Source organism: Abrus precatorius, unplaced genomic scaffold (assembly GCF_003935025.1).
Source record: "Abrus precatorius isolate BTA unplaced genomic scaffold, Abrus_2018 Scaffold7, whole genome shotgun sequence".
Taxonomy (NCBI): domain Eukaryota; kingdom Viridiplantae; phylum Streptophyta; class Magnoliopsida; order Fabales; family Fabaceae; genus Abrus; species Abrus precatorius.
Genome location: NW_020874417.1, coordinates 10,539,705 through 10,683,883, shown reverse-complemented (window position 1 = coordinate 10,683,883; position 144,179 = coordinate 10,539,705). Strand labels below are relative to the sequence as shown.

Sequence of the window (144,179 nt, the reverse complement as noted above, 5' to 3'; positions counted from 1 at the left end):
CATCTTCATCTTCATCATCATTTCTCTCAATTTCTATATGAGCACACTTTCGCAATGGATCACCACAAAGAAATGGGTTGCCAACATAAATATAATATGGATCATCAAGGGTTAAAAATTGATTTTCTTGTGGAATTGGTCCTAAAAGGTTGTTGTAGGACAAGTTTAAGTGGCTTAAGAAAGTCAAGCTAGACATCCCCTTTGGAATTGTGCCTGAAAGTTGATCATGAGAGACATCCAAAGATTCCAATGACTTCATGTTCCCAATCCCTCTAGGAATTTCCCCTAAAAGAGGATTGTGTGACAAATTTAAGCCTAGTAATGCAGTAAGAAAAGTTATTCCTTCAGGAATAGGTCCCCTTAAACTGTTATTTGACAAGTCCATATTTACAACAAATTTTAAAATTCTACTATAGTGAAGTTCTTTTCCTTTCATAATTTGGCTGGCTTCTTCATCATACCATTCAATATACTTTCGCTCTTCAAGAGTTTGGGAAGTTGATGATTTATTTCCTAAAATCATTCCCGTGAAGTTTCCAATGCAATCAGGGATTGATCCCACCAACATGTTACTGGAAAGGTCCAATATTTGTAGTTTAGAAAGTTGGCAGAGTTGTGAAGGAATGTTTCCATGAAACTTATTTTGCCTCAGAATAAGAATTTGCATTGTGTAAAAGGTGTCCCCAATCCAAGAGGGTATAATCCCTGACATTTGATTCTCTCCAAGATCTAAAATTAACAATTGTTTAAAATTTCTCAAAAATGATGGAAACTCCCCTTGAAGACTATTACTGTTCAAATGCAACCATACTAAAGTGGAAAGATAGCCAAATGAACTTGGAATAACACCAGATAATTTGTTAGAGGACAAATTTATCTCATTCAATCCATGAGTAGAACTCCAACAATTAGGAATTTTTCCAAATAACTTGTTGGCTGAAAGGTCAAGATGGTATAAGGAGTGTACTTTGCACAGTGAATCAGGAATGGATTCATTAATGTGGTTCCTTCCAAGAAGGATGTGAGTAACATTGGGCAATCTTTCACCAATATTTTGTGGAAGTGAGCCTGAGATATTATTATTGGTAAGGTTCAAGTATACAAGTTGCTTGGGAAATATGACCTCTGAAATCATGCCCTCCAAATGGTTGCTAGACAAGTCTAAGTTGCGCAAGTTCAAAAGTTGACCAAGACTATGAGGAATTTTCCCATGAAAATAATTGCTAGAAAGATAGAGGGTGTGCAATTTGGAAAGCTGACCAAGGTTTTCAGGAATTGTACCATTCAAAAAGTTTTCTGAGATATCTAGGTTTTCTAGGCTTGCTAGAAGCTCAATATTCCTAGGAATAACACCATAAAAATGATTAAAAGAGAGACGCAGGGTAATTATATTGACAAGTTGCCCTATACAACTGGGAAGAGGTCCGTTGAAATTGTTACTGTAAAGAAGCAAATACTGTAGAGTGACAAGTTCTGTTATATTACAAGGAAAATCCCCACCCAACTGATTTCTAGAAATATCCAATGTACTTAGATTTTTCAGTTGTCCAAGAAAGTTTGGAAGTGATCCATTTAAACGATTGTCAGCAAGATTTAGATACATCAAGTTTGAAAATTTTCCAAAATAAGGTGGAATAGGACCATAAAATAAATTGGACTGAAGTGCGAGTACTTCCAAATTTTCAAGCTTACTTAACCATGTTGGCAAAACACCATTGAATTTGTTGTCACTCAAATCAAGTTCCTCTAAATCATATCTCATGCATCTAGATTGTAAATGGCCAACAAGTACATCCCCTTGAATGTTGTTGCTTGACAAATCTAGTGATAGAAGATGGCACATATTCCCCAAAATTGATGTTAGAGAACCCTCAACATGATTTATATGATTCAATGAAAGATTGAGGTACAGAACACCTTTTAGACTACCTAACCACGATGGAACAAAATCAATATTGTTTTGGGAGATGTCCAAGAGTGTCAAGGATGTCAAATTTCGAAGAGCATCTGGGAATGAGCCGTGAAGTGTGTTACTTCCTAGATACAAATATGCAAGTTTGGTACAATTACCCAACCAAAATGGAACTGAACTTAGATTGTTGTAAGAAAGGTCAAGATATTGAATGGAACTCATGTTTCTAAAAGTATCCAGATCTGGGGCTTTAAGTACATTGTCATTGAGATTAAGGACTTGAAGTCTAGAAAGGTTTGTGGAACTCACAAGTTGATTATGACTAGACACTTTCTTTATACTGCAATTCATCAAGTCCAATTTTAGCAAAGAAGGAAGCATGTTAAGTACCTGGAATAAATTTTGTGCCTTCTCAAGATACACATCACTCATGTAAAGTTCTTGGAGAAATGAAAGTTTTGAAACCCAATAAATGTCATCAGAGTATAAAAAAGAATTGAAGCTGAGATCAAGAAAGGATAACTTAGTGAGATTTCCAAGATTGTTGGGGATCCTCCCACTAAAATGGGCATCAGAGAGAGAGAGGAATTTCAAATGCTCCATGGAATGGATGAACATTGGTATAGGGCTATCACTGAAATTGTTCCCACTCAAGTCCAAATAAGTGAGATATTTGAACTGTTGTAGAGAAGGGTGAACATGTTGAGCTTCAAGCTTACTTTTGGAAAAGGAACAATTTTCTGGAGCATCTCCTTGACCCTTTGGTGGGAAGCATGGATTCCTAAGGTCAAGAATAACAACATGTCCTGTAATGTTGTTGCAACCTATACCTTTCCAATGGCAACAATCATTTCCTTGCCATGAGGAAAGCCTTTCCAATGGATCTTCAAAGCTTCCTTTGAGCTTGAGAAGAGCTTGCCTCTCTTCTTCAATGCATTCAAATGATGAACAGACATAGGAACATGACACTAAAACTGAAGTCAAAAGCAGAATAACAGCAAAAGCAAAGCTTGGGTATTTTCCCATGCTTAAAATCGCAAAACAAGCGTGGAATGGTAAGAATAAACTCAAGTGGTGGCACAAAAATGACTCCATGAACAATGATATAAATAGGCATAAGTGCACCATCTCTCGTGCTTTTACTAATGTACGCAATTTTCAAAGTTTGTAGTAATCGGTTTTCTCATTAACGTTTTCCCTGTGGAAAATGTTTTTCACTTTCAATCAGAATTAGAATGTAGTGAAAATGCTTGCTGACTTGTTATCTGATACCACCACATGACAACAGTCAAAACTTAAAAAATAAAAAAATAGTGACCAATATATTAATATTCAATAATAATTAGTTTTATTCTGTTGATATAATTTGTTTTATTATAGAAAGTAACTTTACTCGTTAATTGTAAAAAGCTGAAGTTCATGTTGTATATAAAATTAGAAGCGCTTGAGTACACCTAAAATATACATTTATAGACTTTTTTTCAAATATTAATAAAAACTAATTTATTGAATAAAGTGTAAAAATAATATACCCTATTTTTGATATACCCAAAACAAACATGAGTGTCGAAAGTAAAATTTCTCTTGTTTAATAAATGAAAAGAACTAATCAGTTTCTTGTTGAATTTTGGCAGGTATGAATATTTTTATCATTCATAATGAAGTGACAGTTTGGTGAGAAAAGAAAATTAAAATTTTAGACATTTGAAATTAGTCAATTACATGCATAGACTTTTAACTGATACAAAATAAATAATATTAACTTGTTTCTTGTTTAAAATTTGTACCCCCTTATTTGTGGATATAAGTAAAAGTGAAAGGCAATTACAATTTCATTAGTCAATATTACGGTGCTTTTTCACATACAATGAGAGTCGATATCTGTATGTTCATAAAAGACGAATTTTGCTACAATGTAATTAATTTTATTTTGATTGATTGATTTGGTTAAATCATTTTAATAAAAAATATCAGCGATCTATTTATTTTTTTTTACTATATTCTCAAGTGTTACTGTTACTTATTAGTTTACGATTCTTAGTTTTAAGTTATTGATTTTTTCTTGTATTTTTAAAATATTTAATAAATTTTAATAAATAATTTAAAATAATATATTATTATATTTTATGATTAAAAAAAAGTATGTTAATAAAACATATTCTAAACATTTTTCGTTTTAATAAATTGCGTACCTAGTCCTAGGTGGTATATACCTTTGCCTCATTTGATAATGTGAAACTGAAAGTAAAACTTATCCCGGATAGAAGGACAACTTGCCTTCAAATTTGTCTAAGGTTGAAATTTCGTAACTGTGAAAACTAAAACATTGAAGTCGGTCAAGTACATGCATAGACTTTAAACTAAAATAAAATAAATTAGTTTAACGTGTCTTTGTTTTAAAAATTAAACTCTAATATTTTGTGACACCATTTAATTAAAATTAAACAGACAAAATATTTCAAGTCATTTTTTGAAAAATTTATTTCATATGAATATTTTAGTGAATTTTATGAGGATAATTGGTTTTAAATGTAAAATATTTTATATTTTTTTATTAAACAAATATCTTAGAATGTCCAACAAACACTACTAAAAATATAGAAAGATTTTTAAAAGTCTACAGACAAATTTATAAATGGGTTGGAGTAGTCTATAATTTTTTTTTATCAATAAATGAATATAAACAAATTTTTGAATCTATCTAAAAAAATAAATTTATAGATGGATTAGAGTCGTTTATAATTTTTTTATCGGTAAATGAATACAAATGAATTTTTAATCCATTTGGTTGTCTATAACATTTATTTTTAATTTTTTTTACTTTTTATTTTCTTGTATAATTATTTCTACTATTTCTAATTATCATAATTTATAAATATAATAAAAATTACAAAATTATAAATTAAATTTAGAAATTATTTATAAAATAAAATAAAATATCTATTGTAAATATTCAATGCATCATCATGGTAAAGAGATTAGTAAAAGAAGATAAGAAGGAGGAATGTGGCATGAAGCATCCATTTCTACTAACTAACTCAAGGCAGCACCTTCATGTAGAAGGAGGCGATCGTGATCCGTTCTTCGTTAGGTGCCATGATAATCAAAGAATTGAGACAGCTACTTTAAACAAAGACGATACCAAATGCCAATTCACCTTCCGTATCGTTTTACCCATGAACATAGCGAGTGAGGTTTTTCAATCCATTGAATCTCGAAAGTAACATAAGACAAAAGAAAACAGTAGAAGTAGAAGATAATATCAAAACTAAAATAAAGGAGAATATAGTGGGTGATAAGATATTATATGGACAACACAACACAATAGCTCCAAGCAAACAGAAAACCTTAGGACAAAAAGTGCAACTCCCTCTCCACTGCTTCGCCTTCTTTTGATAGATTTTCGGGTAAAGTTGTTTGTCATCTTGGCACCGAATTATCTTTGCTCTATTTCTACTTTCAATTTTCAATTTTTACCTTTGATTTTCAACAGAGAACGAAAAGTAATAGTAGTTTCTGAAAAGAATAAAATATTATAAATTAAATTAAATTAAATGCTCGATGATAGATATTATTTTGCATAGTAATAATGAGAATAATTAATAAAAATACTCTCTTTAAATAATGAAGAGTTAAATTTATCATACATAAATGAATTAAAAGTAATTAAATAATTTTTTAGATTAAAATTCAATAAAACTAATTAATGAAATCAATAATTCACATCAATTAAAATAAGGAGATTGAAAGTGCTTTTAGAGTTTTTAGTTAGATGTAATAATGGTTAAAGATACTTTGATCAAAATTGATATATTACGAGAAGTATTGAGTAAGTAAATCATAGAAGTTATTTTAGCTTAATTCATAATCTACAATTTGAGTCTTAATGGATGGTTAAAGACACTTTAATTGATATTTTGCGAAAACTATTGAGCCGTAAATTAATTGATAGAAGTTATTTCAGCTTAGTATATAGTACTGAATTTGAGTCTTAAAGATTGCAGCTGTAATGAACACTTAGATAGTTTTGTTTCCTATAGTGATCATATTCAGCTCAAAACAAAACAAAAAATAATATATTAATAGAATTACATTTTTCTTATTAAAACTACAAGGTAAAACTAATATTTATTTATATACAAATAGAAAAAGAAATTTAAACAAAACCTATAATATATATGACAGATTTACATCTAAACACGCAAATTATTTAAATTTTAAAAAGTAAAACTAGACTTATTGTCATAATTGCAGGTTGCAACGAGAGGGTGAAACATGTTAAGAAAAATATATTTTATAAATACAATATATTTTTATAAATTAAAAAATATTTCATCAAAATTTATTTTAAGAAAATATTGAATTTTTTTTAAAATAACATGATCTTTGAAGTTGTCAGGCTTGTGATTTATTATTGAGTAATTTATAATATTTTATACTTGTTAAATGTTAAATTAAAGGATTATTTGGTATTGGAATATAATTAGATGGAGTTTGAAATTTATTATAAAAAAAAAAAAAAAAGTGAACAGTACCGTATGAACAGTGCCGAATGAACAGTAAAATCGCCTATGAACAGTGCAAACCGCGTATGAACAGTAAAAATCGCATATGTACAGTGATTGCTGACGTCACATACGTGTACAATGCGCGTGCACAGTATTTTTGGCATAAATAGTATCATGAACAGTGTTTCCGGCAAGAACAGTGTTTCTGGCGGTGAACAGTAAATTTTGAAAATTTTCTATAAAAAAGGGGTTTCACATGAAATTTTCATTTCTTCACTCCTCTCCAAGGTTCTCAAAGGTTCTAAGGCCGTATACTACCATTTTCTCTCATACTAAACTCTCCTAAACTTAGATTTCTCGCCAGATCTGATATTCTAAGTCTATTCTGAGGGATTTGAAGTAAGTTTCTTTAAGTTTGAAGCTAGATTTACCGTTCATTTTTCTTCTCCTTCTCTTTCTCATAGAAGTTCATGGTATTCTTAGGAGAAACTCCATTCTAAAGCTGAATCTTCGGTGAATCTTGTTATAAAACAAGTAATATTCGGTAGATCTAGTGTGAATCATTGTTCTGAGGTAAGGGGAGCTTACTTTAGCCTATAATCTATGTTCTGGACGGTTGATATATTATTACAAGAAGTTTTGATATGAATTTTGTTAGATCTTTTGAATAAAAGCTATTTTCTAAGCTGTAAATGCTGTTAATTGATTTAAAATGCTGAGATTTTAGCTGATCTATTATAAATTTACCTTAATTGAGCTGTTGAAATAATTTTAGTGGTGTGTATCATGCTGAGATATATGATTTGCATCATTATAGAGCCGAGTTACATGTTTAGGTGGGTAGACGTGTAACAGTAAGTTCATGCTGAGCTGCTGTGCTGTGCTATCTGGATCCAAATACCGAAATGGGTCGCTCCCGGACCGGCTCGGTTCCTTCTGGATTACTTAGGCTGTGAAACTAGTTGGAAACCGTTTTCATGCTGTGCATTAGATGGGCTAGAAATACATGGGGCTATTGTTGTGAGAAATATTTTGCTCTATATATGATTTTATTTTATTTTTGTAAGCTCACCCTTGCATTTCTTTCTATGTCGTTGTGTGCGTGTGTACTGCAATGATCGTACGGTGGTACGTGAGCAGATGTAACAGGTGTTGCATCTACTTCACAAGCTGAGGGGCCAGTGAAGAAATGTTAGAAGCTGGAGTCGAGTAATATTGCACCAAAGTCCTTTTTCCTTATATTTTGAGACCTTATGTAGAGGGAGCTACGTAGTATAATTTTGGGTATTTTGAATATAATGAACTAAATGTCATATTATGTTGTTCTATTAGATATTTGTGGTAAGAAACTTTGTTTTATTTTGAATGAGAAGTGAATTTTATACTTATATTCTCTATTATTTATTTATCTTAAATAAGTATGTAATGTAGAAACAATGTTCTCGGTTCTTTATAAAAGGGGTCGTGACATTTTAGTAGTATCAGAGCATGGTTTAGGTAAACCTACGGGGTGAGGTTGTTAGGCGTCAATTGTGCATATTAGACATGTGAATTTTAGTTGTGAATCATATATCATAATTTCTAATCATCAGGTTGTGAGGGAACAAGCTTGATCACCTCGGTTCTCAGACACGACAGATGTAGGAAATTTTGGTATATGATACTGGGGTGAGCTATAGGCGATTCATGCTGCGTGAATAATAGGTTGTTAAGCTAAGCTGTAAATGATTGCTGAGATAAGTGTGTTTGCTATGCTGTGTGAATGTTGATATGATGTTATCCTCAGTGCTAAATTGATTAAATTGTTATGATATACCAAATATGAACATATCACTGTAAGCTGAATCTGTGAATATAGTTATGTGATGGTATTGCTGAATGTGTTAAACGTTAGTAAACTAAACTAGTCTATATATTAGGATGGCTAGATCGAGAAGATCTGCTACAAACCCTCCTCCTCCTGCTGACGTGAACCAAATGGCTCACGCCATGGAGGCCATGGCAGCCACTGTGAGGCAGAGTCTAGATATGATTCAGTAGCAGCAAGCTGCAAACCAAGCCCCTACTGCAGCACAGGCAGCAGCAGCTACTGCCTCAGCTGCACCTCCTCCTGAATGCCATGGGTTGTCAGAGTTCAGGAAGAATGATCCTCCTCAATTCACGGGGGTGGATGGACCAGATGCTGCTGAACTCTAGATCAAGGAGATTGAGAAGATCTTCCTAACTATGGGTTGCGCCAAGGAGAGGAAGGTATTATATGCTACTTATATGCTGACAGGGGATGCAGAGATGTGGTGGCACGGAGCTCGTGCTATGCTGGAGACTCGAGGTGAAGTCATCACTTGGGCTGTATTTAGAAGTAGTTTTCTGGGAAAGTTTTTCCCTTCTCATGTTCGTGCTGCCAAAGAGCGGGAGTTTCTAAACTTGGTGCAGGGAAACTCATCAGTCTATGAGTATGCAATACGGTTTGAGCGGCTCTACAGATTTTATTCTCATCTGACCTCGAAGGAGTGGAGATGTCAGAGGTTTTCAGACGGGCTGAGAACTGACATAAAGAGAATTTTGATCCCACTCAGGATCACTGAATTTGCTGACTTGGTGGATCAAGCCACCATTATAGAGAGTCTTAATGCAGAGGATGTTGGTGGAGTTGGGAAGGCTCCATCTAGTAGAGCTGCTAGTAGCTATGGTAATGGAAGTAAGGGTGCTAAGAAGGGCTCCTACAGTCGGTTGCTACGCCAACAGCAGTCTCGACCATCTCAGTCGAGAGGATCGGCAGTATTAGCCCCGGTGCCAGTAAGGACTGCTACTTCTGCATTTCAGCCTAGGGGAGCAACTTCTTCCACTCCTAGAGCCTCAGTGCCACAGGTTGTCAGATGTTTTAGGTGTGGTGGGCCACACTACCTGAGCCAGTGCCCACAGACTGATGTCAGAGTTTGCTTCTCGTGCCAGCAGCCAGGACACCTTGTTAGGGACTGTCCTACGCCTAGTGGGGTAGTTTCGTCTTCTGCTAGCGCCTTGCACGCTGTTAGGCCTAAAGCGACTAGGGCTCCAACGATAACCAGATCGAGAGCAAAGGGACGTGTATTCACTACTTCTGCATCAGAGGTAGCTCAGGCAACAAATCTCGTTCAGGGGATAGCGGTAGTGGCAGGTACTTCTCTTTCTGTATTGTTTGATTCTGGAACCACACACTCTTTTATTGCGGACATTTGTGTGAGAAAATTAGGATTACCGGTGAGCGATCTAGGATGTGACTTGATAGTATCGACACCTACTTTAAGTTCAATTAAGACTTCGACGGTTTGTGTTAGGTGTCCTATAGTAATTGAGGGACGAAGATACAAAGTAAATCTTATTTGTATCCCGATGTCAGGGTTAGATGTAATCTTAGGTATGGATTGGCTAACTGCCAATCTGTGCTAATTGATTGTGGCTGGAGGTGTTTAATCTTTCCTAAGCAGCAAGGTTGTGTGGAATTAATTTCTACTCGCCAAGTAGAAACATCCTTAGGTGAGGGAGTATCTTGTTTTGTTTTGTTAGGAGTTATGAATGCAGAAGTGGAGCAAAGCCTTCAGTCAATACCAGTAGTACGAGAATTCCCTGAGATTTTCCCAGAGGATATTCCTAGAATACCTCCACGTAGAGAGGTGGAGTTTTCTATAGATTTGATTCCTGGAGCTGAGCCAGTGTCTGTAGCACCTTACAGAATGGCGCCGAAAGAGTTGATGGAGCTTAAGGAGCAGATTGAGGATCTAATGCGGAAACAGATGATTAGGCCGAGTGTATTGCCTTGGGGAGCACCAATTCTCTTGGTGAAAAAGAAGGACGGAAGCTCTAGATTATGTGTTGATTATCACAAGTTGAATAAGTTGACAATTAAGAATAAGTACCCGTTGCCGCGGATCGATGATTTGATGGACCAGCTGAGAGGTGCTAAGGTATTCTCTAAGATTGATTTAAAGTCTGGGTACCATCAGATCCGAGTGAAGGATGAAGATATTCCTAAGACTGCTTTCCGCACTAGATATGACCACTATGAGTATATAGTGATGCCCTTTGGAGTCACAAATGCTCCAGCTGTGTTTATGGACTACATGAATCGGATCTTTAGACCTTTCCTGGATCGATTTGTGGTAGTCTTTATTGACGATATTTTGATTTATTCTAGTTCGTCAGAGGAACATGCAAAGCATTTGAGGACTATACTTAGTGTTTTAAGGGAGAAACAGTTGTATGCTAAATTGTCTAAGTGTAAGTTTTGGATAGAGGAAGTGAAGTTCCTTGGTCATGTTATTTCAGCTAAGGAAATTGCAGTTGATCCTTCCAAAGTTAAAGCGGTGTTACAATGGGAAAGGCTGAAGACAGCCACAGAGATTCGTAGTTTTTTGGGCCTAGCAGGTTACTACCGGAGATTTATAGAGGAATTTACAAAGATAGCTGCACCATTAACACGGTTAAGTCGCCGTGATCAACCCTTTGTATGAACTGAGGAATGTGAGCAAAGCTTTAATGAGTTGAAGCAGAGACTAACTTCCTCGCCGGTGTTGATTCTCCCTGATACTAGTCGACTGTTCAAGGTGTACTGTGATGCTTCCCATCAGGGATTGGGATGTGTTTTGATGCAAGATAAGAGAGTGGTAGCTTATGCATCTCACCAATTGCGAACTCATGAGCGAAATTACCCGATTCATAACCTTGAGTTAGCTACTGTGGTCTTCGTTCTGAAGGTGTGGCGACACTATCTTTATGGAGCTCAGTTTGATGTGTATAGTGATCACAAGAGTCTGAAGTATTTATTTGATCAGCGAGAGTTAAATATGAGGCAGAGACGTTGGGTGGAATTCCTTAAGGATTATGATTTTTAGCTCCAATATCATCCAGGAAAAGCTAATGTGGTGGCCGATGCATTAAGTAGGAATGTGGTTCAGACATTCTCCTTAAGAGTTAGTGAAACCCTTTTGGTAGAAAAATTCCGAGACCTGAACATACATGTGGACTTATCACCTGAAAAGATTAGTTGCAGCCGAATTGTGGTGACTAATAATTTCTTGCAGGAAATTAAAGACAAACAACTGTGGGATCCGATGTTATGTCGGATTGTATTTCTCTTAGGGACAGATAAGACAAAGGGTTTTAGTAAAGGTGCTGATGGTATTCTCAGATGCCAAGGTCGAGTTTGTGTCCCTAGAGATACTAAATTAAAAAGAGCAATTCTAGAAGAAGGACATAAGGGTAATCTCAATATTCATCCTGGTGTTACCAAGATGTACCAAGATTTAAAGCAGATGTTTTGGTGGCCAGGCATGAAGCGAGAGATAGCTAAGTTTGTTAAAGCCTGTTTGACTTACCAGAAGGCAAAAGCAGAGCACTAGAGCCCTCCAGGAGAGTTACAGACGATGGAAATTCCAGAGTAGAAGTGGGACCATGTGACTGGATTTTGTGTCCCATCTACCTAGAACAGTTAAAAATCATGATGCTGTGTGAGTCATAGTGGATAGGTTAACCAAGAATGCACATTTCTTGCCAATTAACATGACCTTTAGCTTGGAGAAATTAGCGGAATTATACATTAGAGAGATTGTAAGGTTACACAGAGTACCTTCTAGTATTATCTCTGATAGGGATCCTCGATTCACTTCCCAATTTTGGCAGAGTTTCTAAGAAGCTATGGGCACACAGTTGAGGTTGAGTTCTGCATATCATCCGCAGACAGATGGTCAATCTGAGCGTACTATTCAGACCTTAGAGGACTTATTGCAGACTTGTATTGTAGAGCAGAGGAGTAATTGGGAGGATATGCTTCCTTTGGTACAATTCACTTATAATAATAGCTACCATTCGAGTATAGATATGGCACCATTTGAGGCTATGTATAGTAGAAGGTGTAGAACCCCTATCTGTTAGTTCCAAGATGGAGTACATTTGATGGTTGGGCCTGAAATGCTGCAAGAAACTAAGGAGAAAGTTGAACTTATTAGAGAAAAGCAGAGAGCCGCCTAGAGTTGACAGAAATCTTATGCTGACCGATGCAGAAGATCTCTAGAATTTGGGGTTGGTGATCACGTATTCTTGAGAGTATCACGCACTACAGGTGTGGGGCGAGCCTTAAGAGCCAAGAAGTTAACACCTAAGTTCATAGGACCGTATCAGATACTACATCGAAGAGGACTAGTAGCCTATGAATTAGCGTTACCACCTCAGTTGTCAAGACTACATAATGTTTTCCATGTGTCGCAACTAAGGAAGTATGTTCCAGATTCGTCTCATGTAATCAAGCCTGATGTTGTGGAGTTACGAGATGATTTGTCTATAGAGGTTCCAGCTGCTCGTATCGAGGATACTAGAGTTAAGGAACTTAGAGGCAAGTCTATTCGGTTAGTAAAGGTTGTTTGGGACCCAATAACTGGTGATGCCACATGAGAGTTAGAGGAAAGAATGAGAGAGTTGTACCCTCATCTTTTCTCTGAGTGATGAAATTTTTGAGGACAAAAATTTATTTTCGGGGGAGAATTGTCAGGCTTGTGATTTATTATTGAGTAATCTATAATATTTTATACTTGTTAAATGTTAAATTGAAGGATTATTTGGTATTGGAATATAATTAGATGGAGTTTGAAATTTATTAAAAAAAAAAAGTGAACAGTACTGAATGAACAGTAAAATCGCCCATGAACAGTGCAAACCGCGTACAAACTGTGTATGAACAGTAAAAACCGCGTATGTACAGTGACTGCTGATGTCATCAGTGACATCATCCTGACGTCATGGCTGACATCACATACATGTACAGTGCGCGTGCACAGTATTTTCTGGCATGAATAGTGTCCTGAACAGTGTTTCCGACGTGAACATTGTTTCTAGTGATGAACAGTAAATTTCGGCGGTGAACAGTAAATTTCAAAAAATTTCTATAAAAAGGGGGCTTCACACGAAATTTTCATTTCTTCACTCCTCTCCAAGGTTCTCAAAGGTTCTAAGGCCGTATACTACCATTTTCTCTCATACTAAACCCTCCTAAACTTAGATTTCTCGCCAGATCTGAGATTCTACGTCTATTCTGAGGAATTTGAAGTAAGTTTCTTTAAGTTTGAAGCTAGATTTACGGTTCGTTTCTCTTCTCCTTCTCTTTCTCATAGCAGTTCATGGCATTCTTAGGAGAAACTCCGTTCTAAAGCTGAATCTTCGGTGAATCTTGTTATAAAACAAGTAATATTCGGTAGATCTAGTGTGAATCATCATTCTGAGGTAAGGGGAGCTTACTTTAGCCTATAATCTATGTTCTAGACAGTTGTTTTAAGATACCGAAATGGGTCGCTCCCGGACCGGCTCGGTTCCTTCTGGATTACTTAGGCTGTGAAACCAGTTGAAAATCGTTTTCATGTTGTGCATTAGATGGGTTGGAAATGCATGGAGCTATTGCTGTGAGAAATGTTTTGCTATATATATATGATTTTATATTATTATTGTAAGCTCACCCTTGCATTTCTTTCTATGTCGTTGTGTGCGTGTGTACTGCGATGATCGTACGGTGGTACGTGAGCAGATGTAGCAGGTGTTGCATCTACTTCACAGGCTGAGGGGCCAGTGAAGAAATGTTAGAAGCTAGAGTCGAGTAATATTGCATCAAAGTCCTTTTTTCTTATATTTTGAGACCTCATGTAGAGGAAGCTACGTAGTATAGTTTTGGGTATTTTGAATATAATGAACTAAATGTAATATTATGTTGTTCTATTGGATATTTGTGGTAAGAAACTTTGTTTTATTTTGAATGAGAAGTGAATTTTATACTTATATTCTCTATTATTTATTTATCTTAAATAAGTATGTAATGTAGAAACAATGTTCTCGGTTCCTTATAAAAGGGGTAGTGACAGAAGTTATTTATATATATGGAAGATATTAACACTCTATAATGTCTGTTTAAATCACATTTATCTTAAATTAATTATAAAAATTTATTATAACATTGAAAAATATTTATTTAACTCCTAAATAATAATTATTGTTATTTTTATTTTTAAATAGAGAAAGTTTATTTATTGAAATATTAATTAGTATATTGGAAAAGAGTAAAATTATTTTAAAAATTATTTTGACTTGATGGGTCCGACTTTTACTTCTTAATAAAAGAAATTTTATTTTAAGATTAAAATATTTTTATAAAATTATAAAATTTACAATACAAGATAACACAGTTATACATGTATTCTACCATAAATATTATAAAAGGCGAAGAAAGATCACATTGTTATATTGCCCTTAAAAATAATTGAATAATTTTTTAAAAATTTATTTATAAATAAAAATTTTAAATTTATACTTGAATTTGAATATTCATATTAAAAGAGATTTAAGATAGCATAAGCTATACATGAATACCTTATAATTTATTAAAAAATTAAAAGTAATATAAATTATATATCGATATTGCAAACTTAAAATATTCACTGAAAGAATTAATATTTAAAGAGAATAATAAAAATATATTTAAATTAATTAATAAAGATAAATATTTAATTAAGAAAAATTAAAAATATCATTGGATAAGCTTGTATTGGATGAAACTTAAGGTAACGTTAGTACACAAAGATTTTGACGATTTAAAACGGTAAAGGTATAAACTCTACATAATAACGTTACAAATTGCCGTATTAAATAATAAAAAATATTTTCATTTTAATTAATTAATAAGTAGATAAATGAATTTTTTATATTAATTAATCATAGAAATAAAAATGATAAGAAGTATACTTACATTAGTGATATATATATATATATATATATATATATATATATATATATATATATGATTAGTCAATAATTTAAATAAAACATATTTTAGATGATAAATTTTAATTAAATAAAAACAATCATGTAATTGATTAATTTTATAAGTTATATTTAATCTTTTAATATATTGATGGTGTATAAAATCTAAGGTAATGTTAGTACACATAAATTTTGATAATTTATAATCCATTAAGGTAATGTCATTATACATTAGTATTATAAATTATTATTTTAATAAAAACAACATTGATTTAAATTAGTTAATTGATGAATAAGTTAGTAACTAAAGAGGAAACACATTTTGAATAATTATTAAGATGATTATCTAATTAATTAAAGATAAAATATACTAAATTATTATTGCATAAAACCTATATAACGGAAGTGGACATAAATTTTACCAATTTATAATACATGACAACAAAGAAATTATAAGTTAGTATTATAAATCAATCCATAAATTTTATTTATTTATTTATAGTTTTTTTAAATATAATTTACTAATCAAATCATATCAACTTTATATAGAGATAAAACAATGATAAAGATAACAACATCAATGAACAAATTAATAATAATAATAATAATAATAACAACATGAAAGTTATAAAATAAAATTTTTATTATTATCAATATCTAATATCTACCTCATCAATAGTTCTTTTTATTACTAATATTAGATTCTTAAAAAAAAATAAAAAATAAACATACTTGTTAGATATAAATTAAATAAAAGGCTCAAATCAAATGCACAAATTTTTATACTTATACTAGTATTAGAAATTTATTTCCTTTATATATATATATATGATGAACCAGAGGTTTTATTTTTATGATGCCTAAACTTCTTCGCTCCGGTTCTAGCTCTTCCCTTCCTCTCCAACTAAAAACCTTCTCTTCAATGATCAGGAGAAACAGTCTCCTAAGATTACTCCTAAACATAATATCTTCAACGAAGAAGTTCGTTTTGAAGAAATTAATCAAAGCATGGATGACTGGACCATTCTAGAAATCCCTCAAGATACATTATATGTTCCTGAAGAACAAATCAAGAGAAACAGTTTTGATTACATTATCAAGACTGTTGAAAACAACATTCTCCTAGGATAAGACATAGGAGAAGAATTCCATCTTCTGTCGAAACATTCGATCAATGACCACAAAAGAAAATACAAATACTTCCATATAGGATGTGTTCAAGTTGCAATCAAACCTTTGATAGACATAGGTATAGAAGTCACTGTCTTAATGTGTCTTAGAGATGTTCATCACAATAAGTTTGAAGATTCTCTTATAGGAACAGTAGAAACCAGTTTAGGTCAAGGACTGATCTATTTCAACTGTTTTCCAAACAAGACAATGAGTCTTATGGATGTTAACATCCTAGACTCTCTGCTTCTCAATATTTACTTTCATGGTTTAGACATGAAAGATGGATATATTCCCGCAGCTCTAATCTATAGGATCCAATACAAGGTCATGAATTATTGTGCATCTAGAGTCTTTCTCAAACCTCAGAAAGGTGAGACTACTTTGTTTATCACTGATATGACAAAGGCTAATGTCTCTCTTCCTAGAATTATCAAATGGGATGAAGTTACTCTCCTTGAGAAATGGGTTATAGATAAGGCTACGCCCTGTATTCTAGGCCTGCTCCTCAAATTCAAGAAATTTCTCAAGATAATTCTGGGAAAGTCAAAATAACCTTTAATAGGAGAAACTCTTTCTCTTCAGGATTGATGCTTTTAACAGACAATCTGATTTCGTATTTGCAAAGAGATCATTCTCTTCCAGATCTCAAACCTTTAGATCTGAGATATCCAGATCTGTCGCTCATGAACCATCTCACATAAACTTATAAGGTTTAGATACTTCTTCTAATATCCCTAGAACTGTTTATCAAACCTCCGATAAGGAGGAAGAAAATCAGAGTATCTAATCTCCAACCTATGCCTCCCTTAATGAGTCTTATGATATTGTCTCATAAGTTTATTATAGATAAAGAAACCCTTAGGAGAGATTTCTATTCTGAAGATTGGAAACCTCAGAGAGAGTGATTTTTCCAGAATTACCAGGATAGTAATAGATCCAACATCCAAGAGAAATTTTATAAATTTCACAAAAAAGTTGAGCATAACATTCCTTTCTTTGATTGGTTTCATGCTTATACCATTCAAAATAATTTAGATTATCCTTGGCAGGAAGATATTATTAGTACCTCATCTGCTAATGTTATTTCCTGGCAAATCAAAGATGGACAAATAGTTCAAAGTGATCTTCTGCCTTCAACCCAATTCCAGTTGCGTAAATTGAAAGATAATAGTGACAATCATGTAATGGCAACACTATTCAAGACCAAAAACACTGATGAATCTATCACTTCCAATGATATTCAAGGCCTCATGGAATAGGCCAACTATACCAATAAGTATCTTTAAGTTTTAGGAGACAAAATCAGTAGAGATAAAACCCCTGTTAGCAATCCAAAAGAAGAAGAAGCATCTTCTTTGGCTCCTCTAGAGAAACCTCTTTTCAAATCATTCAAAATTAGTGCCAAAGCCAAACAAAAAATCTTAGAGCTTAGGCAAAAAGAAAAATCTAAAGCTTTAGAAGAAAATCAGAACGAGTTGCTTAGTAAAATTACTGGCATGCTTACAACCGTTCCTGATACTCCCCAAGCTTCTGAAGAGTCTAGTGCCAGACCAAAGACTAGGTCTCTTTCTAAAACTGTCAATGCCATTTCCAAAGCTGATTCAGAACAATTTTCTGAAACAGTTTGTCTTAAATATCAATCCAGTAAATACAAATAGTAAGAACTAGAAATTTTCTTCTAAACTTTATTACAATAAAGCCACTTCTCCTTATCTAGTTTTAGAAGAAGGCCATGACCATAATATCCAAAGCTTTAATTCCAATGACATTTATGTTTGAAACATAGATGGTAAGTCAGAGTATAACATCGTTTCTACTCTGCAACACATGTCTGTAGTAGCCATGGGCTATTATACCAATCATGATTATGCTGAAGATACCATCGTCTATATTTTAGTTACAGGATTTTCCGGTCAACTCAAAGGATGATGGGATAATTATCTCACTGAAATTGATAGAGAAAAGATCCTCTATGCAATCAAAATCGATAATAAGGGAAAAGTCATTGTTAACAATGATGAGCAACTCTCTGATGCCGTGTATACCCTCCTATACATAATATCCCAACATTTCTTAGGAGATCCATCTTTATGGAGAGATAGATCTGCTGAGTTATTATCCAACCTTAAGTGTAGAACTTTAGATGATTATAGATGGTATAAAGACACCTTGTCCAGAGTCTATACTAGAGAAGATAGCCAATAACCATTTTGGAAAGAAAAATTCTTAGCTGGTCTTTCCAAATCTTTCAGAGATCTGGTTAAAAGCAAACTCAGAAATCAATCTGTCAATGGAGAAATTCCTTATGACAGTTGTAGTTATATGGTCAACTCCATACTATTTTCACAAAAATAGCTCTGAAGGTCTGTCAAGAGAATAAGATTCACTAGCCAAGGATAGAGCCATGAATAAAAAAGATTTAGGATCCTTCTGTGAACAATTTGGTCTACCTCCTTGTTCAACCTAAAAGAAAAAACAAACTCCTAAGAAGGAAGCTATAGAAGCCAATAAGAAACTTTACAAAAGGAAGTATAATAGAAAACCTTCTAAGAAAATCGGGGAAGATGTCATCCCCAAAAATGTTCCTAAAAAACCTAGAACAACTGTGGTAAAACTTGTCATATCAGTAAATACTATAGGCTCAAAAGAAAAATTAGTAATCTCAACCTTGATCCGTCCATAGAGGATCAAATCAATAATCTTCTTATTGAATCCTTTGATGATGATTCAGTAAAAGAATCAAGTGAAGATATAAATCAAATTTAGCAAGATGACCAAATATCTTCTTCTGATAGTGATGAAATTCCAGAAATCAATGTTTTAACAAAAGAACAAGATCTTCTTTTTGAAGCTATCAATTCTATTTCTGATCCTCAAGAAAGAAAAAATTTTCTTAATAAGTTTAAAGATGTCTTGAAAACAAAACAGAAACCAAAAGAACGTTTTACAGCCAATAAATTTGACAACCAATATTTTTAAAAGATTAGAAAATAACTCTAATGTAAAACTGTTAAAAATATGCCTACAACAACTGCACAAGTGACTATTTTATCCAATTTTTTGAATTTTAATTTTTTGTTATTTAAGACCCATTCATTAGGAGTTTTTGTTTCTGTTTATCAGATTAGAATATTGTTAGTCGTGTCTAAAAATAAGGGATATTTTATTTTATATGTTTGACTCTAGCTCTATTTAAAAAGAGCAAATGAATAATAGCAATGCATCCTCCGTAAAACATTTTTATCCTTCTACTCTTATTTTATGTTAACAACAACAAAAACTAACCACTATACAAATCTTCAGATTGAGATTAACAATCTCAATAAGGAGATTCGTGAGATAAAAGAACAACAACAAATTCATCAAGTTATCTTTTCACAACTTGAAGATGATGATGAATCTGAAGTTGTAGAAGAATAACTTTATGAGAAAAAAGATTCTAAGAAAATTGATTTTGATAATCCAGAAGATATTTTTATGAATTTAATCAACAAGGCCAAAATTCAAAAATTTTATATTAATATCAGAATCATTATTGATGATTTTGTTCTTGATACTTTGGCTCTCTTTAATACATGTGCTGATTCAAATTGTATTTTAGAAGGATTAATTCCTACTAAATACTTTAAAAAAACTTCTGAAAAACTCAGTACTACGAGTGGTTCAAAGCTTAAGATTAATTATAAATTATCTAAAGCTATTATCAAAAATTAAGGTTTTAAGGTAGAAACAAACTTTCTCCTTGTTAAAAATTTGAAAAATGAAGTTATTTTGGAAACACCTTTTATTAAAACCCTTTTCCCGCTTCAGATCTCAAAAGATGGAATTTCAACTCATCATTTAGGAAGGCAAATAATATTTAAATTTTCTAGCAAACCTTTTACTAGAAATATTAATTTTATTTAAAATAAAGCTAATCAAATTAACTTTCTTAAAGAAGAAGTTTCTTTTGCTAATATTGATAATCAACTTAAGAACTCATCACTTCAGAAAAAAGATTCAATCTCTTTTAGAATCTATTCAATCTTCCATTTGTTCTGACCTTCCCAATGCTTTCTGGAATAGAAAGAAGCATATCGTCAGTCTTCCTTATGAGACATATTTTAAAGAAAGTCAGATTCCTACTAAGGCAAGACCTATTCAAATGAACGAGGAACTCCTTCAATATTGTCAAAAAGCGATCAAAGATCTCTTAGACAAAAAACTCATAAGAAAAAGTAAGAGTCCATGGTCTTGTTCTGCGTTCTATGTTAACAAACAGGCAGAATTAGAAAGGGGTACTCCCACGTTAGTGATCAATTACAAGCCACTTAACCAAGCTCTTCAGTGGATTAGGTATCTTATTCCTAACAAAAAAGATCTTCTTAAGAGACTCAATTTTGCTAAGATTTTCTCCAAATTTGATATGAAATCTGGATTTTGGCAAATCCAAATCTGTGAAGAAGATAACTACAAGACTGCCTTCACCGTCCCCTTTGGGCAATACAAATGAAATGTAATGCCTTTTGGTCTTAAAAATGCTCCTTCTGGATTCCAGAAGATCATGAATGATATCTTCAATCCTTATTCCAAATTTGTCATTGTTTACATTGATTATGTATTAATTTGTTCTCATTCTATTGACCAACATTTCAAACATATAAATGTTTTCATTAATGTTGTCAAACAAATGGGCTTGCGGTCTCAAAGTCAAAAATCAACTTATTTCAAACCAATATCAGGTTCCTTGGTCATAATATTCACCAGGGGACTATTGTCCCTATTAGCAGATCCATTGAATTTGCTAATGAATTTTCTGATAGAATCCTTGAAAAAACCCTATGTAGGTGATTTTATTCCTTACCTTAACAATATCATTAAGCTTTTACATGATAGGCTTAAAAAGAATCTTCCTTCCTGGACTGATGTTCATACTGATGTCATTAGAGAAATCAAAACCAAAGTGAAAGAAATAAAGTGTTTTTATCTCACAATTCCTCAAGCTTTCAAAATTGTCTAAACTGATGCCTCTAACATAGATTTTGGTGGCATTTTCAAACAAAGAGTAGACTCTCATAAGCATATCATTGCATATACTTCAAACCATTGGAGGCACAACAGAATTATTCAACTGTTAAAAAAGAAATTTTGCCAAATTTTTTTATGCGTATCAAAATTTCAATCAAATTTGCTAAATCAAAAGTTTTTTATAAGAATAGATTGTAAGTCTGCCAAAATTTTTTTATAAAAAGATGTTAAAAATCATGCCTCCAAACAAATTTTTGCAAGATGGCAAACAATTTTAAGCATTTTTTATTTTAAAATTGAATATCTGAAAGGCACTTCAAATTGCCTCCCTGATTACCTTACCTGTGAATTTTTACAGGATAAGTAAGATGCCGAAAAAGGCCACAGCCCTTCTAGGGGAGTAGGAACATCCAAAGGAAGAATCAGATTAGCCCTGACTCTTAATAAAGCAAAACCAAAGTCTGTCTCTGCAGACTCTCAATCAAATTCTTCAGAGTCATCTACTCCGGCTGGGTCATTAACCTATAAAGCTATCCAAATTGTTGAGTCATCTACTCAACAATCTGGAGTTCCTAAAAAAGAATTAACCAACAAGGTTGATTCTTCTCAATCTCAATCTAAAATATCCAAGCAAACAAAAGCAGATTATGCTTTACCCATTAGTACTCTCTTAGCTATCCAACAAGGAAGCTTGAGTAGTTTACCTAACAAATCCTGGACAGATATTGCCTCTGAAGAAGAAATGGAATTAGACTTATCAAGCCTGAACACCATTGTCCCTTCTTTAACCTAAATAGTTAGCCTCCCTTGAGAAACCAATAAATTTGTTACTCTAAAAAAAGAGACAAATACAAGCTTCTAAAAAATCCCAAAATCCATCACATTACCTAGCTAAGGGAAATTTTTTCTCAGTATTACAGATGGAACATGAATTTTGGGATAAAAACCTTACAAAGTCATATCTAAAGTCTTCCCTCTTGGATTTCATTTTAGGCCATTAGCCTTAAATAGGACTACACAATTTATGAATCTATCCTAATATATTCAAATTCTGTTTCTATCAAACATTATAAAGATCAGAAAGATCCATCAATTATTACAAATTCCACAATTCAAATCCTCAAAGTTCTAACCCCTAAAGAATTCAGAAAAAATCTAAATTCTTACAAGAAATTTTCTCAACCTTTTGATCTTGCAGGATATAATTATTGGAATTATATAGATGCTTTGACAAGAGTATTTTGGTTTCAAAATAAACTTAACCAACATTCCTAGTTAGTTTATTTCAAGAAGACTCAAAACTACAATTTCCCAAATTGGTTTCTTTAGTGGTGGGATTTCTTTGGACCCATTGAAGCAATTCTTCCTTCTCTAGTTAAAGAAGGATTTGAACATTTCAAGATAGATATTCTCCTGAATCAAGAATAGGTGCAGATCTCAAATTATTTTCTGCTTTCACTCTAGGTTAGGTATTCTCATGGCAATAAAGATATAGCAAAACAAACAAGGAAGATATTTTGCCCATTCTTCACAGGTATTCCTTTGTAAAATGGTGGAACCAGTTCAATGCAGATCATGCAGGACCTTCAAGAGTTAATGAATTCTTTGGAGCTAATACTTATTTGTTGAAGCTTGCTGATCCAACAACTTTCCAATTTCTAAATCAGAAATCCAAAATTGCAACCTTCTTGTCAGGATGTTGAAAAACAATCTAAAAGATGTTCTCCTTCTTCTACAAAATCAAGATGAAGCTGAAACCTCTACAAAGAAGGATTCTCAATGCAAAAATGTCGAAACTTCTATCAAAATGAAGATGACTGTTTCGGCATAGATATTCAAGATTTGTAACTTGTATTGTAACTAATAGTTCCTGTTATTAATCGGAATTGTTGAAACAGTATTTTAATTCTCTATAAAAGGAGTCCTCGTCTATGTTATGAGGCACCCTTTCATTTAGAAATTCAAGAGAGTTTTAGAGAGAAAAGCTCTGAGTGATACAATCCTTTGTAAACTTTTCTTTCAATTTTAATAAATCTTGTTTCTATACAATTTTCTCTCTTCTCCCTCTTAGCTGGTTCTGTTCGGATTACCGTCGTCCAGTTTTCTTCTCTTCTCCATCCACTAGATCAGTGCTGGTTCTACCGCCGTTTTAGTTTCTAATATTTTAAATTTCTGCATTTATACTCTACATTTTACATTTCTGCATTCTATTTAGTAGTCCTGCTACTACCTACTTTCCTTTCCATAGTTATTTTCCTTTTTTGATCTACTAAGGATTCTCTGGTATCATATATATATATATAAACATATCCAAACTATTATGTAAAAACAAAAAAACAAAAAAACAAAAAATAAGACAGAAACTAATATATATAAATAAAAAAATGTGAATCTTAGCAAACACGGCGAGAGTCGTAGAATTCATGTCACTTGTGAATCTTCAGTGCAAATAGTAGATATTAACTGTTTGTAATGCAAAATTTCAAAATAATCGATTTAAAGAGTGTCCTTCACCGAAACTCTCCTTGTAAACAGTTATGACTAAGATTTAATACTCCAAACCAAGATTTGCAGTTTTTATCTCCTTCGCTTTTCTACTGCTTGACTATCCCTTTTTTTTTTTTTTAGCTTAATGGTCATTAGTTGAAAGAAAGAAAAAAGAATGATTCTTAGAACTTCCAATTAAGCAATGTTTAATTTCTTCATTAAAAGATAAATTTATTTTATTCTAAATTTGCAAAGATTAATTTTTATTTAATTTTTTGTATAGTTAAATTTAGACTTTTCTTTTAAAAAATAAAATTATAAATATAAAAAATTTTAGATAAAAAAGAATAAAATAAAAAATGAAAATAAAATAAAAATAAATTGCAAATTAATTTTATTTTTATTATTATTGCAGCCACGCACACCATGCTTATCGCTTCTGTCATACGAGTAAAAACATGTTAGAGTAGCTTACAGATTTAGTAAATAAATAGATTCAGACTATTTAAAAACTTATTTAATTAAATCTAATTGGGTAACCTCTTTTGTAAAAGTAATATAATTTTTTTTAATATTAAGCACACTAATCTATTTATAAGTTTACTTTCAGTAGCTTATTTGAAGTTAATTATTTATTATTACACTACAAAGAATTATATTTTATTAATAATTTAACATTAATAATTTTTTTTTACAAATACTCTAATGATAAAAACTATATATAGAAAGAATTATTTATTTTTGTTTGTTTATAAATGATATTTGTTTTATAGTGTCATTTTAAAATGCTTTAACATAAAATAAAATTTTAAATAACTTATAGAATAATCATTGAAAATTGGTTCAGGTGGTATATGATTACATTTTCTTAAATAAAATTTTAAGTTCAAATTTATGAATAAAGATATTTAACGTTGAAAAATTCCACCATCAAATTGAGTTAAACTTTTTTAAAAACCAAACGCACATATTAAACAAATTAAATTAGGGAGTCTATTTCAAATAAATTATACATGAGTCATAAATTTAAAAAGCTGGTCGAGTTTAAGGTTATTATAAATCCTAATATGATCTATCCCATTTTTATATACTTTCAAATATTACGGCCAAAATTGATTCTTGAGGTATAAGTCATTATCTATCTTTTACCTCTAAAATTTTGCGTTATCTAATATGTTGCACTTAAGAGAGCAGCTAAACAACCGCTCTCAAATGTTGATATTAGAGAGCTGTTCTACGTGAAACTGCTCTCACAAAGTGAATGTCATTTAAAATATACCGCGAATCTGGAATTTGAAATTTTTTTCTTTGTGAGTTTTCTATTTCAAACCAAAATTACTTTATTGTTATGCTTAAGCTTTCTTCATTTTCATCACAAATCAAAAGTGAAACTTGTTAAGTTTGTACGTTGTATTAACCAAACAGTCCACATCTGCAACACTATTAAGCAGAAAAAAGAGAACAAATTAGCGGGATAGTTTACAATTAATAGAGGAAAAAAGAAAGAAAGAGTGAACATAGAGAACAATTAGAAAGGTAGCAACAGACTTAAAAAAAACTAACTTTTTTAATGCAAAGAAGACAAAGAGAACCTACAGTGAAAGAGACAGAGAACAACTTTGTTAGTGTATAAAAAATGAAGAAGATGAAGAGAACTTACAAATGTAAAAGTAAGCAACTTTGTTAGCAAGACGAAGAGATTTGAGAGCTCGCTTCATTTATAAGATAGAAAAAAAGACTTTAGAGAGCGATTCTCTATTAACCACTCTCAGAAGTATACATTAGAGAGTGATTCTTTATTAATCGCTCTCAGAAGTGTGTGACTTTAGAGAGCGGTTAACAAAGAACCACTCTCAGAAGTATAGATTAGAGAGCAGTTCCTAGTGAACCGCTCTTAGAAGTATACATTAGAGAGCGGTTCTCTATCAACTGCTCTTAGAAGTGTATATTAGAGAGCGGTTCAATATTAACCGTTCTTAGAAGTATACCTTAGAGAGCGGTTCAACGCTAACCGCTTTGTAAATATATTATTATAAAGCGATTCATACTAACCGCTGTCTAAGTTAGCGCTTTAAAAGCTCGTTTCTGTTGTAGTGATGGAAAGCTATTGTAATGGAAAATAAGGTTTTGTAGAATTCAGCAACACATATGTACTTCACTATATTTCATTTTATGATGATTTGCTGACTTAGAGAATGGTTAATATTGAACTCATCTTTAGGATATATTTGGAGAGATAACTAATGGGAAAAGAACGACACAACAATAGAAGTACCAAAGTACACAGTGAAAATAATTTTTCTAACTTGCAAGAACCAACGAGGAGCAACAACAATAGTAAAAGATATAGTAATAGCAGAGAGACATAATTTTTTTTAATGTGGGAAAACTCTTTCAATGTGAGAAGTAAAAATTCTAGGGCACAAGCTAGTAAACCAAGCTCCACTATAATCAAATAGGGGTAAAAGAGAGCCGAATCAAATACACAAACAAATACTTACATCCAGCTAATATATCAAAGCAATAAAATTTCTAATTTGAAGAACAAAGAAAAGGAATCCTAAAACTAGAGCAACTGTGCAAAATTTATTTCTCAAATGACAGACTTTCAATCCACGATCCCAATGGTCAAAACAAAGAACTCTGTTATGAACCTGTTGTCAAATATTCAATCCGATCCAACGATAAATGAATCAAAAATATCAATTTTACTAAGGCTAGTATATGAATATGTAAATCAGTTTTTCTATTTTTTTTTCTCTTCTAAAAAGCTGCACAATTAACACCCTCTCTTGACCTAGAATGGAAAGTTGAATTCTTATCAAGAAGGATAACACTTTGATTGTCCACAAGTAATAGATAGTTTTCCTACACAAAACCAAGCTCATGCAAAAGTTTCTTTAACCATAGCAACTCTTTGTGTGCTTCAGTAATGGCAATGAATTTTGCCTTTGTAGAGACAATGCTACACACTTCTGCATCCTTGATTGCCAAACCATAGCTACCCTTGCAAACTTAATAAAATAACCTGAAGTGGACTTTCTGGAATCAATATCTTCAGCCATATCTGAGTTTGAGTAACCCACCAAAGTAGGGTTATCACCTCAAAACAAAGTCTCAAATCACTAGTACCCAAAGATACCTGAAAATCCATATCACAGCATTCCAATGCTCTCTATTTGGATTCGACAAAAATTGACTGACTCTACCAATAACATATGCAATATTTGGTCTTGTACATACCATTGCATACATCAAATTACGTATTGCAGATGCATAAGGAACTCTGCTCAAATCTGTCTTCTCAGCGTCATTTGAAGGACTCTGTTTAACACTCAGTTTTAAATGGGTCATAAGAGGAATGCTCATTGCTTTAACATTTTCCATTTGGAATTTCTGCAACACCTTTTTAATGTAGTGGTGTTGTGATAGCCAAAGCTTCTTCTCTTTTCTATCATGTATGATACTTATACCAAGAATCTTTTTAGCAGCTCCCATGTCTTTCATGGAAAATGAGTTGCCCAATTGCTTCTTTAACCTCGCAATCCTAGAAACATTTTTCCCAACAATAAGCATGTTATCAACATACAATAATAAGATAATAAAGTCATCATCAAGAAACTTTCTAATGAAGATACAATGGTCAGAAGTAGTCTTTTTATAGCCTTGGTCACACATAAATGAGTCAAACTTCTTGTACCATTGTCTTGGACTCTACTCTAAACCATAAAGACACTTTCTCAGCCTACACACACAGTCTTCCTTGCCTTCAACAAGAAAACTATCGGGTTTCTTGATGGAAATCTCTTCCTCTAAATTATCATGAAGAAAAGATGTCTTCACATCCATCTGTTCAACCTCCAAATTAAGAGTAGCAGCTAAACTTGAAACAGTTTTAATGGATGACATCTTCACTACAGGTAAAAAAATCTCATTGAAATCAACACCATTTTTCTGTCTTAAGCCTTTCAGCACATTTTTCTTTGTACCTCAGAGATGTAGAATTACTCTCTTGCTTCATCTTGCATTGCAGCCAGCTACTATAGCTTTTCTTCACTTTCCAAAGCCTTTTCAAAACATTCAGCTTCTCCACCATCAGTCAAGATCACATACACATCAAAAGAATACCTGGAAAATGGTTGTTTTAGTATGTTGGACCTCCTGGGAGGGACTTGTGGTAATTTAGGTGCATAATCAAGATCATTGTTATGTACCATATCATGTTCCTCTTAAACATCATCAATTGAAACCTCTAATCTGTCTCCAACCGATTGATCATCAACATCACCATATTGCTCATCATTATGAGCATTAACTCAACATTGTCTAGATTGTGAACAGGCAACCACATTGGATTACCATTAGTCAGATTACTTTCTTTCTCAGTTGTAGTCTTCTCCACCTTATTAATATCTTCAATGGTTTGGTCTTCCTTGAACTGTACATCACGACATGCTTCTTCTCAATAGGATCATACCATCTGTAGCCAAATTCATCCTGACCATAACCAATAAAGATACATTGCCCTGTCTTCGTATCTAACTTGGATCTTTCTTCCTTTGGTACATGAATAAATCCCTTACAACCGAAGACACGTAAATGATCATAGCTGACATTCTTGTCAAACTAAATTTTGTTTGGTACATCAGAATTTAAAGTAACTATAGGACTAAGATTAATAACATGCACTACTATAAGCAATGTCTCTCCCTAAAAATGCATAGACAATTTTTGCTTCTGAAAGTCCTATTCATCCTCTCTACTAGACCATTCAAATGAGGAGTTTTAAGAGGAGTCTTAATGTCTGATACCTTATTGCTTGCAATAAACATCAAAGGGTCCACAGTACTCACTACCATTATCAATACAAATGCATTTCAACTTCTTACCTGACTGCCTCTCAACCAAAGTATGAAATTCTTTGAACTTTTCAAGCTGTTGGTCCTTTCTCTATAATCTATAAACCCATAGCTTCCTAGAATAATAATCAATAAAAGTAATAAAATAAAGTACACCACTAAACGACTTTACCTTCAATAGGCCATGAATATCAGAATGCACCAATTCAAGCAACTTTGACTTTCTTAAGGGATGATGCTTCTTAAAGGATACTCTAGTTTGTTTACCAACCATGCAATGAGAACATTTCTCCAACTATGCACTTTTCAATCCCAAAAGCACATCCTTTTTAGCTAAACAATTAATCCCCTTTTCACTGATATGGCCAACACTTCGGTGCCATAAAGATGCCTTCATGTACACAACATTCACACTATCCTTAGCAACCAAAGCTTTGGTCCAATACAATTTAGAATTTTTCTCCCCTCTAGCCATAACCAAGTTACCTTTGTTAAGCTTCCATTTACCAGAACCAAAGTGATTGTCATAACTAGTATCATCAAGCAAATGCACAGAGATCAGATTGAAACAAACATCTGGAACATGTTTGACTTCTCTAAATAACAACTACACTCCCATGTTGCTTTGTACGCAAACATCACCAACCTAAACAACTTTTGATACACCATCATTATCCATCTTTAACACTCCAAAATCACCAGGAGTATAAGATGTGAAGAACTCCTTCCTTAGTGTAATATATAGTGTAGCACTACTATAAATTATCCATATGCTCTCATCTGATACAAGATTAACAGACTTATAGTCATGAAGAATAAGATCATCACCTGTAGTAGTAGTGACACGATCATCATCATGATCCTTCTCTTTCTGTTTGTCCTTAATACCTTTGTTCTCCCTTTTCCATAGAAAATAATTCCTTTGGATATGCCTAGTTTTATTAAAATAATAGCACTTCACATTTTAGTATCTTGACTTGGACTTGCTCTTGCTCTTCTCTCCACCACCCTTCGGTTCCTTTTTCTGACTTCTCTCCCTATTTTCTATGACAAACACCTTAGACTGAGATGAGGAACCTTGAGCCTTCCTTCTCATCTCCTCATCAAGAGCATCGCTCTTTGCCATTGGGAGCTTAGTTTGTAATTGAAACTCGAAATATCTTCCGAAACTCAGGTAGAATATTCAGTAGCCATAGTCTTAGAACTTCATCATCAAAATTGATACCCATTCCTGACAGTTGATCTAAAATCTTCCTATATCTCAAATAAATCAAGCAATTCAGCAAATACAACTTATTGTTGTCTGACTTAGAAGCATACAAGGACTCAATCTTCTCCCACAAAGTGCTAGCATGTGTCTCATTAGCAATGTGATTATAAACATTGTCTTCTACATATTGTTGAATAAAACCACACACTTGTTAGTGCTTAAAGTCTCATACTTCATCAAACATAGAATCTGATTTTTGAGTAGCAAAGACTGGAAGATGTAATTTCTTCACAAACAACAAGTCTTTCATCTTGCCTTTTTATAAATGATAATTTGTACCATTCAAAGTAACCATCTTTGTACTTGCCTCTAACATTCAAGCAAATAAATATAGTGAAAAATCCACATTTTACTATATTTTTAGCCTAGTTTTTGTTAGTAAATAAGGAGTTAAATAGTAAATAAACTTGAAAATACCATAAAAATTGTATTAATATTCATAATTGTGTAAATAGTTTAGAATTTTAGATTTTATCCCAATTCTAGACAATTTTGCTTAAAAAGACTTAACTTTGGGCAGAAGCTTAAGCTTAAGATGTTTGAGTTGAAGATTAAACTGAAGAAAGTAGAGAAATTGAACTTAAAAGATGAAAAATCAAGTATTATGTGTTAGGTGTAGCCACTTTGGGTGCATAGAGATAACACTTTGAAGAGGAAAATCCATAAAGATCAAAGAGAGTATCCACTCAAAGTGTTGAGAGTAGTCACGTGCAGAATTGAGTGTGCAATCACTGAAAGTAGCTACTCAAAGCTACGTGTGGACACTCTGGTCACTTAAAGTAGCCATGCATAAGGCTTATTTGTACAGAATACATGCACGTGGACACTCTAAGTGCTGAGAGTATCCACGCAAAATAACAGAATTTGGGAAACTACTTTTAAGTGTCAACTTTGGACGTTTAGAGTTCCCACTCCAGCCTTAGAAGCTTCTGGAAGGCTTTCTACGTTATTACTCTCAATGATTAAAGTGTCAACGTGGAAGGTGGCTGGAAAAATTATAAATACCTGTTAAGAGTTCAGATTTGAGTCTTTTACCATTTTTTGTTTTCCTTTCATTTCTACACCTTAGGAAAGTTAGAGTGGGAGATTGAGGATGACTTTCAAGCTCTGGACCTTGAGGAATCAAGCTGGGGATTGGATTTATGAAGAAATTCTGCAGCTCCTCTTCTCCTACTTTTTCTTTCTCTTTTTCTTTTAGGAACATGTTCTGATTTCTTTTCGTTATGGATTGATGGATCTGATTTTGATATTCTAAATTGATTGTGGATCTGAATTTTAAGATCTTGATTGTATTGAACGTTTAATTCTTTCCTTAATGTAATTGTGAATTAATCATTCATTCAATTGAACTTAGAGGAATCTTCATCAATGGAAATTGAGTTTATTTCTCAAATCTAAATTAAATGCCAAGGTTATGGATATCTTAGGGATAAGAATTTGTAATCTTGTGATCTCTTAATTTCTCATGCCTAATGCGATGTTTGATTGAATTACACCTAAGGAATTAGGATAGTTTAGTTAGATATTAGGATCAATGAGGCAAGGAATTGTCCTTTGATTAATCTAGTGAAATTGATCATCAATCAATTAAGGAACTTAGAGTTTAGATCTACTTCAGTTTTGCAATTGATAAAGAGGTGAAATCAATCCTAACTTTATTTACATATCATTTCATTTCTAAATTCGTAGCTTTATTTTGCTTTAGTTTTCAGATTTCTGCACTTTATTGTTTTTGTTCTCAAATGATTCAAAACATCTCCAATATTCGTTTGGCTCAACTAGTTATTGATTTGTGAAGTAGTAATTGATAGATCTAATTCCTGAAGATGATACTTAAGACTCATATTGATTTCCAAATTTTATTACTTGCTACAACTACCTAGTACACTTGGTAGTTAGTCTCTAATTTTTGTGACAAATTTTTGGCGCCGTTGCCGGAGATTATTTACTTTCAATATCACTAATAGCAGAGAGATAGCTAGATTGAACATTTTTTTTTTGTTGTTTTGCTTTCTAATTTTTCTGCATAATTTTTTTTTTTTGTAGTTGATTTTTGCATGAGTTGTTTTGCATTTTTCTGCATAGCTGTTTAATTTTTCTCCATAATTCATTTTTTGTTTCTACATTTTTTTTGATAGATTTGGCATTTTTTTTGTTTGCTGCATAACTTTTCTGTATTCTTTTGCACTTTTCTGTATAATTTTGTTTTGCATTTTTCTGCATAGTAATAAATTTTATTTTGTATAATTTCTATGTTTTCTGCATGTTATGTTTTGTAATTTTTTTGCATAATTTTAGATTTTATTTTTCTTAGTTACTGATTTTATTTGAATTTTGTTTACTTCCTTTTTGTATGCAAAGAAAAACCAAAAAAATAAAGTGCTTTATTGTTTGATGGCAACTAGCATGTATCATAATTTCTTTCAAAGACAAGTTGCAGGAACAAAAGCTTATGAAGCAGAAACTTTTGAAGCTTTGATTAATAATTTTCAAGCTGGAATGTTCCAAACTAACCCCTTGGTGTGTGATTTTTACAGTGAAAACCATGTGCATGAAACCTATGATGTGGCTGCACCAGAATTTCAAGAAGAAATCAATTATGGAGGAAATTTTTGAAGACCTGAATCTACCTTTCCTCATTGCAACAACACCATTCTCCAATTCTCAATTTTCACAGCCTTGTTTTCAAGTATCATATTCTCAATCTTAAAGAGGAGAACAGCCTTCAAAGACTCTTCCAAACAGAAATAATGAACTTTAAGAAACTTTGCTCCAATTCATGAAATTTACTCAGTCAAGTTTTAAGAATCAAGACGCATCCATGGAGAAGATGAAGATTCAAATAGGACAAATTTCAGAATAATTGTTAAATAGGAATGATGAGAAATTGCTTAGCAACACAATGGTAAACCCAATAGAGCAATGCCAAGCTGCTTTCACAAGGAGTGAGGTAGAAATTTCAAGTCCTAAAGCTACTGAGAAAAAGAGAGCATTAGATAAATCTGAAGAAAACAAGATTCAAGATAAGCAATAAGAGAATTGCAAAGAAGAGTAGTTAACAATTTTAAAGAAAGAAGAACCAAAGGACTGCAGCAATACACAACCTGAAAAAAGAACCAAAAAGCAATTGTTTAAAGATGCTTGCAAGCCAATAAATGAAGCTAAATGCAAAAAGCTTCCATTTCCTCAAGGACTGCAAAATTCTAACCAGGAAAAACAGAATGACGATTCTATTCTAAGAGAGATCCTTACTGGAATTAGATATGAAAATAATAAAGAGCATGAAAGGAAGCTTGCTAAGTATATTTCTTCCACTATAATTTTATCCAGGTTCTGAATTAAATTAAGAGCTGCAAGTTGGTGAGAAAAAGGGGAAACGTTTAAAGATAGAGTAAGAGCTGTTATCATCAAAATCATCTCTTAAAATCAAAGATCAATAGGCGTCAAGCTAGTGACATTAAAAGAGTGCTTTATAAGAGGCAACTCACACTTCTTTCCCTTTAGATTTTGTTCATTTCTAGTTTTTAATTTCATTTTTTACATGATCTGAATTTCTGGTTGTAGGTAAAAAAATTTTGGGAGTAAAAGTGTCAACCTATAGAGGAGTTTTCTGAGTTGGAGTGCTAAACATCCATTTTCCTCAGCATAACCACATAGATACTTTAAGATTATTTCTCTGTTCCTTTCTAAATTTTTGACCTTTAACTTTTGTTAGAATTCAAATTAGAAATATTAAATTTTGGTTAATTTTGAATTTTAGAATTCTGTATGCTTTTGAATTTTTAGTATGATAGAGTAGCTAATTCTGAGTTTTCATCGAATTAAAAGTGTATAAATTGAGTTTTGATTTTGCAGGTGTTAATTCAAGTAGAGAAGAATGAGACAAAGTGATGCAATTGTGTTTTATATAATGTTTCTCATTTGAGTAATTACTTTGAGGAAGAAGAGTTGAGGCGCAGAAGCTGTTTTCTAAAGTTTGATCATTTAAGTGAACACTTTAAGTGCATTAAGTGTCAACGCAGAAGTTCATTATTCTTGAATTTTGCAGCAAAGTTCGCCCAACTTCGAGTGGACATTCTGACCAATTGAAGTAAACACGTGTAAGGACATCTGAGAAAAATTGAAGAGGAGGCTTTTGCATAGCTACTCCAATCGCAAAAAGTGTCCACGCGCAACTGCACACTATTACTCTTGGAGCTTAAAGTGAACACGCGCACCTGGGCGAAGCTTTTGCGTGGCTACTCTCGCCACTTAAAGTTACTACATGCACATTATATTTCATTTACATGACTCCAGCGTGTTCACTTTCCCCATTTAAAGTTTCTACCTAGTCTGTGTAGCTATTTAAAGTGCTAAGAGTGATAACGCAAAACCACAAAACCCTAAGTTCTCAAAAACCCTAGCCCTAAAATTTGATTTTCCTACTTATCATTGGGTACATTTGTGTTGATTGTGTGTAGTATCATTACTTACGAGTAGGATTACATTAGGTACATTTGTGTTGATTGTGTGTAGTATCATCACTTACGAGTAGGATTACATCATTATTGTAATCCAATTCCAATTCCAGGTAATTCTTCCTCCATTTTTGAATTTTCTAACTAGGGTTCTTGAAGGAGATGAATTGGGGAAAATTTGGAAATTTGAATTGAGGGCAAAATCTGTGAAATTATTGGTTCGCATATGTAATTGAAGGATGAAAGAGTTGTTTCCATGCTGAAATTGTCATTTTTAATTGAGATTCGACATTGAATTAGGGTTTTTCCACATGAACATGTTGCTATATTTAGTGTCTGAACATAAGGCTTATTCTCTACAAATTTAATTGTGATTGGACTACATTGTATGTTAGAAATTGTGTACATGCACTCTGCATAATTCTAAAATAATTTTTTATAATTGATTATGATATTCTGAATTACTAGTTACTATATGGCACTTCACTGCTCTGAAATTCACATGTTTACCATTGAAATCTGATTGAAATATAGTCTGATCACAGTGCATTACATTAGCACATGATTGATTAAAATTTGAGTTGAGCCAGAATGCTATTTTGCACTCTGTATTGCTGAAATTTGATGATTTGTACTTGATTGATGAATTGTTATGATGCATACAGTCTTAGGACAACATATTATCTATGTTTTGAGTTAGAAAAAAAATACTTAGTTTGCTGAAATATTTGTTGCAATTTTGACAAGTCTTGAAACTCATTCTTTCCATACTTTATTTGCAATTTTAGTTGAGATATGGCAAGCACACCTAGAGGAAATCTTAGATCAAAGAGTGGCAGATTTGCAGGTGCCTTATCATCAAGGGCTGTACCTGATCATGATCCAAGATTCAAAAGCAAAGCTCATGAGAACTATTTCAAGGCAAATATTTCGAGGAGGAAGATAATTCATAATACGAACCTTGAGCTAGCCGAAAGTGATCATCTTGAATTTGTGGAGAAAGTTCAAAAGAGAGGTTGAGAGTTATCTACCTCTATGGCTGGGAAAGGAACCAAGATCATTACTCAAGAATGTTATGCAAATGTAGAAAGGACTAAGGGAGAACAATTACCTTACCACCACATCATGGTTAGAGGTGTAGAGGTGGATTTCTCTGCTAATAAACATCAATAGAGTTCTGCAAATCTCTGTTGAGAAGGAAGATGGACAACAAGACTTCTCTAATTTTGGGAAGAACATGGGCATGATCAAGGAGCAATTGTATGAAATTGAGGTGGAGAATGCTCAATGTTTGAGAGCTACTACCTTCAATAACTTCCCTCTCTTCAACACTTGTTTCAACACTCCTCCAGGGATTTTTCAGAAATGGATAAAGATGATGAAGAAGAGGAGGGCAATTCAGAAGAGGAAGATGTGGAAGATTAGCTTAGGATTTTATTTTCATTTCTATTTTCTTTAAATTTAGTATTGTATAATTCTAGTAATTAAGACTTTTATTTTCAATAATTTTTAGTTAGTTACTTGAGTTGTTAAAGACAATTTGGTTCATTTTTAGTTGTAATGAATTACAGTTTTATTTACTTTAAAATTCTGCAGTTTTATTTGGCTTATTTTTCTGATTAATTGATGGAAATTATGATGTTTTGTGCAGACCATACTCTTATAACTCAGAACTGAAGCACATTGGATTTGACACTTACACAGCTGCCATGAAAGGGGGGGTGAATTATGTACCTCTTATTTCATGAGTTTAGCTTCACTATCACAGAAAATAGTCCCAGAAAAACACAAAAATATTAGATTAGATCATGAACTGACTTCTATGAATGCACTATATTTGATGTGAATTCTTATTTTCTTTTAATTTCATAAGTTATTTTTCCCATTCTCACATGATTATCACACTTGTAATTTTCAAAAGGAGGTAGTCTTGTCATTCTGTGCACATAATTCTAAAAAAAAGTAGATTGTGAGTTTAATTGATTGACATTATCACTTAAATTCCTTGGTGAGATTTGAGCCTCATGCATAAGCATTTTTTATGTGTGAAATTTAATCTCATTTGTTGCTGCACCTCTAGAACTTGCTTTGTTTCTTAATTGAATATGTAATTTGCAAATCTCACATATATGATGGAGGCCTTATTTGATCATGCTTAGTTAGCCTAAATAAACCTCCCTTTATGTTGAGAATCCTAGTTCACCCCTCTTGTGCCTTTAATCTTTTTCCTTTGAAAAACCTCAATTCAAGCCATGCTGAAAAACCATGAATCCTATCCAAATTAGAAAGAGGCGATTTGAGTTTAATCAAAGATGAATTTTTTAAACTAAGTTTGGGGTAGCTTCTTATTTTGCATTGCTTTAGGACAAGCAAAGTTCTAAGTTTGGGGTGGGTAGTAGCAAAGCTCTAAGTTATTTGAAAAGAAAAATGAAAACCAAAGAATTGAAAAAAAGAAATTCTCTGCATATTTGATGCAACGATAGTTCATTAAATGCCGCATAAAGTTCTAAAAATTCTATGCAAATTTGGATGAATAAGAAAGAGAATACAATCTCAATCTAAGTTTTGATTTTCATCTACTTGAATTGCATCTTTTCTGTTGGAAGTAACCACATTGTTTCCCAAATTGATTGAACACCTACCTGTCCTTTAACCTCAATTTCACCTGAAAAAGTCCTCTTGATATATGGCTTGTTGTATATTTGCAAAGAAGATTGAGAATATTTGCAAGCCTATAGTAGAGTGTGGTAAAAATGATGATTTTGAGAGTAAACATTGAACCTAAACACTATTGAGGAATGAGGGAAACACTAGCTGTGAGCTGTGATCATGTTTTCCAATCTTACTCACATGAAACTTTGTTGAATTACTTGAACTCAGATGACAAGTTTTTGTTGGTTATGTGATTAATTCAGTGTGATTGTCATGATGATTGAATGGATTAATAACTTGATTGAGAATGAGAAATCAGAAAATATAGAACTGGAAAAATAGAAAATTTTTGAAAAAAGTCAATTTTGTTGCTTGATTTCAATTAGTGGATGAATTTTCCCCTTTATGTGATTTGATTTGCTTGAGGACAAAAAAAATTCTAAGTTTGGGGTGGTGATAAATCCACATTTTACTATATTTTTAGCCTAGTTTTTGTTAGTAAATAAGGAGTTAAATAGTAAATAAACTTGAAAATACCATAAAAATTGTATTAATATTCATAATTGTGTAAATAGTTTAGAATTTTAGATTTTATTCCAATTCTGGACAATTTTGCTTAAAAAGACTTAACTTTGTGCAAAAGTTTGAGCTGAAGATATTTGAGTTGAAGAAAGTAGAGAAATTGAACTTAAAAGATGAAAAATCAAGTGTTATGTGTTGAGCGTAGCCACTTTGAGTGTATAGAGTTAACACTTTGAAGAGGAAAGTCCATGAAGATCAAAGAGAGTGTCCACTTTAACTGCCAAGAGTAGCCACGCGCAGAGACTGTCCACTCTAAGTGCTGAGAGTAGCCACATGCAAATAGTGTCCACTCTAATTGTTGAGAGTGGACGTGCAAAATTGAGTGTGCACTTTAGTCACTAAAAGTAGTCACTCAAAGCTACGCATGGACACTCTGGTCACTTAAAGTAGCCACGCACAAGGCTTATTTGCACAAAACACATGCACATGGATACTCTAAGTGCTAAGAGTGTCCACGCAAAATAACAGAATTTGGGAAACTACTTTTAAGTGTCAACTTTGGATGTTTAGAGTTTCCACTTTAGCCTTAGAAGCTTTTGGAAGGCTTTCTACGTTATTACTCTCAATGATTAAAGCGTCAACATGGAAGGTGGCGGGAAAAATTATAAATACCTGTTACGAGTTCAGATTTGGGAGTTTTTTTGCCATTTTTTATTTTTTATTTTTATTTCTACACCTTAGGAGAGTTTAGAGAAGGAGATTGGGGACGACTTTCTCTGGACCTTGAGAAATCAGGCTGGAGATTGGATTTATGAAGAAATTTTACAGCTCCTTTTCTCTTACTATTTCTCTCTCTTTTTCTTTTAGGAACATATTCTGATTTCTTTTCGTTATGGATTGATGGATCTGATTTTGATATTCTAAATTAATTGTGGATCTGTATTTTAAGATCTTGATTGTATTGAACATTTAATTCTTTCCTTAATGCAATTATGAACTAATCATTCATTCAGTTGAACTTAGAGGAATCTTCATCAGTGGAAATTAAGTTTATTTCTCTTATCTGAATTAAATGCCAAGGTTATGGATATCTTAGGGATAAGAATTTGTGATCTTGTGATCTCTTAATTTCTAATGCCTAATGCAATATTTGATTGAATTACATCTAAGGAATTAGGGTAGTTTAGTTAGATATTAGGATCAATGAGGCAAGAAATTGTCCTTTGATTAATCCAGTGAAATTGATCATCAATCAATTAAGGAACTTAGAGTTTAGATCTACTTCAGTTTTGCAATTGATAAAGAGGTGAAATCAATCCTAACTTCATTTACATATCATTTCATTTCTAAATTCATAGCTTTATTTTGCTGTAGTTTTCAGTTTTCTGCACTTTATTGTTTTTGTTCTCAAATAATTCAAAACATCTCCAATATTCATTTGACTTAACTAGTTATTGATTTGTGAAGTGGTAATTGATAGACCTAATCCCTGAGGATGATACTTGGGACTCATATTGATTTCCAAATTTTATTACTTGCTACAACTACCTAATCTCTAATTTTTGTGACATATAGCCCCAAACCTAGGAGCTTTGATGCCACTCAAAGAGAGACACAAATATTTGTAATGTGGGAAAACCTTCTCAATGTGAGAAGTAAAAATCCACGAGCACAAACTAGTAATTAATGCTCCACTATGATCAAATAGGGGTACTAGAGAGTCTAATAAAATGCACAAACAAGTGGTAACAACTAGCCAATACATCAAAGCAATAAAGCTTTTAATTAAAAGAAAGAAGAAGAATCCTAAAACTAGAGCAACTATACGAAATTGATTTCTCAAATGATAGACTTCCAATCCACTATTTTACTGAGCTGGTATGTGAATATGCAAACCATTTTTTCTACCCTCTTTCTCTCTTCTTTCTCTTCCAAAAATATGCACAATTAACACCCTCTCTTGACCTAGAATACCCCGTCTCCACTTGGGTTACGTGAGATAAAATGAGCTTGACAAGTTTGGACATTTTGGATACATAGTCGGAAGTCCAACCCAACAATAACTACTATATAACATTGCAGTTATCGAACAATTACTTTAGAATTACTTTTCAAGAAAGAGTTAGAGAATAGTTCAAATTTAATCGCTCTCTAAAATCCATGATTAAGAGAGCAGTTAACATGTGGAATGATCAATTACTTTTCAAGTAATCTTTAGTGATATAATAAGTCTCTTTGGATGTTAATTGAGCTTAATTCTATTATTTAGATGAGGTTTTGTAATGTTGGGCCTTTAATAGACTTAAATGAATTTCTTTCTTAATTCTTAGATTTTTCTACATTCTGACCTTTCCTTCTTGTGTAGGCAATATTTAGAGTTGTAGATAATGTATTTGAGCAAGTTTGGTGACTCTAGAAAGCTAAGACAGAGATTTACAAATTCTTCTGAAATGTTTGTTGCCTAATTTGATCAAATTTAGGGTAAAATTACGCTCAAAGTTGGACACGAAGTTCTGTCGGACAGCAACACCCTCCTTCACTTAATTGGACATATCTCATAGAATTTAGGTCCAAATCAAGCAAATTATATGTCACTGGAAACTTATCATATTTGTAAATTTTGGAGATAGCATCGATGAAAGGCATATTGATGTGTACTTTGCGCAATAGCTCTAAGAATTATCAAACTCTGTATCATAGGGAGGGTGGCCTTGCAACCTTTGTAGGAAAGGTATCTTAGGCTCATAAGACCTTGGCTACATAAGAGGTACTTTCTTCTTTTCGCTTTCAGGCTGTGCGCTTGAAGTACGACCTTGCTCATGGGGTGCACAACCGTGTTTGGTAAACCTACATAGGCGTGCTTGTTTGAGCATGATCGTGCTTTTATTTTAGTAAAGGTGTGATCATTAGTAAGCATGGGCATGCCTTAGAGGGAGCATAGGTGTGTTTTTTAGTACGCACAGGCATGTTGCTTATGCTTTTGTTTTATGATTCTTGCACCTTCTTCTCATTTCTTAGAGTAATGGCGTTGCATTACTCCCTTGAATTAGGTTCGAGTTAGGTTAGTAATGTTCCTAACCTTCTTTCACTCAAAAGGCTGGTGATTTGTTCCAATTGAGATTCAATCTTTAAAGATAGGTCTCTCATCTTAGACTTGATTTTTGTGACACTTTTACCATTCCTTTCAATATGTTGATCCAACTTAGATACAAGCTCTGTCATCCTTTTATCAAAATAGTGCACATACTGCATCATTTGCTTTCGAAAGTTAGACTAAAATCTAGGGAATTCCTTCCCCTGTGGTCTAACTCCTTGATTTTGCATATAGGAAGAGTGATAAAGATTTGAATTTTGGCTTCGAAATTCATTTTCCCAAGACTTAGAAGAATTACCTTGCCATCCTGAATTATAATTACTACCCATGAAATTTACTTCTTTAATTTTAGTGACGGGGCAGTTGTTGTTGTTGTCACGACCTAAGGAACTATAGTGCTCACACAAAGAAGTTGTAGGTGGTTTTGTTGATTGTTCCTCTACTTTCAATAAGGTTTCCACCTGCTTAGTCAAATCCTTTAACTGAGTTGTGAGAGGATTGTTGCCCTCTAATGAATATATTGGAATGATCTCCTTCTTTCTGTCTGTGAAAGGATAAGTTGTGTGCCACTAAAAACTAGCAAAAGTCATCTCATCTACCAATTTACATGCTTTACTTGGATCTTTTCTCACGAGGACTCCTCCAGCTGCTACATCAACTGTGGCTGTATTCGAGACTAATAATTTGTGTAAAAATTCTACATCTATTTCCACACAAGAAAGCTATGATAAGTGTACCTCCTCAAAGTTCTCTAAACTATTCTCACGCTTCAAATAGAGATTATGGCTCATGTTATTGGAAGTTGGATATCTCTGTCATCATCTTAGTAGAACGAGATAAGAAAAATATTTTCCCAAAATTTGTTGAGTCAAATCCTCCCATGTTGTGATAGAACTTGCTGGGAGAATAGCGAACCATGTATTCACCTTTTCCGTGACATAAAATGAAAAAAGGCAAAGTCTGATTGCATCTCTGATGACCCTATTATATTTAATGGTGTTTGTAAGCTGGAGAAATTTTGTCAGATGGAAGTTGGGTCTTTAGGAGGCATTCCTCTAAATTGTGTAGAATTCTAAATCATAGTTATTAATGCTGGCTTCAGCACAAAATTATTGACCTCCACATTAAGGGCCACGATGCTTGCAAATGCACTTTCAATAGTGGGTGTCATGTAGTCTTCAAGTTATCTTCTTCTCTCTGCCATTCTTTGTTCTCTCAACTTTTCTTTGCCTACACACGATTTTTTAATTTCTAGATCAAATAAGCAAGCGGTAGAAGACTTAGAATAAGTGAGCATACACTATATTTATAAATTAAAAAACAAAAATTAAAAAGAAAATAAAATAAATTGAAAATAGACACACAAAAAAAATAAACTAAAGCAAATCATGAATTGCTCAAATCAATTAAAAATAAAATTTTCTTAATATTGGAAAAATAATCTCCAACAATGAACTTGTTTAGTGGCAAATGTACTAATAAGTCTATATTTTGACCCATTTGTATAGCCCACATATTTATGTTTGGCTGTCTAGTGCTCATAAAACGAGTAGCTCGTTTGAATTAGTTCATTGTAATTTGTGGGGACTATATAAAACTCCTTCTTCTTGTGCATTTTATTTTTTGACAATAGTGGAATATTTTTCACATGTTGTTTGTATTTATTTATTTATTGAGAAAAAGGAAGTGATTTGAATATTGCTTAATTTCTTTGCTATGGTTGAAAGACAATAAAATAAACGTGTGAAGATTTTTAGAAGTGATAATGGAACAAAATTTAGTTGCATGAAAAATTATTTTCTTGATCATGGGATTGTGTTTCAAACATCTTATGTAGAAACACCACAACAAAATGGAAAGGTTGAAAGAATACACCGTCATATCTTGAATGTGGCGCAAGCTTTACGATTTTAAGGCAACCTCCCTATTGAATTTTGGGGTGAGTGTATTTTGACTATAAGTTATTTAATAAATCATACTCCTTCTATAGTGCTGAATGGGAAGACTCCAAATGAAATGTTGCACAAACAAGCACCCTCACTTGAGCACTTGAGAGTGTTTGGATTGTTATGTTATACTCATACCCAAGAATAGAAAGGAGATAAATTTGCTGGTAAGAGCAACAAATGTGTTGGTCCCATACAGAAGGAATTCTTACACAATGAAATAATTATTGAAAATTTTGAAGATAACATCGAGGTTCTAGATAGTGTCCCAAATTGTGAACCGAGAATGCTTTCTTAAGATAGCATCATACTAGATATGGGAGTCAGGGGGCAGAGTTAATGAAGAAATAGTTGAATAAAACAACCTTCTACTCAGTTATGTGGCTATATAACCAACATAATTCAATGGTTGAGCCCATACCCATGTCTGCCCTCTCTAACATATTCCTTATGTACGATCTATCCTTTAGCTCATTATGTAAAGTGTGATATATTTTATTTGGCACATCGTGCTTTCTTTGCAACTATCCCACAACACCGTGAACCTGTTGCTTATAATGAGGCTGTTAAAAATAGCAAATAGAGAGAGGTCATGCAAAGTGAGATTAAAGCTCTTGAAAACAACGATACATGTACTACAACATCCTTGCCCCCTTCCCCCCCCAAAAAAAAAGGCACTCGGTTGCAAATGGGTGCTCAAGATAAAGCATAGATTTGACGGCGTAGTGGACAGGTTTAAAACTGGATTAGCATTCTTAGTGATCATCAAGTAGAGGATGGATTACATAGAGACTTTTTCCCCTGTTGCAAAAATGGTGACAATGTGATTAGTGTTGGCAGTAGTAGCAGTAAGAAATTGGGAGTTACAGCAGATGGATGTGCATAATGCATTCATGAGACTACGACTTGGTTTTTCTATTCAACAACCTAAATGATATGCAAGCTTAATAATTTTTTTTATGGATTGAAACAAACTCCTAGGTGTTGATTTGCCAAGCTGTCCACCGCTCTCAAAACCTATGGATTCACACAATCACTCTGTGATTACTCGCTCTTTGTGCTACTAAAGTCAGACTTGTATCTTATTATTTTGATCTATGTGGATGACCTTATCATTTATGGGAACAATTATGAAGCAATTGATAAATTTAAGACTTACTTGCATACTTGTTTTCATACGAAGGACCTAGGAGCCCTCAAGTATTTTCTTGGAGTTGAAGTAGCCTATTCTTCAACTATTTTTTTTTTTTGTCAACGAAAATATGCTCTTGACAGAATTGCTGAAGCTGGCCTTCTTGGAGCTATGCTAGCAAGTACACCTCTAGGACATAATCATCACTTGGCTCTTGCTAATGACTCATTGATTGATAATGATGAATAATATAGAAGGTTAGTGGGGCGACTTACTATCTTTGTTTTACCAAATCAAAACTCTCATACTATGTGCATACCCTCTAACAATTCATGCAACAACTAAGACAAGAATATTGGGAGGCAGCATTGCGAATTGTTTGATATTTGAAAGGTAGTCTTGGGGAAAGGTATACTTTTGCATGGAGACAGATTTAAAATTGTATGGTTAGTGAGACTCTGATTGGGCATACTGCCCCTTGACACGTCGTTCTCTCACAGGATAATTTATATTTTTGGGGCAACCACCAATATCTTCAAAAACTAAGAAACAACACTTTGTTTCTTACTCATTTACAGAGGCTGAATATTGTTCATTAGCAACAACTACTTGTGAACTTAAATGGTTGAAAGGTGTTTTATCTTGCCCTGGTGTAACTCATCCTCAACCTATGCATATTTACTATGATAGTCAAACAACTCTTTATATTAACAAGAACCTCATCTTTACTGAGCATACAAAGCACATTGAAATAGATTGTCACTTTATGCGAGATGACATTACTGGTGGAAATATTCAACCAACCTATGTCATTACTCATGCACAATTGGCTGACATATTTACTAAGGTTATTGATAACTCTCAATATCATGTTCTAGTTGGCAAGTTGGACATTCATAATCTGCATGTACAATCATATTTAGGATATGCAATAGATTTTATCAAAAATTAATTAGGAAGCTAAATTTGTATTTTTTTGTTAGGTATTGATTTTAGTTATTTTTAGTAACTTGGTAGGAGTTATTTTAGGAGTAATTTGTGTATATCTTGTTGTATATATTGGTTGTATTATCAATTTCAAATCAAGAGAGACAGAAAGAGTTCTCTTGAAATTGATTATAGGCACTACCCTAAAAGCGCATATGATCAAGGCTACCTCACAAACATAGCACATTGTATTTAGTGGAGTGTAGAGGCAGGCACTACCCCAAAAGTGCATCAAATCAAGGTTGCCTTACAAACATAGTCCGTTGTATTTGATGGAGTGTAGAAGTAGGCACTATCCCAAAAACACATCAAATCAAAGTTACTCACAAACATAGGGCGATGTATTTGGTGGAGGCCAAAGGTAGGCGCTATCTCAAAAGCACATCAGATCAAGGCTGCTTCATAAATATAGCGTGTAGTATTTGGCAGAAAGCAAAGGTAAGCACTACCCCAAAAGCGCATAAAATTAAGGCTACCTCACAAACTTAGCGCATTGTATTTAGTGGAGCATAGAGGCGGGTGCTACCTTAAAAGCACATCAGATCAAGGTTGCATGTTATATTTGGAAGAGCAAAAAGGTAGGCATCACTCCAAAAGCACATCAGATAAGGCTACCTCACATGTGAAAATATGTGCGTAGTATTTAGTGAAATACAAAGGTAGATACTACTTCAAAAGTGTACTCAAAACATGACTACCTTGTACATGGAAATATGCGCACTAAATTTTGAAAAGTACAAAGCTAGGCAAGTACTACCACAAAAGCATTCTCAAAACAATATTATTTTATGAAAGAAAGCATGTGTGTATCATTCGAACAAGTGCAAAGATGGATGCAACCTCGAGGCGTACACAAGACATAATTAGTTATGCACAAAAGACGTGTATGTTACCTACGAAAGTGTACAAATAAGCATTGGCCAGAAGGCATTCACAGTGCACAAGTGACCATTAGAAACTGCAAAGAAAAGCATTGACCTGAAGCACACTCATACATCACATATATTTATGCAAAACTTTTAGGAATTTAATAAACTAACAGGAGCAAAACTAGAAATGTAAAAAGAGAGATTTAGGGGCAGAGAAATAAAATTTACTTTAATTTTGATTGATTGATTGATTTGGTGAAATTATTTAAAAAAAAACATAAGCGATACATTTTTTTTATTATACTCTCAACCATTAATTAAAATTTATTAAAAATCAATCATCATGGGTTTTAGTGTTGTTGATTGAGGTTTCAAAAAGAATATTGATTTCTCTCACCAAACTCAAAAGACTAAATGTGCAATGTAAATATTTAGGATTTAACTCCACAAAATTAATACTGTGAATTGAATTTGCAAAATAAAAGACTATCGACTTTGTTACTTGGACTGTTACCACAAAACATCTTTTGAAAACAAACAAATTAAACACATCATAAAATAAAGGGGGAAGATAAAACTAGCAAGAACGAAGAAAAAGACCAAAATGAAAGCAAGTTCAGCCTAAAACACTACTTAATTTCTACAACAAAATACTTTTTAACGACAATTATAAAGTTTCATGTGATTTTCTTCGATTCTTTTTCTAAATCTAGGTATGTTCTTCTGTTTCTTTTTGCATGGAATAGTTAAAATATGTATGTATTTCACACATTGAGAACTGTATTATCACAGTGAATTCTTATTGTTACTTTGATATTATGACTTTTGTATAAATATATGAATGTTTCTGCTTATTAATTTTAGACTATTGATATATTTTTAATAAATATTTCTGTCACTTTTAAAATAAATTTTTATTTCATTTAATAAAAATTTATTATTTGAACCAGATTTCATTTTATTATTAATTGAAATTTTAAAATGATCAAATTTTCTGAAAGAAATTTCAAAATTAATTAAATTTATAACTTGAATTTAGAAATCGTAAGATGCATATCTCGTGTTAGCAGTTTTACTTAATAGAGTGACTAGAGTATTGCCATTCAATGCATGCATTATTAATTAAAAATCAAGATATATATTTATAAACATGAAAAACAGCTTCCGTGCACGGAATCATTTAGCTATCGATATTTACAATTATAGGTGACATTTAACTAATCTATTTTTCAATCATTTTTTTGGTAAAGTATATATTAATCATTTAATTTAATCATACATAATTTTAAATAATATGCCTAATTTTGTAAATAACAAATAATAAATAAGATGAATTGGGTCACCATTTATTCTTGAACGGTGAATGAATAATCCAACAAACTGCATGTTCAATTATTTGAGTCCAATTAAAATATGCTACCTAATAAACGAGTAAAAAATAAATGAAAGTATATTTTTAGAAAGAAGGCCATGTTGGACTGACTATGAAGTAGAAAGGAAATTACAATTATGATCATAACTTTTAAGGCATCTTCTTGTGCAGAGAAGTGCATTCTTCAAATCAAATTCAGACTCAAAAAACTTGAGAGGAGGTGGTCGCCTATAATGGCTTGGTGGAACTATTCGTGGTTTAGGTGGATCATGGATTATTATTACTGCCGGTGAATTACCTGGTGTTGTTGGTCGAAATTGGTGACCGATTGGTGGTTTATTTGGTTTATGTGGGTCACCGATTGGTGGTGGTTTATGCGGATCATCAATTTCTGGGGGTTTGAATGTTGGTGGTGGTGGGTCACCGATTGGTGGTGATGGTATCGTATGTTCGTCTAATTTGTTGAATAATGATTTGGTGTTGGGTTCATCTTGTTCTGGAGGCTTGGATGGCATTGCAGTGGTGAGTTGCATGATAACTGCAAGGAACAAAAAGAGCATGATGAGTAAATTGGACATCTTTTGAGTTTTTCTTTAAATGTGATGAAGCACGTCACCAACAGCATCATAAACTCCCTTTTATACTAGTTTGAGATACCCTTTGTATGATCACAACTTGTTCTCATGTTAGGTGTGAAAAAGAGCACAATTTGTCAAGATTAGAAAATATTGTTTGACCTGCGAATTTACCTTGGTGTCTCGTGATTAATGTTGTATTCATTACAAAGAAATTTCTCTGAAACTTGCATACATTTAAATAATTAAATCCTTTAACACCCCAATATGTAATGAAATCCTTTTCTTTTTTCCCAAAATTAAGTAGTTATTATAAATCTTTGATGTAACGCACCCAACAAATTTCAAATTTCATTTACTTTGACTATAAATTGGAAGACATCATGTTAAAAAAGATTTCATTGATTTATATGACCTAAAAATAACAATATTAACTTTTAAAGTATGTCTGAGAGGAGAGTTTTAGAAAAATAAGGAGGAAAGGACATCTTTTTAATTTTAAATCAAAATAATTATATACTATTTATGAAGATAAATACTTAATTAATATATTAAATTTTATGTTAATATATTTATTTAAAATATAAAATTTACTTTCTCCTTTAAAATTCTACTTCCCAAACAACTCCTTAATAAAAAATTTTATTTAAACTTATTTTATAAATTAGAAACAACTTATTTTTTTTAAATTTATATGAATGATATTTAATATTTATATTTTTTTATATTTTAAATATGACTTTTTAATAACCTTAACGTTATCGTCTAAAATTATATTAAAAATATTAAAGATCAAGTTAACTTGAATGTAAATAATTAAATGAAAATAAAAAACAAATTTTGAGGGACTAAAATAAAATAAAAAAGAAGAGATCAAATAAAAAAATTGTAAATTTTTTATCGACCATAATTTTATTTAGACTAGTAATGTATGACTTTCATTATTAATTATTTCAGAAATTAATGGTTTTGTTTTGGCCGAAAGCATACGAACACAAAGTGTTGCCATGACATTGTCCTGATCATAATTCGGCAACCAACCACCTCAAATCACACTACTGTTTATCATACTTTAGGTACGAACAACGATGACTTCACCTGTGTTTTATTTTAATTAAAATGAACTTATTTTGTCCGCATTAATAATCATAATTTAAAATATCTGTCATATTTCTTCATAAAGAGTATATGATATCTTTTTCATAAATATAACTCAATGCTCGCATACTATCATCAGACATTTTGTATCAATGTCAACTAACATTCGTTTATTATTAACACACATTTTATAGTAATGTTAACTAATTTTTATAATTTCTTAAATATCAAATTATGCTTGATAATTTCATAGTTAAATTTCTTTAAAATAAAATTTTAGACACACCAATACGCTAAAAAAGAAATAAAAAAAAAAATACCAAAGAGCAACAACAATGTCAAGAATAACACTCGTTTACAGATGAAGCTGCGAGTTAGCTTCGTTGCTTGACAATTTGTCTTCAAAGTTTGTGCATAAATTGCGATTGATATTTTATTATATACGTTAAACAATTGATAAATAAATTTTTCAAGAGTACTTATATATAAAAAGAAAGATAAGGAAATAAAAGAAAAAATGCTCTTATAAGTTAAATTTATTTATTTATTTATTTAAATTCAATTAATTTAGGCTTAAATATATTATTGGTCCTATAAATATAAGTTATTTTGTAATAAGTCCCTAAAAATATTTTTGTTAAGAAATAATCATTGTAAAGTTAAAAATTTAGGATTTAATCCATGTCGTTAACCCTCCTCTGTTAAATGCTAAGCTGGCTAACGGAGAGTTAGCTCAACATTCCACGTAGCCTATTCGAGTCCTAGTCAGTTGCCTACATGGATACATACTTGATGAGATGGATTGCTGAGCTAGGTTGTAATGAAAAGTAAAACTCCAAATTTTTAATCTCACTTCATTGTCTTATGTTTAGGGCAGATAATGGAAAACCCTAATCTCTTATCTCACATTGTCATCTTCCTCAGAAGTATCTAAGCCGTTGAAAGGAGAAAAGCTACAATACAATTTTATGGCAACAAAAACTGCAAGCTTTAACATCTTCCTCAATAGTATCGAAGCCAGCATGACGACGTCTATGTGGTCATGGAGAATTGCTGGTCTTATTAACCTCCAACAACAAGAAAAATCCTGGAAGGACATTTTGGAGATGTCTAAATTAGAAAGTAAGTAATAAATATCCTTAATGAGTAGGGTATTTTTCATCTTTTTGAAAAAAATTTCTTACATTGGGTTAAAGGAGTCTTGTAATTTCTATGAATGGGCTAATGAAAGAATTTCTAAGGGAGTGAAATGTCTGTGTTCAAATGAGGTTCCAACAATCATTGAAGAGCATGTGCATAGGATTGTAAAGATAGAAAGGAAACTTTCATGTGAGAAGGCAAAAGAATGGATTCTGTGTTACATAGTTGGAGTTTCTTGGTCTATAATTGTTTTGTTGTTTATGTATATTGCCATGATAGGCTAAAATATAATGTATGTCCATGGCAGCAATATGAACTTGGAGTTTTAGAATTCTTCAATTGTGTTTAGCTATTGTAAATTTTAAGTTTGCAGTTGTGTAAATCTATTTAAGTATTGTAAATTTTAGGTATGTATTTCATGGTAGCTTTAGTCATGTAACTAGATTTTTCATGAATGAAATACTATTTTTTTTAACTGTGATATTATTGAACAATTGTGGTGTAATATTTGGCTTGTTTAAGTAATATGGGTTGATTCCAAGTCCAATTTATCTGACTATTTCAATGGATTGTAATTTGGGTTTAAGTAACTGTGGTGTGTAAAATAACCTTAATTTGTTTTATACATTGTTCTAGGATAAAAGTTGTCCAAAAGAACATGCTCACCACCAAAATAACATGCAGGTGTCCAGTGTTAACATCTAATTGCAATCTGCCAACAGAATAATATTAAACAAAAAAAATAGCAAATTTGTACATGTAAAAAAAGTGGCTTTGAAGTTATGTCAACAGAATACTTGCCATACGTACATCTAAAATAACCTTAATTTGTTTTGTGCATTGTTCTAAGATAAAAGCTGTCCAAAATAACATCTAACTATGCAAAATAGCATGCAGTTGTTCAGTGTTAACATCTAATTATGCAAAATAACATACAAAATAACATTAAATTTGCAAATACAGAATGTGACAATAATACATCAAGGATTACATCCAATTGTTTTGTACATAACATGGCATTTGTACATCCAAAATAGAAAATTCCCTATTGAAACTAAGTTAAGCTAGTTGTATTAAGCAGTGCAACAGAAATTGGGTCAACAACCACAGCTTCAGATTGACTTGCAGTAAGGATTGATGATTGTGATACTTGTAGAGTGTTTGTTAACCAGGTTGTGCTCTCTTTGGTCTACCTCTTCCTCTGCCTCTTCTTATTCATGTTCATGGCACTTGATTTGATGGTTCCTATAGGAAAAAAAGTCAATTTTTAAGGCATTCATTGATTTAAATTAGTCAAACTCTGCCATAAGAAGAAGGGTACATTCATTGGGAAGTTTTTAAGGCATGTGTCTTAGGGAACTACTATTCCAGAGACTTAAAGAAACAAAAGGCCCGAGAATTCCTTGAGCCGAAGCAAGAAAATATGTCTATGGGAGAGTATGTTGCAAAATTCCATGAGCTTATAAAGTATTGGCCTCATTTCCAGCACAAGGATGGAGATGAAGATTTGTGTGCCCAGTTTGAGAATGAAATAAGGCCTGAGATACGAGCAGCAGTCAGTGTATTCTAGCTGACTGATCTGCCAACATTGGTCAGTAAATGCCTTATATTTAAAGCCAATTATAAGGGCAAGACTGTAGATAGCTGGATTAAAGGACCGGTGAGACAGGACCGAAGGCCTCCAAAGTTCCCTAGAGGACTTTACTCTAGTGTTAACCAGTCTCAGTCAAGGGGGACTGCATTTTGTGGAAGTAGTAGCAGTAATCTCTCAAGAGGACCACCGAGATGTTTTAGATCATCTAGTGAGGAATTGCTCACAGCCACCATCGCCAAATCTACCAAAAAAAAAAATTTATTAACTTGTTATAATAAATTTTATCATACACAAAAATTAGTATTTTATATCGAATTATTAGAAATAAGATATACATTTTAAAAATTTAAAATTTTAGGACTTTTTGTTAATTTACTGTATAATATACTCAGTATTTTGGTGTCACTAAGCACTTAATTATCTAGTCAGACATTTGATATTGTTCTTCTAATATCAAGCATCACCGTATTTCCTTAATTCACCACCTTTCAAGTTTTATTTTTGTGTATGTCTTGAACTGTTATCTATAGATAATTTATATTATTAATTTTAGATGTGTTAGTTATTGAATTGAAAATTATAAACATTTTCATATATATTTAAGATTTATTTAATTCAATGTTGAATAGTGAACATGTTATAAATAATTTATAACACATTTGATGTATCTTGTTAATGGTTCTGGTATATATAATTTATAAATAATATGTCTAATTTTAGAAATAAAAATGAATAAATACGATGAATCGGGTCAACATTTATTCTTGGATGGTGAATGAACCATTCATCATGTTCAATGATTTTAGTCCAATTAAAATATGCTACCTAACAAACGAGTAAAAAGTGGGTATCTTTTAAGAAAAAAGGGCATGTTGAACTACAAAGTACAAGAGAAATTACAATTATGACCATAACGGCATCTTCTTGTAGAGACATGCAGAGAAGTGCATTCTTCAAATCAAATTCATACTTAAAACTTAATTGAGAGGAGGTGGTCGCCTACAAGGGCTCCGTGGAAATATTGGTGGTGACACTTGCTGCTTATATTGTTTGTACGGTTCGTTGTGTGACTCGTAATTGAATCGCCCAGTTAGCATGACAACTGCAAGGAACATGATCAGCAGGACAATTTCTTGTAGAGACATCTTTTATGCTTTTTAATTGTCATGAAACGCATCACCAATAACATAATAAACTTGCTTTTATACTACTAGTTGTGCTTACAAATTTTTCTAATTTTAGGTGTGAAAAAGAGCAACAATTTGTCAAGGTTAGAAATAAGTTGTTTGGCATGTGAATTTCCCTTTTGTCTCTGCAAATTAATGTCATATGATTGGGAAAAATTTGACAATTAAAGTTAGAAAGGAAAGACTATTCATGTGTAAGTCATTTCCGGTTGTTATAATAAATGTGTATAATCAATTTCATAAAGAAATTTTTCAACAAATTTAGATGAAATTCAATTATAAAATTATATTTTATTTTAATCCTTAAAAAAATTAGGATCAAATCAAATTATTTTAGTTCCTAAAAAGAAATAAATTGATAAATATGTTTTTAAAAATATATTTTGCTAATTTTCTCTCTTATATTAACATTAGTGGCTTAACACTAACAAATTTGCTCACATAACATATCAAGCATCGTATCCTTTATAAACTTGTTAGGTTGTTTATAATTAATTTTTTATAAAATTTGCTAATTTTTTATAAAAATTTGCTAATTTTTATTTAATATTCAATAAATATTTTATTTTAAAAATCCTGAATTAGGATATTAAAAATATTTTAATTTTAAAACAAAATATCCATAAAAACTCGCATATGTTCATAAGTCTATGTGAAACTCACCTAGCAGGTAATTGGTATTTATGCAAGCGCTGGACAGTTATTCATCCACAGTAGTTAGAGTATATTTGATTTTTATTTTATAAACAGTTTTTTTATTTTTAATAGTAAAATCAAACGTGCTTTTAATATGTGTGATTCCTTCACTCTACTATTATTCTGTTATAATTTAAATTTATTTTCTAAATTAATTTTATGTTTTATTTTTTTACTATTTTCTATTTATTTCATCCTATTAATTGACCGTGTTTAAATATTTAAATTATAATTAATAATACTTAAAATAGGACGGCCGCTGTGAAGTTGGTAACATTTTATACGAATTCACAACAATCGTACAATTATGGCTCTATAAACACATTGTTTGACAAAGTGAAAAAGGAAAGGATGCTGATCTGTGAATTCATTTTAGTTTCTCAAATTAATATTGCATCAAGTTCATATTAAGAAATTTCTCTAAAATTTACATGAAATGAAATTTAAGTATTAATTTTTTTATTTTAATCCTTTTTTTTTCATTTCCATGTTTTCTTTTATTTAGTTTAATTCAATGAGATTTATAACACTGTACTTTGTTGATGCGTTTGACAAAATTAGTCAAAAGCTAAAAAAAAAAATTATAATTTTAGATGTTAAAGGAGCAATAATTTTTCAATGTCAGGAAAATTTGTTGACATCTAAATTTACTTTTGTTGCTTATAAATAATTATCAAGAATTTTAATTGAATATTTATTTTTTGTATTAAGTATTTTGAATAAGACAGTATTTGACAAGGCAAGAAAGAACAGGTTGTTTTTACGTAAACCCATTTCCGTTTCTTAAAATTGTTATTATATTCGCCAAAAATTTCTCTAAAATTTACATAAAACCCAAGTTACATCTTATAGTTTGAAGGCATGCTCATAAGCTTATATTAGTGGTGGTTCAAGTGGAAGCTTGGTCAATTTTCAAGTTTGAGTTGTTTATGGTTTATCATGAAATTTGGGATTCCAGAGCCTAGGGAGGATAATTTGTATAGCTGATGGTCATGATGGGGTATATTGAATTTGCAGATCATAGAATAATGTATAAGGGTTAGTACTTAATGGCTTTGTGACGTTCATTCAAGGATGCTAAAAATTGCTTGAATCAAAGATATATAATTTGCACACAAAAATTGCAAAACGAGGTAAATAACAACCCTACAGATAAAAAATAACCTCTATATCAAAAATATTAAAACCCTTTTTCTTCAATTTTCTCCATGCACAGTAGCTCAACATAATGATTCAATATTTTGATTAATAGTATTAAATTTCATCATGCCTCCAAGCATCTTCCTTCAAAGTTCATTTAGTAAAATTGAACTCTCACTATTGATGAATACGAAAGGTTTAGAATAGTGAAAATTCAATAACAAGCTTTTACTTAGAAGTTAAGTAACTCATTGGCAAGAAAAAAAAAAACTTAAAATATGTATATAAGGGCATTGAACTTGCAAACAATAGGCATAAAGACAATCACGTCTCATTCACCAACAGAGTTTTTCACACATTTTTGGTAACATAATTGAAATTGTCACATGCATCCAATCAGTTGCCTCATCAATGTATCCAAAGTAAGCTTGCCTCCAACTCTTCTTCAACAATAAAACTCCAACTATTGTCCAAAACCCAATAGCAAATCCAAGCGGTATCACAAAGTAAAACCATACTTTCTCTGACCTTTCTTGTTTGCCATCTTCATCTTTATCTTCATCATCATTTATCTCATTTTCTATAGGAGTACACTTAAGCAATGGGTCACCGCAGAGAAATGGGTTGCCAACATAAGTATAATATGGATCATCAAGGCTTGAAAATTGATTTTCTTGTGGAATTGGTCCTGAAAGGTTATTGTAGGACAAGTTTAAGTGGCTTAAAAAAGTCAAGCTAGACATCTCCTTTGGAATTGTGCCTGAAAGTTGATCATGAGAGACATCCAAAGATTCCAATGACTTCATGTTCCCAATCCCTCTAGGAATTTCCCCTAACAGAGTATTGTGTGACAAATTTAGACCTAGTAATGCAGTAAGAAAAGTTATTCCTTCAGGAATAGGTCCCCTTAAACTATTATTAGACAAGTCCATGTTTACAACAAATTTTAAAATTCTATTATAGCGACGTTCTTTTCCTTTGATAATTTGACTGGCTTATTCATCATACCATTCAAGATACCCTGGCTCTTCAAGAGTGGGAAGTTGATGATTTATTTCCGAAAATCATTCCCGTGAAGTTTCCAATGCAATCAGGGATTGATCCCACCAACATGTTACTGGAAAGGTCCAATTTTTGTAGTTTAGAAAGTTGGCATATTTGTGAAGGAATGTCTCCATGAAACTTATTTTGCCTCAGAATAAGAATTTGCATCGAGTAAAAGGTGTCCCCAATCCAAGAGGGTATAATGCCTGACATTTGATTCTCTCCAAGATCTAAAATTAACAATTGTTTAAAATTTCTCAAAAATGATGGAAACTCCCCTTGAAGACTGTTATTGTTCAAATGCAACCATACTAAAGTGGAAAGAGAGCCCAATGAACTTGGAATAACACCAGATAATTTGTTAGAGGACAAATTTATCTCATTCAATCCATGAGTAGAACTCCAACAATTAGGAATTTTTCCAAATAATTTTTGTTTGCCTTTTCTTAAAACGTGGAACCTCTATTGTTATGTTTCATATGATTTTCTTCGATTCCTTTTCTAAATCTAGGTATGTTCTTCTGTTTCTTTTCGCATGGAATAGTTAAAATATGTATGTATTTCACACTTTGAGAACGGTATTATCACAGTGAGTTCTTATTGTTACTTTGATATTACGACTTTTGTATAAATATATGAATGTTTCTGTTTATTAATTTTAGACTTTTGATATATTTTTAATAAATATTTCTGTCACTTTTAAAATAAATTTTTATTTCATTTAAGCAAAAATATATTATTTGAACCAGATTTCATTTTATTATTAATTGAAATTTTAAAATGATCAAATTTTCTGAAAGAAATTTCAAAATTAATTAAATTTATAACTTGAATTTAGAAATCATAAGATGCATACTCTTATCTCGTGTTAGCCGTTCTACTTAATAGGGTGATAGAGTTATGCGATTCAATGCATATATTATTAATTTAAAATCAAGATATATATTTATAATCATGAAAAACAACTTCCGTACATGGATTCATTTAGCTACCAATATTTACAATTACAGTTGGCATTTAACTAATCTATTTATATATTAATAATTTTTTTGGTAAAGTATATATATCAATAATTTAATTTAATCATACATAATTCTAAATAATATGCCTAATTTTATAAATAAAAAATAATAAATAAGATGAATTGGGTCAACATTTATTCTTGAACGGTGAAGGAATCATCAAACAAACTGCATGTTCAATTATTTGAGTCCAATTAAAATATGCTACCCAATAAAAGAGTGAAAAATGAAAGCATGTTTTTAGAAAGAAGGCCACGTTGAACTACAAAGTACAAGAGAAATTGCAATTATGACCATAACGGCATCTTCTTGTAGAGACATGCAGAGAAGTGTATTCTTCAAATCACTCTCACAGACTAAATTGTTATAATTTAAGTCCAATTTAGTTTCAAACCATTAAACATAGCAAGAAGTTCAACTAAGTTGAGTTACTATGTTCCTCAAAACTATTGATCAGTGGTGTGTAGAACAAAATTGTCATCTTCATTGAATATAATAACATCATCATTGGAAGGTTTTCAAATATCAATGATGTATAGTATTTTGCTATCAATTTTATTAAGAAGATAAATATTAATTTAATTATGCAGTAAGCAGATTTTATACAAAATTTTTAGTAATTTGCAAGCACCGGAAGTGACGATGCAGATATCAGAGCTGATAATGACAAAAGTAGTCAATGGAGGCATAGGTCTTGGTGTGGGGGAGGAAGGTTCCCCTATCAGAGGCTGATCATCTCGCCACAAAGTTTGTCAGCATTGGTGTCGGCAAGGACGAGCTCCAGAGTCCAGAGGATGGTTTGGGGAATAGCTATTCCAATATTTCTTAAATATCTTATTGTATTTTATGATGATAAAAGTATGTTAAAATTCCCATATTCTAAACATTTTTTATTTTAATATATTGGGTACCTAAGTGGTATACCTTTGCCTCATTTGATAAATGAGTGTGAAAGTAAAACTTATCCCGATAAAAGGGCAACTTGTTTCAAATTTGTCTCACGTTGATTTTTATTAAGAGAATTACATTTTTATTATTAAAATTATGAGGTAAAACTAATATTTATTTATATACAAATAGAAAAATAAATTTAAAAAAAAATCTATAATATATATGACAGATTTACATCCAAACACACAATTATTTAAATTTTAAAAAGTAAAACTAGACTTATTGTCGTAATCAACGAAATTTGTTAAAAAAACATCTTTTATAAATAAAATATTTTCTATAAATTAGAGAAATTTTTTGCCAAAGTTTATTTTTAAAAAATATTAATTTTTTTTTAAAATAATATGATCTTTGAAGTCGTTTAAGTACAGAAGGTATCAATACTGTAACATTCGTTTGAATTACGCTTACCTTAAATTAATTATTCAAATTCATTATAACTTTAAAAATATTTATTTAACCCTGAAATAATAATTATGATTATTTTTTATTTTTAAAAGAAGAAAATTTATTGATTGAGATATTAATTGTTATATTAGAAAAGAAAAAAATAATTTAAATTTTTTTTTTTACTTGACAGTTCTTACTCTTAATGGTCTTCTCCAAGTGCAATGAGACTCAAAGTTATATGGTTCTATCATAAAAATTATGAAGTTGGTTGATTAAAATTAAGTTTGATAAAAAAAAAATTATTTTAAGATTAAAAATATTTTCATAAAATTATAATATTTAGAATACAAGATAAAGTGATTATATACGTATCTTACAATAAATAATATAAAAGATAAAGGAAGATCAAATAGCTACATTACAGATCGTTAAAAATAATTGAATAATTCAAAAATATTTTTATTTATAAATGAAAATTTTAAATTTATTCTTAAATTTGAAGATTCATATTAAAAAAATAAATTAAAACAACATAAGCTATGTATGAATCCTTTATATTTATTGAATAATTGAAGACAATGTAAATTAATATCGATGTTGCAAAAAGATTGTATAATAAAATGAAAAATAAATTTAATTTAAAAAATAACTTAAAATTGATAATATTTACTGAAAGAATTAATATTTAAGTTGATTAGTAAAGATAATTATTTATTTTTAAAAAATTAAAAATATCACTAGATAAGCTTATATTGCATGAGATATAAGGTAACATTGATACATAATAGTCTTATCAATTTAAAACAGATAAAGGTAAAGAGATGCTATAAGATAAAGTTACAAATTGCTATATTAAATAATAATTTTTTTTATTTTAATTAATTAATAAGTAGATAACTGATTTTTTATAATAGAGTAATATTTGAGAGAGTATGTTTTTAATTATTTATTATAATAAAAATTAAAGAAAATATACTTAACTAAGTGATATATATATATATATGATTAATTAGAAATGAATGTGATTTAATCTTAATAATTTATATTACTTAATAATTTAAATAGAAGATATTTTAGATGATAAAACTTAATTAACTAAAAATAATTATGTAGTTAATTAAATTTAGAAGTTAGATTTAATTTTTTAACATATTGATGGTGTATAAAATTTAAGGTAATATTTGTACACATAAATTTTGACAATTTATAACACATAAAAGTAACATCGCTACATTTTATTTTTGAAAACTAAAAAATGTTTTTTTTTTTAAATCAAACATGCTTTAAGTCTTTTTTAAATATTTAGATAATTTCTTAATTAAATGTATGATTTTTCATATATGTTTTATAGTTTCTTACATATATTCTAAAACTCAATTGATCTTCCGACGAGCAGATGTGATATGTTTTTCTACCTTTATAAAACAGCCACCCTTTAACGCCCCCTATTCAGAAATGCATTTTCAATATCCATTTGTCGAAGGCACCATCTTTTGGTGAGAGCTATGCTGAGAACAACACTGATAGTTGTTGGCTTCACCCTTTAGCTACAAGTCGTTCTTTGTATCGATTTAAGTTGCCATCAGCATTTGTTTTTTCTGCTTAGTAGACTCATTTACAATCAATAAGGTTGGATCCTAGGGGTAAGGTAGTCAAGCTCCACCTTTTGTTTCTTTAAAGTGCTACAAATTTTTAGCATCCATTGCCTGTTTCCAATGAGGTATTGTGAGGGCGGTTTTGATAGATTTTGTCTCAGTGAAGATATCATCGTTGGTGTGTGTGAAAGAGGCTTTCACATTTAAGACTTTGGGCTTCCTAATAGCATCTCCTCTGGTTATCATAGGATGAGTGCTTATCGGGTGAGAGGTTGTGTTTGTTGGATTAGGTATAGGGGTTGTAAGGTTTATGTAGTTTGGGGTTGAGCAGTATTGGGAGATGAAGAATTTGGAGGGACATCATCAGTATATTGCTGTAGAGGATGTGGTGAATGTAGGATAGGAATGCATGGTAGTGGTGTGTGGGTGGATAGGTCAACAGTATGAGTAGCATCTGCAAAAAATGTAGGATTACCAGAGAACGAAAAAAAAGTCTCATCAAAGATAACATGTCATGATGTAAAAACCTTACCAGACTTAGATAAATAAAGATATCCCTTATAGGTGGATGTGTACTCTAGGAAAACACATTCCTGTGACCTAAATTGAAGTTTATTTTTGTTATAAGATCTCAGGTTAGGGTAGCAAGCACATCCAAATAGTTTAAAAGCTGAATAATCAGGTGTTTTTAAAAAGAGAGTTTTCATTGACGACGAAAAATCGAGAGTGGGAGTAGGCAGTTGGTTTATGATATGAACAACAGAATAAAAAGTCTCTCCCTAAAATTTGAGAGGTATAGAAGCATTAGCTAGCATTGAAAGTCCTACCTCAGTGATATGCCTATGTTTCCTCTTAGCAGGCCCATTTTGCTCATGAGTAAATGGGCAACTGAGTCCATGAATGATTCCATGATCGTTTAGAAAACTAGAAAATGTAGTAAATTCTTTACCACCATCTGTTTGTAAGCATTTAATTTTTAAATTTAGTTGATTTTTAACCATTTTCTTAAAATGTATAAAGCATGAAAAAGTCTGAGACTTGTACTATATCATATAAATTCAGGTATATTTGGAATATAAATCAATGAAATAAATGTAATATCGGCTGCTATTGGAGGAGGGGTTTGGATAAGGTTCCCAAATATCAAAGAAAATTAACTGTAATGGTTGACTATAAGTAGTATTAGATGAGGGGAAATGGTAGATTATGAGATTTTCCATAACATGTCTTATATATACTAAAAGTTGAATTCTTAGGAATAGAAATATTATACATATTCAAAAAATGATGAACAATTTTAAAATTTGCATGGCCTAGTCTGAAATGCCTTAACTTGTACATACTTGGTTTTTGAGAGTTACGAGTACTAGAAGTATTTGTGCTATATGTAATACCCCGAATTTTGTAATATTGTTAATTATTAATATAATATTTATATGAATTTTCATGTGTTTGATATATATATATATATATATATATTATATACATATATAGGGTGATGAGAATATATGTATATGTGATGACGTAGACTTGTATGAATGTGTGAATGCGAGTATGAGCATGTGTATTGGTTTGTGGTGGAATTGAAATTGTTGTATATGATTGGAATTGGACTAAAAATAGGCTAAGTGTGAACTACAGAGACACTCTCACTGTAGTGAGAGGATTCTCGTTGTAGCGAGAGTGTCTTGGGCGTAAGGGGTGCAACTGTTGCGTTCTAGCTGTAGCAAGAAGGCAATAGAGAGGGGTGCATTTTGGGTTGCAATCTTGCTGTAGCGAGAGAGTCTCACTGTAGTGAGATTCTGTAGAAATTAGAGTGCAGTTTCCAAAAGGATATTTGAAGAGTCTAGGGCTTGAAAAAGTCATTCTCACTCTTCTCTCTTTATTTCCCTTTCGATTCTCTCAACTCAAAACTCATTCTTATGATTAAATTACCTCCTAGGCTATTTGGAAGTTAGATCGAAGGTTGGATTCTTGTTTAGGGCGTTTGGAGGTAAGTTTTAATGGTTAGGGTTTCGGTCTCTCATCTCCATTCTCTATTTTCTTGGTTCACTTTGAGTTCTCATGGAATTTCTCCATGTATTTAGGACAAAGTTTGTGTGGGGGACGCTTCCTTTGTTGCTTGCATTGTGGTTCTTCGATTTGAGGTCAGGGAAGACTCTATCCTATCTTATTTATGCTTGAACTCTATTAATTTCCTGTGTGATGTAATGTGGATGATTGAAATGTAGGAAGATGTATGTTTTAATGGGATTGACTTGATTGTGATGGATATTGAGCATAATGTGTGTGATGTAGCAATTTGGTTGTGATGGAAATTGATATTTATTATAATACCAATGAAAGTGGGCATATGTGCCATGTGTGAATATAAATGTTGTGATGTAATAGAGAATGTGGCTAAAAATGTGTGTGAATGGCATGTTAAATGCGATTATGAATATACTCGAAGCTATAAATGGTTCAACGATACACTAGGAGTGTGAAAGATGGGGGCGGTAAGAATACCTTGGGAAAGAGAGGGTGGTGGTGACCAACAGCGAGCGTGGGTGCACCACAGGCCACACACTCTCCTCCTGACTCGGCCTCAAACTAACACCTTTGCCGAGGGGCTTATGATTGCACACGTTGTATCCGTGAGGCAGGGGTTACCAGCGACCATCCATGGTGTGAAACTGTGATCACAATTCCACAGTGAGCGTGGCTATGTGCAGTGAGCACATGTATGTGTTGTGGATTGTTTGATGGTACAGTGAGCACACCTGTATGTAGATTGATATGAAAATATTGAAAAGTAATGAATGTGTTAATTGATGCATGACTCGAATTTAGAAATGATTGTGTATGATATGCGAAGGTGACTCTCTGTACTTGTGTGTGATAATGTAGAGTACTCACTTTTACATTTTTTTTTTCAGGTGACCAAGACAATCAGCACCGGACTTAGTGAAGAGATGGATGACACTTCTACAGGGCTTAGATTTATTTTAAAATATGATGTAATTGAATTAGTCTTATAATAATTATTTGATATAAATTTGTAAACCCTTCTTATTTTGAAACACTTTGATGAAACTATGTGTTGGGAAATTATATTTAAAAAAAATTATTATTCCCATTTTTTAAAATTTATTATGTTGAAATTAAATTTAAGGTGTTACAATTCTGGTATCAGAGCAATCATCCAAACTAGACTGGGATATCGAGCTGAAGCGTCCAAACTGAGTTTTTATATGTTTTAATTACCTGATGTATAAACATTGTTATTGGTCTAATGAATCCAGTGTAGTTTGTTGAATTGCTTGCCAACTTAGATTAGAATGACTGGTAGAGGTAGAGGAGTTAGAGGCACCAATGATCTCATGGAGTGCATGACTCAAATCCTAGAGGCCTTGATGCATAACTAAGGCGGAGAGCCGGCTAAGTACCGAGGGTTGTCTGCCTTCACTAGGCACGATCCTCCAAAGTTTGAGGGTGGATTCGACCCTGAGGGAGGTCAGAGGTGGTTGGCGGATTTAGAGAAGGTTTTCAATGCAATGGGGTGCTATGAGGAGCACAAGGTTGCCTATGTCACATACTTGCTGTATGGAGAAGCGAAAGACTAGTGGAGGTTTTCCAGTCAGACCTAGCTACAAGAAGGTGGCTATATTTAGTGGGAAGCTTTCAAGGCAATTTTCTTAGGGAATTACTTTCCTTGTGATCTGAAGAAGCAGAAAGTCAGAGAATTCCTTGAACTGAAGCAAGGAAACATGACAGTAGGGGAATATGCTGCGAAGTTTCAAGAGTTGATGAAGTACTGGCCTCACTATCAGCACGAAGATGGAGAAGAGGACTTGTGTGCTCAGTTTGAGCATGGGTTGATGCTAGATATCCGAGCGGCAGTCAGTGTGTTTCAACAGACAGACTTGCCCACTCTAGTGAGTAAGAGTAGAATCTTTGAAGCCAACTCGAGGGGCTAGACCGTGGACACTAGAGGGAGTGGCCCAGTGAGACATGAGAGAAGACCCCCTAGATTCTCAAAAGGGCCATACTCGAGCTCCAGTAATTCTCAGTCTAGAGGGAGTTCATCCTAAGAGAAGAGCAGTGAGAATGGCTCAGGATCAAGCTCTTTCAGAGGGCCGATCAAGTGCTTTAGGTGTGGAGGACCACACATAGCGAGAGACTATCCACAACCACGAATAAACTGCAACAACTGTGGCAAGTCGGGACACACTGCTAATGTATGCTGGGCCGCTAAGAGGAGTGGCAGTTCAAGTATAGCTCAGAGGCCTGAATCAAGAGGGAGCATGAGGACGAGTACGGGGTTGATACTGAGCATTCCTAGTAGAGTCTTCTTTTTGTTTGATTCGGGTGCTACATAGTATTTTCCATCTGTGAATTGTGTGAAGAGTCTGAATTTATATGTGACTGAATTGCCATGTAATGTTGTGGTGACTACCCCTACGGGTAAACCAGTTGTAACGTCATGGGTGTGTCTGGGGTGTTTAATAATGGTGCTTGGTAAGGGGTTTGAGGTGGACTTGATCTGTTTGCCTCTTTCTCAATTGGACGTAATCTTAGGAATGGATTGGCTAGTTGCCAACCATGTGCTGTTGGACTGCAGAGAGAAGACTTTGATTTTTGGCAAGTCGATGTCAAAAATTTCAAGACTCTTGAGCCAAGGTGCGTGGGAGAACATAGTGAATGTTAAGGCCTTCATGGTCATTTTCTCAATGAAGGTTGAAAGTGTGATGGAGTCAGAGTATATCCCGGTGGTGAGGGACTTCTTAAAAGTCTTCCCTGAAGATGTTTCCAAGTTACCGCTGGAGAGGGAAATAAAATTCGCTATTGACCTCATTCCGAGAGTAAGCTTGATTTATGTGGCACCATATAGGATGTCACCGGTGGAGTTGGCGGATGTTAAGAAACAAGTGGAGGACTTGTTGTAGAAGCGGTTTGTGAGACCGAGTGTGTCACTACGGGGAGTGCCAGTGCTCTTGATGAAAAAGAAGGATGGAAGCATAAGGATGTGTGTAGATTATAGACAATTAAACAAGGTGACAATCAAGAACAAGTATCCATTCTTGAGGATTGATGACTTGATGGACCAATTGAGAGGAGCTTCGGTGTTTTCCAAGATTGGCTTGAGATCGGGGTACTATCAGATCAGAGTGAAGGATGAAGATGTACCCAAGACAATATTTAGGACGCGGTATAGTTACTATGAGTATTTGGTGATGTCGTTTGGGTGACCAATACACCGGCGGTGTTCATGGCTACATGAACAGGATCTTCCTTGAGTTTTTGGATAAGTTTGTAGTAGTGTTCATTGATGACATCCTAATTTATTCAAAGACTCAGGAGGAGCATGTCAAACACTTAAGGATCGTTCTGCATATTTTGAGGGAAAGGTAGTTGTATGCAAAGTTCTCCAAGTATGAGTTCTGCCTGTCTCAGATCCAGTTTCTGGGGCATGTAGTGTCTAAAGATGGAATCATGGTGGAGCTTGCAAAGATGGAAGCGGTAGCTGAATGGCCAAGGCCGAAGAATGTAACTGAAATCCGCAGTTTTTTAGGACTAGCGGGCTATTACAGAAAATTCATTGAAAGATTTTCTAAGATAGCTTTGCCCTTAACAAAGCTGACCCGCAAGGGAAAGGAGTTTAAATGGACTAAAGGGTGTGAAGTTAGTTTCCTAGAGCTGAAATGTAGGAAGATGTATGTTTTAATGGGATTGACTTGATTGTGATGGATATTGAGCATAATGTGTGTAATGTGGCAATTTGGTTGTGATGGGAATTGATATTTATTGTAATACGAATGAAAGTGGGCATATATGCCATGTGTGAATATGAATGTCGTGATGTAATTGAGAATGTGGCTGAAAATGTGTGTGAATGGCATGTTAAATGCAGTTGTGAATATATTGAAAGCTATGAATGGTGCAACGATACACTAGGGATGTGGAAGATGGGGGCGGTAGGAATACATTGGAGAAGAGAATGTGGTGGTGACGCCAACAGTAAGCGTGGGTGCATCACAGGCCACACACTCTCCTCCTAACTCAGCCTCTGACTAACACCTTTGCCGAGGGACTTGTGACCGCACACGTTGTATCCGTGAGGCGGGAGCTACCAGTGACCATCCATGGTGCGTAAATGTGATCACAGTGCCATAGTGAACGTGGCTACGTGTAGTAAGCGCACGTGTGTGTTGTGGATTGTTTGATGGTGAAGTAAGCACACCTATATGTAGATTGATATGAAATGTTGAAAAGTAATAAATATGTTAATTGATGCTTGACTTGAATTTGGAAATGATTGTGTATGATATGCAAAGGTGAGTCTATGTACTTGTGTGTGATAGTGTAAAGTACTCACCCTTACATTTATTTTTCAAGTGACCAAGACGATCAGCACCGGGCTCAGTAAAGAGATGGATGACACTGCTATAAGGCTTAGATTTATTTTGAAAATATGATGTAATTGAATTAGTCCTATAACAATCATTTGATATAAATTTGTAAACCCTTCTTATTTTGAAACACTTTGATGAAACTGTGTTAGGAAATTATATTTAAACAAAAATTATATTATTCACATTTTGTGAAATATATTATTTTAAAATTAAATTTAAGGTGTTACACTATAAATAGAAACAGAATTACAATTTATCATAGAAGAAAGAAAAATGTGCAGGAAGAAGCAGTGAGAGAAGCATCATCAAATACATAAAGACTATGTCTCAGCTTGCCCTCGAGAAGTGGTTCGCTAGTTTCCTGAGATTTGATACAACACCTGTCAGGGAAAAACTCAAAGAAAACATAGTCGTCTTAGCAAATTGTGAAACACTAAGCAAATTCTTAGTGATAGTAGGAACATGTAACAATTTGTTTAGAAAAATAGGTGAGATAGAATTATGAGGGAAGAAATAAGATTTACCTATGCTTCTTATGGAAGAAGACTCATCATTGGTCATTTTCATCTTTGTGTCACCATTGTATGGTACCTTACTTTGTAAGTTTGAAGGATCTAGTGTGACATGGATGGTTGCACTTGTATCAGGGTACCACAATGGATCATAAAGAGTCTGAGGAACTGTCATACATGCTGAAATATTGTACTGTGAATAAGAGAGTTTTCTGTAATCATAATAGTGTTTTAACTCGCAGGATATGTAGGTTGAGTATTGGAGATGGCATTGTCCTAGTAATGAGATTGTATGGAATGATAACATGAGAAAACTGTGTGACCAATCTTGCCATAGACTTGACATTGTGGTTTATTGTAGCTTTTGCCTCCACTGTTGCTGTTTCTTCCAAAACCTCTACCACGACCCCTAAATTTATTTTTTTCTTTTCTGAAATTGGTGTTTCCTCTACCATGAAACCTACCATATGGATTTTTGCCAAATTTGCTTTGCATATGAGCAAGATTAACCTGTGAATTCTGCATGGTAATGATATCTTATTCTTCTTTCTTGTGATTTTCTATTATGTTTTTTAGAGTGGCTAGGATAGTTTCGATCTCAGTCACAGTGTATGGACCAGTTTGAGAAATTATCGATGTAACTAAGGAATTATATTTGCTTGGTAAATCATCAAGAATAATGGAAATATGCTCATCGATGTCAATAGGAGAGCCAACAGAGGCAAAAGTATCAACAATTTTCTTTATGGATAGGAAATAATTATTCAAAGAACTTGTCTTTTTTATGCTTTGAGTTGTGTTTTGAGTTGAGTTACCTTTGCACAAGTCTGTGATTTGAAGTAAACTTGCAAGGTGCTCCAAATTTGAAAAGCATGATTATACCCTACCATTCTTGCATGAAGATTCAGCGGTACGGATGCCAGAAGTCATGTAAAGATCCTTTGATCTTGTTGATCCCACGAGGCATATGCATCAGTGATCATATTTCACTACTAAAAAACCTGTATATATAGACGAATTTACAGACAGATTTTGAAATTACAAATGAATTTACAGGCGGACACAAACCGTCTGTAATATTCTCGTCAATAAAGAATTACAAACAAAAAAATTCATCTATAAATTACAGACAAAAAAATTCGTCTGTAAATCATAGACAGAAAAATTTGTCTATAAGTCACAGACAGATTTTTTCGTATGTAATCTGTCTATGATATATTTTACTACTATTGATATTTTTTGTTTATATAGATAGTTATTTGTACTTGTTCGTGATTATCATAATTTATAAACATAATAAAAACTATAAATTGGGCATATAAACATTCAAAAATGATTTATAAAATATAAAATTTAAATGTCATTACAAAAGAAGACAAAAATATCCAAATAAATAATGTTAAAAATAAAATACAGGTGTTCATCATGAATAATCTGTATGATCATCATTCGAAGGAGTATCATCATCAGTAGATGAGGAGTCGGAAGAGGAATGATGCATGAAGTTGAAAACTAGTGGTGCTAGAGAAGGTGGGGGAGAAGGAAGAGGTGTGGAGCTACTTGCTTTCATGAGCTCAAAATAAGCATGCATCTGCTGCATTTGCATATGTTGTTGGACCTCCCTTTGCATTCTCGATGCCACCTTCTTCTCTATCTTTTTCTCCATTTTCTTTGTCCACTTCTTCTTCCATGCACTTTCCTTGGTCTTCCACATCTCCTCATTCTGCTTTTGGAGTTCTTCATTGAGGGCATGGACCTGAGTGCAGACCATGTCCTCCACTTCCTCAGGTGCAAGAGAAAGGACATCTCCAGTGACAGATGGAGGGGACATGGAGTCTGCAAAGTAGCCCCCCATGCCATAAATGTGACCTTTATAAAGGCCACCCACTCTCTGTAACCACATAGCACCTCATCAACTGACTCTGAATCCTAAGAAAATGCCTCATCAAGCCTTTGAACATAGTCATCCTACAAATCAGTTCAGATAATTATATATTAGTCTGGAAAAATATTTAATAAATCACTAATAATAACATATAGTGTCAATAAGAATGACTTACATATGTGGCCTGAGATCGTGTATCAACCTATAGGTTTTTGTCTCCCATGCGAGTGTGTGTCTCCTTGAACAACTCTCTAGTCGTAGGTGGCCTCTTCAACGACTTTTCCTGCAATTCGAAATAAATCACAATCTCAAATATGAAATTATAGATAGAGTATAATGAATTTTAAAATCACATACCAAGTTCGCCTTAGTGTCAGCCAAAGTCGTAGACCCACCAGTATGTAGTGATCCCCCCCTTATTAGATGTCTTGTTTGTCTTGTTATTTACGGAGAGATTTTTAAACTCATCCGTACTCAATACTCCTGCAAGGCATGAAGAAAGTCGGGTGCTATCCAATCAGCAGCAGAAGGGTCCTGACAAGTCTTAGTGTACATCTGTCTTAGTCGCTTTGCAGTGCGACTCTTCCAGGCCTTGAAAATCATCTTTTCGTCCTGGGGAGAATGGAGAAGTTGCTCTACATAATCACAATTTCATTAGAAGAGGTACAAATAATCATATGTAATTACACTTAGTTAAAATTAATACACTATTATTACCTTCCAATCTTTCAACCATTCCATCTTTGTATTCTTCAGCACCTTTGCAAAACTTGTGTAAGGCGCATCATACGTCTTCTTAATGGTATCTGTGACCTGGTGGAGACCTTTCTGTGGTAGCATCCAACTGATAACACAATAAAATAAAACAATTATTATAACATTCACATAAAATACGCAATGTTCAACATATTTTGAAGGAAACTTACCAAGTGGACCCATCCCATCTCAAAGTTTGTAATGATCTCGATGATGTCTGTGTCTGTGATGACGACTGCCCACTTACAACTGGGACAACAGTGGATCCCTCTCCTGTGCCCTGTGTAGTAGGTGAATGTGTGGCCTATGTAGTAGGCAGTGCAGAGTATGAAACTCACTATACTGGAGGAGGAGGAGCAATATACCTAGGATTGGGCACCATGATAAATTGCTCCTGCCCCCTAACCTGGGAGGTCAGCACTATAGCTGGTGTGGAGGTCGAAGTGGAAGCAGTGGGTGAAGAAGTGTTACCACAATCAGGACGCTGAGCAACACCCTTCTTACCTTTACTTGCCATATCTGAATCAAATAGAATATATGTTTAGAGACAAAAACCATTATAAAATATGATTAACATTGGTGATAACTCAAAATAAATAATCATGAAAACATAGTAAATTGACAAACCTACTTAATTTACCTTATTTACTTTGATAGTTGAAGACTACCTTCATCATCACTCGATGAAAGTTCATCCATAAATCCTTCCTCCTCATCTTCAGTCATGTCATCCATTTCATTATTTCTCAAAACTTGGGTAGGTGGGTCAATTATTTCAATTTCATTCAAAGGAGAAGATAAATTTGGAGAGACAACAATATCTATTACTACATGTGAAGGGATTGAGTCATCAATTTGATATGCATCTTTATCACTTACTTCATCACTTTCAATTCGACCCCTTGGTTTATTTTTTATTACAATCCTCCAACTTTTATTATATTTTCTAGGGTAAGATAAGAAATATACTTGTCTTGCATTTTGTGCAATGATGAAGGGGTCAAAGCCTCTAAATCTTTTAGTATGGTTAATCTCAATTATATTGTAATAGTTATGTTTACGTATCCCTGTTGGGCATGTTGGATCAAACCATTCATACTTAAATAAGACAATCCCTTTTATGGTTTCACCAGCATATTCAAGCTCAACTATTTCATGAAGTTTTCCATACCAATCACAGTCACCATCACTTGAATTTCCTCTCACACTAACCCCACTATTATCTGTTTTTCTCCCTTACATGATTCAACGGTTTGGAATCTATATCCATTAACAAAGTAAATTGGCCAACAATATGCTTTATTTTCTGGACCCTTGGACAAATTATATAGGTCAAGATCTGTGATACCATTACTAAGATCACGCACCTACACATACCATTAAATATGTCAATTGATTGAATACAAAATAATATTAAAAAGTCGATAAACTAAATTGTTAGGGAAATTTCACGACATACATAACTTTTGAACCATGATGGAAATTGATTAAGGGATTCGTGACCATATAATTATTCAAAATATCTGTAAACATTGCAACATCATTAATTAGATTTGAATCACCTTGATCGGAAAAAGCCATTAAAGCAATCATAAGTCACTTACGTTCTGAATGGTTGAACTTCATCACAATTTAAAGAGATGTGCAAGTGTGCGACATCTGATTCATCACCTAAGATCCATCGTTCTTCGCATTTTCCCGATACACGACCTGGTTGGTTGAATATAGATAGAGTTGACTCATTACTGCTTTCTCCCTCATCATCATTTCGACCAACCCTAGTCCTCCTAGATTGACCATGAGGTTCAAAATAGTATGTGCAAAAATTTGATGTCTCCTTTGATATATATGCCTGACATATGGATCCTTCCACTTGAGCTCTATTTTTCATAGTCCTTTTAAACCCTTCAATTTCTCGTTCAAATGGATACATCCACTTGTATTGTACTGGTCCACATACACGTGCTTCATACGCTAAGTGTATAGGCAAGTGCTCCGTGGAGTCAAAGAAACTAGGGGGAAGTATTCTCTCTAATTTGCACAAAATCACAGGAATATTTTTCTCCATAACTAATAGATCTTCAACCCTGAGAGTAGGTGAACACAGGTCCCTAAAGTACTCACTTAACTCAGTCAATGGCTTCCAAACATGGTTAGGTAGTTCCCTAAATGCAGCAGGTAGAAGACACTCCATGAATATGTGGCAATCACGACTTTTCATTCCAAAAAATCTTCCTTGTTCAACATTCACACAATGACTAAGGTTTAAAGCGTAACTGCCAGGCATTTTTAAGTCCTTCACCCACTTACACACATCTTGTCTTTGTGGTAAAGTCAGAGTGTAACTTGCCTTTGGCTTTGACCATCGACCATTTGCAAATTGTTCTAACCTCAATTTTGGACACCTACAATATTCTTCTAAATCTTGCGTTGCCTTGACATTATCTTTAGTTCGATCAGTGTCCATTACAGTATTCATGATATTGTCAAATACATTTTTTTCCACATGCATCACATCTAAATAATGACAAACTAAGTTATCCTTCTAATATGGGAGCTCCCAGAATATACTTCATTTGGTCCAATTATGTGTCATCCCATAAAAAGGAAACCTAATGGATTTTCCTACTTTTGTTATTTTTGGCAAGTGTCTAACTCTATCTCATACTTGATGACTGATAGTCATATTTTAGTACATCTTTCTCTCCATGTTTTTAGTTTAATTGAGCTTCATTAGTGCACTATTTTGATGTGTTAGTTTAGATTTGTGTTAGTAAGTCATTTAGGATTTAAATGCAATTCTTTCTTAATTCCTGCCATAATTTCTTATTTTGACACACTTTCTTACAAAGACCATATCTGGAGGTACACTGCTCAGAATTGGACACAATTGGTGTCCCTGGAAAGATAAGACAGAGATCTACAACTTCTCTGTTTGGAGAAAAGCCCAGTTCGAGCATCTGTAGGTCCAAAATTGCGTCACAATGTTCCCTACACTGAAATTTTCAGAATTTGATTGTATTGTTGATTTTACTTGGTTAGGTGTTTAGGAACCTGGAGTTGGGCCTTAATTAAGCCCAATTATTTTGTCTTTAAATAGAAGTTATGACTTCATGTATGAATCCTCTTCGCTCATTATTTTTCAGAATTCAAAAAGTCTTTATTTTAAATTCTTTCTTTTATTTTTGTCTCTCTACTTTCTATCTTTTTGTATTTTCTAGTTTTGGCTGAAGCAAGCATGATCATGAAGCAAGGCTAATCTGTTAATTGGTTCAAGGTTTCAAGAACTACATTGCATTTGAGTTTCGGATTAGGTTCTATCAAATTCTCACTCTTCTTTTTATTAGGATAATTATGTTTTTCATAATATTGAATTTTCGTTTGCATTCTAAATAGAGAATGAGAATTTCAGATTTGAAATAAATTAATTCACCTAATTCAATAAATCAATTGTTCTGAATTTTGTTAGGACATTGGATTTGCGATTGTAGTTCTTGTTTTGATGGAATTCATAATCTAGATTTAGATTTCGGATTGTTAATGTCGTATTGAATTAGTGTTGATTGAAAATTCGTTAGAATTGTATTCGTGTAACAATGAGAATTGCGTTGTGATGATTGAGATCTTGATTTGGTTGAAGTTCATATTTCGTTAGAATTATTCTTTGTTCTTTTCTTTTTTGTTGATTACAATTTAATTTAAAACAATCATTCCTTAAACTAATCGGAAACTACATGATGGAACCAGAAACAGAATGCATTTTATGTCCTTGTGAGATGACCTAGGTTTACTCCTTCTATTGCAAAATTGTTAAGAAAATCTAGTTTGTTTGATACCATTGCAACGTGGTTATCAAAATGGCGCCGTTGCTAGGGACATAAGTCATTTTGTTTGTATTTCATCATGTGTACTAACTGATTCTGTGTCTCTATGTTTATGTTTGTGCTCAATTCCATTCTGTATATTGTGTTCATTTGCAAACTCTGTTCTTCTGTGATTGATTCTGTGATTTGTTTGTTTATGCAATCTGTTTCATAGTTTTGAGAGCATTCTGTTTTGCATTCTGTAATTGATTTAGATTTTTCAGTTTTGCATTCTGCAATCTATATTTCGTGTTTGTTTTTCAGTTTTGCAATTCAATTCGTATGTGTGTGTCGATCAATTTGTGTTTTAGTATTTAATGGTGTTTCTTTGATTGTCTATTCCATTATTTCATTGTAATTCAATTTGCAATTGAGTGTGTGATTTGGTTCCATTGTGTGTGGTTCAATTGTGTGTGGCTGCAGCATGCGAAAAATAGAGGACTAGTAGGAATAGAAAACATAGTTGCTGCATATTTTGCCATCAGATTTTACTGTTCATGCACTATTCATCAAATTTTGAAAAATTCCAAAAAAATAACTAGAGATCGAATTTTGATCTGAATTTTTGTGTCCACATTTCTTTTAGTGTCTATTAGTGTTTAGAGTTAGTAGCTTGCAAAAATCATCAATAAAAAAAGAGATACATCTTGGTGGCCAAGAAAATTTTTGTGAAACTTCAAGGTGGTGGCATAACTTTTACTAAAAATTCCAAATTGAGCATATTGCATATGCATTTGGGGTAGAAAAAATTTCCTATGCAATGCAACCCACTCTGTTGGTTGAGGCTGCCCAGAATTTCAAAAATCGCCTGTTTTCTCAAAGTTTTTTTATTTTTAAGCATTTATTGACCTATTTTTCTTGATTTTAGGCTTCTAGTTTCCATAGTAAATCAATTCAAAAAAATCTTAAATTTTTTGTGGTGTTTTCCTATACCAAAAAGAGATTTATCATGGTCCCACTTCATTCATATCTTGCATTTGGATGGTACTTGCTTTGTAAACCTATTTTGTGCATTCATTGAATACTTGTTGTTCTTGTTGGTTCTAACCTTAGATGACCAGGGCCAACCCTAGTGTAGTGAATCAACCTGATCCTGAGATAGAAAGAACACTTTGTAGGATAAGAGCTAGCAAAAACAGTGGTAGTGTACTTGGTGCTTCTGAAACTGTTAATCCTACTGTTATTGAATCTGATATTGAAATTGAGGATATGACTGATAATCCTGAGCTAACTTTGAAGGAATTGGCAACACCTAATATTGTGTATCAGTCATGGTGTGTCCAATATCCTGAAGACGAAACAACTTCCTATGAGCTTAAATCTGGACTTATCCATTTGTTGCCAAAGTTTTATGGACTCGTAGGTGAAGATCCTCACAAGCATTTAAAAGAGTTCCATGTGGTGTGTTCCACCATGAGACCTCAGGGAGTGCCTGAAGACCATCTCAAGATGAAGGCGTTTCCTTTTTCTCTGGATGGTGCTGCAAAAGATTGGCTTTACTTCCTACCTTCAACAATCACTACATGGAATCAAATGAAGAGGTTATTTCTGGAAAAATTCTTCCCTGCCTCCAGAACTGCAGTAATAAGGAAAGAGATTTGTGGTATAAGGCAGCTAAATGGGGAGACTTTGTATGACTACTGGGAGAGATTCAACAAGCTGTGTGCTACCTGTCCCCACCATCAAATAAGTGAGCAATTACTAATTCAATATTTTTATGGGGGACTAACTTTGATGGACAGGAGTATGATAGATGCGGCAAATAGAGGAGCATTGATGGACAAGACACCACAGGCTGCAAGGCAACTTATTACAAACATGGCAGCCAACACTCAACAATTCAGATTTAGAGGAGCTGCTAAGGAGTGAATGAGATAACACTTGGTCCTGGTACTAGTGTTGTTTATGGTGTGGAAAATCAGAGGCTGGAAAACAAAATCAATGAGTTGACCACCATGGTGAGGCATTTGGCAATTGGTCAACAACAAGTAAGTGTAGTAAGTGAGCAACCAGTAAGAGTCTGTGGCGTACGTCCACTGAGCACCCTAGGGATTCATGCCCTACATTGCAAGAGACAGATGCGAATGTTTCTGGAATCTACACAAACCAACATCAGCAATATAGATCTCCAAATCAGTAGCATCAGAATTATAACCCATACTCCCAGACATATAACCCTGGTTGGAGAGATCATCCAAACCTAAAATGGGGACGGCAACAGCAGCAGTAGCAACAAAGTCAACAACCTTCATTTCAACCTGCTGTAGGCAAATATCACCCTCCATTCAGGCAACAACAACCTCCACCACCCCCTCCTGCACAAAGGAGTGAGCCATCATTCTAGGAGATGATGCAACAGATGGCTACAAACAACCTGCAGTTTCAACAGAACATGCAAGCAACTGTCCAGGATTTGAAGATTCAAGTTGGATAGCTGGCAACTCAATTAAGTCAGATTCAGTCTCAAGGTTGCAGTAATCTGCCTTCTCAAATAGTCATGAATCCAAAGGGAAATGTGAGTGCTATTACACTGCGAAGTGGAAAAGAGTTACCAGCAGTTGCAGCTGCAGCACCAGATTCTGAAAATAATAGTGATGCAGCCACTGAGAAACATGTTCCACTGCCCTTTCCGAACAGACCAGCAGCAAGAAAAAAACCAGAGTTGGATAATGAGTTGCTGGACATGTTTAGCAGAATAGAAGTAAATATTCCTCTCCTTGATGCCATCCGACAAGTTCCAAAATATGCAAAGTTTCTAAAGGAATTGTGTACTAATAAGAGGAAGCTGAAGGGTAATGAACGAGTGAGTATGGGGAGAAACAGATCTGCACTTCTCCAGAATAAGAATGTGTCTGTGATCATTCCACAAGACTTGCTCCCTAAGTTACCACAGAAGTGCAAAGATCCAGGAACTTTCACCATTCCTTATACTATTGGAGAGGAAGTTTTTACAAATGCTATGTTGGATTTAGGTGCTTCAATTAATGTTATGCCTTCATGTTTTTTTAGATCATTGTAGATTGGAGATTTGATTCCTACAGGAATTGTAGTCCAGCTAGCCAACAAAAGCATTGTGCAACCACTTGGTGTCGTGGAAGATGTTCTTGTCAAGGTTGAGGACCTCTTTTTTCCTGCTAATTTTTATGTTCTAGAGATGGAGGATGACCTACCCAGCAATGCTACATTGATCCTTGGGAGACCATTTTTGAGGACAGCACGAACAAAGATAGATGTGTATGCAGGGACCCTTTCTATGGAGTTTGGTGACAATTTGGTGCATTTCAACATTTTTGAAGCAATGAGACACCCAACAGAGAACCATTTTGTTTTCAGTTTGGATGTTATTGATTTACTTGTTGATGATTGCACAAATTTAGATGATTTACTTGCTGATTTCGCAGATTCCACTAACCCATCCTGTACTTGTGATGATTCATCTATGTGTGCTGTTTGTAGTGTTGATGTTGCAGGTGCAGGTGCAGCAGGTATAGTTACACCAGTAGATGTTTCAACTCTAGTAGTTGACCTATCTCCACCTCTATCAATAGAGCTTAAGCCTTTGCCTGCACATCTGAAGTATGCTTACTTAGAGGACAACCAGCGACTTCCTGTCATTATAGCTCGTGATCTCAACTCTGATCAAGAGGAGAGATTACTGTAGGTTTTGAGAGATCATAGGAAGGCCATTGGTTGGACTCTTGCTGACCTTCCTGGGATTAGTCCTGCTATTTGTATGCACCAAATTTTATTGGAGGATGAGTTTCGACCTGTGAGACAGCCACAGAGACGACTCAATCCTACTATTCTAGATTTTGTGAAGATGGTCACAAAGCTACTGGCAGCAGGTATTATTTATCCCATTTCTGACAGTAAGTGGGTTAGTCCTGTGCAGGTGGTCCCAAAGAAGACTGGAATGACTGTGGTGAAGAACCAGAATGATGAGTTGGTTCCAATTAGAGTTCAAAACAGTTGGCAAGTTTGTGTAGATTACAGAAGACTTAACCAGGCTACTCGTAAGGATCATTTCCCTCTTCCATTCATCGATCAGGTTTTGGAGAGGCTGGCAGGTAAATCCCATTACTGCTTTTTAGATGAATTTTTTGGATACATGCAGGTTCATATTGCACCAGAGGACCAACACAAGATCATATTCACTTGCCCATTTGGCACATTTGCTTACACCAGGATGCCATTTGGTTTGTGCAACGCTCCGGGCACCTTTCAGAGGTGTATGTGAGTATATTTTCTGACCTTTTGAAGAGTTGCATGGAGGTGTTTATGGATGATTTTACTGTCTATGGTTCTTCATTTGATGCATGCCTAGAGAATTTATCTAAGGTGTTACATAGGTGCATCCAAACTAACCTTGTGTTAAATTTTGAAAAGTGTCATTTTTTGGTCACACAGGGTATAGTTTTGGGTCACTTAGTCTCCAGTCAGGGTATTCAGGTTGATAAGGCTAAAATTGATATCATTGCTTCTCTACCTTACCCCACTTCTGTACGGGAAGTCCCTTCCTTCCTTGGACATGCAGGTTTTTACAGGAGATTTATACAGGACTTCAATAAGATTGCACTACCATTGTCCAAGCTTCTGCAGAAAGAGGTAGAGTTTGTTTTTTATCAGCCTTGTTAGCTAGCTTTTTAGGAGTTGAAGAGGCGGCTTATCACCACACCTATTGTTCAGCCACCTGATTGGGAGCTTCCTTTTGAGCTCATGTGCGACGCATCCAACTTTGCACTTGGAGCTGTTCAAGCTCAGCGGGTTGGGAGGCTTTCTCATGTTATAGCTTATGCTTCTCGCACATTGGATGCAACTCAAGTTAATTACACCACTACTGAAAAAGAGCTTCTAGCTATTGTATTTGCTTTAGATAAATTTTGTTCATATTTGCTAGGCTCTTGGATTATTGTATTTTCTGACCATGCAGCTTTGAAATTCCTGTTGAAGAAGCCCGATGCTAAATCAAGATTGATCAGATGGATGCTTCTCCTTCAGGAGTTTGATATTGAGATCAGAGATAGGAGTGATGCAGAGAATTTGGTAGCAGACCACTTGAGTAGGATTGAAGGGGGGAATGTTGATCCCTTTCCAATTAGAGATGATTTTCCTGAGGAGCAGTTGATGCAGTTACATGATATTACTCCTTGGTTTGCTAATATTGTGAATTATCTGGTTGCAGGTGTTTTTCCTCCAAATGCATCTAGAGCACAGCTAGCCAAACTGAAAAGTGAGGCTAAATATTATGTTTGGGATGACCCTTATTTGTGGAGATTTTGCAGCGACCAGGTGATACGCAGGTGCATTCCAGATTAAGAGATCCATTCTGTGCTTCAGTTTTGTCATAGTTCACCTGTTGGAGGACATTATGGACCATAAAGGACAGCTAGGAAGGTGTTGGAGAGTGGGTTTTACTGGCCTACCATTTTCAGAGATGCACATCAAATCTCCAGCACCTGTGAGCAGTGTGAGAGAGCAGGGATGGCCATTACACAGAGACATGAGATGCCCCAGTAGCCGATCATTTTCTGTGAGGTTTTTGATGTTTGGGGTATTGATTTTATGGGTCCATTTTCTGCATCTTTTGGTTACACATTTATTTTACTAGCTGTTGATTATGTTTCTAAATGGGTGGAGGCTAAGGCCACCAAAACTAATGATTCTAAAGTTGTTGTGGATTTTGTTAGATCTAACATTTTTTGCAAGTTTGGTATGCCTAAAGCCATTATCAGTGATAGGGGAAGCCATTTCTACAATAGAAGCATGCAGGCTTTGCTTCATAAGTATGGGGTTATGCATTGAGTGTCTACAGCTTATCATCCCCAAACTAATGGGCAGGCCAAAGTTTTTAACAGGAAAATCAAGCAGATTTTGCAGAAGATAGTACATCCCAATAGAAAAGATTGGAGCAAATTTTTGGAGGATGCTCTTTGGGCCCATAGGACAGCTTACCAGACACCGATTGGGATGTCTCCTTACAGGATTGTGTTTGGTAAAGCATGTCATCTGCCTGTTGAGATTGAGCATAGAGCATATTGGGCGGTGAGATATTGTAACTTAGAGTTTGAATAAGCGGGTATGGAAAGGAAGCTTCAATTACAACAACTTGAGGAGCTTCGTTTGGAAGCCTATGAGAACTCAAAAATATACAAGGAAAAAGTCAAACGCTTTCATGATAGACATATTTTGAGAAAGGAGTTCAAAGTGGGCCAACAAGTACTTTTGTTCAATTCCTGCCTAAAACTTATAGCTGGTAAACTTAGATCTAGATGAAATGGTCCTTTTGTTGTTACTAATGTGTTTTCCCATGGTAAGTTGAAATTAAGAATGAAGTCACCGGTAGCATTTTCAAGGTCAATGGACATCAACTCAAGGAATTTCATCAAAGTCCAAAGTTAGGGGAGGAAATTGTAGAAAACATGTCCTTGGAAGCACCAACTCTTGAACCTTGAGGGAGTTCTTTCCCCATTCTGTATTCTTTGAAATTGTCTTTATTGTTTGATTGCATTGAGGACAATGTAACTTTTAAGTGTGGGGAGAGTTGCATGCAGAATTGCGTTGCTGTTTTTGTTTTCTGCTGTTTTTCTGTTTTCTGTTTTTTGTTTTCTGTTTTTTTCTGTTTGCTGTTTACGGTTTTCATTTTCTGTGCTGCAGTTTTCATTTTCTGTTTTCTATTTTCATTTTTTTTGCTGTTTTCGCTTTGCTGTTTACAGTTTTCATTTTTCTGTGCTGCAGTTTTCATTTTCTATTTTCTATTTTTCATTTTCTGCTGTTTTCGCTTTGCTGTTTACAGTTTTCATTTTTCTATGTTGCAGTTTTCATTTTCTGTTTTCTATTTTTTTTCGCTTTCTGCTATTTTTTAAATTCTGCAGTTTTCTGTATTGAAATTTTGCTGTTTCTATGCTTCTATTTTTCTGTTTTGATGATGTTTTGTTGGAGTAGTTACAAAAATTTTCATCCTTTCTTTTTAATTTCTAGATGTAGGAATTGTGAAAGTTGTTACACCATTTTTAGTTGATAGGTTGCAATACTTGATATGAGTCATTTTTACATTTTTGGTTGAGCAAGTTGCTTGAAAATTTTGAGTTTGATTCATTAATGATAGAATATGAACCTTGTGAGAATTTTGAGCATATTTTACTTCTTTCTTGTGTGATTTCACTCATGTTGCTAGATTACCTTTGGTTTTGCCTTGTATCTTTCTGAAACTTCTTGTCACATGTATTATTGATATGATTTAGGCCTTTCTTCAAATTGTAGCTACTTTGCCAAATTAACTTACCTTGCATTGATTCTTCTTGTTTACCCCCTTTGGGCCTTTATAACCCTTCCTTGATTTTAGCTCATTATAAGCCATATAGTGAAAAACCATGATGTTCTATAACTTTAGGGATTATAGGAGCTTTGGAATTATTTTGGGAATGGGTCTTTAATAAGTGTGAGGGTGCCTCTAGGAAATACTTCTATATTGTGGATATTGAGTTGTTTGGTATTTATAAAAAAAAAAAAAAAGCAAGCAAAAGAAAAAAATATATATATAGATAAAAAAAACAAAAAACAAAAAAACAAAAATGTGGAAAACCATTGCCATTGGGGTTAGGAGATGTTTCTAGGGGTAATCTTTTTGCTTATTTAAACTTATTCCCCATTGCTCTTCTTTTCTCTTTGGTTGTTTAAGCCTAAATATCTTTTTCATCTAACCTTTACCTTGGCCACATTACAAGCTAAATAAAAGTCCTTTTGATCTTTAATAGCATGTGTTTCAAGTTGTGGAAATTAGAAGCTTGTCAAAGCTTGAGTGTGCCAGTTTTCATGTTGTGTTGAGCGTAAATACTAGCCGAAAATAAATAAATATATATATATATATATATATATATGAGAGTTAAGAGCTATACACTATCCTGTGAGGTTCTATCATTTTTGAATCTTTCTTTATTTTGACTTGTCTTCTTGCTTACTTTTAATGTCATTTGTGTCTCATTGATTGTTTGTTGCCTTGATTCTAGAAATGTTTGTTCTCTTTCTTTATTCTTTGCATTAGAAATTCATTACAAAGTTTTGAGAATTTTTTAAAATACTTCTTGTTGTTTAGAAAGTTTTGCCCCGGAGTGCAAAGAATTAAGTATGGGGGTATTTGATAGTCATATTTTAGTACATTTTTCTCTCCATGTTTTTAGTTTAATTGAGCTTCATTAGTACACTATTTTGATGTGTTAGTTTAGATTTGTGTTAGTAAGTCATTTAAGATTTAAATGCAATTCTTTCTTAATTCTCGCCATAATTTTTTATTTTGACACAGTTTCTTGCAAAGACCATATCTGGAGCTACACTACTTTGAATTGGACAAAATTGGTGTCCCTGGAAAGATAAGACAGAGATCTACAACGTCTCTGTTTGGAGAAAATCCCAGCTCGAGCATCTTCAGGTCCAAAATTGTGTCACAATATTGCGGCCTTGCACTGAAATTTTTAGAATTTGATTGTATTGTTGATTTTACTTAGTTAGGTGTTTAGGAACCTGGAGTTGGGCCTAAATTAAGCCCAATTATTTTGTCTTTAAAAAGAAGTTATGACTTCAAGTACGAATCCTCTTCGCTCATTATTTTTTAGAATTCAAAAAGTCTTTATTTTAAATTCTTTCTTTTATTTTCGTCTCTCTACTTTCTATCTTTTCATATTTTCTGGTTTTGGCCGAAGCAAGCATGATCATGAAGCAAGGCTAATCCATCAATCGGTTCAAGGTTTCAAGAACTACATTGCATTTGAGTTTCGGATTAGGTTCTATTGAATTCTCACTCTTCTTTTTTTTTTATTAGGATAATTATGTTTTTCATGATATTGAATTTTTGTTTGCAGTCTAAACAAAGAATGAGAATTTCAGATTTGAAATAAATTAATTCACCTAATTCAATAAATCAGTTGTTCTAAATTTCGTTAGAGCATTGGATTTGCGATTGCAGTTCTTGTTTTGATGGAATTCATAATCTAAATTTAGATTTCGGATTGTTAATGTCGTATTGAATTAGTGTTGATTGGAAATTTGTTAGAATTGTATTCGTGTAACAATGAGAATTGCGTTGTGGTGATTGAGATCTTGATTTGGTTGAAGTTTATATTTCGTTAGAATTATTCTTTGTTCTTTTCTTTTCTGTTGTTTACAATTTAATTTAAAATAATCATTCCTTAAACTAATCGGAAACTACATGATGCATTTTATGTCCTTGTGAGATGACCTAGGTTTACTCCTTCTATTGCATTTTTGGTTGGTGATGAATTGCTGCGAATTATAACAGACACGTATCAATTCCTCTACACCCTCAAAGAATTCTGGTTTTATTCCCCCTCGACTTGAGTGCAACCTATCATACATCCACTAACGATTTCCGAGAAACATCTAGATCAAGAACTATATTAACCTAATACAAATACATAATGTGGTATCAACCTTCAATTATACATTACACAAATTTTTTATATAAATATTGGCAGAATCTCCTCTAATACATGTCAATTTCCTTAAATTTGTTTACCACTTTTTTACAAAAATTAAAATTTCAGCACACATAACTAATATTATATAACAATATATTAATTGATACATAAAACACAAACACATCACAATCCTAAACCGTTCTAGAGCACATCCCCTTGTAACTTCACAACATACATATTCTACAAACTCCACAAACACAAAGAATCTCATAGCACACAATAATCAGGTTTGGAGAAGGACCTCTACGCCTTTCTCCCCAGTCATACAATCTTCAATCCTACGACTCTATCTTAAAAATTTTAAGTCTCTAAAATACATCAAAAATAAAAAAACTAAACCGATTAAAAGTTAGAGTATCGTAGCAGGAACACAATGATGCAAATTATTTGACAAACGAATGCTCCAATCACTCTCAAAGGCCAAAAAATTGAGCTCTTAGAGAGAGAGAGAGGGGAGAGAGAAAGAGAGATTTATGAAAAATGAGGAAGGAGAAGGGGGAGACGTGGTAGGTTTTAGACATTACAAACAGAAAAATCTGTTTGTATATGGTTTAATAAAACGGTACGTTTTAAATGTTCATTTATAGACGGATTTTTTCGTCTGTAAACTCGTCAAGTCCATTTATATCGATATGAAAAGTCACTTAAAAAGGGTAATATTTACAGACGAAAAAATTCGTCTGTAACTCTCGCTCCCAATTTCTCCCTAATTTTCAATTCTTGTCTATATAGTTTCGCGCCAAATGGCGGGAAAACTACAGACAGATAAAAATCTGTCTGTAATATAGACGGATTTACAGACGGATTTTTCAGAAATTAAAAAAAAAAAACCACAAATCTGTCTGTAATTCTATCTATATTACAGACGGATAAATATTCGTATGTAAATAACACTTTTCTAGTAGTGTCTGTGAGTTTATCTGTATCATCTTTGTATTTATCTGGTATTCCTTCCCTTGATTCTTGATCAAAATATTCCTATAATTTGTGAGATTGGATTGTGCCATTTGCTTGCATTTTCCATGTGAGGAAATTGTCATCGTTGAGTTTTATGGAAACTAGTACCATTGTTTGAGGGAGGGTTGAGGATTGGATAATCAAAGCCATTGGATCTAGGAACCACAAGCTCTGATATCATAAAATGTATTAGAGTTGCAGCAGAAATATAAAGAATAAGGAAGATAGAAAATGATTAGAAAGAGAGCTTGAAGAACGAGAGAGTATATTTATCAAATAAGGAAGAGACTGCACTCTTTACAAAGTGACGAGACTTTGTATAAGTTAATGGGATTATAACAAAAAACAGAAAAATGTAATAAACTTTATAACAGAAACAAAACTAACTATTAGTTCCCTTTACACAACCATTATGTAAATTGCAAGCTCAATGATTTGAGTAATTAAAATATTGTGTCTAAAGAGGACTATGATGAAGCTGCAATTCTTAGATTTATTTATTTATTTATTTTGATGAACAAGAATATAGTTCTATCTAATTGACGAGTAAAAAACGAAAGTAGATTTTCAGAAAGGAAAGTGACGTTCAACAAAGTAGGAGAAATATGGAAATGTGAACATGACTTTAAGGCGTCTTCTTGTAGTAAGGGTTGTAGAGTGCTGCATTCGAAGTCTGGTGGTAGTTATGAATATGCAGATGGTGGTGTTAGCACTTGCTTGTTTAATAGTTTGAGAGGTTCGTTGTTGGGTCTATTGTGTGACTCGTAATTGAATCCCCCAGTTCCCATGATAACTGCGAGGAACATAATCAGCATAAGTATATTGGACATCTTTTGTGCTTTTAATTGTGATGAACACATCACCAATAGCATAATAAACTTGCTTTTATAATACTAGTTTCAGATATCTTTTTTGTGATGACAACTTTTTCTAAATCTGGGTGTGAAAAAGAGCAACAATTTGTCAAGGTTAAAAATAGTTATTTATTAGGCATGTGAGTTTACGTCTAGTCTTATCTCTTAAAATTAATGTCGTATAATTTAGCAAGAATTTTCTATGAATTTACATGCAATTAAATACTTTTCTTTGTTTAAGACTGGAAACTGGGAAAAGGTAGACAAGGTGAAGTCATTTCCGTTTGTAATAATAAATGTATATAACACTCATGTTCACAAAATAGTCCTCCATGTTATATATAAAATACTCTCATGCACTTTTGGGAGAGTTTTCAAAGGAGAGAAAATATTTATAGTTTAAATAAATGTATTTTAATTAAAAAACTTTCATAATTAAAAATATGAATGATAGATTACCATAAATATATTATATTAATTATTTAATTATTAAAAAGTAATATATAATTTTATTAACTTAACAATAGAAAGTATCCTCCATTGTCTGGGAAGTAAAATGGTAATTTATTCCATTTTTTCTTTTTGTTATTTTATACTTTTTATTTATTTAATTACTTTAAGATTTATTGTAAAATAATTGTTAAAGAAAGTTATTGTGTAAAATACGCCAAATTGAACACGATCCCTTTTGCATACATTTATCAAATCATTTAATATTTAATGACATATTATATATAAAGTTATTAAGTTATAATATATTTATTTAAATTAGAAAATTTTTCTCTACTCCAAAGACTTTTTTTCCAAAAACGCCCGAAAGTATTTTATAGCATTTAATATGTAATGAGCTTTGAGATGTTATCAAACAAGTTCTTTTCTTTTGACTCAAAATTAAAGATAGATTAGGTACTTGTTGAAAATTACGGTTTATATAAACTAATAGATGGACAAAGCTTTAAGTACTCTCACGAAAGAAATCGTATTAAATATACATATATATATTAATTTTTTAAAACTTATATCTAAAGGCACATGATCCAAAAGTAGTAAAGAATATTTTTTCATTAAAAATTATAACATTTAATAATATTATTAACACATTAAATTTTATCATATCTTTTATTTTTTAATAAAAGTTTATTATATATAAATTTTTATTAAGTATACAGAAGGATGGCAATATATATTATTATATATTATGTCGAAAGGCTCTATCAATTTCTGACGATATTTAACTATTTTGATAAGAAAAGATAAGGCAAATTACAATTGTGATACATTACGTCCCAAATAGATTTCGTTAATTTATAAGGCATGGAAATAGAAAGATTATAGTACATTTTACAAATAGTTATATTAAAGATAAAAATAACATAATAGATTAAGATCTAACATGGTTAGACTGACTTTGATTTTTTTTTTCTTCATTTGATTTCAATTGATCCAATTACGAATAGATTATATTACATAGTTGAGTTAACATTTACAATATTATATGAAAATAATGAGTTGAATGATGAGTCTATAACTCATCTAGGAAATTAGAGATTTTTGGCATATTTCATTGAATTTAAATTATAAGTTAATGCAATTAATTAGAAAATTCAATGGTATGTTGCAAGTACTGAAAAATTTGTATAGATCATTTATATTCTGATGTTGGCAATTGAATTTTTGAAGGAATTTAGAAAAAAATGGCAATTAGGCTAAAGGACGAAAGTTAAGTGTTGCAGGACACTTTGTGGGGACACGAACTTTTATTTGTGGGCATACGATGCTGACTGATGCATATAAAAGCAAAAAATTTTGAAAAGGCGACATCTTTTATCTTTCCTTTTTTAGAACATTCTAGAGCACGATTTTCTAGATTTTCATACAGTTTTATGTAGAATAGGGTAGCTAGGGTATTTTCTTTACATCTTTGTTAGAGGATTAGGATAGGAACTTGGATTTCCCTTCCATCTTTTCTGATTTCTATAATAGAACAGTAACTCTTTCATTTTATCAGTTCACTGTAAGTTTTTCTGTGACTATGAATTTTGTTTCTGCAATATATCTCCGTTTTAATTCATTTCCTTTCATAATGTCTAGCTAAATCTTTTTGGGGTTGAGTAAAGATGAACTTATACCTTTACCCATTGTAATGAACTAAGCATTGTATGTGACTCAAGATAGAAGCTTTAATCTAACTTTTTAATTTTAAACTTAATACCTCGTTGTTCTACGTGAATGGGGTTGATGAAAAGGAGTTCATTGCTGGAAAGTTGTGAACTTTCTTGGACTGAGGTTAAAATGCTTATTATGAATTGTCTAGGAATAGAAATTTATGATAATGTGGTCATATGGGTTTTATCCTTAATGCTGAACGTTTTTTGTTTACCTAAGGGATTAGGAGATTAAAAGTCGTTTTAGAACCAATTACCAAGGGATTGGAGTTGGATAATTGAGACAATCTGACCATTAGATTGGCTATATTTTGAGTTACAAGTATATTTTAAGCAAGGGAAAAGGGATAAAGGATTCTAAACTCAACCCATTTATTAATCCTTGCAAAAATCCATTTTCTCTACTTGAGTTATTTACATTCTGCAGTCCTGTTAATTATTTTCTATATTAAGTTTTACTTTTATCTATCTATTAATTGTAATTCCAGCACCTTTACTTCCAGTTTTACAATTCTGCTGTGTTTAATTTCGTATTACTATATATATCCTATTTTTAGTAACCCAACTAGTAATATTCTTGTGGTTTGATACTTAACACTTATCCCAGTGAACGATAATCTTTGTAACTTCAACGATTTGGTGCACTTGCCAAATTTTTTTATCATTGAACATTTTTTGTTCTTTATTTAACATGAACCGATCCAATTAAGGATGTGTTGTATTGATTAGTCGGGTTAGCATTTATAATATTATATAAACAATAATTGTGTATAATTTATGACCAACTTCCAACATTCCAAATAATAAATTTATTAAAATTAAACGAAAAATTATTATTTTAAGATATAGTATAGTACTAACAGTGTAATATTTATCTAAAATAAAGAGTTAACGCATTGCAGGGTAAAAAATAAACTTTGTTGACCTCTCTTATGAGTTATAAAATGTAAATTTCAATATTCATCTCATAACTTATAACATTTGAAATTTAAAAGATTAAATTACTTGTTAATCTTTAATTCTTTACTTTTATCAAATTAAAAGGCTTGAAAGCCTAAAAGGATACTTTATATGAAAACAAATGAAGTTAAATGCCGGGAGTCATTGAATTTATTGAGTTGAATTTTAACATTACAAAATTTAACTTATTCTTCGTCGAGTTTCAATATTTTTACTTGAACTGATTCGTCTACTCGAACTAATTTGTTAATTTTTAATTGAGTTGATTGGGTTTATTGGGTCAATAAAACACGTGAACACTCCTACATATGATATATCAATTTTTTCTAGTTTATTAAATATATGCAATAAATTTTACAAATAAAATTTATTTAATATTTTTAAAATACTACAATTATCAATTTTATATTTTAAATTTTAAAAACTTGTTTCAAGGTAAATTCTGAAATTAAATAAAAATTAGATATCTAAATCTAAGAATAAATTGGGAGATGAAAACATTTATCATTGGAGGCTCTAGTCCAGTAATACACAATGTTATGTAAATATGAAGAAAAATGAAAATAATGAAAGAACTAAGAAAAACAAAGATGGTAGAGGATACTATTTCACGTGGTGATGGATCAGGAGAGGTTGTATTGGGAGTAGTGGGTGGAGAAGAGATAAGGAAAGGAAAGAAAATGTCAAAAATTGCAACGACAGAAGTGATTGGACATGGTGGGTGGAGAGAAAATAATGAAATAAGACTAAAATTAACTCCGTCATGATAGAAATTGTTAGGTAGTTCGATAATTGAAAAAATTAAGGACTAACAGGTCTATTAAAAAATTTGAAAGACTAATTTATCAGATACTCACAGTCTTAGAGACTAATTTAAGAATTTATTCTACAAAAAATTAATTTTAAAATCATTAAATTTTATTAACAATTTGATATACACTATTTATAGTTATAAAGTTAAGTCAAAATTATTTTTTTTTAAATTATTATTTAGGGTTTAGGGTTTAGGGTTTAGGGTTTATTTTATATATATATATAGAGAGAGAGAGAGATTTGATACAAAAAAAAAAAAAACATGATAGACAGAACCACCTAATTAATAAGAGAAGCTTTGTGGTAAATTCATCTGTCAAAAATATAAGAATAAATATAGAATCCAATTCATGACAGTGACAGTTTCTTGTGTCCTCAAAATCAAGTCTTATTACATAATAGGTATAATTAGTCTTTGAACGTGTCAATTTATTTATAATTAAGATTATCATTAGGTATGGTAATTTTACTGATGTAGTACATGCACTCTTGTATTCAGTATCGCATAACTAGAGAATTTAATTAATTTGATTCTTGAAATTATTATTTATAGGTAAATTTGATCCTTGAATTATCGGTATATACCACTTAATCGTCAAATGTTCCAACTGCTTTACACTTCTATCTATGGCTATTAATCAATAATGACAAAGCTGTAATAAAATCATACAATTGTCATTTCTACGTAATTGTGACATCATTTTTGAATAGTTGCACGTGTCTATTAAATTATTAAAGTATATAAAAATAAAAGAAATTAATTGATGAATGATTACTTAAATTAAATTTTTATTCTAATTTAAGATGTGAAGAAAGAACTTTACCTTCTAAGATGGTTTTATCTAACTCTAATAAGATTATTTTCTGTAGAAAACCTATGAAATAGAAACATAAATAAATTACATATCTATTCACCCTATTTAATAAATGAGTGTAAAAGTAATTTTTTTCCTATTTAATAAATGAGAAGAACTAATCAGTTTCTTGGCAAGTATGAATATTTTTATCATTCGTAATATGAAGTACACAGGAGAGTGAGAAAAAAAAAAAGACATTTGAAAATTAGTCAATTACATCCGTAAACTTTATGACTGATACAAAATCAATGAAATCATATTAATGGATCTTGTATATACATATACATGTCCTTTTATATTAAGTGAGTGCTAATTATACGATCTTGTATATACAACGAAGAACTGATAATGCAGTGCCTTTGTGGATATAAGTAAAAGTGAAAGGCAATTACAATTTCATTAGTCAAGATTAGGTGCTTTTTCACATACAATGATTGTCGATATCAAGGTGTCTTGTATGTTCATAAAAGACGAATTTTGCTACAATGTAATTAATTTTATTTTGATTGATTGATTTGGTTAAATCATTTTAATAAAAAATATCAGCGATCTACTTTTGTTTTTTTTACTATATTCTCAAGTGTTACTTATTAGTTCACGATTCTTACTTTTAAGTTATTGATTTTTTTTCTTGTATTTTTAAAATATTTAATAAATTTTAATAAATAATTTAAAATAATATATTATTATATTTTTATGATAAAAAGTATGTTAATAAAACTCTAAACATTTTTCTTTTTAATAAATTGCGTACCTAAGTGGTATACCTTTGCCTCATTTGATAAATGAGTGTGAAAGTGAAAGTAAAACTTATCCCGGATAAAAGCGCAACTTGCCTCCAAATTTGTCTCATGTTGAATTTTCGTAACTGTAATAATTTTATAATTCCTAATGAAGTTGACATGGTTGAACGAGAAAAGAAAACTAAAACATTGACAATTGAATTTAATTGTCGAGGGCTGGGAAGCGAGGTAAAGTAAAAGAAGGTGTGTGAGATTGTTCGATCTGAAGGTTTGGAGTTCTTGGCGATTCAAAAAATAAAACTTGAGACATGTAATAGTAATTTATGTGTGTGTTTGTGGGATTATATGGATTTTGATTGGTGTGTCTTGCCCTCCATTGACAAAAGCGAAGGTATGCTTTCACTTTGGGATACTTCCAAAGGTAAAATACTTTTCTCCTTTTCTAGTACTGGATTCTTGGATGTTTGCTTGCAGGTATTGGTTACTGGAAACCTATGTGTTGTGATGAATGTCTATGCATCGTATAGACTAAGTGAGAAGAGAAAGTTATAGGATGATTTGCTCATGACAAAAAAGGATTTTGGCAAATTTATGTGGTATATATTGGGTGACTTCAATGCTGTGGGACAGGTAAAAGAGAAGAAGGGTTATCAGGTAGATCATGGTATCTCTGAAATGAATGACTTCAATTCTTTCATTCAGGAAATGGAACTTGTGGATCTTCCACTTATGGGTAAAAAATTTACATGGATAAAAGGGAATGCTTCTATAATGAGCAGGCTGGATAGAATCCTTATTTATAGTTCCTGGCTTGACTACTGGGGAGATGGTTTCATTCAAGTTCTGAGTAGCGATGTGTCTGATTATTGTCTCATTATTCCTAAGCACAAAGTGGTTAACTGAGGTCCGAAGCCGTTTGGATTTAGCAATTGTTGGCTGACTCATAAAGGAGTTGTGGAGGTGGTGGAGGAAGCATGGAAAAGAGATATTACCCTCCCATGGGCTGCTCAAAGAGCTAGCCAGAGGTTGAGGAATATTAAGATTGCATTGAAAAAATAGAATATTGAGGTATTTAGAAATGTTGATAAAATGATCTCTGATTTGACAACTGAGTTTGGATTAATAATATATATCTATATTCTATATATATATAATAGAAAATAGAATAATTAACAGGGTTTGTGAATAAGTAATTGTCTGATAATGAGCAAGGAATATTCGTCTTTCTGCTAAACAGGATGTATTGAACTCATAATGCATTAGATACTTTTTATGAATGTTAACTAAGTAGGCCTCCCCAAAGGTAACGGAGGCATGCAAAGGTTTCCCCAGGCCAGACGGAGATTGGCCCTCGAGTGCAATGATGATAAAAATTCTGTGATGAAACTTTTCGATGTGGAGAAGGAGCGTCAACAGATATTGGTGGGTGATATTTGGAAGGCTAGGAAGAATAGAGAGAGTCTTATAGCCCAAAAAGCTCGGGTGAGATGGGGGAAGGAGGGTGATTTAAATACAAAGTTCTTTCATTTGTGTGTTAATGGGAGGCGGCGACGAAATAATATACATGCGCTTTAAATTGGGGAAAGATGTGACAAAGAGATTGATGAGATTAAAGCAGGTGTGGTGTCTTATTTTACGGCTCATTTTAGTAGTAAAGGTTGACTTTGACATACTATTGATGTTAATGATTTACCGAGAGTCTCTGTTCTACAGAATGAGGGGCTTGTTAATGCTTTTTCGGAAGAGGAAGTGGGAAGGATGATTTTGGAGTGTGAGGGGGATAAGAGTCCAGGGCCTGATGGTTTCAATTTTGTGTTCCTTAACAGGTTTTGGGAGTGATCAAGGAAGAAGTGATGGGTATGCTTACTGAATTTTGTAGAAATGGGAAACTACCTAGGTTTTTGTTATCTTACTTTGTGACACTTGTGCCAAAAGTGTCTTGCTCACAACAGATATCTGATTTTTGGCCTATCTCATTATTAGGTTGTCTTTATAAGATTGTTTCCAAGTTTTTGGCAAATAAGTTGAAAGGGATTTTGGATTCAATAGTTTCAGAAGAACAATCAACCTTTATCTTGGGAAGGAACATGTTAGATAGTGTGCTTGTGGCTAATGAAGCAGTTGATTATGTGCGAAGGTATAACAAGAGGTGTTTTGTGTTAAAGCTTGATTATGAGAAGGCTTATGATTCGGTGGAGTGGGGATATCTTTTGTTTATGTTATGTAGCTTTGGATTTTCAGAAAAATGGGTCAGTTGGATGGAAGCTTGTGTGTGTGTGGGTAGCCTATCAACTTTGATTAATGGTTGTCCTACATTGGAGATTCATATTGAGTGGAGCCTAAAACAGGGGGATCATCTTGCCCTTTTTCTTTTTCTTGCGGCAACGAAAGGGTTAGGAGTTTTTATGCAGAAGGCAGTGGCTTGTGGGTTGTTCTCTGGTGTGAAGATTGGGGTAGGGGGACCATATATTTCTTTGCTGCAGTTTGCGAATGACACATTGATTATGGGAGAAGTTTCGGTGTAGAATTTGTGGACTTTGAAAGTAGTATTGCGTAGCAGTATTGCTTATTAATTGTTTGGGTAAGTACAATTAATGAATGGTTGATTAAATTAAATTTTGTTTTGATCGATTGATTCGGTGAAATTATTTTATAAAAAACATAAGCCGACACATTTTTTTTATTATACTCTCAAGCATTAATTAAAATTTATAAACATAAGCATATGTATCATCACAGGTTTTAGTGTTGTTTTTTTTTTTTATAGGCAAAACAAATATTATTAGAAAGAGTTCTAGGGGAACTCAAAACCCATATACGCAGAAAAAAATTACTTACTCAGAGAAATAAAAAGCAAAACTATACTTATACAAAGCTAAGATGAATGTAATTTTGTGGGTTCAAATACCAATCAGCTAACAAAATAGCTCCTCCCTTACTAATAAGTGATAGTCATTTCCAGGACCTCAGAATAATAGAATCTAGGACTTCTCTCTCATCCAAAACACCATTGGAAAACAAAATTCTATTTCTATGTAACCACAAAAACCATATTATACTTACCCAAACAATTAATAAGCATATCCTTTCTCTTTTACTACAGCCAACACCAACCCAAGAAAGCAAGTGAGTCGATAAATAGGCAAAACTAGTGAAAATCCAAGCCAACGCGTAGTAAAGTACCAAATTTGAGATGAAACTGAGCACGTTAAAAATAAATGAGTTAGAAGTTTCTCCAAATCATGACAGAAGCAACAAGTTATATCATCATTTTGAACATCACAATCAATCAGCAAACCTTTACATGGAAATGCATTCAACAACAATTGCCAAGAAAATACTAGACACTTAAGAGAGACCTTCCCTCTTTATAGCCTTTGCAAGGCATCTGCCGTACACTGATCTACACTATTAGGACCACCAAAAAGTTCAAATAGCCATGAATACGCAGATTGCACTGAATAAGAACCTGAAGAATCTGCCCTCCATACCCATTTATCTTCTTGTAGTAACTTAATAGAAACTTCATCCACAAGTTCCAACAAAAGATTAAAGCTTGAGATCTCATGTTGAAAGAGTTCTCTTTGCCAACTAACATCCCAAACCCACCTAGTGCTATAATGAAAACCATTCTCTAATACACATGATTCAGCATTCCTCGCCACCGCAAATAAACGCGGAAATGCTTCACACAATCGCACCCTGCCTACCCACTTATCTCTCTAAAAAAGAGTGTGTAAACCTACACCCATATTCCTATCAAACTTCTCATCCAACCATGAATTCCCTTGATGAATAACCTCCAGCAAATCATGCCACCACAAAGAACATCTGTTATGAACTGATGAACGCTAAATACAAGAAGCTAATCTTCCATACCTGGATTCCAACACCTGCACCCACAATGAACTAGAACAATTAACACCTCGCCACAACCATTTACTAAGAAGCACCCAGTTAAACCACTACACATTCCTAATGCCCAAGCCACCATTCTTCCGCGGTCTACATGCCGTTTCCCATTTCACCCAGGGATTTTAGATCCATCCTTAACACCCTTCAATAAAAAATTCCATTGGATAGTGACAATCTCCTTTATCACCGACTTCGGCACCTTAAAAAAGGATAACGAGTGCAATGGCATAGAATTAGAACGAAATTAATCAAAGTCACCCTGCCTTCAATCAATAAATACCTATGCTTCCATGACGCTAACATCTTTTTAAGAGTCTCTAACACACCCTTCCATGCACTAGGCTTTCTTGGGTTAACACCTAATTGTAACCCGAGATACTTTAATGGGAAACTACCAATCTTACAATGTAAGAACTTCGCAGCTAGGTTTTCAAAGTCATTACTAGTGTTAATTCTCAATACACAAGATTTATGAAAGTTAATTTTCATACCTAACATTAATTCAAAGCTACGAAATACTGCTTTCAAAGTCTACAAATTCTGAACCGAAGCCTCTCCTATAATCAATGTGTCATCCACAAACTGCAGCAAAGAAATATCTGGTCCCTCTACCCCAATCTTCACACTAGAGAACAACCCACAAGCCACTACCTCCTGCATAAGAACTCCTAACCCTTCCGCTGCCACAAGAAAAAGAAAAGGGGCAAGATGATCCCCTGTTTTAGGCCCTGCTCAATATGAACCTCCAATGTAGGACAACCATTAATCAAAGCTGATAGGCTACCCCCACACACACAAGCTTCCATCCAACTGACCCATTTTTCTGAAAATCCAAAGCTACGTAACATAAACAAAAGATATCCCCACTTCACCGAATCATAAGCCTTCTCATAATCAAGCTTTAACACAAAACACCTCTTGTTATACCTTCGCACATAATCAACTGCTTCATTAGCCACAAGCATACTATCTAACATGTTCCTTCTCGGGATAAAGGTTGATTGTTCTTCTGAAATTATTGAATCCAAAACCCCTTTCAACCTATTTGCTAAAAGCTTGGAAACAATCTTATAAAAATAACTTAATAATAATGAGATAGGCCACAACATATATTTGATTTTCTGTTTTAGTGTTGTTGATTGATGTTTTAAATAGAATATTGATTTCTCTCACCAAACTCAAAAGACTAAATGTGTAATGTAAATATTTAGGATTTAACTCCACAAAATTAATACTGTGAATTGAATTTGAAAAATAAAAGACTACCGACTTTGTTACTTGGACTGTTACCACAAAACATCTTTTGAAAACAAACAAATTAAACACATCATAAAATAAAGGGGAAGATAAAACTAGCAATAACGAAGAAAAGAACAAAATGAAAGCAAGTTCAGCCTAAAACACTACTTAATTTCACTACAACAAAATACTTTTTAACGACAATTATTATGTTTCATGTGATATTCTTCTATTCTTTTTCTAAATCTAGATATGTTCTTCTGTTTCTTTTTGCATGGAATAGTTAAAATATGTATGTATTTCACACTTTGAGAACGGTATTATCACAGTGAGTTCTTATTGTTACTTTGATATTATGACTTTTGTATAAATATATGAATGTTTCTGTTTATTAATTTTATACTTTTGATATATTTTTAATAAATATTTGTCACTTTTAATATAAATTTTTATTTCATTTAAGCAAAAATATATTATTTGAACCAGATTTCATTTTATTATTAATTCAAATTTTAAAATGATCAAATTGTCTGAAAGAAATTTCAAAATTAATTAAATTTATAACTTGAATTTAGAAATCATAAGATGCATACTGTTCGGAGGGCAAGTGTACCCATCAAGAAGTAATAAAGGGTTCTTAAATTAAGTTCCTGAAATATCGTCCCACAAGGATTGTTTTCCAATTGCTAAGAATTTCCTAATTCAATTGTTGAAGCTTCAAAGATACGAGATTAATTAAAAACAAGAATTTATAAAATCAATTATAAAACTAAGAGCAAGAAATATAATGCACGTCTTGGTTAAACTTATCGGAGAGGAACCTAGGGCATATGCGTTTTCTCATTCAATTTTTTATGTTATTTTTCTGTTTAACTCTAAATCCGATTTCCTTGTGATTACCAATCATTCATACAAATACTATTAATACCCAATGGTCATGCAATATTAATATTCTTTTCTCTAAATTAACATCCCCAATGGTCATGCAAGACATCAATTTTAGAAAGCTTAAGGAACCTATGAACTTGTTAATTTAATAACGATTAGAAGAGAAAGATTGGTTTGATCCACCTAATCCTTTGTCTCGTTTTACCCTATAGATATATTAATTAACCGAGGTACGGTCGCCTGACGATATAATTAATTAGGATTAAGAAAGAAGCACAATAGGATAAAATCTAATCATATAACGGAAATCAAATTAAGATTCAAACATCAAAATCCCATAAATTTATAAACAATAGTTCCCATAGCCCTAGCTATGGACTTAGTTATTCATGCTAAAGAAAAGAACTAAAACATTCATGAATAAAGCCATAAAGAAAAGAAATAGAAAAACTAGAGTGTGATGAGTTCCCAGTCTTCAAGTACAGTCGCTTGAAGCTCAAAGTCTCGCCAAACATGTGCCAAGAATCCCGTGCAAGAGAGACGAAATGGAAGATGTATCCTAGAGCAAAAGTCAAGATGTCAAAAAACGGTTCCCCAATGGTGCCTTAGGTCTTCCCTTTAATAGGATTTGAAAACCCTAAAAACTCTTCATAATTGGGCTTCCCGCAGATGAGCACGGCCGTGTAAGGCCTTAAGCACGGCCATGCATGGGCTCGAAGCACCCCGTGCTTATTGAATGGGTCTGAGCGTGCTGACTGCTACAAAGCTCTAATCTTCTATCAATTTGGGCCCAAAATGCGCCAAAAATATACTTGCAGCCTCTTTATATCAAACTGCGTAATTAATAACTAAATTAGTGTAAAACTCAATTCAAATAAATGTCAAATATGAATAAATGAGCTATAAAAGAGGGCCTACTTATAGACTTAACACATACTCTTATCTCGTGTTAGTAGTTCTACTTAATAGAGTGATTCGAGTATTGCGATTCAATGGATATATTATTCATTTAAAATCAAGATATATATTTATAAACATGAAAAACAACTTCCGTACACGGATTCATTTGGCTACCAATATTTACAATTATAGGTGACATTTAACTAGTCTATTTATATATTAATCATTTTTTTGGTAAAGTATATATCAATCATTTAATTTAATCATACATAATTTTAAATAATATGCCTAATTTATAAATAAAAATTAATAGATAAGATGAATTGGGTCAACATTTATTCTTGAACGGTGAACGAATAATCCAACAAACTGCCTGTTCAATGATTTGAGTCCAATTAAAATATGCTACCCAATAACGAGTGAAAAATGAAAGTATATTTTTAGAAAGAAGGCCATGTTGGACTGACTGTAAAGTAGAAAGGAAATTACAATTATGAGCATAACTTTTAAGGCATCTTCTTGTGCAGAGAAGTGCATTCTTTAAATCAAATTCAGACTCAAAACTTGAGAGGAGGTGGTCGCCTATAAGGGCTCGGTGGAAATATTGGTGGTTTATGTGGGTCACCGATTGATGGTTTGATTGGTGGTGATGGTATCATATGTTCGTCTAATTTGTCGAATAATGATTTGGTGTTGGGTTCATCTTGTTCTGGAGGCTTGGTTGATAATGCAGTGGTGAATTGCATGATAACTGCAAGGATCAAAATGAGCATGATGAGTAAATGGGACATTTTTTTCCTTTAATTGTGATGAAGCACGTCACCAACAGCATGATATACTCCCTTTTATACTAGTTTGAGATACCCTTTGTATGATCACAACTTGTTCTCATGTTAGGTGTGAAAAAGAACACAATTTGTCAAGATTAGAAAATATTGTTTGACCTGTGAATTTACCTTATGTCTCTTGTGATTAATGTTGTATTTATTACAAAGAAATTTCTCTGAAACTTGCATACATTTAAATAATGAAATCCTTTAACACCCCAATATGTAATGAAATCCTTTTCTTTTTTCCCAAAATTAAGTAGTTATTATACATCTTTGATGTAACGCACCCAACAAATTTCAAATTTCATTTACTTTGACTATAAATTGAAATACATCATGTTAAAAGGGATTTCATTGATTTATATGACCTAAAAATAACAATATTAACTTTTAAAGTGTGTCTTAAAGGAGAGTTTTAGAAAATAAGGAGGGAAGGACATGTTTTTAATTTTAAATTAAAATAATTATATACTATTTATGAAGATAAATACTTAATTAATATATTAAATTTATGTTAATATATTTATTTAAAATATAAAATTTACTTTCTCTTTTAAAATTCTCCTTCCCAAACAAATCCTTAATCAAATTTTTTATTTAAACTTATGTTGAGTAAAATTATTTAAAAATATGTATATAAATATTAATCATTTAAAAAATTTATTACTCGTTTAAAAAATTATAGAAAGTAATTTAATACATCTTTGACAATAACAATTGTTATAAGTGTAATCTATTAAAAACAACTTTTTATAATTCCTTAATTATAAAATAATACAGCTTAGTATGTTTGACAAATTAAGCAAGCAGGATGCGAAAGAGCAACAACTTCTCTTTCACATTTGATTGGCGAAGCAGCGAGTTAGCTTCGTCTGTTGCTTCCAAATAACTGTGACTTCAAGTTCCACAAATTGGACGAAGTTTCAATATTATCTCCCCAGTTTGAATATAAATGGCCACTGAAAATTTGTTATATACGTTAAACAGTTCATTAATTAATACAATGTCGATGGGTATTTAGGAGTAAATATAATATTGATGACAGCTTTCAAAAGCATAAGTTCAGTGATAAATACAGATTTTATTAGATTTTTAAATAGTTTTCTAGGTTATTTTTGATAGAAAATATAATTTAGAAAATAAAATTTGCACAAAAATATATAAATATTCAATAAAGTAAATTGTTGTCTTTAGTAATTCAAATTGTGTGAATTTAATAAAATTCTGATGTAATTTTGTTAGTTTTGCAGGAGATTCTAAGTTAAGAGTCTTGAGGATAACGATTAAAGAAGAGAAAATAGAAGAAAGTGGAAGATTTGAGCTTACAAGAGCAAAGAATAATAAAGCTAAGTGTTGGGCGTTACCACCGTTTGCAAGGAAAGTGATCACTCCAGAACTTAAATTCAAAGCCTAACCTGCGCATTAACACTTTTTCCAACAATAGTAGTCACGCCCATGAAGAAAAGCTCTGTGTTATCACTATTACAAATAATAGTGATTGTTCCAGAACTGAGGTAAAAAGAATAAGTTGTGCGTGATCACTATTTCTGACAAAAGTGAACACGCTTAAGCCTGGGTAGAAGGCTGAAAAAGTGATTACGCATATGATTAAAGGGCAAAATAAGTTGTGTGTTGCTACTTTTTGGTCAATAAAAGTGATTGTTCTAGAGAGAATCCCAACAAAACAAGCTGCGCGTGGCTCCTATTATGAATAAAAGTGAATACGCGCATGATATTCGAGGCAATTCATTTCTGCGTTGCTATTATTATCAACAAAGTGGTTGTTTCAGCTATGAACACTACCAGAAAGCCTTCTGCGTGGTTACTTTATGTTATAAAAGTAGCCACGCTAGAAAGGCAAGAAATCTATAAATATGAGATTAGCTCAAAAACTGGGCATCTTTTCTCATTTTTTCATTTCCACACCTTAGGAGAGTTAGAGAGGAAGATTAGAGACGACTTCCAAGCTCTAGATCTTGAGGAATTAGGCTGAGGATTAGATTTATGAAGGAATTCTGTAGGTCCTCTTTTTCCACTCTTTCTTTCTCTTTTTCTTTTAGGAACATGTTCCGATTTCTTTTTTTTTATGGATTGATGGATCCGATTTTGATATTCTAAATTGATTGTGAATATGGATTTTAAGACTTTGACTGTATTGAATGTTTAATTATATCCTTAATACAAATTCTTGTATTAGCTATTCAATTGAATTGAACCTTAAGGGATTTTCATCAATAGAAGTTGAGTTAATTTCTCATATCTGAATTGAATGTCAAGGTTATGGATATCTTACGGATAAGAATTCGTGATCTTGTGATCTCTTAATTTCTCATACTTAATGCAATGTTTGATTGATTTACACCTAAGAAATTAGGGTAGTTAATTGAATATTAGGATCAATGAGTCAAGGAATTGAACTTTGATTAATCTAGTGAAATTAATCATCAATCAATTAAGGAACTTAGAATTAAGATCTACTTCAATTTTGCAATTGATAAAGAGGTGAAATCAGTTCTAACTTTATTCACATATCATTTCATTACTAAAATTCGTAGTTCTATTTTACTCAACATTTACATTTCATTACACCTTTTACTTCAGTTCTTAAATGATTCAAATTACTCCAAATTTCGTTTAACTTAACTAGTTCTTGATTTGTGAAGTGGTAATTGATAGAACTAATCCTTAAGGACGATACTTGGAACTCAAATGAATTCTAAATTTTATTACTTGCTACAACTACCTAGTACACTTGCTAGATAGTGTTCTCTAATTTTGTGACAACCAGACTTGTTGCCAAAGGGTACCATCAAAGAGAAGGCCTAGACTTTAAAGACACATTTAGCCTTGTCATAAAACCAGCTACAATTAGAGTTGTCCTTGCCTTGGCTTTGTCAAATAATTGGCATACCCACCAAGTAGATATCAATAATGCTTTTCTCCATGGAAACCTTAATGAGACTGTATATATAAATTTGCCACCAGGTTTTTCTTCTAACTATAAAGGCAAAGTCTGTAAATCAAAGAAGACAATCTATGGCTTAAACAAGCTCCTAGGTCCTGGTATCAAACTCTGAGTTCCTAGCTTGTTAGATTGGGGTTTAAGTCTGCTAAAAGTGATACATCTCTCTTCATTCAAAAAATAGCTACATCCACTACTCTTATATTAATCTATGTGGATGATATCATCATCATAGGCAGCTCAACACATGAGATAAGCATTCTTATCTCTCAACTCAATTCTCTTACTTAAAGATTTAGGACCCCTCAACAATTTTTTAGGAATTGAGGTTTCCAATGCCACCAAAGATTCAATTATGTTGTCTCAAACCAAATACAATAGAGGATTACTTCATAAAGCCAAAATGCATGAATCTAAACCTCAACCAACACCTATGGTCCTTAGATTGAAATTGTCAACTACTGGATCTTCATTTGTACCATATCCAACCTTCTATAGATCAATAGTAGGAGGATTACAATACATTTCCATAACCAGGCCAAAGCTGTCTTATTCCATCAACAAAGTCTATCAGTATATGCATAATCTTGAGGACCACCATTAGAAAGCACTAAAGAGAATTTTAAGGTATCTACAAGGTACCTTGCATCATGGATTGTTATTCCAAAAGCTAAATAATCTCAGTTTTCTAGCCTTCTATGATTCTGATTGGGAGTTTGATCCAGATGATTGAAAATCTATTACAGGGTATTGTGTCTACTTGAGGCCAAACTTGGTATCTTAGAGCTCAAGAAAGCAAAAAACAGTGTCTAGAAGTAGCACTAAAGCTAAATATCGTCGTCTGATAATTGAGTTAGCTATCAAGCCTATTGTTCTTAGGATCTACTGTGACAATCTAGGAGTAGTTTTACTACTTGCAAATCCAATCATGCATTATAGAATAAAACACTTTAAGTTAGATTTATACTTCATAAGAGACAAGGTTCTTTAAAGTACACTGAAGGTTATTTATTTACCAACTGATTAATAAGTAGTTGATTCTCTAACCAAAGCGATAAGCAGTGATCAGTTTGTCAAGTTTAAAGACAAACTCGTGATTTTCTGTTCAGAAAATATGAATTTGAGGGAGGTGTTAAGACTATTTTTGAAAAGTAGTTAGTTATATAGTTTTATTGAGGTTAGAATCTGTTAGCTTTCTGAAATTAGTTGTTCACTATTTTTGGTCTTGTATCAACATCTATAAATACTCTTTTATCATCCCTTTGTATATTCATTCAGTAAATGAATCTGTTGTTCACTTTTCTATCATCTTCTTTCTCTCCTTCATGTCTATTTCTACTCTTACATACATCAACAAAAATATCAGATTTAAAGTATTTTTAAAACTTTTATACTTGAGAGTCATAAATTTAAAAATTTGGTCAAGTTTATGTCTTTCCAACTATCAACATCTTTCGCCATCCCCAGGAGTTCCCAAATTGAAAGCTATTACGATTGACAAAAGGGTCTGTGGAATTCACTAACACATGTGGGCTCCCCATGCCCATGTCCACACCTCAGCCCGAGGACAACCTTCACTCCATCCAAATCTCAACATCACAATTTTCCATTACTTCACTAACAGATGTCTAACAAATTAAAGCTACGTCACGTGTTCTAAGTCATCCTATATATTAAAAGTTGTACACAAATAACGTAAATGAAGGTTTTCATCAATGAGTTAAGTAAAATATTATCGTATTTATATCTCTCCCAACTCGATTGTTGATGTACCTTTTTTATAACATGTATAACGAGGACATGTATGGAAGAATTTAGGTGTATATATATATAAAATGAATAATATTTTTTAATAAATTAGAAATAACTTAATTTCTTAAATTTAAAAAATAATAAATAAAAGAATCTCTAAAAATAAATAAGCATTAATTTATTTTAACTTATAAAAAAATTTGATTTATTTTATTCATATAAGTGTTCATTAAAAAATTTATTGAAACTGAGTCTGTATATGTTAATCAAGTGAGCAATTATCTAGTAATAAATTAATAATAAAGATAAAAAATACAAGTTTTAAATTTGATTGTAAAAATATTTTTTTTATAGGAATTAAAAGTAAAAATTGCTGTATTTAAGAGTATGTTTGATTATTATTTTAAAATATTTTTTTAAAAAGGAAAACAAACCTTTTTTAAGTATTTTATAAATATTTAGATAATGTTTTAATTTAATGTATGATTTCTCGTATACATTTTTAGAGTTTCTCAAATATTTTCTAAATATGTGTGAAACAGACGCATGTTTTGACGGGTGATGAATTATATATTTATTGGGTTTAACTCAAAACTTAAGGATATTTGTAGTTTTCTTTAAGTTTGGTTGAAAATAATATTAAAATTAAATCAAATCAAGTAATTTTTTTCAGTTTGAATTAAATTGATTCTTTTAATTTTTGTCTTATTATTTTATATTTTAAGAAATAATATTTTTTATCAAGCAATTAAATTTTAATTAATTAAAGTATAAATTGAGTCTTAAATCAATATATAATTTTATTAATGACTTATTTTTAATTTAAGAGACAAAATTTCTTAAACAAACAGTTAAATATATAATAAATTTAACAAATATATTAAAAATATTAAATCTCATTATAAATCAGAATTTAGTCTATATTACAAATCATATGTTAAAACAATTTCAAGTTTATTTAAAAACTATAAAAATATTTAATAAAACATATTTTAGGTTAGGATTTATATAAAAATAGAATAGAAAAAATATATAAATTTAGTATGTTCGTGGCTTTGATAATTTTTTAATAAAATCAAAAGAAATTATATAAAAATATAACTTTTCAGTTTTATTTTTTATTAATAATTTTTGTAATTTAATGTTTTTTATTTGCCTCAGTAATGATAAAAATAACTCATAAAAACACTCTAGTGAAAACATAAATTTAAAATGAATTAAAATTATTTAAATAATTATTGAAACTAAAATTCAATAAACTTAATTATATGTAATAACGGTTAAAGACACTTTCATCAATTGATATATTACAAGAATCACCAACCACATGCATCAACTATTAAGAACATACATCAAATAGAAAGAAGGCCTAGCTATACTACAAATTAGAAAGGAAATTACAATTATGACCATGACTTTAAGGCATCTTCTTGTGCAGAGAAGTGCATTCTTCAAATCAAATTCAGACTCAAAACTTGGGAGGAGGTGGTCGCCGATAAGGGTTCGGTGGAACTATTCGTGGTGGATGTGGGTCACCGACGATTTCCGGGGGTTTATATGTTGGTGGTTTGATTGGTGGTGATGGTATCATACGTTTGTCTAATTTGTCGAATAATAATTTGGTGTTGGGTTCATCTTGTTCTGGAGGCTTGGTTGGCATTGCAGCGAGGACTTGCATGATAACTGCAAGGATCAAAATGAGCATGATGAGTAAATTGGACATCTTTTGAGTTTTACTTTAATTGTGATGAAGCACATCACCAACAGCATGATAAACTCCCTTTTATACTAGTTTGAGATACCCTTTGTATGATCACAACTTGCTTTCATGTTAGGTGTGAAAAAAAAGCACAATTTGTCAAGATTAAAAAATATTGTTTGACATGTGAATTTACCTTATGTTTCTTGTGATTAATGTTGTATTTATTACAAAGAAATTTCTCTGAAACTTCCATACATTTAAATAATTTTTCATGTTTAGGATGGGGAGATGAATATTGGAAAAATCTTACTAGTATTTGCCAAGGTGAGAAAGGGAATGATGTGGACAGGTGAGCTCATTTCCGTTTGGTACAATTGTGTATACTCAATGTCCAGTAAGATAATTTAATATTTTAAATTTAAGAAATTTTTGTTAGATTTTTAATCTATTATGTAATTTCTATTTAATATAGCTATTATGAAATTACCCTTCTCATTTGATCTTTAATTACATGGTTCTTACAACACAATATATAGTTCTTACACAATCAAAGGTGTAGAAAGCACTAACCTGAATCCATTGTTCCTTGATATTACCTCTCTCTTTTGATGTTGTTGAGACCTTTGTATTTTTTCTAACTCTTACTTCCTCTTTTAACTCCTCTCAAATGGTTGAGAGAAAGTTTATTTCTTGCGATTACCGTGAGACCATAAAAGTGATAGTCTTAGTAGATAATGTCGTAACCTCTATTTTAATAATTGCTCTCTTATTTTTATCTGAAGAGAGAGGGGAAGATTTCTTTATAACTGTATTTATAATTATACCCTCAATGACTCTGTATTTTATATTTAACTGCTATCACATTAAATCATTAATTAGAGTCATGCTATAAGTTACATAGGCTACTATAATAAGATTATTAAAATAATTTAATAATCTCCCACTTAGCCTATGTGACGACTTGAAGATTCAATGAACTGTAAGTGCACATATCATTTATAATATCAAGTCATCATCTTTCAATAGTTTAAATTGATTGTATCATGGCAGACACATGTCATTCAACGATATAATTCCTTCTAAGTATTACAGAACCAACTCAAATTAAAATAGCTTTATCAGTCATACTACAGACTGCATCTCTGATGTGCTTTTAACACTCAACCTGTTATCAAACTCAAACCATATATGTATATTACCACAATTCAGATAACAAGTAAATAAGCATAAATAATACTTTTATTGAATTCCCAAAAATGTCTATAATAAAATGAGCAAAATAATCTATATACATACATGTGAATCACACAATCGTGCTAATAAGGACTTGTCTATAATGCTCATTCTTCTAACATGGCCAGAAAATGTTTTAGAGGACAATTCTTTAGTTAGTGGATCCGCTATCATCAAATCAGTACCAATATGCTCAATAGACACTTTCTGTTTCTGCACTTCTTCTTTTATTAATAAGTATTTTAAGTCCATATGTTTTCTCCCTTTGAATACTTATCATTCTTAGAGAAGAAGACGGCTGCAAAATTATCACAGTACATTCTTACTGACTTTTCTATACTGTCACCAATACTAAGCCTTAAGACAAAGTTCCGCAGCCACAAAGCATGAATAGTGGCCTCAAAGAATGCTACAAATTATGCTTCCATGGTAGACATATCAATAATGAACTTCTTTCCGCTTTTCCATAAAATTGTACCTCCAGCCAACAAGAAAATGTAGTTAAAGGTCAATTTCTTTGAGTCTACACATTCAGCATAGTTTAAATCCGAGTAGCCAACCACTTCTAGGTGACTAAATCTCCTATAAGTAAGCATGTGGTCCTTAATGCCTTGTAAATACTTAAGGACTTTCTTTGTAGCTTTCTAGTGGTCCATTCCGAGATTACTTTGATATCGACCCAACATTCCAACAGCTAAACTGATATCAGGCCGAGTGCATGTCTAAATATACATTATACTCTCGACCACTGATGCATAAGGAATAGATTCCATTGCTTTTTATTCCAACTCATTCTTGGGACATTACATTTCATTAAACTTGTCTCTCTTTTGAATTGGAACCACCCTTGATGAGCACTTTTCCATTTTAAATCTCTCTAAGACTTTGTTAATGTAGGCTTTCCTAGAAAATCCTAATAATCCTTATGATCTATTATGGAATATTTCTATTCCAATCACATAAGAGAAACTCATTTACATCATGCAACAACCCAACATTATTAGTAGTAAGAAGAATGTCATCAATATACAGGACTAAAATGATGAACTTGCTCCCACTGATGTGATAGTATCATTGAACTTAAGATACCATTGTCTGGAAGCCTGTTTCAACCCATATATTGATTTCTTTAACTTACACACCAAACTTTCTTTGCCTATGGTCAAGAAGCCATCTGGCTGATCTATATAAACTTCCTCTTCCAAGTCACAATTCAGAAAAGTAGTCTTTATATCCATTTGGTGAAGCTCTAAGTCATAATGAGCCACCAAAGTCATAACAATTCTTAAAAAGTCCTTCTTTGAAACTGGAGAAAATGTCTCTTTATAGTTTATGCTATCCTTTTGAGTGTATCTTTTAGCAACATGTCTAGCCTTGTATCTCTCAACATTGCCTTTTGAGTCACGTTTGGTCTTAAAGACCCACTTGCAGCTGACTCATTTTGAACCTTCAGGCAACTCGACTAGATCTCATACCTTATTGTCGCTCATTGATTTTAACTCTTCTTTCATGGCATTCAACCACTTTTCAAAATTGTTACATTTCATGGCTTGCTTAAATGAGACTAGATCCTCATCAATACTCAAGTCACATTCATGCTCAAGTGAGTAGACCACATAATTATTTGAAATAGCAGGTCTTTTTTGCCTTACAAACCTCCTTAATGTTATCTCTTGTAGTTCACTTTCCTCTTGCTCATTTGTGACTTGCGCATTGTTAGCTGGTTCATGTAAGAAAATTTATTTTACATGAATATTTTAGTAATTTTTATGCAAATAATTTATTTTAAATTTATAATATTTATAATTTTTTCAATAAATAAATATCTTATAACTTCCAACAATTAATGGAAGTTTAATAGATTTTCAAAACATCTTATGCACAACTCGTTTATTTATCTATTTATTTTAAGAGTTTGAGCTTTAAAATGTAACCAATAAAAAATATCATGGATTTCATGAGTATTTTCTAAATTCTAATAAAATATATGAATAAAAAATTAAAAAAGTATTTAAAAATTTTCAATAAGTAAATTAAGTTTACAAAATTTGATAAATTTTAAAAATTATTTGATATTTTATCAAATAACAATAATTTATTGTTAGTTGATCTTATCAAGTAATTTTATTTAATATATAATATACTTTTCAAAATATAAATAAATATCAGTTATAAGATTACATACTTACGAATATTTGAATTATAAAAATTAACATAAATAATAAAAAAATATTGCTTGATTCAATAATCAAATTAATAAAATTTAATGTTGACAGAGAGAAAATTGACATTAAGGGTTAAATTTAAACATATATATCATTTAATAAATTTTTATAAAATTTAAAATTAATCAATACAATTGTTAGTTTGAAGATCTTTATAATAATAAGTAGATCAATTTTTTTAAAATTTAATTAAAAAAATATTCTATTACATTAAGTTATTTTAACAGATAATATTTTTAAAATATAAATAAATTTTAAATTTTAAATAATATACCTATAATTATTAAGTCAGGTAAAATTTGATATACATGATTAAGAAGATAACACAAAAGATTTTAATGTTAAATTGATTAATCATACATTTTATAAAATTTATTAAATAATATAAGTATAAAAATATAATATTTAATATTAACATATTTTTGTATTATCATAAAAGTATGATAGATTTATCAACGTATCACATGAACTACGCACTTGTGTTACAAACTATTAACTTGACTCCCATAATTGTTATATTTTAGAAAATTTTAATCCTTAAAAATATTAGTTTGTGTAATCAATTATTCCTTGAATGTATAAACTACTTCAGAGGATGCTACTCAAAGAATAATGAAATTGTAACAAAATAGCAGAGTTATATTTTTATGAAATTATAACGCCAATATCTGCATGTCTATTACATTACTATAGAATATAAAAGTTAGTTAATGAATGGTTGATTAAATTAATATTTTATATTTAACATAATAGACAGGTTCAAATATTTTCATATTCTGTGTACATAGTTACTGGGTATACTTTTGCCTTATTTAATATACGATTATTTATTTTATCTTCAAATGTCTCATGTTGAATTTTCTTGTATGAATACTTTTATCATTCCTTATGAAATTGACATGGTTGAGTGAAATTTCAAATATTAGACATTTGTAGTGAGTCAATTCATTCACAAACTTTAAAAAGATATCTTTGATTTAAAAAGAAAAAGGTCTCCATGAGACTATTATTGAAGGCTATGAAAAAATTTAAAAGATAAAGTATTAGTCAAATTCATTAAAAACAAATTTATCAAACATATTCAATGCACTTTATATATAATGATTTTGTATAATTTAAATTATTTTTTCATGATTGTAACGTAACGTGTTATATATAATAATTCAAAATCAAATTAAACGGAAAATGGATCCTATCTATTTCATTGGAGAAATGGAAAAAATCTTGTCCATTAAAATTTGAAAGTATTAATTTTTTAAAACACATTTTATATTGTAATAGTTTTGATGGTTGAACCAGGAAATGGAAAAAAAAAATGAAGAAGAGACGAACTCAAATACGCCATTGTTACATTGTTAAAAACTTTTAAATGTCTTTTAACATATGTTAAAATAACTAATATTAGTTCTACCAACTCTGAAATAATAATGGAGTTGCATAAGATGGATCCAATACTTGGCTTAACTCAAAAGTACTAAGCACTCACGTTTGTCGGTGGAGAGAAATTTTGTTGTATTATCAGCAATTGCCTTAAATCCAATTATGTTGTTTACATTTCATTTAAAAAAACCTGATACCCATTTATTAATTTGTTTTCATTTTTCTTCAATTTTTTTGCATTTTTCTTGTTCTTTGTTTGGGAGTAGAAGAGAAGAAAGTATTTGAAGGGTACTAGAGGATAGGAGAAGAGAGAGAAAAGCTTCAAATTGAAAAAACTTAGAAATATAGGATTAGAAAGATTTTGGAATATTTATAAACATTTTTCTGATCTAAAAGCTTTCAAATAAGGATAAAAATTGCATAAGCTTTCCACTTTTTTTTCTTTCTAAAAATCAACTTCCAAACAAAGTCTAAATAATGAAACGTCTATTTTTTTTGTTTCAGAGATTTTCTTCGGATTGTTTTTTTAAACCCAGGTATATAACACTTTGAGATGGGCACTACCACCCCGACTTCATGTAATGTGATATTTATAAATTTTGGATAATTATAAATACTTTTGTATGTTAATTTCAAACCTTTAAAATGTTTTTGCATAAATATTTCTATCACTTTTAAGTTTTAAAATGAAACTTTATTTCACTTAAGCAATTACAGGTTTATGATTGAATCCAGATTTTATTTTATTATTAATAAAATTGAAAATATGATCAAATTTTAAGAAAGAAATTTCAAAATTAATGAAGTTCACAAACAGAATTTAGGCATCTTAGAAAGTAGTTTTGAGCTTGGACATACTGGGAGAGTTATTGTGTTATGCAATCAAATGCCTACAACACTGCATACTCTTGTACAACGAATTGCGTCAACATTTATTATTGAATGGTCGATCAACCATTATGTAAATTGCGAGCTCAATGATTTGAGTAATTAAAATATTGTGTCTAAGGTGGAGTGTGATGAAGCTGCAATTCTTAGTGTTATTTATTTATTTATTTTGATGAACAAGAATATAGTTCTATCTAATTGACGAGTTAAAAACGAAAGTAGATTTTCAGAAAGAAAAGTGATGTTGATCAACAAAGTAGGGAAAATGGATATATGAGCATGACTTTAAGGCGTCTTCTTGTAGTGAGGGTTGTAGAGTGGTGCATTCTTCAAATTAGACCTATCGTCAGGTGGCGGCCGATAAGGGGGCCCTGGAAATATTGGTGGTTGATGTGGGTCTTCGATGGGTGGTGGATGAAGTCGTGTTAGCCCTAGCTTGTTCAATAGTTTGAGAGGTTCGTTGTGTGACTCGTAATTGAATCCCCCAGTTCCCATGATAACTGCGAGGAACATAATCAGCATAAGTATATTGGACATCTTCTATGCTTTTAATTGTGATGAACACATCACCAATAGCATAATAAACTTGCTTTTATAATACTAGTTTCAGATATCTTTTTTGTGATGACAACTTTTTCTAAATCTGGGTGTGAAAAAGAGTAACAATTTGTCAAGGTTAGAAATAGTTATTAGGCACGAGAGTTTACGTTTTCTCTTATCTCTTAACATTAATGTCGTATGATTTACCAAGAATTTTCTATGAAATTTATATGCAATTAAATACTTTTCTTTTTTTAAGACTGGTGACTGGAAAAAGGTAGACAAGGTGAAGTCATTTCCGTTTGTAATAATAAATGTGTATAATACTCTCATGTTCGTAAAATAGTCCTTCGTGTTAAATATAAAATACTCTCATGCATTTTTGGGAGAGTTTTCAAAGGAGAGAAAATATTTATAGTTTAATAAATATATTTTAATTTTATAACTTTCATAATTAAAAATATGAATGACAGATTACCATAAATATAGTACATTAATTATTAGAAAGTAATATAAAATAAAAAGTATCCTCCATTGTCTGGGAAGTAAAATGATAATTTATTCCATTTTTTTTTTGTTATTTTATACTTCTTATTTATTTAATTAGTTTAAGATTTATTGTAAAATAATTGTTAAAGAAAGTTATTGTTTAAAATACGCCAAATTGAACACGATCCCTTTTGCATACATTTATCAAATCATTTAATATTTAATGACATATTATATATAAAGTTATTAAGTTATAATATATTTATTTAAATTAGAAAATTTTTCTCTACTCCAAAGACTTTTTTTCCAAAAACGCCCGAAAGTATTTTATAGCATTTAATATGTAATGAGCTTTGAGATGTTATCAAACAAGTTCTTTTCTTTTGACTCAAAATTAAAGATAGATTAGGTACTTGTTGAAAATTACGGTTTATATAAACTAATAGATGGACAAAGCTTTAAGTACTCTCACGAAAGAAATCGTATTAAATATACATATATATATTAATTTTTTAAAACTTATATCCAAAGGCACATGATCCAAAAGTAGTAAAGAATATTTTTTCATTAAAAATTATAACATTTAATAATATTATTAACACATTAAATTTTATCATATCTTTTATTTTTTAATAAAAGTTTATTATATATAAATTTTTATTAAGTATACAGAAGGATGGCAATATATATTATTATATATTATGTCGAAAGGCTCTATCAATTTCTGACGATATTTAACTATTTTGATAAGAAAAGATAAGGCAAATTACAATTGTGATACATTACGTCCCAAATAGATTTCGTTAATTTATAAGGCATGGAAATAGAAAGATTATAGTACATTTTACAAAAAACTAAGGTGTCAAACAACAACTTTGTTAAGAAAAACAAAGCTGATATGTCTCAACAAAGTCTCATATTTATTAGAATTAGATAAATTAAAGATATACAAGTATGATAAATATTTTTATTAGTATAAGACTTTTTGGGTGATGTTCATAAATAAAATTATAAGAGCTTATTTTCAAAATGGTCAATATTATATTAACGTAGAAATATACGTATAAAGTCCATCTGGACTAACAAAAACGTTTTCACGAGTGAAGCTGCTATGCAACTTCATTTAATTATAGAAAGATGATTCATATGGTTATGGGTGCAAGTGGATTTGGTAAGTTTTGATGTAGAAAATGATTTGATTTGATTTGATTAAAATTTTATATCTTGGATTATGTCGATTTTGACAATTTTTTTTTTCATTTGATTTGAACCGATCAAATTACTAATAGAATGTATTGGGATTAGAATTTATGATATTATATAAAAAGAATGGATTGAACAATTTTTGTTTTTTATTTGTGAGTCCAGTTATTTATGTTGTATAAAAAAAATTGTGTATGATTTATGACCTATTTTCAACATTTTAAATAAAAAATTTATTAAAATTAAATAAAAAATCCATTTTAAAACATAATAAAATATTAATCCATTTTAAAAATCTAAAATAAAGAGTTAAAATATTACATGGTAAAAAAAAAAAATTAACAACTGTGAACACTAAAATTTTGATTTTAAAAAAAAATCTGAATTTTAATATTACAAAAGGATAATGGAATCAAAGGGTTTTAAAGAAAAAAAATTGTCTTAATAAAATAGGAAAAATTCAGAATTAATTTTTAAAAGGAAAATAGAATATGATAAATAATCAAACTCTTGAACCAATGTTACTTTATACATAAAAAAGGAAAAATTCAGAATTTTTTGCCTTTTGTGAAAACCCTAACAATAAAAGAAAAAAAGAACCATGGAGCAAAGGAGACATCAAAGGAGGCTAAAAATTTTAAGAGGAGACATTCTTAAACTTAGAGAGAAAAAGAGAAAAATATAGAGAAATGAAGGTTAGTGGAAAGGAGGAAGAACAAAAGGCAAGCAAAAAAATTTCAAGAACATCAAGTAAGTTTTATCATGCATTTTATACATTTTTCTTCTTCATACATATTTATATTTTGAATAAACATTTCCTATATCAAATCAATTCCAAATGGCAAAAAAAGTTTCAAACCACCACTTCAAACATCCATGTCTCACCACCTCTCCACCCATTCCTCCATCTATCATCATCCATAAACACAAAACTCACCATAAAAAAAATAAAATTCTTTCCCTACCTTTTCTCATTCCTCTTCTTTTTTCTCACACTAACCTTCACCACTCAAAGCTATGGCCTCCATTAACCTCACCTCCACCCTTTCATAACTTTTTTATTTTTCTTGGAGAAAAGCACACCCCTAACCCTAAAGTCTTTCCCTCTCAAATCTGAAAATTTTAAATTTAGGACCATTTTACCCTTTTTTTATTTTTTATTATTTTTTTGGTCCGAATTTTTTTATTTATTTTATTTTTACTTTTTTTTTATTATTTAGTTCAACATACAATTTCTTATTTTAGTTTTATTTATTTATTCATCATCATCATTATTATTTTTTATTATGATAATTATTAATTTATTTAATGAATGAGTTCTTATTATTTATTTTTGTTTTTTTATGTTAGCCTAGTTTAAATAATTTTATTTTATTTTAATTTAAAATCTCTTGATACCATTTATTTTACAATATTATATTTGAGTTATTTTTTTTATCTCATTTTAATATTAACAATAAATTATTTTTTTTATATTTTATTATTTATATCTTAATTTTCATGTTGACTTTTTCTACTTTTTAGGATTATTATCTTTTATTTTATTTATTGTATATTTGTAGAATATTAATGTGATTTAATTTTATATTTATAATTACTTTATCTTATATTGTGAATACTAAATTACTTATTTTTTGTATAATCAATTAATAAATAATAATATAATTGTATCAATTTATAATACTAACGTATAGTTTCTCTATCGTTATGTATTATAAATTGATAAAGTCTATGTGTACTTACGTTACCAAGACTTTATGCAATATTAATTTGTCATATATTGTCATTAATTAATTAGTTAACCACTTTAATAATAATATAAGATATATTTCTCTTCTAAATACTAACTTACGAATCAATCAATTAATTTAAATCTAAATTGTTTTATTAAGAAACAATTTATAATGCTAATGTGTAGCGACTCTACCTTTATGCATTATAAATTGTCAAAATCTATGTGTACCAACGTTACCTTAGATTTTATATAATATAAATCTATCAAATGAAATTTTTAATGTTTTTATTAAATGAGTATCTTCTTTAATCAATTCAAATAAAATTATTTTTTTTATAAAAATGAAATTAATTTCATATTTTAAAATTTCTTGAATTGTATTTAAAATAATTTTAATGATTTGCAGTATAGTTGTGTGATATTCCTTCACTTTCTGTATTGTTTCTCGTAGGTACATGTATAACCGCATTATCTTGTATTCTAAACATTATAATTTTACAAAATAATTTTAATTTCAAAATAAATTTAATTTCATAATTTTTAGGTAGAACTACGTGGCTTTGAGTTCTCCATTGCACCTGGAGATACGTAGGAGCGGGAACCATACCCGTCAAGTCAAAATAATTTTCAAAATAACCCAAATAACATCTCAATAAATATTATTTCTTCTTCTAAAATAAAATAATTAATGTTTAGGGGTTAAATAAATATTTTTATAATTAGAATGAATTTGCACAATTAATTTTAGGTAACCATTTTTAAACGGATGTTATAAGGTGCTAATACCTTCCCTACACATAAATGACTCCCAAACTTGCTTTTGGTTTCAAAGACTATATTATTTTAAAAAAAAATTTCAAGATTTTTCTTGAAATAAACTTTGGTGGCAACTCATCTAATTATCATGAAAACGTTTTTCGCCGTACAGTTGCGACAACAACCTTTTATAAGTTATAAAATATAAACTTCAATATTCATTGATAATTCAAAATAATAGATAATCTTTGAAATTTAAAAGATTAAATTATTTGTTAATATTCAATACTTCACTTTGATGAAATTAAAAGGCTTGAAATCTTAAAAAAAAATATTATATAAAAATAAAATAAAATTAAATGTAATGAATAATTAGGTCTATTGAGTTGAATTTTAACGTCACAAATTTGAAATCTAATTTATATTTTGTTAAATTTTAATATTTTTATATAAACTAATTTGTTTGCTCGAACTAACTTATTAATTTTTAATTGAGTTAGATTGAGTTCATCGAGTTAATAAAACTCGTGAGTTTTGAACACCCCTGCGTATGATATATCAAATTTTTTCTTATTTATTGAATATATGTAAGAAATTTTATAAATAAATTTTATTTAATATTTTAAAAAATACTACAGTTATCAATTTTATATTTAAAATTTAAAAACTTATTATAAGGTATATTCTAAAATTAGATAAAAATTAGATATCTAATTCTAAGAGTAAATTGGAAGCTAAAAACATTTATCATAGAACCTTCAATAATAAATATGAAGAAAAAAAAAGCAAATAATGAAATAACTATGAAAAAAAAAATGGTACGGGGCATTATTTCACTTGGTGATGGATAAGAAGATTTAGGAGAGGTTGTAGTAGGAACAGAAGGGAGAGGAGAGAGAATGTCGAAAGTGAGACGACAGAAATTATAGTGATGGAGGTGGTTAGACGTGGTGGGTGGAGAAAAATAAAATAAAATTGAAACGATGTCATTTTAATCATTTAATGACTAAAATTAACTTTGTTATGATAAATTAAAATAATTTTTTTAAGTTAAAAATCATTTTGAGAAAAACTACATTTCAATAAGTTTTGAGGGTCAAGAAGGAGGCAAAAGTAGGCCTGAACACAAGAGAATATTGAAAGATTATTCTAAACCTTTAGTTTTTATTAAAAGGAACACATTTTGAGCTATTTTAGAATATTTTTGTCACATATTCTAAGTCCACATAATTGAAAACTTTTTCGAGCAGTTTTTGAGAAAAGTTTCAAATCCCTGACACTCAAAACTGCTCGAGAAGCAGGACTGACAAGAAAATATTCTAAGTCCACATAGTTGAAGGTTTTTTCAAGGAGTTTTTGAGAAAAGTTCTAAGTCTCTGATACTCAAAACTGCTCGAAAAGCAGGACTGACAAGATAATATTCTAAGTCCACAAAACTAAAGGCTTTTTCGAGGAGTTTTGAAGAGTTTCCCAGTCACTAACACTCAAAACTGCTCGAAAAACAGGACTGTCAAGAAAATATTCTAACTCCACAAAAATTGATGGCTTTTCGAAGAGTTTTGAGGAGTTTCCAAGTTTCTGACACCCAAAACTGCTTGAAAAACAGGGAGTGGTCAGAAAATATTCTAAGTCCACAAACCTGGTTGAGCTCCAGAGTCCCTCCAGAATTGCTCAAAAAACAGGAAGTGGTCAGAAAATATTCTAAGTCCACAAACCTGGCTGAGCTCCAGTCTCTCCAAAATTGCTAAAAAAAAAACAAGAATAAACAAAGAAAATATTCTAAGTCCATGAGACCAAGACAAACTATTAAAACCCTAGAATTAGTCGAAAAGAGAAGTCAAGGAGAAGTTATTCTAAAGCCATAACACTAAATGAGCCTCTTAGATTTCTCCCAGAAATACTCGAAAGATAGAAAAACAAAAGTCTTGATAGGTCAAGTCATTACAAAATCCAAAAGCGGTTACCAATAGTCATCAACATTTACCACTAGGCAAAGGAGATCGTGGGAGATAGTGGTTAGGAAAGAAGCCACAACCAACAGCACGATCACAAGCAATCGTGTATAATGAGCATCAACAGTTAAAGGTAGTTATTAAGAAATGCTCGCAAAAGGAGGAGAACAGTGATGGTCCTCCTTCCTATAAATACTCCAAAGCATCATTTCACAAAGGATGACTTTTTACACCCTAACACCGCACTTAAATTCTCTAAACGCTGAAACCCTGCACCGCGCTAGACACCAGCTACAAGGAGACCCACGATGGCTGCTATTCGTTGTTGTGAGGAGTCGTACGTTTACAATTCATGCACCTTTACATTCCTGCACATTTATCTTTCTGCAGTTTATTTCCAGCTTCTTTGTTTGCTTTTGTTCCTTTTTTCTGCAATTTGTTTCCTATTTCGCACATTTCTGTAAACAACTTTTATGTTGTGACTATGTTTTACACGTTTCATAGCATTTCATATTCACTATTCTTGCTAAATTATTTATTCTAAAACGTCCATTTTACTGTTACGTCAACAACATACTTAAAAGAACCCAAAAAGGACCTAATCCAGTCCCCAGATTATTCTTGGATTATTTGTTTACAAATTGTTATTTTTCACCGTAAACAAATTGACACAATTAAATTGGCATTTATTGAGAGACTTAATTGTCCTAATTTTGTTATTCATCAGATGACTTTATTCATAATTTTCAAATTTGATTAAAAATATGAAATGAAAATGAAGGTAAGGAAACTGTCTTCAACTTCATCTGCAAACCTGAATGCAATAAATGTGGTTGTTGATAAAAGAGAAAAGTTGAAAGTTAGATTTTGCAAGACATGAAAAAAATTAAAATCATAAGTCGTAAGTCAGAACAAAGCTTTTATTTAGAGGGACCTATATTTGACCATTTAAGTCTGGGGAAGTAATACGGGTTTGAATAGCTAACGTTAAAAATGATTGGAAGAGATTTTCATTATTAAAAATAAGGTTTTCTACCACAGATTTTTAAATCGATTAACAAGTAACCAATTTAATAAAATACACTGTAATAGTTTTAAAAATAATATAAACATTTTAACATTAATTGTTAAAATAACTGATATTTTCTACATTAGTTATATTTTGAATTGATGTAGAAAAATAGAAAAATAGAAAAATTAAAAATTAAAAAAATATTAAAATTTTAGAAGAAAAAAATTACTCAAAATATAATTTTAAGAGTTTGGATTGGATAAATTTTAAGAAATTATATAAAATAGAGATATAATTTGTATAAATTGAAGTTTCACGCTAAAAAACGATAAAGATAAAAAATTGTAAATTTTTTATATTATTTACTAAATAATCGAAATAAAAAGTACATTCTATGTTAGTTATTTTTAAAAATAATATAAAAAATAACACTTTTTGTGTTAGTTGTTTTAAAATCAATATAAGTGTTATTTTTTACATTAGTTCTAAAAATGTAAAAAGTACTTTTTACATTGACTATTTCTAGAATTTAATGTAAAATCAATTTAAAATTACACTTTTTACCTATATTATCAAGTTTCTTTTAAGGTTTTTAGTTACACCATTAATAAATACAAACTCTTATTAGATATATAAACAATTATATCTTGCTTCATTCAATAATATTTTCTTCTTTATTTATCTATTAATGTATGACATTGACAAACTTTGCATATTTTTTATTTATTGATATCGATGAACATTAATAATAAATACGACATAATTTTTGTTAATGACGTAATAAAAATTAAATCATAAGTAAATATTGATAAACATTAGAGATAAACATTAATATTGAACATTGACACTATTAAAATATTGTTTAATATTGATGAACAATATTATTTTCTAAATTGATACTACTGGAAAAATAAGAACTATTTCTAGATTGTTTATTCATAATTGACATAGAAAGTGGGAACTTTTTACATTGCCTTCCTTCACCTCAATTCTTCGACTGAAATTAAATGTCGCTTTTAATCAACGTTAAAAACTTCTTTTTTTATTTTTTAGCGGTGTTTCTTTCGATTCTCATCTTTAATTAGTGTAGCAACAAATTTTAATTTTAATATTGATGGTTGATTTCTGACTCCCCATCTTATAAAATTGCATCTAGATACTTTAGAGGTAATGATACGTATCTAAAATTGAGTATGGATCAATGTAAAAGGTAATAAAATTTATTTCTTTTAATTAATAAAAAGTTATTCAGTATTACATATTTTAAGTTAACTTTTTTTTTTCTATTTCAAGTTCTTCAACCTCAAAAGTTGACAACATTGAATTTTCTAATATAATGTTAACATTTATTGACATTGATGCTATTAGTCAATTTTTTTAACCTTTTGTTTCAAACTTGACAATGAGATTGATTGTTTGGAATTTCATTTGGTTATTTATTTTTCTTTGTAAAAATCATGTGGCCAAAGTAGTGTTCTTAACATTACTTTTGCTACTAAAGAAGTTGTCCTGCTTAATTTTATCAAATAGCTTTTGAGTTGTATTGAATGTTATCTATTGATTTTCCCTTATAAAATTTTGAGATTAGATATACTAAATTTAGTTTCAGATGTGATTTGTTTAATAAAAATTTTATAATTGAATATATAAAATATTCTTAATTAGGATGTGAAAAACATTTAATTTAAAAAAATTATCCATCAACATCAATAAATATCTGCTGATATAAAAAAAATCCATGTCAAACTCGCTGAGTTGATACGTGCCAGGCACACGGCAATTGTCAATCATTCATCTACGAATAGTTAGACCATGTTTGATTTATTTTTAGAAAGCTTTTTTAATTTATATTATATTTTATTTTTAAAAAATAAAAATTATTTTTCTAAAAAAATAAACATACTTTTAGTATTTGTGTTTGTCTCTCCACGCTTAGTTAGAATTTAAATTTATCCTTTTTATATTATTTACATTTTTAATTTATTTTTATTTTTTATTTTCTCTTTATTTCACCCTATTAATTGACTACATTTATATTATAATCATTCATACTTAGTAGCACGGTTCTTGTAAAACAACAATTTTTTACACTACTTGACAAAATTCATACACTCGCGGGTCTATCAAAAAATTGTCTGACAAAGTGAAAAAGGAAAGGATGTTGATTTGTGGATTCATTTTCTTTTCTAAAATTAATATTGCATCAAGTTCATGGAGAAATTTCTCTAAAATTGACATGAAATAAAATTCAACTTATAAATTTTCTATTTTATTCCATCGTATTTTTATTTTATTTTGCATTTCCATGTTTTCATTTATTTAGTTTATGACACTGTACTTTATTGATGAGTCTGCAAAATAAGTGAATAAATTAGTCAAAAATCAAAAGTTTTGTTATTTTAGATGTTAAACTTGCAATCATTTTTCAGTATAAAAAATAATTGTTGGACATGTAAATATACTTTTGTTGCATATAAATAGCGTCATATCAATGGTCAAGAATTTTAGTGAAATATTTTTGTTGTTGTATTAAAGCTTAATTTGGGTAAACTTCTTCTCTAGAGGTTCAACCCAACTATGTATGTATGTCACAAATATTAAAACCCTTTTTCTTAAATTTTCTCCATGCTCAAATCAAAGTAGCTCAACATCATGATTCAGTATATTAAATAGTATTAACTTCCCTCATGCCTCTAAGCATCTTCCTTCAAAGTGTAAATTGGACTATTGATGAATACGAAAGCTTTAGTTAAAAGAGTGGAAATTCAATAACTAGCTTTTACTTAGAAGTTGAGTAACTCATTGGCAGTAAAAAATAAACTTAAAGTATGCATACAAGGGCATAGAACTTGCAAACAATAGGCATAAAGACAATAACGTGTCATTCACCAACATAGTTTTTCACACATTTTTTGCTAACATAATTGAAATTGTCACATGCATCCAATCAGTTGCCTCATCAATGTATTCAAAGTAAGCTTGCCTCCAACTCTTCTTAACGATAAAACTCCAACTGTTGTCCAAAACCCAATAGCAAATCCAAGCGCTATCACAAAGTAAAACCATACTTTCTCTGACCTTTCTTGTTTGCCATCTTCATATTCATCTTCATCATCATTTCTCTCATTTTCTATAGGAGCACACTTTAGCAATGGATCACCGCAGAGAAATGGGTTGCCAACATAAATATAATATGGATCCTCAAGGCTTGAAAATTGATTTTCTTGTGGAATTGGTCCTGAAAGGTTGTTGTAGGACAAGTTTAAGTGGCTCAGAAAAGTCAAGCTAGACATCTCCTTTGGAATTGTGCCTGAAAGTTGATCATGAGAGACATCCAAAGATTCCAATGACTTCATGTTCCCAATGCCTCTAGGAATTTCCCCTAACAGAGGATTGTGTGACAAATTTAGGCCTAGTAATGCAGTAAGAAAAGTTATTCCTTCAGGAATAGGTCCCCCTTAAACTGTTATTTGACAAGTCCAAGTTTACAACATATTTTAAATTTCTACTATAGTGAAGTTCTTTTCCTTTGATAATTTGGCTGGCTTCTTCATCATACCATTCAAAATACCTTGGCTCTTCAAGAGTTTGGGAAGTTGATGATTTATTTCCTAAAATCATTCCCGTGAAGTTTCCAATGCAATCAGGGATTGATCTCACCATCATGTTACTGGAAAGGTCCAATATTTGTAGTTTAGAAAGTTGGCATAGTTGTGAAGGAATGTTTCCATGAAACTTATTTTGCCTCAGAATAAGAATTTGCATTGAGTAAAAGGTGTCCCCAATCCAAGAGGGTATAATCCCTGACATTTGATTCTTTCCAAGATCTAAAATTAACAATTGTTTAATTTCTCAAAAATGATGGAAACTCCCCTTGAAGACTGTTATTGTTTAAATGCAACCATACTAAAGTGGAAAGATAGCCAAATGAACTTGGAATAACACCAGATAATTTGTTACAGGACAAATTTATCTCATTCAATCCATGAGTAGAACTCCAACAATTAGGAATTTTTCCAAATAATTTGTTGGCTGAAAGGTCAAGATGGTATAAGGGGTGTACTTTGCACAGTGAATCAGGAATGGATTCATTAATGTGGTTGCTTCCAAGAAGGATGTGAGTAACATTGGGCAATCTTTCAGCAATATTTTGAGGAAGTGAGCCTCAGATATGGTTATTGGTGAGGTTCAAGTATACAAGTTGCTTGGGAAATATGACCTCAGAAATCATGCCCTCCAAATGGTTGCTAGACAAGTCTAAGTTGCGCAAGTTCAAAAGTTGACCAAGACTATGAGGTATTTCCCATGAAAATAATTGCTAGGAAGATAGAGGGTGTGCAATTTGGAAAGTTGGCCAAGGTTTTCAGGAATTGTACCATTCAAAAAGTTTTTTGAGATATCTAGGCTTTCTAGGCTTGCTAGATGCTCAATACTCCTAGGAATAACACCATAAAAATGATTAAAAGAGAGACGCATGGTGATTATATTGACAAGTTGCCCAATACAACTAGGAAGAGAACCGTTTAAATTGTTACTGTAAAGAAGCAAATACTGTAGATTGACAAGTTCTGTTATATTACAAGGAAAATCCCCACCCAAGTGATTTCTAGAAATATCCAATGTACTTAGATTTTTCAGTTTTCCAAGAGAGTCTGGAATTGATCCATTTAAACGATTGTCAGCGAGATTTAGATACATCAAGTTTGAAAATTTTCCAAAATAAGGTGGAATAGGACCATAAAATAAATTGGACTGAAGTGCGAGTACTTCCAAATTTTCAAGCTTACTTAACCATGTTGGCAAAACACCATTGAGTTTGTTGTCACTCAAATCAAGTTCCTCTAAATCATATCTCATGCATCTAGATTGTAAATGGCCAACAAGTACATCTCCTTGAATGTTGTTTCTTGACAAATCTAGTGATAGAAGATGGCACATATTCATCAAAATTGATGTTAGAGAACCCTCAACATGATTTATATGATTCAACGAAAGATTGAGGTACAGAACACCTTTTAGACTACCTAACCACGATGGAACAAAATCAATATTGTTTTGCGAGATGTCCAAGAGTGTCAAGGATGTCAAATTTTGAAGAGCATCTGGGAATGAGCCGTGAAGTGTGTTACTTCCTAGATACAAATATGCAAGTTTGGTACAATTACCCAACCAAAATGGAACTGAACTTAGGTTGTTGTTAGAAAGGTCAAGATATTCAATGGAACTCATGTTTCTAAAAGTATCCAGATCTGGGGCTTTAAGTCCATTGTCATTGAGATTAAGGACTTGAAGTCTAGAAAGGTTTGTGGAACTCACAAGTTGATTATGACTAGACACTTTCTTTATACTGCAATTCATCAAGTCCAATTTTAGCAAAGAAGGAAGCATGTTAAGTACCTGGAATAAATTTTGTGCCTTCTCAAGATACACATCACTCATGTAAAGTTCTTGGAGAGATGAAAGTTTTGAAACCCAATAAATGTCATCAGAGTATAAAAAAGAATTGAAGCTGAGATCAAGAAAGGATAACTTAGTGAGATTTCCAAGATTGTTGGGGATCCTCCCACTAAAATGGGCATCAGAGAGAGAGAGGAATTTCAAATGCTCCATGGAATGGATGAACATTGGTATGGGGCCATCATTGAAATTCTTCCCACTCAAGTCCAAATAAGTGAGATATTTGAACTGTTGGAGAGAAGGGTGAACATGTTGAGCTTCAAGCGTACTTTTGGAAAAGGAACAATTTTCTGGAAAATGTCCTTGACCCTGTGGGAAGCATGGATTCCTAAGGTCAAGAATGATAACATGTCCTGTAATGTTGTTGCAACCTATACCTTTCCAATGGCAACAATCATTTCCTTCCCAAGAGGAAAGCCTTTGCAATGGATCTTCAAAGCTTCCTTTGAGCTTGAGAAGAGCTTGCCTCTCTTCTTCAATGCATTCAAATGATGAATAGACATAGGAACATGACACTAAAACTGAAGTCAAAAGGAGAACAATAGCAAAAGCAAAGCTTGGGTATTTTCCCATGCTTAAAATCGCAAAACAAGTGTGGAATGGTAAGAATAAACTCAAGTGGTGGCACAACAATGACTCCAAGAACAATGATATAAATAGGCATAAGTGCACCATCTCTCATGCTTATACTCATGTACGCAATTTTCAAAGTTTGTAGCAATCATTTTGTTCGCTGTGGAAAATGTTTTCCACTTTTAATCAGAGTTACAATGCAGTGAAAATGCTTGCTAACTTGTTATCTGATAGCACCACATGACAATAGTCAAAACTTAAAAAAAAAAATAGTGACCAATATATTAATATTCAATAATAATTAGTTTTATTCTGTTGATATAATTTCTTGTATAATTTGTTTTATTACAAAAAGCAACTTTACTCGTTAATTGTATAAACCTGAAGTTCATGTTGTATATAAAATTAAAAGCGCTTGAGTACATCTAAAATATACATTTATAGACTTTTTCAAATATTAATAAAAGTTAATTTATTGAAAAAAGTGTAAAAACAATATACCCTATATTTATACCCAAAAAAAACATGAAAGACAGAACCATATAATAAGAGAAGCTTTGTGGTAAATTCATCTGTCAAAAATATAAGAATAAAGACACAATCCAATTCATGACAGTGACAATTTATTTTGCATCCTCATAATCAAGTCTTATTACATAATAATATAGCTGTCAAAATGGGCAATCTAACCCTTTCCAATACGAATTCTATGGCTCGACAACTTAAATAATTTTTTTATTATTTTTTTACTTTTTAACATGCTTTTTTTTTTGTTATTTTTAGCATTTATAATAACTATTTTAGTTTATTTTTGTAATAGCTTAATAAGGTATTCACTTTTTTTTTTCTAATTTTTTGTATTAGATATTTTTTCAGTTTTTTTAAAACTGTAACAGGCCACTAGTTTTTTTTTTTTTCAACAATCATTTTCTTATTTATATACACACAATAAATCTACAAAAATATAAATAAATTCAGAATTAAATAAAGTTTCAAATGAAAAAGGTTCATACACATAATATATATACACACATGCATGCAGGTTATGCAGGTTGTCCGAGTCTGCATGATTAGTCCAATTAAAATCCTAATGTGTACCAAACTTATCTGGATCGGGTTAAAATGACATTTTTTTAAGAAATCAAACTTGTTCATTTAACAAGTTTTTTTTACTCAGTCTATCGGCCTAGCTCATTTTGCTAGCTTTACATAATAAGTATGAAGTATAATTAGTCTTTAAATGTGTCACTTTATTTATAATTAAAATTATCATTAGGTATGATAATCTTACTGATGTAGTGCATGGACTCTTGTATTTAGTATCGCATAATGAGAGAGTTTAATTAATTTGATTCTTAAAATTATTATTTATAGGTAAATTTGATCCTAGAATTATCTCTATATACCGCTTAATCGTCAAATGTTCCAACTGCTTTACACTTCTGTCTATGGCTATTAATCAATAATAACAAAACTGTGATAAAATCATACAATCGTCCTTCCTACGTAATTGTGACATCATTTTTGGATAGCTGCACATGTCTATTAAATGACTAAAATATATAAAAATAAAAGAAATTAATTGATGAATAATTACTCAAATTAAATTTTTATTTAAATAATTAATATTTTTTAAGTAATTTCATATATTATATATTGTATACCATCAAACAAGTGGATTTACTGGCAAAAAATTATTCTAATTTAAGATGTGAAGAAAGAACTTTACCTTCTAAGATGGTTTTATCTAACTCAAATAAGATTATTTTCTGTAGAAAACCTATGAAATAGAAAAATAAATAAATTACATATCTACTCACCTTATTTAATAAATGAGGGTAAAAGTAAATTTTTTCCTATTTAATAAATGAGAAGAACTAATCAGTTTCTTCGCAAGTATGAATATTTTTATCATTCACAATATTAAGTGCACAGTTGAATGAGAAAAAAAATAGACATTTGAAAATTAGTCAATTACATCCAAAGACTTTATAACTGAAACAAAATCAATGAAATCATATTAATGGATCTTGTATATGCATATACATGTCCTTTTATATTAAGTGAGTGCTAATTATACGATTTGTGGCTCTAATATTTTCCACAAATTGAAGACCTGATATATGTTTTATAAGGCTCAAATTGAAAAGGAAGACAACGAAGAACTGATAATGCAGTGCCTTTGTGGATATAAGTAAAAGTGAAAGGCAATTACAATTTCATTAGTCAATATTAGGGTACTTTTTCACATACAGTGATTGTCGATATCAAGGTGTCTTGTATGTTCATAAAAGACGAATTTTGCTACAATGTAATTAATTTTATTTTGATGGATTGATTTGATTAAATCATTTTAATAAAAAAAATAGCATCCATGTATTTTTTTTTTACTATATTCTCAAGTTTTACTTATAAGTTCACGATTCTTACTTTTAAGTTATTGATTTTTTCTTGTATTTTTAAAATATTTAATAAATTTTAATAAATAATTTAAAATAATATATTATCATATTTTTATCATAAAAAAAGTATGTTAATAAAACATATTCTAAACATTTTTTGTTTTAATAAATTGCGTACCTAAGTGGTATACCTTTGCCTCATTTGTTAAATGAGTGTGAAAGTGAAAGTAAAACTTATCCCGGATAGAAGCACAACTTGCCTTCAAATTTGTCGCATGTAGAATTTTAATGACTGAATAATTTTATAATTAACTAAACTAGCATTTTAGTCCCTGAGAGAGTTTAAATCCAGCATTTTAGTTCCTGAGACATTTAAAATATCACGTTAGTCTGCAACTTCTTTCTCCGTCATGCATTTTAGTCTCTGACGTTAGACACCGTTAAGAAACCGTCATAGAATGATGAATTGTCACGTTATGTGCTACGTCAGAATCCTAGTTGGCAGCAACGACGTCGTTTTGGAAGCTAGCATGGCACAAATAATTGCGAAACGGTGTCGTTTATTGAAGTTCCTTTTGCCCAAATTAAATCACATGTTTCCTTATTGTTGTCGAAGAACCCTACCCTAAGTCCACGCAAAATCTCACCCAAATTCTTGTTCGTAGTTGTGTATGGGGTGAAATATTTAAAGATTGATGTTTGTTGCAGTGGAAGAAGAGTCAACAGATGGAGAATTCGGTAAAAAAAAATTTTCTTAATTCATTGAGTCATTTTTTGGTTTGGGGACGAAGAACCCTAACTGTTTAATGTTTTAGGGACGACGAACCCTAATTATTTTCTTTCTCCTTAATCAATTCTGACTTATTTTTATAACTGTTTCTTTGTAAATGTAGACAATTAAGTTTTACATTCCATTTTAAGCTTTTCACATGTCTTTCATTTTCAGATTTATGAGAATATGGCTCGTGAGATTATCAACCAAAGGTCTCTTCGTCACTCTTTCAGTTTTAGTGCCACTAATATTGTAGCCATATCTCACTTATTTTTCCCTTTGGTTGTTCAGGCTAGATATTTCTTTCAGCAGCTGATTTATGGTGTCCATTACTGTCATGCCATGATATAATCATGCTCAAGTTCTTAAAAAATTATTGGACTTCCTATAGTCAGAACTGTACAAAGTGAGAACTTATGCTTTTACTCTTCTTTTGTAGCAAATATGCTACACAGATTTGAAGCTAGAAAATACCCTCTTAGATGGAAGCCCTAAAGAAAATCTTTTCATGTGTGTGACATATACCAATACTTGCGTGCCACTATAACTATGTCTATCAAATTAAATGTTGCTTGATTCTTCATTGATTCCAAATACCTAACGTTTAAATTGTTGTTAGTTCTAACTTCTAAATGAATATTCCTTTCATTCCTACTTTTATGATAAACAGTTTCAACCAGAGCTCAAATAATGCATGTCACGTATTGGCATATGTTCCCTATGTGTTTCTGTTATATTATGGTAGTGTACCATGAATGATTTCCTAACTCAACAACCTTTAGAAACAGAAATTTGCCTTGCATACCTAGTTCCAACATAATGAATCTTCTATTAGATAAAGCGATTTCATGATTATGCTCTCTGGTTGATAGATGATTATGCACTTGAGCTTCCAATAGGTAGGTTATGATTAAAGTAAAATATGACAACTTGTCCAATCAAAATAACTATTCCAAATAAAACATGTCTAAATGACACAAGTCTTACATAATACAAATTTGTTACATAAAAAATAATGAAAACAAGTAACATAATCACAACAACTCATTCTGCAATCCTAATTTCAGGTATTGGCAAGAATTGTACAGCTTTTACAGACTCATCTCCCTTTTCATTTGGTGAAGATGGTGGTGGACTTTACTGAGGTGATGTGAGAACATTTGCAGCAGATGACCTTGTTGGTACTGACATACATGGGCTGCCAACTTCAACTTATTAGTACTAATTGTTGTCATGATGTTGCATCTGACTTCTTCCAGCATTGTTAATATTGGTTTACACCTTGCATTTACAATATTTGAGTTGAAAATCTTGCAGTTATTGTCATAGATGTTATCCACCTTTGGCCATTCACTAAAGTATGCCTTAGTCCATGTTGATCTTGCACATTCTCATACAAGGTGCTTCAAGACTTTATCCTTTCATTGCTTCCAGAAATTTTGCCATGCCACACACAAAACCTATAGTGTGCACCTAGCATCACTTCTTGCAAAGTTGGAATCAAACCCTGCAATAAAATATGAAGTTCATTTTAGTCCTTAATAGAATAAAAATCATGCAATCTAGTCCCTAACTGATTTATTATTCATGCAATTAAGTCTCTGTCAATTCTAAGTAATGAATAACTTCATTCTACGTAGATGTTTACCCTCCTAGAAAGAACCTCTGGTGCTATATAAGCTGGAGTTCCAACAATTGATTTGGGTTGTGAATGAAGTAAAGACGACTAAACCACAAATAGCAAAGCTTCATAAATATAAAGGCTAAAGAACATATTATTAGAACATAGAAACTAGATGTTATTCAATCCAATACCTTCGAATAGTCAAAGTCACAAATTTTCAAGCGAGGTGCAGGGCTTCCATCTAAGAGGGTATTTTCTAGCTTCAAATCTCTGTGACATATTTGCTGCAAAAGAATAATAAAAGCATAAGTTCTCACTTCGTATAGTTCTGACTACAGGAAGTCCAATAATTTTTCAAGAACTTGAGCATGATTATATCATGGCATGATAGTAATGGACACCAGAAATCAGCTGCTGAAAGAAATATCTAGCCTGAACAATCAAAGGGAAAAATAAGTGAGATATGGCTACAATATTAATGGCACTAAAATTGAAAGAGTGAGATAAACCAGAAAATTCAAAGATCAACCTCATCTTCACTGAACCTTCCAGCATTGCATATCCTCTCAAATAACTCTCCTCCAACTGCATACTCCATTACTATTGCTAAATGAGTAGGGTCAAAACCACTTGCAAAATCAAAGTCCCATTGAAATGTGATCAAATAATTAGTTATATAGAGTATTTAATACAAAGTGATCCAACAGGTAAACAAATAAAGTCCTTGCCTCCTTGAAACGAATTATATTGGGGTGACGAAGAGACCTTTGGTTGATAATCTCGCGAGCCACATTCTTATTAATCTGAAAATGGAAGACACGGGAAAAGCTTGAAATCGAATGTAAAACTTAATTGTCTACATTCAGAGAGAAACAATTATAAAAAAAGTCAGCATTGATTAAGGAGAAAGAAAACAAGTAGGGTTCGTTGTCCCTAAAACATTGAACAGTTAGGGTTCTTCGTCCCAAAACTAAAAAATGATTCAATGAATTAAGAAAATTTTTTTTACTGAATTCTCCATCTGTTGACTCTTCTTCCACTGCAACAAACATCAATCTTTAAATATTTCACCCCATACACAACTACGAACAAGAATTTGGGCGAGATTTTGCGTGGACTTAGGGTAGGATTCTTCGACAACAATAAGGAAATATGTGATTCAATTTGGGCAAAAGGGGCTTCAATGAACGACACTGTTTTGCAATTATTTGTGTCACGCCAACTTCCAAAACGACGTCGTTGCTGCCAACTAGGATTCTGACGTAGCACATAACGTGACAATTCATCCTTCTGTGACAGTTTCTTAACGGGGTCTAACGTCAGAGACTAAAATGCATAACGGAGAAAGAAATTACGGACTAACATGATATTTTAAATGTCTCAGGAACTAAAGTGTTAGACTCAAACTCTCTCATGGACTAAAATGCTACTTTAGTCTTTTATAATTCCTAATGAAGTTGACATGGTTGAACGAGAAAAGAAAACTAAAACATTGACATCTTAATAATTTTATATTAAGATGACTAAGACTAAAAAAATATTTAATTTTATTTTTTATAAAAAAATTGAAGAGAGTACTAATTAAGAAAAATTAAGATGTAAATTCATTTTGCTTTATTCTTCTAATTTCAAATATTTATATAATGATTATTCATGTTGATAGAAGACAAATGAAAAAGATAACATAAAAAAATAACAAAAGAGATAAATAAGAAACAAAAGATATAACAATTGTAACAGATTTTGTGCTTATAAGTGTAGCCGTTGTAACACTCGTGTGCTGAATGTAGTATCCTAAACATAATCTTTTAGATATATAGGTTTTCTGATGTTCCTTTAGAGGCTAGATGTTTGGGTTGCCACATTGACTTGGTCAAAGTTCCTATCAAGTTAGGACTCGTTAGTAATTTGACATGCACGGGTCGTGACGATGCAAGTATCAGAGCTAGTCAATAGAGGCATAGGTCTTTTGAATTGACACTTATAATTCCTTTAATATTTTAAATATTAAAAAATATTTATATGTTTTTAAAATAAATTAATAATTTCATTATTTATAAAGATAAAATAACCGTTATAATTATTTTACGTACGAGAGTAAAAATACTCTCTTAATTTATAATATATCGTAAAATTTACCTTATTAATTAATAAATGGTTGATTAAATTAAATTTTTTGATTGATTGATTCAGTTAAATCATTTTGATAAAAAATATCAGTGATATATACTTTATTATATTTTCAAGTATTAATTAAAATTTATTAAAAAAATTTAAAAAAATTGTGTTACAAGTAAGTTCACGATTCTTACTGCTAAGTTATCAATTTTTTTTATATTTTAAAATTTGTTAATAAATAATTTAAAATATTTTAAAAATAATATATAATTGTATTTTATGATGATGAAAGTATGTTAACATAATCATATTCTAAACATTTTCCATTTTAATGTAGTACCTAAGAGGTATACCTTTGTCTCACGTTGAATTTTCGTAGCTATGAATAATTTGATAATTCCTAATGAAAATGAGAACAGAAAAGACATTAGACATTTGAAGTCGGTCAAGTATATGCATAGACTTTAAACAAAAATAAAACAAATTAGTTTAACTTTATTTGATATATGTTCAAAACATCTTTGAAACAATTATTTTTTCAAAAGAAAGTAAGGTTTAAAATGTGACCAGCAAATTTATCTTGTATTTCATGGAAATTTCCTAAATATATAAAATTTATAAATAAAGATTGAAAACGATATTACATATTTTTGTTATTGATAATGAGTATGACGCTTCGTTAAATAAGAATAAATAAAACTTTCAATTAAAAAAAAACATGGTAATAAAATATTTAACTCAATACAGGTCATTATTATTAATATAATGTTTCAGAGTTTTTAAATTAAATATACAGTATTAATTATTAATATTATAAAAAATTTAAAATAAGTTATAATTAAAACTTAATTTAAGGTATAGTAGTTTCTGAAAAGAATAAAATATTATAAATAAAAATGAAATGAAATGTTCGATGATAGATATTATTTTGCATAGTAATAATGAGAATAATTCATAAAAACACTCACCTTAAATAATGAAGAGTTAAATTTATCATACATAAATGAATTAAAAGAAATTAAATAATTATTGAGACTAAAATTCAATAAAACTAATTAATGAAATCAATATTTCACATCAATTAAAATATCGAGATTGAAAGTGTTTTTAAAGTTTTTAGTTAGATGTGATAATGGTTAAAAATACTTTGATCAAAATTGATATATTACGAGAATTATTGAGTAAGTAAATCATAGAAGTTATTTTAGCTTAATTTATAGTCTACAATTTGAGTCTTAATGGATGGTTAAAGCCACTTTAATTGATATTTTGCGAAAACTATTTAGTAGTAAATTAATTGATAGAAGTTATTTCAGCTTAGTATATAGTATTGAAGTGAATTTGAGTCTTAAAGATTGCAGCTGTTGATAAGGCTGTAATTAAGCCCTATTTTATAGCACATATATATTAATTATGCAGTTTGGTATAAAAATACCGCAAGTAGACTTTAGGTGCGTTTTGGGCCTAAATTGATGAAAGATTAGAGCTTCGCAGCAGTCAGCATGCCCAGACCCTTTCTGCGGCTTTGCACGGCCGTGCTTATTTGCGGGAAGTCTAATTATGAAGAATTTTTAGGGTTTTCAAACCCTATTAAAAGGGAGACCTCAGACATCGTAGAAGACTGTTTTACATCTTGCCTTTTGCTCTTTAATACATCCTTTCACCTCGGGGATCTTTGGCATGTTCTTGGCGAGACTTAGAGTTTCGAGCGATTGTACTTAAAAACTAAGAACTCATCTCATTTTAGTTTGCTTTTCTTTGTAGCTTTGTTTATGATTGTTTTAGTTCTTTTCTTTAGCATGAGTAACTAAGTCCATAGCTAGGGTTATGGGAACTATCGTTTATGAATTTATGGGATTTTGATGTTTGAATCTAAATTTGATTTTTGTTTTGTGATTGAATTTTATCCTATTGTACTTCTCTCTTAATCCTAATTAATTATATCGTCAGGCGACTGTACCTCAGTTAATTAATAGATCTATAGAGTAAAACGAGACAAAGGATTAGGTGGACCAAACCAATCTTTCTCGTCTAATTGTTATTAAATTAACAAGTTTATATGTTCTTTAAGCTTTCTTAAATTGATGTCTTGCATGACCATTAGGGATATTAATTTAGAGAAAAGGATATTAATATTGCATGTTTATTGAGTATTAATAGTATTCGTATGAATGATTGGTAATTACAAAGAAATCAAATTTAGAGTTAAACAGAAAAACAACATAAAGGATTGAATGAGAAAACTCATATGCCCTAGGTTCCTCTCCGATAAGTTTAACCAAGACGTGCATTGTATTCCTTACTCTTAGTTTTATAGTTGATTTTATAAATTCTTTTTTTAATTAATTTCATTTCTTTGAAGCTTAAACAATTGAATTAGGAAATTTTTAGTAATTAGAAATTAATCCTTTTGTAGGACGATATTCTGAGAACTTAATTTAAGAACCCTTTATTATTTCTCAATGGGACACTTACCCTCCGAACAACTGTGATGAACACTTGGAGAAAGAATTTTGTTTCCTACAGTGATCATATTCGGCTCAAAACAAAACAAAAAATAATATATCAAGAGAATTACATTTTTATTATTATAAAATAAACATGAGGGTAGAAAGTAAAACTTCTCTTGTTTAATAAATGAAAAGAACTAATCAGTTTCTTGTTGAATTTTGGCACGTGTGAATATTTTTATCATTCATGATGAAGTGAAAGTTTAGTGAAAAAAGGAAATTAAAATATTAGACATTTGAAATTAGTCAATTACATGCATAGACTTTTAACTGATACAAAATAAATAATATTATCATGTTTCTTGTTTAAAATTTGTATCCCCTTCATTTGTGGATATAAGTAAAAGTGAAAGGCAATTGCAATTTCATTAGTCAATTTAATAATATATTATTGTTAATAATTTTTAATTATTTATTAAAAATTTTAAAAATTCCAAGAAAAAAATCAATAACTTAAAAATAAGAATCGTGAACTTATATGTAATATTCACAATATTTTTAATTTTTAATAAATTTTAATTAATGCTTGAGAGTATAATAAAAAAATGTATCGCATATATTTTTTATTAGAATAATTTCACCGAATCAATCAAGCAAAATAAAATTTAAAATTTAATTTAATCAACCATTTATTAATTAACATTTTAGATTTTATAATATAATGAATATGTTCTAATATTTATGTTAAAAATATGTAAAAACGATAATTGTACTATTTTATTACAATGTCGTTATTCTTAATCAGTAGTCATAGATGAAAGTATAAAGTAATTAACACATTTCACGACATGAACTTCACATGTGATTCACATCATACAATGATAGAACAGAACTCTCCTTACTTTGTAATAAAGATCTAAACAAAGATTGATTGCATGCATTGTATCCGTATTGCAGGAGCTAACCGGCGACTATTTACATGGTTGTTTGCCAAGGGGCTCATGACCACATATGTTGTGTCTATATTGTGGGAGTTAATCGGCAATTATTTACATGATTGAGTAAGACCTCGAGAACTGTTGAAGGCATCGAATCACTGTGATCACAATGCACTTAAAGTGTAAATTTGGGAAAAGAAGTGTTGAAGAGATTGTGTAAATGTATATGATGAATGAGATATGTAATGTGTGGTAATGTGATATAAAATGTGATCTAATGGTATAATCTTGATGTTTTTATGAAAGTGTTTTGATATCTTTGTATTGTGATGTAAAATGAGATAGATGCTCACCCTTACAACATCTTGCAGGTAGTAAAGATGACAACTCATCCCGTGCGGATTGATGTAGTAGATGTCTTTGCTAGTAGTAGACTAAGCTATGTTTTTAGTGACTATAGTACATTTATATTTTAGGGTACATTTTGAGGAAAATTAGGAGTATACATTAGAAGTAGTCTATAATTATGCAGTTCCTTTTGATTTCCTAACCAGTAGTCAAATTCATCAAACTCTTAGTTTTAATCTATAATAGGGAATAGAAAGGCCATCTAGGATCATGAATAATGTATTTACTTGTCATGATCACGATTTGCTAGGAAGACCTAATAGCTACACAAAGATTCCCTAGTATAGAATTAGTGGCGGACTCTGGTGACGCCTATCTAGGAGAGATGATGAAATTAAGGCTGAAATGATATAGATGAATAGTTTCATGTCCTGAATATGTGAGACTAAGTATGAATTGTTGTAAAGTTTGATATATTTTGGACAATGATATGTAAATATTAATTTTTAATATATTTTATGAAATTATCTTCTTAAATTTGTTTTGTATACGAATTAATTATCGCGAAAGGTCCTATTTTCTCAAATTTGATTAATGATTATACAGAAAAGTTGATGATTCTTTTAACATTTTTAAGAAAATGAATATATTTAGAATGGAGAATTTAAGGTGTTACAAATTGGGATCAGAGCAGTTTATCCAGAACAAACTAGGGTATGGAACTAGTTCCTTGAGCGCTAAGCAAAAGGGACAAACATGGGAAAATGACAAGACCACAATTAGATGTTGAACCCAATGGTACTGAGGACTATGCCAAAAATGAAATCTAAAAGCGGTTTCGCCTAGACTTACAAAGCAGTTATTAGTGCTCTAAAATCGTGCGTTATTCAATGTCTTGTATTTAAGACAACAGTTAAATAACCGCACTCAGATGTTAAACTTAAAGAGCGGTTCTGCACCTAACTGCTCTCAAAAGTAGCCTTTAGAGAGCAGTTACCCACTTAACCGCTCTCATAACTTAACACTTTGCCGAGTGGTTCAATGTGGAACCCCTTTCTAAACATACTATAAGAGAACAGTTCCACGTGGAACTGCTCTCTAAAGGTTTAGCATAGAGAGCGGTTCCTACTTAACCTCTCTCTAATGTCATACTTATGAGAGTGGTTCCTAGAAAACTGATCTAAAAAGTCCACTTCTGAGAGCGGTTCACAAATAATAAATATTTTGAAAGGTTTATAAACACTTTCTTAAGTCTGAAACTTCCAAACAAAAAACAAATTGCATAAACCTTCCACTTTCCTTCTATTCTTTCAGAAAATCAACTTCCAAACAAAGTTTAAATAATGAAATGTCTACTTTCATTTTTCAAAGATTTTCATTAGGCTTTTTTAAACCCTAAGTATCTTCTTCGATTTCTCTTTTCATAGAACAATTAAAAGCATGTTTGTATTTAACACTTTTAGATGGGCATTACCACTTCGTCTTCTTGTAATATGATATTTATAAATTTTGTATAATTATAAATACTTTTGTATGTTAATTTCAAACATTTATAATGTTTTTGCATAAATATTTCTATCACTTTTAAGTTTAAAAATGAAACTTTATTTCACTTAAGCAATTACAGGTTTATGATTGAATCTTCATTTTATTTTATTATTAATAAAATTGAAAATATGATCAAAATTTTAGAAAGAAATTTTGAAATTATTGAAGTTCATAAATAGAATTTAGGCATCTTAGAAAATAGTTTTGAGCTTAGACATACTTGGAGTGTCAGGCCTGTAATTTATTATTGAAAAATTTATAATATTTTGTACTTATTGAATGTTAATTGAAGGATTATTTGGTATTGGAATAGATTTAGATGAAGTTTGTAAAAAAAAAAAAAAAGTGAAGAGTAAGGCGGTGTGAATAGTAATTCTAGCTTGATTAATAACTCTGACATGAACAGTAAAATAGTGTGAACAGTACCAAATTTTTTTTTTTGAAATTTTGCCTATAAATAGGGGTCCTTGCATGAAATTTTTACTTCTTCATGTTTGTGAAAGGTTCTAGAGAGACCTAAGGCCATATATCACCATTTTCTCTCAGACTTAACTTTCTTAAACTTAGATTTCTCTGCAGATTTGAGATTCTACGTCTATTCTGAAGGATTTGAAGTAAATTTCTATAAGTTTGAAGTAGTTGATATCTTAGGGAAACTTGGTTGTAAAGCTAAATTTTTTATGGATCTTGCTTTAAAACAAGTAATATTCGGTAGATCTAGTATGAATCGTTGTTCTAAGGTAAAGGGAGCTTACTATATCTATTAAAGGATTTATGGAACAATTTGATATACTATTACAAGATGCTTTGAAATGATTTTATTAGATCTCTTAGATAAAAGCTATTTTCTAAGTTGTAACTACTGTTAACTAATTTAAAATGCTGAGATTTGGGTGAATATTATAAATTGTTTAGTTGAGCTATTAAGAATATGATTTTGTATGTGTTGCATCATACTGAAATATATGTCTTGCATCATTATAAAGCTGAGTTACACGTTAAGGTTGGTAGACGTGTAACGTAGAGCATGCTAAGTTGTGCTATACTGTGCTATCTAGATCCTGATACTGGAATGGATCGCTCCTGGACTGGCTTGGTTCCTTTTGGATTACTTAAGTTGTGAAACTAGTTGGAAACCGTTTCATGTTGTGCATTAGATGGGCTGGGAATGCATGGGGTTGTTGCTGTGAGTAATATTTTGCTCTATAAATATGATTTTATTTTATTCTTTGTAAGTTCACCCTTGCATTTTTGTTATGCTGTTGTTTGTGTGTGTATTACGATGATCATATGGTGGTACGTGAGCAGATGTAACAGGTGTTGCATCTACTTCACAGGCTGAGGGGCCAGTAGAGAAGTGTTAGATGGCTGGAATCAAGTGATTTTGCGTTAAAGTCATTTCCTTTATATTTTGAGATTTTATATAGAAGGAGTTATGTAGTAAAACTTTTGTGTATTTTGAGTATTATGAACTAAATGTAATATTATGTTGTTCTGTTGGATATTTACTTTAAGGAACTTTGTTTATTTTGAATGAAATGTGAATTTTATACTTATATTCTCTATTATTTATCCATGTCAAATAAGTAAGTAGTGTAGAAATAATGTTCTCGATTCCTTATAAAAAGGGGTTATGATATTTTAGTAGTATCAAAGCATGGTCTAGGTAAACCTACGGGGTGAGGTTGTTAAGCGTCAGTTGTGCATATTAGGCATATGAGTCTTAGGTGTGAATCATATATCATAATTTCTAATCATTAGGTTGTGAGAGCTTGATCACATCGGTTCTCAGACACGACAGATGTGGGAAATTTTGGTGTATAATACTTAGGTGAGCTATAGGGGAGTCATGCTGAATGTGTTAAATGTTAGTAATTTAAGCTAGTTATACTCCGTATATTAAGATGGCTAGACCGAGAAGGTCTACTGCAAACACTCCTCCTCTTGCTAATATGAACCAAATGCCTCACGCCATAGAGGGTATGACAGCCACAGTGAGGCAAAGTTTAAAAGTGATACAGTAGTAACAAGCTGCAAATCAATTCGTTGCTGTAGCATAGGCAGCAGCAGCCACTGCCTCAACTGTACCTCCTTATGAATATTAGGGATTGTTTGAGTTCTGGAAAAAAGATCATCCTCAGTTTACTGTAGTTGATGGGCTGGATGCAGCTGAGTAGTGGATTAGAGATATTTGCGTGGTCGGTGAGCAATCTAGGATGTGAATTGGTGTATTAACACCTACTTTAATTTCAATCAAGACTTTGACAATTTGTGTTAGGTGTCCCATAGTAGTTGAGGGACGAATATATAAGGTAAATCTTATTTGTATTCCAATGTCAGGACTGGGTGCAATTCTAGGGATGGATTCGCTGACTGTCAATCATGTACTGATTGATTGTGGGTAGAGGTGTCTGATTTTTCCTAAGCAGTAGGGCTGTGTTAAACTGACTTCTACCCATCAAGTAGAAACATATTTGAGTGAAAGAGTCTCTTGTTATGTTCTTTTGGCCATTATGAATGCAGAGAATGAGTAGAATTTGCAGTCAATACCCGTAGTATGGGAATTTCTTGAGATCTTCCCAGAGGATATTCCTGAAATACTTCCACGTAGAGAGGTGGAGTTTGCTATAGACTTGATTCCTGGAGCTGAGCTAGTGTCTATAGCACCTTATAGAAAGGCGCCAAAGGAGTTAATAGAAGATCAGATTGAGGATCTAATGCAGAAGTAGATGATTAGGCTGAGTGTATCACTTTGGGGAGCACCAGTTCTCTTGGTGAAAAAGAAGGACTGGATTTCTTCTAGGTTATGTGTTGATTTTTGTAAGCTGAATAAGTTAGCAATCAAGAATAAGTATATGTTACCACCGATTGATGATTTGATGGACCAGTTAAGAGTAGGGGTGTCCACAGGTTGGTTTGGTTCGGGTTTAGGATAAAAAATAATCTGAACCGATCAAAATTGATTGGTTTGGTTTGGTTCAGATTTGTGAAAAAAAATTGAAAATTCGAACCAAACATGAACGGGTTGGTTTGGTTTGGATCATCGGGTTGTCCGATTAAATAAACTAAAATAAAATATGTATAAAAAAAATAGAAAAATGTCAATATTTTTTATTCGAATAATTCTTTACACATAATTTTAACACAATTACACAACATTCCAATACAAATATATAAATTCAAAACAAGTCTCAATCAAAACAAAAAAATCAAATTCAAAATAAGTGTAAGGGATCTCAAAAGCCAAAATAATTCAAACACTACAATAACATAGATACTTATTCTTCATTTCTTTGTCTTCATTTTTACTCTTTACCACCCTACAATAACATAAATACTTAGTTAGCAAATAGTAGCTAATTAAAGAAATATTGGAATTCATCAAGTAATTATATTTCTAAATATAACCTTGAACTCAAGAAGTGGATATATTGGGTTAAACTTGAACATCTATAAATGCTTCAGGCTCAGCCATCTCTAAAGCCAAAATAATTCAAACACAAACATAAAAAAGGGAAAAAAATAGTTCAAAATGAAATAAATATAGAACTTTGAAGATATAGATTAAAAAATTAACAAGTTCAATACCTTTTCCAAGGATCGTAAGTTGATCCATTTCAGCCCGTAAATCAACCTTCTTGCTAGCTTTTATCCAATTTTGGGTACAAATTAAAGCTTCAACAATTGTGGGACTTAAACAACTATGAAATGGGTCAAGAACTCGACCTCCTATGCTAAATGTTGACTCAGAGGATACAGTGGACGCTGGAATAGCCAATATATCTCTAGCCATATGAGAAAGAACATAATATTTCATTGAGGACTTTGATTTCCACCATTGCAAAATATCAAATCCAGGAGCATTGTCTTCAACATCATCCTCCAAGTACCTTTCTATCTCATTCCTTTTCACTTGACCTTGCTTTTTTTTTCACATTCATTTTCATCCTCCCATGCATCATCATCATCATTACTATCATTGCTAATATCAAGATTAGATTAAGAGGCAACACTACTAGATTCATCAATAGGATACTGTGCCATATAAAGTTCAACCAATTTATTGATGAGGTCCTTCAACTTTTTCATCAATTCATTGCATTTTTCTGCACCATAATCCGCTTAAAACAAAACTCAAGGTACTCAAGCTTATAGCAAGGATCAAGGAAAATAGCCACAAATAAGAGATAATTTATAGTGCCACTCTCCCAATATTTGCTAAACTTAACTTGCATATTTTTTGTCATCCTTTGTAATACAATATCATTACTTTGCCTCCACTTATTCAGTGTTTTTTTAATATCTTTCAACTTATGGAAGAAAGCATTAGATGTAACATGCAATGATCCAGAAAAGGAAAAAGTTGCATCAAAGAAAATTTTTAGAAACTTCACAAACATGCGTGCACGAATCCAATCATCGCTATTAGGATACCCCCCTTTCACTCTCAAGATTTATTAAATAGGTAGGATCATCATACTCAAGATGACTAAATGCTTTCTCATATTTTTCAACAACTTCTAACATTAAATAAGTGGAGTTCCACCTAGTGGGACAATCAACAATTAACAATGCTTGACTAGGCATATTTGCCTCTTGAGCACACCTTTTAAAAGTGGCCAATCTAAGCGGAGATCCCTTAACAAACTTACATGCAGCTCTAATTCTAGCAATTGAAATATCAATTTCCTTCAAACCATCACCAACAATTAAGTTCAAAATATGGGCACAACATCTCATATGCATGTGCTCTCCATTTAATAAAGTTCTACCATTCCAATCACTTATGGCCCTAATTAAATATGAAATAGTCAAGTTGTTAGCAATTGCATTATCAACAGTTATACAGCAAATCTTTGAAATCCCCTAATCTTTCAAGCATTTCTCTAGGTATTTACTTATGGTGTCACCTTTGTGGTCAGTAATCAACCCAAAGCTCAATATCCTTTTGTTCAATTCCCACCCAGCATTAATATAATGAGCAATCACACAAATATAATTCATGTTTTGAATTGAAGTCCAACAATCAGTCGTAAGTGAAACCATTTGATTATTCTTAGACAATATAACTTTTAACTTCTCCTTTTCTGATTCAAATAGTAGCATGCACTCTCTAGCAATAGTTTGTCGAGAAGGAATTTTGAATCTCAGTTAAGCCTCAAGCATAAATTCTCTAAATCTGAGACCCTCAACAAATATAAAAGGTTGCTTATCCATAATTATCATCCTAACAAGTGCTGCATGGGTTCGATCTTGATTAAAATCAACAAGTTTAAAACTAACAGTAGAGGCATCCTCACTCTCCTTTCCAAGTGCAAGTGTTTTTTTGTCTATTATCAAGTATCCTATTTGGGTTTTTCAGACAAGACAAAACATGCTTATTCAAGTTTATAGTTCCATGGGTAGAACTATTAGATGCATATAACTTTTGGCAATAGTTACAAATGGCCTTATCATTTTGTCTAGTGAAATGTTCCCAAGCATTGGATGACGGTCTACTAGGTTTTCTTTTCAATATCTTGAGTCATTGTGTTTGCGTAGGAGCCTCTTTTTGTGTAGGAGTCTCTAGTCCTTGTGATGAAGCTTCTTGCAGCAATGGAGTCTCTAGACCACCTTGCTGTAGTTCCATGCCACTAGAATTAGTTGGGGCACTCTTAGTAGTTTCACTATTATTTGCCATTTGTGGGCTGCAAAACCATAAGCATAAACAGATTTCAGAGCAATGTAAAAATTGAAAATAGAAAAAGCAGAGAAAAAATTGCACATACACTCACTTTGATTTAGATTTGAGATGCGAAAGTGAGAGAAATGCAAGTTAAGCTGTAGTAGCACAACAAAACTAGTTGATGGCAGTTGTCCTCACGATGTGGATCCGATGGAGAAAGAAGGGATGAACCACACTATTACGGGAAACAAATGTCTTGTAGGTTAGTAAGATACAAAGAGAATAAGAAATTTAGGGATTTTGTGAATTGGAAAGAGGAAAAAAGGATGAATGAGTTTGTGAGAGAACTGAAAATGGGGTTTGAGTATTTGACAGAGGAATGTGGAGATTGGAGAAGTCAAAAATGGAGTTTGAGTGTTTGATGGAGGAATGTGGAGATGGGAGAAGCCAAGTTGTCGATTTGGAAAGGACAATATTTAATATTATATTAAAAAAGGGATCATGATTACTGTGTCCACTGTGCAAGTTTTCCACTTTTCCCAAAAGAAAACAAATATATATTATATAATGTATTGTAGGTGGGGACGTGGGGTAGAGTAGAACACAGACGAAGGGGCAAATATATATAATGTAAAAGGAAGATGCGTGCCCATGTGTGTGTTTGGGTTAATCGGGTATATAATCAAGTTATCGAGTTGGCACAGTAATACCTGTTATCCGAACCAAACCACGTCGGGTTTGATCGGTTTGGATTATTTTTGGGTTTGGATCGGTTTGGATTATCGGGTTTATTGGTTTACCCAATCCAATGGACATCCCTAGTTAAGAGGCGCTAAAGTATTCTCTAGGATTGATTTGAAGTCTGGGTACCACCAAATTCGAGTAAAGGATGAAGATATCCCAAAGACAACATTCAAGCACTAGGTATGGTCATTATGAGTATATAGTGATCCCTTTTAGGGTCACTAATGCTCTGACAGTGTTTATGAACTACATGAACTGAATCTTTAAACCTTTTCTGGATAGGTTTGTGGTAGTCTTCATTGATGATATTCTGATTTATTCTAGTTCGCTAGAGGAAAATGTAAAGCATTTGAGGACTGTATTAGGTATTTTGAAGGAACAACAACTGTATGCTAAATTGTCTAAGTGTGAGTTTTGACTAAAGGAAGTAAAGTTCCTTGGCTATGTTGTTTCAACTAAAGGAATTGCAGTTGATCCTTCCAATGGGAAAGGCGGAAGACAGCCATAGAAATTCATAGTTTTGTGGGCCTAACATGTTACTATCGGAGATTTATAGAGGATTTGCAAAGATAACTGACCATTGACATGGTTAACTCACCATGACCAACCTTTTGTATGGACTGAGGAATGTGAGTAAAGTTTTAATGAGTTAAAGCAGAAATTAACCTCCTCGAAGGTGTTAATTCTCTCTAATACAAGCCGATCATTTGAGGTGTACTGTGATGCTTCACATTAGGGATTAGGGTGTGTGTTAATGCAAGATAAGAGGTTGGTAGCTTATGCGTCTCGCTAGTTGTGAACTCATGAGCGAAATTACCCGACCCATGACCTTAAGTTAGCTACTATAATCTTTGCTCTAAAGGTGTAGTGACACTATCTTTATGGAGCTTGGTTTGATGTGTATAGTGATCACAAGAGTTTGAAGTATTTGTTCGATCAGTGAGAGTTAAATATGATGCAAAGGTATTCGATGGAATTCCTTAAAGATTATAATTTTCAACTCCAATACCATCAAGGAAAAGCTAATATGGTGGCTGATGCATTAAGCAGGAATGTGGTTCATGCATTCTCCTTAAGAGTTAGTGAAACTCTTTTGGTAGAACAATTTCAAGACCTGAACTTACATGTGAACTTATCACCTGAAAAGATTAGTTGTGGCCGGATTATGGTGACTAATAATTTCTTGTAGGAAATTAAAGACTAACAACTGTGGAATCCTATGTTATGTTGGACTATATTTCTCTTGGGGACAAACAAGACAGAGGGTTTTAGTGGAGGTGCTGATGATATTCTTAGATGCCAAGGTTGAGTTTGTGTCCTTAGAGATGTTGAATTAAAGAGAGCAATTCCAAAAGAAGGACATAAAGGTAGTCTCAACATTCATCCTAGTGTTACCAAGATGCATCAAGATTTAAAGTAGATATTTTGTTGGCTAGGCATAAAGCGAGAGATAGCTGAGTTTGTTAAAGCTTGTTTAACTTGACAAAAGGCAAAGGCGGAGCACCAGAGTCCGCCAAGAGAGTTGCAGACAATAGAAATTATGGAATGGAAGTGGGACCATGTGACTATGGATTTTGTGTCCCATCTACCTAGAATAATTAAGAATTATGATACTGTATGGGTCATAGTTGATAGGCTAACCAAGAGTGTGCATTTCTTGCCGATCAACATGACCTATAGCTTGGAGAAATTAGCAAAATTGTATATCAGAGATATTGTCAGGTTACATAGAGTACTTTCTAGTATTATCTCTGATAGAGATCCTTGATTCACATCTCAGTTTTGGCAGAGTTTCCAGGAAGCTATGTATAGGCACACAGTTGAGATTGAGTTCTGCATATCATCTGCAGACAGATGGTCAATTTGAGCACACTATTCTTGCCTTAGAAGACTTGTTGCGGACTTGTATTGAAGAGCAGAGGGGTAATTGGGAGGATATGCTTCCTTTGGTAGAATTCACTTATAATAATAGCTACCATTCAAGTATAGACATGGCACCATTTGAGGCTCTGTATAACAGAAGGTGTAGAACGCTTATCTGTTGGTTCAAAGATGGAGTACATTTAGTGGTTAGGCCTGAAATGCTGCAGGAAACTAAGGAGAAAGTTGAACTTGTCAGAGAAAAGCTGAGAGCTACTCAGAGTCATTAGAAGTCGTATACTGACCAACGTAGGAGGCCCATGGAGTTTGAAGTTGGAGATCATGTATTCTTGAGAGTGTCACATACTACAGGTGCG

General features: G+C 31.8%; 2 protein-coding genes across 2 annotated transcripts in view; both read right to left on the bottom strand.

Moving 5' to 3' along the window:
* The window catches only part of LOC113871464 (receptor-like protein EIX2), a 3,144-nt gene extending 206 nt beyond the window's left edge, over nucleotides 1-2,938 (bottom strand). The window contains exon 1 of the mRNA XM_027508558.1: nucleotides 1-2,938. This exon is cut by the window's left edge and continues 206 nt beyond it. Within this exon, the coding sequence (XP_027364359.1) occupies nucleotides 1-2,938 (2,938 nt within the window).
* Nucleotides 2,939-54,784: 51,846 nt separating this feature from the next.
* Nucleotides 54,785-123,333, bottom strand: LOC113871462 (receptor-like protein 46). The gene is given in 4 exon segments (XM_027508557.1): nucleotides 54,785-55,400; nucleotides 120,806-121,150; nucleotides 121,152-121,602; nucleotides 121,605-123,333. Coding segments are annotated over 4 exon segments (3,141 nt in total).
* Between the last annotated feature and the right edge of the window lie 20,846 nt (nucleotides 123,334-144,179).